The 144,179-nt window shown below is 46.5% G+C and overlaps 1 protein-coding gene across 2 annotated transcripts; it reads left to right on the top strand.

Moving 5' to 3' along the window:
• The first annotated feature begins 30,074 nt into the window (after window positions 1-30,074).
• Window positions 30,075-107,858, top strand: nedd1 (NEDD1 gamma-tubulin ring complex targeting factor). Of its 2 annotated transcripts, none has more exons than XM_073065899.1 (16): window positions 30,075-30,341; window positions 42,194-42,339; window positions 43,016-43,108; window positions 43,270-43,386; window positions 49,811-49,951; window positions 50,673-50,902; window positions 53,608-53,809; window positions 67,330-67,525; window positions 71,887-72,030; window positions 72,123-72,170; window positions 85,172-85,380; window positions 86,075-86,146; window positions 87,538-87,679; window positions 94,521-94,668; window positions 98,452-98,518; window positions 106,834-107,858. In XM_073065899.1, exons 2-16 carry the CDS (start codon window positions 42,202-42,204, stop codon window positions 106,936-106,938), a joined length of 2,052 nt encoding a protein of 683 aa, XP_072922000.1. In that variant the 5' UTR covers window positions 30,075-30,341; window positions 42,194-42,201; the 3' UTR covers window positions 106,939-107,858. The 2 variants fall into 2 exon arrangements, with proteins under 2 accessions (XP_072922000.1, XP_072922001.1); XM_073065900.1 differs by having other exon boundaries at window positions 30,081-30,198.
• Window positions 107,859-144,179: the final 36,321 nt, after the last annotated feature.

The following is a 144,179-nucleotide window of genomic DNA, read 5'->3' as shown; positions in this document are numbered from 1 at the left end:
CAGAAAAACAGCAACAACCTCGATCCCCTCCCTGCAGAAAAACAGCGACAATAACAACCTCGATCCCCTCCCAGCAGAAAAACAGCGACAATAAGAACCTCGATCCCCTCCCTGCAGAAAAACAGCAACAACTTCGATCCCCTCCCTGCAGAAAAACAGCGACAACCTCGATCCCCTCCCTGCAGAAAAACAGCAACAATAATAATCCCGAACCCCTCCCTGCAGAAAAACAGCGACAATAACAACCTCGATCCCCTCCCCACTGAAAAACAGCAACAATAACAACCTCGATCCCCATGCAGAAAAACAGCAACAATAATAATCCCGAACCCCTCCCTGCAGAAAAACAGCGACAATAACAACCTCGATCCCCTCCCCACTGAAAAACAGCAACAATAACAACCTCGATCCCCTCCCTGCAGAAAAACAGCAACAATAACAACCTCGATTCCCTCCCTGCAGAAAAACAGCAACAACCTCGATCCCCTCCCTGCAGAAAAACAGTAACAACCTCGATCCCCTCCCTGCAGAAAAACAGCAACAACAACCTCGATCCCCTCCCTGCAGATAAACAGCGACATCCTCGATCCCCTCCCTGCAGAAAAACAGCAACAATAACAACCTCGATCCCCTCCCTGCAGAAAAACAGCGACAACCTCGATCCCCTCCCTGCAGAAAAACAGCAACAATAACAACCTCGATCCCCTCCCTGCAGAAAAACAGCGACAACCTTGATCCCCTCCCTGCAGAAAAACAGCGACAACCTCGATCCCCTCCCTGCAGAAAAACAGCAACAATAACAACCTCGATCCCCTCCCTGCAGAAAAACAGCAACAATAACAACTTCGATCCCCTCCCGACAACCTCGATCCCCTCTTTGCAGAAAAACAGCAACAATAACAACTTCGATCCCCTCCCGACAACCTCGATCCCCTCCCTGCAGAAAAACAGCAACAATAACAACCTCGATCCCCTCCCTGCAGAAAAACAGCAACAATAATAATCCCGAACCCCTCCCTGCAGACAAACAGCGACAATAACAACCTCGATCCCCTCCCCACTGAAAAACAGCAACAATAACAACCTCGATCCCCTCCCTGCAGAAAAACAACAAAAATAACAACCTCGATCCCCTCCCTGCAGAAAAACAACAACAATAACAACCTCGATCCCCTCCCTGCAGAAAAACAGCGACAATAACAACCTCGATCCCCTCCCTGCAGAAAAACAGCAACAGCAACAACCACAATCCCCTCCCTGCAGAAAAACAGCAACAATAACAACCTCGATCCCCTCCCTGCAGAAAAACAGCGACAATAACAACCTCGATCCCCTCCCCACTGAAAAACAGCGACAATAACAACCTCGATCCCCTCCCTGCAGAAAAACAGCAACAACCTCGATCCCCTCCCCACTGAAAAACAGCAACAATAATAATCCCGAACCCCTCCCTACAGAAAAACAGCGACAATAACAACCTTGATCCCCTCCCCACAGGAAAACAGCAACAATAACAGCCTCGATCCCCTCCCTGCAGAAAAACAGCAACAATAATAATCCCGAACCCCTCCCTGCAGAAAAACAGCGACAATAACAACCACGATACCCTCCCCACTGAAAAACAGCAACAATAACAACCTCGATCCCCTCCCTGCAGAAAAACAGCAACAATAACAACCTCGATTCCCTCCCTGCAGAAAAACAGCAACAATAACAACCTCAATCCCCTCCCTGCAGAAAAACAGCAACAACTTCGATCCCCACCCTGCAGAAAAACAGCGACAACCTCGATCCCCTCCCTGCAGAAAAACAGCGACAATAACAACCTCGATCCCCTCCCTGCAGAAAAACAGCAACAACCTCAATCCCCTCCCTGCAGAAAAACAGCAACAATAACAACCTCGATCCCCTCCCTGCAGAAAAACAGCAACAATAACAACCTCGATCCCCTCCCTGCAGAAAAACAGCGACAATAACAACCTCGATCTCCTCCCTGCAGAAAAACAGCGACAATAACAACCTCGATCCACTCCCTGCAGAAAAACAGCAACAACCTCGATCCCCTCCCTGCAGAAAAACAGCAACAAAAACAACCTCGATCCCCTCCCCGCAGAAAAACAGCAACAATAACAACCTCGATCCCCTCCCTGCAGAAAAACAGCAACAATAACAACCTTGATCCCCTCCCTGCAGAAAAACAGCAACAATAACCACCTCGATCCCCTCCCTGCAGAAAAACAGCAACAACCTCGATCCCCTCCCTGCAGAAAAACAGCGACAATAACAACCTCGATCCCCTCCCTGCAGAAAAACAGCAACAACCTCGATCCCCTCCCTGCAGAAAAACAGCAACAATAACAACCTCGATCCCCTCCCTGCAGAAAAACAGCAACAATAACAAACTCGATCCCCTCCCTGCAGAAAAACAGCAACAATAATAATCCCGAACCCCTCCCTGCAGAAAAACAGCGACAATAACAACCTCGATCCCCTCCCCACTGAAAAACAGCAACAATAACAACCTCGATCCCCTCCCTGCAGAAAAACAACAACAATAACAACCTCGATCCCCTCCCTGCAGAAAAACAGCGACAATAACAACCTCGATCCCCTCCCTGCAGAAAAACAGCAACAACCTCGATCCCCTCCCTGCAGAAAAACAGCGACAATAACAACCTCGATCCCCTCCCTGCAGAAAAACAGCAACAACCTCGATCCCCTCCCTGCAGAAAAACAGTGACAATAACAACCTCGATCCCCTCCCTGCAGAAAAACAGCGACAATAACAACCTCGATCCCCTCCCTGCAGAAAAACAGCAACAACTTCGATCCCCTCCCTGCAGAAAAACAGCGACAACCTCGATCCCCTCCCTGCAGAAAAACAGCGACAATAACAACCTCGATCCCCTCCCTGCAGAAAAACAGCAACAATAATAATCCCGAAACCCTCCCTGAAGAAAAACAGCGACAATAACAACCTCGATCCCCTCCCCACTGAAAAACAGCAACAATAACAACCTCGATCCCCTCCCTGCAGAAAAACAGCGACAATAACAACCTCGATCCCCTCCCTGCAGAAAAACAGCGACAATAACAACCTCGATCCCCTCCCTGCAGAAAAACAGGAACAATTAGAACCTCGATCCCCTCCCTGCAGAAAAACAGGAACAATTAGAACCTCGATCCCCTCCCTGCAGAAAAACAGCAACAACCTCGATCCCCTCCCCACTGAAAAACAGCAACAATAATAATCCCGAACCCCTCCCCGCAGAAAAACAGCGACAATAACAACCTCGATCCCCTCCCTGCAGAAAAACAGCAACAATAATAATCCCGAACCCCTCCCTGCAGAAAAACAGCGACAATAACAACCTCGATCCCCTCCCCACTGAAAAACAGCAACAATAACAACCTCGATCCCCTCCCTGCAGAAAAACAACAACAATAACAACCTCGATCCCCTCCCTGCAGAAAAACAGCGACAATAACAACCTCGATCCCCTCCCTGCAGAAAAACAGCGACAATAACAACCTCGATCCCCTCCCTGCAGAAAAACAGCAACAACCTCGATCCCCTCCCTGCAGAAAAACAGCGACAATAACAACCTCGATCCCCTCCCTGCAGAAAAACAGCAACAACTTCGATCCCCTCCCTGCAGAAAAACAGCAACAGCCTCGATCTGCTCCCTGCAGAAAAACAGCGACAATAACAACCTCGATCCCCTCCCTGCAGAAAAACAGCAACAATAATAATCCTGAAACCCTCCCTGCAGAAAAACAGCGACAATAACAACCTCGATCCCCTCCCCACTGAAAAACAGCAACAATAACAACCTCGATCCCCTCCCTGCAGAAAAACTGCAACAATAACAACCTCGATCCCCTCCCTGCAGAAAAACAGCAACAACCTCGATCCCCTCCCTGCAGAAAAACAGCGACAATAACAACCTCGATCCCCTCCCTGCAGAAAAACAGCGACAATAACAACCTCGATCCCCTCCCTGCAGAAAAACAGCAACAACTTCGATCCCCTCCCTGCAGAAAAACAGCGACAACCTCGATCCCCTCCCTGCAGAAAAACAGCAACAATAATAATCCCGAACCCCTCCCTGCAGAAAAACAGCGACAATAACAACCTCGATCCCCTCCCCACTGAAAAACAGCAACAATAACAACCTCGATCCCCATGCAGAAAAACAGCAACAATAATAATCCCGAACCCCTCCCTGCAGAAAAACAGCGACAATAACAACCTCGATCCCCTCCCCACTGAAAAACAGCAACAATAACAACCTCGATCCCCTCCCTGCAGAAAAACAGCAACAATAACAACCTCGATTCCCTCCCTGCAGAAAAACAGCAACAACCTCGATCCCCTCCCTGCAGAAAAACAGTAACAACCTCGATCCCCTCCCTGCAGAAAAACAGCAACAACAACCTCGATCCCCTCCCTGCAGATAAACAGCGACATTCTCGATCCCCTCCCTGCAGAAAAACAGCAACAATAACAACCTCGATCCCCTCCCTGCAGAAAAACAGCGACAACCTCGATCCCCTCCCTGCAGAAAAACAGCAACAATAACAACCTCGATCCCCTCCCTGCAGAAAAACAGCGACAACCTTGATCCCCTCCCTGCAGAAAAACAGCGACAACCTCGATCCCCTCCCTGCAGAAAAACAGCAACAATAACAACCTCGATCCCCTCCCTGCAGAAAAACAGCAACAATAACAACTTCGATCCCCTCCCGACAACCTCGATCCCCTCTCTGCAGAAAAACAGCAACAATAACAACTTCGATCCCCTCCCGACAACCTCGATCCCCTCCCTGCAGAAAAACAGCAACAATAACAACCTCGATCCCCTCCCTGCAGAAAAACAGCGACAATAACAACCTCGATCCCCTCCCTGCAGAAAAACAGCGACAGTAACAACCTCGATCCCCTCCCTGCAGAAAAACAGCGACAATAACAACCTCGATCCCCTCCCTGCAGAAAAACAGCGACAATAACAACCTCGATCCCCTCCCTGCAGAAAAACAGCGACAATAACAACCTCGATCCCCTCCCTGCAGAAAAACAGCGACAATAACAACCTCGATCCCCTCCCTGCAGAAAAACAGCGACCATAACGATCCCTGAACTCCTCCCTTGCTGAAGAAGTAACAGTAACAGTCCCTGACTCCTCACTCACAAAACAGTGACAACAATCCTCGACCTCCATTCTGCAGAAAAACTGACAATAACAATCCTGACTCCCTCCCCGCAAAAAAAACAGCGACAATGACAATCCCCAACCCCACTCACAGAAATAACAGTAATTCCTGACCCCCTCACTTGCTGATAAACACAGTGACAGTAGCATCAAAACCCCCAACCCTCACAAACAAAACTGCTCCCATCTCCAATTCACTCCATGCTCATAAGATATATTCAAGTAACTGCCTCCAAATAAACATCTGGATAGCAAAGATGCATACATCAGGGTGTTCTTTATTGACTACAGCAAGGCATTCAATACCATCATCCCATTAAAACTAATAAATAAATTTATCTTGTGCAATTGGATCCTGGATTTCCTCACTTGCAGACCCCAGTCAGTTCAGATTGGCAACAACATGTCTTGTACAGGAACACCACGTCCTTGTATTTAGCCCCCTGCTCTACTCACTTTATACCGTGACTAAACACAGCTCTAATGCACTCAGAGTTTGTGATGACACCACTGTCACAGACCAAACCAAGTGCTGAAATAGCATATAAGGAGCGAGACTGAAAATCTATCTGAGTGGAGCCACAGCAACCTCACAATGCCAGCAAGACCAAGCAGCTGATTGTTAACTGCAGGAGGAAGAAACCAGAATTCCTCAGAGTGGAATCCGAGGTGGAGACGGTCAGCAACATTAAATTCCTCGGTGTTATCGATTCAGAAGATCTGTCCTGAGCACAGTACCAAAGTGTCATTACAAAGAAAGCACAGCAGTGCATCCACTTCTTTAGGAGTTTGAAAAGATTCAGCATGACATCGAAAAATTTGACAAGCTTCTATAGATATGTGGTGGAGAGAATATTGACTGGTTGCATCACAGTTTGATATGGAAAGCACCAATACCCTAGTGGATTTGGCCCAGTCCATCACAGGTAAAACTCTCCCCACATTGAGCACATCTACACGGAGCATTGTTGCAGGAAAACAGCATCTATGTCAAGGACACCATAGCACCTAGACTATGCTGCTACCATCAGGAAGAAGGTACTGTACAGCACCCTGAGGCCTGTGGGAGAAGCGCAGTGGGAGGGCACTATCTATGAAGGAAGGGTTGAAGCCTTTGGAGGGAGTGCGGGGGAGGAGTTGGGGTCTGTGGAAGGAGGGCAGGAAGGGGCGAGACCTTTGGAGGCGGTGTGAGGGGAGGAGTGGAGTCCACGGAGGGAGCGAGACCTTTAGAGGCGGTGTGAGGGGAGGAGTGGGGTCCACGGAGGGAGCGAGACCTTTAGAGGCGGTGTGAGGGGAGGAGTGGGGTCCACGGAGGGAGCGAGACCTTTAGAGACGGTATGAGGGGAGGAGTGGGGTCCAGGGAGGGAGCGAGACGTTTAGAGGAGGTGTGAGGGGAGGGGGTGGGGTCCACGGAGGGAGTGAAACCTTTAGAGGCGGAGGGGGTGGGGTTCACGGAGGGAGCGAGACCTTTAGAGGCGGTGTGAGGGGAGGAGTGGGGTCCACGGAGGGAGCGAGACCTTTAGAGACGGTGTGAGGGGAGGAGTGGGGTCCACGGAGGGAGCGAGACCTTTAGAGGCGGTGTGAGGGGAGGGGGTGGGGTCCACGGAGGGAGCGAGACCTTTAGAGGCGGTGTGAGGGGAGGAGTGGGGTCCACGGAGGGAGCGAGACCTTTAGAGGCAGTGTGAGGGGAGGAGTGGGGTCCACGGAGGGAGCGAGACCTTTGGAGGCGGTGTGAGGGGAGGAGTGGGGTCCACGGAGGGAGCGAGACCTTTGGAGACGGTGTGAGGGGATGGGAGGGGCGAGACCTTTGGAGGTGGTGTGAGGGGAAGAGTGGGGTCCACGGAGGGAGCGAGACCTTTGGAGGCGGTGTGAAGGGAGGAGTAGGGTCCACGGAGGGAGCGAGACCTTTGGAGGTGGTGTGAGGGGAGGGGGTGGGGTCCACGGAGGGAGCGAGACCTTTAGAGGCGGTGTGAGGGGAGGAGTGGGGTCCACGGAGGGAGTGAGACCTTTAGAGACGGTGTGAGGGGAGTAGTGGGGTCCACGGAGGGAGCGAGGCCTTTAGAGGCGGTGTGAGGGGAGGGGGTGGTGTCCACGGAGGGAGCGTGACCTTTAGAGGCGGTGTGAGGGGAGGGGGGTGGTGTCCACGGAGGGAGCGTGACCTTTAGAGGCGGTGTGAGGGGAGGAGTTGGGTCCACGGAGGGAGCGAGAAATTTGGAGGCGGGTGTGAGGGGAGGAGTTGGGTCCACGGAGGGAGCGAGGCCTTTGGAGGCGGTGTGAGGGGAGGGGAGGGGCGAGACCTTTGGAAGCGGGTGTGAGGGGAGGGGAGGGGCGAGGCCTTTGGAGGCGGTGTGAGGGGAGGGGAGGGGCGAGACCTTTGGAGGCGGTGTGAGGGGAGGAGTGGGGTCCACGGAGGGAGCGAGACCTTTGGAGGCGGTGAGAGGGGAGGAGTCACGGAGGGAGCGAGACCTTTGGAGGCGGTGTGAGGGGAGGAGTGGGGTCCACGGAGGGAGCGAGACCTTTGGAGGCGGGTGTGAGGGGAGGGGGTGGGGTCCACGGAGGGAGCGAGACCTTTGGAGGCGGTGTGAGGGGAGGAGTGGGGTCCACGGAGGGAGCGAGTCCTTTGGAGGCGGTGTGTGAGGGGAGGAGTGGGGTCCACGGAGGGAGCGAGAAATTTGGAGGCGGTGTGAGGGGAGGAGTTGGGTCCACGGAGGGAGCGAGAAATTTGGAGGCGGTGTGAGGGGAGGAGTTGGGTCCACGGAGGGAGCGAGGCCTTTGGAGGCGGTGTGAGGGGAGGGGAGGGGCGAGACCTTTGGAAGCGGTGTGTGAGGGGAGGGGAGGGGCGAGGCCTTTGGAGGCGGTGTGAGGGGAGGGGAGGGGCGAGACCTTTGGAGGCGGTGTGAGGGGAGGAGTGGGGTCCACGGAGGGAGCGAGACCTTTGGAGGCGGTGAGAGGGGAGGAGTGGGGTCCACGGAGGGAGCGAGACCTTTGGAGGCGGTGTGAGGGGAGGAGTGGGGTCCACGGAGGGAGCGAGACCTTTGGAGGCGGTGTGAGGGGAGGGGGTGGGGTCCACGGAGGGAGCGAGACCTTTGGAGGCGGTGTGAGGGGAGGAGTGGGGTCCACGGAGGGAGCAAGTCCTTCAGAGGCGGTGTGAGGGGAGGTGGTGGTGTCCACGGAGGGAGCGAGACCTTTGGAGGCGGTGTGAGGGGAGGAGTGGGGTCCACGGAGGGAGCGAGACCTTTGGAGGCGGTGTGAGGGGAGGAGTGGGGTCCACGGAGGGAGCGAGACCTTTGGAGGCGGTGTGAGGGGAGGAGTGGGGTCCACGGAGGGAGCGAGACCTTTAGAGGCGGTGTGAGGGGAGGGGATGGGGTCCACGGAGGGAGCGAGACCTTTGGAGGCGGTGTGAGGGGAGGGGATGGGGTCCACGGAGGGAGTGAGACCTTTGGAGGCGGTGTGAGGTGAGGGGATGGGGTCCACGGAGGGAGCGAGACCTTTGGAGGCGGTGTGAGGGGAGGAGTGGGGTCCACGGAGGGAGCGAGACCTTTGGAGGCGGTGTGAGGGGAGGAGTGGGGTCCACGGAGGGAGCGAGACCTTTGGAGGCGGGTGTGAGTGGAGGAGTGGGGTCCACGGAGGGAGCGAGACCTTTGGAGGCGGTGTGAGGGGAGGGAGTGGGGTCCACGGAGGGAGCGAGACCTTTGGAGGTGGTGTGAGGGGAGGAGTGGGGTCCACGGATGGGCGAGACCTTTGGAGGCGGTGTGAGGGGAGGAGTGGGGTCCACGGAGGGAGCGAGACCTTTGGAGGCGGTGTGTGAGGGGAGGAGTGGGGTCCACGGAGGGAGCGAGACCTTTGGAGGCGGTGTGAGGGGAGGAGTGGGGTCCACGGAGGGAGCGAGACCTTTGGAGGTGGTGTGAGGGGAGGAGTGGGGTCCACGGAGGGAGCGAGACCTTTGGAGGCGGTGTGAGGGGAGGAGTGGGGTCCACGGAGGGAGCGATACCTTTGGAGGCGGTGTGAGGGGAGGGGATGGGGTCCACGGAGGGAGCGAGACCTTTGGAGGCGGTGTGAGGTGAGGGGATGGGGTCCACGGAGGGAGCGAGACCTTTGGAGGCGGTGTGAGGGGAGGAGTGGGGTCCACGGAGGGAGCGAGACCTTTGGAGGCGGTGTGAGGGGAGGAGTGGGGTCCACGGAGGGAGCGAGACCTTTGGAGGCGGTGTGAGGGGAGGAGTGGGGTCCACAGAGGGAGCGAGACCTTTGGAAGCGGTGTGAGGGGAGGGAGTGGGGTCCACGGAGAGAGCGAGACCTTTGGAGGTGGTGTGAGGGGAGGAGTGGGGTCCACGGATGGGCGAGACCTTTGGAGGCGGTGTGAGGGGAGGAGTGGGGTCCACGGAGGGAGCGAGACCTTTGGAGGCGGTGTGAGGGGAGGAGTGGGGTCCACGGAGGGAGCGAGACCTTTGGAGGCGGTGTGAGGGGAGGAGTGGGGTCCACGGAGGGAGCGAGACCTTTGGAGGCGGTGTGAGGGGAGGAGCGGGGTCCACGGAGGGAGCGAGACCTTTGGAGGCGGTGTGAGGGGAGGAGTGGGGTCCACGGATGGGCGAGACCTTTGGAGGCGGTGTGAGGGGAGGGGTGGGGTACATGGAGGGAGTGAGACCTTTGGAGGCGGTGTGAGAGGAGGAGTGGGGTCCACGGAGGGAGCGAGACCTTTGGAGGCGGTGTGAGGGGAGGGGAGGGAGCGAGACCTTTGGAGGTGGTGTGAGGGGAGGAGTGTGGTCCACGGAGGGAGCGAGACCTTTGGAGGCGGTGTGAGGGGAGGAGTGCGGTCCACGGAGGGAGCGAGACCTTTGGAGGCGGTGAGAGGGGAGGAGTTGGGTCCACGGAGGGAGCGAGGCCTTTGGAGGCGGTGTGAGAGGAGGAGTGCGGTCCACGGAGGGAGCGAGACCTTTGGAGGCGGTGTGAGGGGAGGAGTGGGGTCCACGGAGGGAGCGAGACCTTTGGAGGCGGAGTGAGGGGAGGAGTGGGGTCCACGGAGGGAGCGAGACTTTTGGAGGCGGTGAGAGGGGAGGAGTGGGGTGCACGGAGGGAGCGAGACCTTTGGAGGCGGTGTGAGGGGAGGAGTTGGGTCCACGGAGGGAGCGAGGCCTTTGGAGGCGGTGTGAGGGGAGGAGTGCGGTCCACGGAGGGAGCGAGACCTTTGGAGGCGGTGTGAGGGGAGGAGTGGGGTCCACGGAGGGAGCCAGACCTTTGGAGGCGGTGTGAGGGGAGGAGTGGGGTCCACGGAGGGAGCGAGACCTTTGGAGGCGGTGTGGAGGGGAGGAGTGGGGTCCACGGAGGGAGCGAGACCTTTGGAGGCGGTGAGAGGGGAGGAGTGGGGTGCACGGAGGGAGCGAGACCTTTGGAGGCGGTGTGAGGGGAGGAGTGGGGTCCACGGAGGGAGCGAGACCTTTGGAGGCGGTGTGAGGGGAGGGTGTGGGGTCCACGGAGGGAGCGAGGCCTTTGGAGGCGGTGTGAGGGGAGGAGTGCGGTCCACGGAGGGAGCGAGACCTTTGGAGGCGGTGTGAGGGGAGGAGTGGGGTCCACGGAGGGAGCGAGACCTTTGGAGGCGGTGTGAGGAGAGGAGTGGGGTCCACGGAGGGAGCGAGACCTTTGGAGGCGGTGTGAGGGGAGGAGTTGGGTCCAGGGAGGGAGCGAGGCCTTTGGAGGCGGTGTGAGGGGAGGAGTGCGGTCCACGGAGGGAGCGAGACCTTTGGAGGCGGTGTGAGGGGAGGGGGTGGGGTACATGGAGGGAGTGAGACCTTTGGAGGCGGTGTGAGGGGAGGGGAGGGAGCGAGACCTTTGGAGGTGGTGTGAGGGGAGGAGTGGGGTCCACGGAGGGAGCGAGACCTTTGGAGGCGGTGTGAGGGGAGGAGTGCGGTCCACGGAGGGAGCGAGACCTTTGGAGGCGGTGTGAGGGGAGGAGTTGGGTCCACGGAGGGAGCGAGGCCTTTGGAGGCGGTGTGAGGGGAGGGGAGGGGCGAGACCTTTGGAAGCGGTGTGAGGGGAGGGGAGGGGCGAGGCCTTTGGAGGCGGTGTGAGGGGAGGGGATGGGCGAGACCTTTGGAGGCGGTGTGAGGGGAGGAGTGGGGTCCACGGAGGGAGCGAGACCTTTGGAGGCGGTGTGAGGGGAGGAGTGGGGTCCACGGAGGGAGCGAGACCTTTGGAGGCGGTGAGAGGGGAGGAGTGGGGTGCACGGAGGGAGCGAGACCTTTGGAGGCGGTGTGAGGGGAGGAGTGGGGTCCACGGAGGGAGCGAGACCTTTGGAGGCGGTGTGAGGGGAGGGGGTGGGGTCCACGGAGGGAGCGAGACCTTTGGAGGCGGTGTGAGGGGGAGGAGTGGGGTCCACGGAGGGAGCGAGTCCTTTAGAGGCGGTGTGAGGGGAGGTGGTGGTGTCCACGGAGGGAGCGAGACCTTTGGAGGCGGTGTGAGGGGAGGAGTGGGGTCCACGGAGGGAGCGAGACCTTTGGAGGCGGTGTGAGGGGAGGAGTGGGGTCCACGGAGGGAGCGAGACCTTTGGAGGCGGTGTGAGGGGAGGAGTGGGGTCCACGGAGGGAGCGTGACCTTTAGAGGCGGTGTGAGGGGAGGGGATGGGGTCCACGGAGGGAGCGAGACATTTGGAGGCGGTGTGAGGGGAGGGGATGGGGTCCACGGAGGGAGGGAGACCTTTGGAGGCGGTGTGAGGTGAGGGGATGGGGTCCACGGAGGGAGCGAGACCTTTGGAGGCGGTGTGAGGGGAGGAGTGGGGTCCACGGAGGGAGCGAGACCTTTGGAGGCGGTGTGAGGGGAGGAGTGGGGTCCACGGAGGGAGCGAGACCTTTGGAGGCGGTGTGAGGGGAGGGAGTGGGGACAACGGAGGGAGCGAGACCTTTGGAGGTGGTGTGAGGGGAGGAGTGGGGTCCACGGATGGGCGAGACCTTTGGAGGCGGTGGTGGAGGGGAGGAGTGGGGTCCACGGAGGGAGCGAGACCTTTGGAGGCGGTGTGAGGGGAGGAGTGGGGTCCACGGAGGAGCGAGACCTTTGGAGGCGGTGTGAGGGGAGGAGTGGGGTCCACGGAGGGAGCGAGACCTTTGGAGGCGGTGTGAGGGGAGGGAGTGGGGGTCCACGGAGGGAGCGAGACCTTTGGAGGCGGTGTGAGGGGAGGGAGTGGGGTCCACGGAGGGAGCGAGACCTTTGGAGGTGGTGTGAGGGGAGGAGTGGGGTCCACGGATGGGCGAGACCTTTGGAGGCGGTGTGAGGGGAGGAGTGGGGTCCACGGAGGGAGCGAGACCTTTGGAGGCGGGTGTGAGGGGAGGAGTGGGGTCCACGGAGGGAGCGAGACCTTTGGAGGTGGTGTGAGGGGAGGAGTGGGGTCCACGGAGGGAGCGAGACCTTGGAGGCGGTGTGAGGGGAGGAGTGGGGTCCACGGAGGGAGCGAGACCTTTGGAGGTGGTGTGAGGGGAGGAGTGGGGTCCCACGGAGGGAGCGAGACCTTTGGAGGGCGGGTGTGAGGGGGAGGAGTGGGGTCCACGGAGGGAGCGATACCTTTGGAGGCGGTGTGAGGGGAGGGGATGGGGGTCCACGGAGGGAGCGAGACCTTTGGAGGCGGTGTGAGGTGAGGGGATGGGGTCCACGGAGGGAGCGAGACCTTTGGAGGCGGTGTGAGGGGAGGAGTGGGGTCCACGGAGGGAGCGAGACCTTTGGAGGCGGTGTGAGGGGAGGAGTGGGGTCCACGGAGGGAGCGAGACCTTTGGAGGCGGTGTGAGGGGAGGAGTGGGGTCCACAGAGGGAGCGAGACCTTTGGAAGCGGTGTGAGGGGAGGGAGTGGGGTCCACGGAGAGAGCGAGACCTTTGGAGGTGGTGTGAGGGGAGGAGTGGGGTCCACGGATGGGCGAGACCTTTGGAGGCGGTGTGAGGGGAGGAGTGGGGTCCACGGAGGGAGCGAGACCTTTGGAGGCGGTGTGAGGGGAGGAGTGGGGTCCACGGAGGGAGCGAGACCTTTGGAGGCGGTGTGAGGGGAGGAGTGGGGTCCACGGAGGGAGCGAGACCTTTGGAGGCGGTGTGAGGGGAGGAGCGGGGTCCACGGAGGGAGCGAGACCTTTGGAGGCGGTGTGAGGGCAGGAGTGGGGTCCACGGATGGGCGAGACCTTTGGAGGCGGTGTGAGGGGAGGGGTGGGGTACATGGAGGGAGTGAGACCTTTGGAGGCGGTGTGAGAGGAGGAGTGGGGTCCACGGAGGGAGCGAGACCTTTGGAGGCGGTGTGAGGGGAGGGGAGGGAGCGAGACCTTTGGAGGTGGTGTGAGGGGAGGAGTGTGGTCCACGGAGGGAGCGAGACCTTTGGAGGCGGTGTGAGGGGAGGAGTGCGGTCCACGGAGGGAGCGAGACCTTTGGAGGCGGTGAGAGGGGAGGAGTTGGGTCCACGGAGGGAGCGAGGCCTTTGGAGGCGGTGTGAGAGGAGGAGTGCGGTCCACGGAGGGAGCGAGACCTTTGGAGGCGGTGTGAGGGGAGGAGTGGGGTCCACGGAGGGAGCGAGACCTTTGGAGGCGGAGTGAGGGGAGGAGTGGGGTCCACGGAGGGAGCGAGACCTTTGGAGGCGGTGAGAGGGGAGGAGTGGGGTGCACGGAGGGAGCGAGACCTTTGGAGGCGGTGTGAGGGGAGGAGTTGGGTCCACGGAGGGAGCGAGGCCTTTGGAGGCGGTGTGAGGGGAGGAGTGCGGTCCACGGAGGGAGCGAGACCTTTGGAGGCGGTGTGAGGGGAGGAGTGGGGTCCACGGAGGGAGCCAGACCTTTGGAGGCGGTGTGAGGGGAGGAGTGGGGTCCACGGAGGGAGCGAGACCTTTGGAGGCGGTGTGAGGGGAGGAGTGGGGTCCACGGAGGGAGCGAGACCTTTGGAGGCGGTGAGAGGGGAGGAGTGGGGTGCACGGAGGGAGCGAGACCTTTGGAGGCGGTGTGAGGGGAGGAGTGGGGTCCACGGAGGGAGCGAGACCTTTGGAGGCGGTGTGAGCGGAGGGGGTGGGGTCCACGGAGGGAGCGAGGCCTTTGGAGGCGGTGTGAGGGGAGGAGTGCGGTCCACGGAGGGAGCGAGACCTTTGGAGGCGGTGTGAGGGGAGGAGTGGGGTCCACGGAGGGAGCGAGACCTTTGCAGGCGGTGTGAGGAGAGGAGTGGGGTCCACGGAGGGAGCGAGACCTTTGGAGGCGGTGTGAGGGGAGGAGTTGGGTCCAGGGAGGGAGCGAGGCCTTTGGAGGCGGTGTGAGGGGAGGAGTGCGGTCCACGGAGGGAGCGAGACCTTTGGAGGCGGTGTGAGGGGAGGGGTGGGGTACATGGAGGGAGTGAGACCTTTGGAGGCGGTGTGAGGGGAGGGGAGGGAGCGAGACCTTTGGAGGTGGTGTGAGGGGAGGAGTGGGGTCCACGGAGGGAGCGAGACCTTTGGAGGCGGTGTGAGGGGAGGAGTGCGGTCCACGGAGGGAGCGAGACCTTTGGAGGCGGTGTGAGGGGAGGAGTTGGGTCCACGGAGGGAGCGAGGCCTTTGGAGGCGGTGTGAGGGGAGGGGAGGGGCGAGACCTTTGGAAGCGGTGTGAGGGGAGGGGAGGGGCGAGGCCTTTGGAGGCGGTGTGAGGGGAGGGGATGTGCGAGACCTTTGGAGGCGGTGTGAGGGGAGGAGTGGGGTCCACGGAGGGAGCGAGACCTTTGGAGGCGGTGTGAGGGGAGGAGTGGGGTCCACGGAGGGAGCGAGACCTTTGGAGGCGGTGAGAGGGGAGGAGTGGGGTGCACGGAGGGAGCGAGACCTTTGGAGGCGGTGTGAGGGGAGGAGTGGGGTCCACGGAGGGAGCGAGACCTTTGGAGGCGGTGTGAGGGGAGGGGGTGGGGTCCACGGAGGGAGCGAGACCTTTGGAGGCGGTGTGAGGGGAGGAGTGGGGTCCACGGAGGGAGCGAGTCCTTTAGAGGCGGTGTGAGGGGAGGTGGTGGTGTCCACGGAGGGAGCGAGACCTTTGGAGGCGGTGTGAGGGGAGGAGTGGGGTCCACGGAGGGAGCGAGACCTTTGGAGGCGGTGTGAGGGGAGGAGTGGGGTCCACGGAGGGAGCGAGACCTTTGGAGGCGGTGTGAGGGGAGGAGTGGGGTCCACGGAGGGAGCGAGACCTTTAGAGGCGGTGTGAGGGGAGGGGATGGGGTCCACGGAGGGAGCGAGACATTTGGAGGCGGTGTGAGGGGAGGGGATGGGGTCCACGGAGGGAGGGAGACCTTTGGAGGCGGTGTGAGGTGAGGGGATGGGGTCCACGGAGGGAGCGAGACCTTTGGAGGCGGTGTGAGGGGAGGAGTGGGGTCCACGGAGGGAGCGAGACCTTTGGAGGCGGTGTGAGGGGAGGAGTGGGGTCCACGGAGGGAGCGAGACCTTTGGAGGCGGTGTGAGGGGAGGGAGTGGGGACAACGGAGGGAGCGAGACCTTTGGAGGTGGTGTGAGGGGAGGAGTGGGGTCCACGGATGGGCGAGACCTTTGGAGGCGGTGTGAGGGGAGGAGTGGGGTCCACGGAGGGAGCGAGACCTTTGGAGGCGGTGTGAGGGGAGGAGTGGGGTCCACGGAGGGAGCGAGACCTTTGGAGGCGGTGTGAGGGGAGGAGTGGGGTCCACGGAGGGAGCGAGACCTTTGGAGGCGGTGTGAGGGGAGGAGTGGGGTCCACGGAGGGAGCGAGACCTTTGGAGGCGGTGTGAGGGGAGGAGTGGGGTCCACGGAGGGAGCGAGACCTTTGGAGGCGGTGTGAGGGGAGGAGTGGGGTCCACGGAGGGAGCGAGACCTTTGGAGGCGGTGTGAGGGGAGGAGTGGGGTCCACGGAGGGAGCGATACCTTTGGAGGCGGTGTGAGGGGAGGGGATGGGGTCCACGGAGGGAGGGAGACCTTTGGAGGCGGTGTGAGGTGAGGGGATGGGGTCCACGGAGGGAGCGAGACCTTTGGAGGCGGTGTGAGGGGAGGAGTTGGGTCCACGGAGGGAGCGAGGCCTTTGGAGGCGGTGTGAGGGGAGGAGTGCGGTCCACGGAGGGAGCGAGACCTTTGGAGGCGGTGTGAGGGGAGGAGTGGGGTCCACGGAGGGAGCGAGACCTTTGGAGGCGGTGTGAGGGGAGGAGTGGGGTCCACGGAGGGAGCGAGACCTTTGGAGGCGGTGTGAGGGGAGGAGTGGGGTCCACGGAGGGAGCGAGACCTTTGGATGCGGTGTGAGGGGAGGAGTGGGGTCCACGGAGGGAGCGAGACCTTTGGAGGCGGTGAGAGGGGAGGAGTGGGGTGCACGGAGGGAGCGAGACCTTTGGAGGCGGTGTGAGGGGAGGAGTTGGGTCCACGGAGGGAGCGAGGCCTTTGGAGGCGGTGTGAGGGGAGGAGTGCGGTCCACGGAGGGAGCGAGACCTTTGGAGGCGGTGTGAGGGGAGGAGTGGGGTCCACGGAGGGAGCGAGACCTTTGGAGGCGGTGTGAGGGGAGGAGTGGGGTCCACGGAGGGAGCGAGACCTTTGGAGGCGGTGTGAGGGGAGGAGTGGGGTCCACGGAGGGAGCGAGACCTTTGGAGGCGGTGTGAGGGGAGGAGTGGGGTCCACGGAGGGAGCGAGACCTTTGGAGGCGGAGTGAGGGGAGGAGTGGGGTCCACGGAGGGAGCGAGACCTTTGGAGGCGGTGAGAGGGGAGGAGTGGGGTGCACGGAGGGAGCGAGACCTTTGGAGGCGGTGTGAGGGGAGGAGTTGGGTCCACGGAGGGAGCGAGGCCTTTGGAGGCGGTGTGGAGGGGAGGAGTGCGGTCCACGGAGGGAGCGAGACCTTTGGAGGCGGTGTGAGGGGAGGAGTGGGGTCCACGGAGGGAGCCAGACCTTTGGAGGCGGTGTGAGGGGAGGAGTGGGGTCCACGGAGGGAGCGAGACCTTTGGAGGCGGTGTGAGGGGAGGAGTGGGGTCCACGGAGGGAGCGAGACCTTTGGAGGCGGTGAGAGGGGAGGAGTGGGGTGCACGGAGGGAGCGAGACCTTTGGAGGCGGTGTGAGGGGAGGAGTGGGGTCCACGGAGGGAGCGAGACCTTTGGAGGCGGTGTGAGGGGAGGGGGTGGGGTCCACGGAGGGAGCGAGGCCTTTGGAGGCGGTGTGAGGGGAGGAGTGCGGTCCACGGAGGGAGCGAGACCTTTGGAGGCGGTGTGAGGGGAGGAGTGGGGTCCACGGAGGGAGCGAGACCTTTGGAGGCGGTGTGAGGGGAGGAGTGGGGTCCACGGAGGGAGCGAGACCTTTGGAGGCGGTGTGAGGGGAGGAGTTGGGTCCACGGAGGGAGCGAGGCCTTTGGAGGCGGTGTGAGGGGAGGAGTGCGGTCCACGGAGGGAGCGAGACCTTTGGAGGCGGTGTGAGGGGAGGGGTGGGGTACATGGAGGGAGTGAGACCTTTGGAGGCGGTGTGAGGGGAGGGGAGGGAGCGAGACCTTTGGAGGTGGTGTGAGGGGAGGAGTGGGGTCCACGGAGGGAGCGAGACCTTTGGAGGCGGTGTGAGGGGAGGAGTGCGGTCCACGGAGGGAGCGAGACCTTTGGAGGCGGTGTGAGGGGAGGAGTTGGGTCCACGGAGGGAGCGAGGCCTTTGGAGGCGGTGTGAGGGGAGGGGAGGGGCGAGACCTTTGGAAGCGGTGTGAGGGGAGGGGAGGGGCGAGGCCTTTGGAGGCGGTGTGAGGGGAGGGGATGGGCGAGACCTTTGGAGGCGGTGTGAGGGGAGGAGTGGGGTCCACGGAGGGAGCGAGACCTTTGGAGGCGGTGTGAGGGGAGGAGTGGGGTCCACGGAGGGAGCGAGACCTTTGGAGGCGGTGAGAGGGGAGGAGTGGGGTGCACGGAGGGAGCGAGACCTTTGGAGGCGGTGTGAGGGGAGGAGTGGGGTCCATGGAGGGAGCGAGACCTTTGGAGGCGGTGTGAGGGGAGGGGGTGGGGTCCACGGAGGGAGCGAGACCTTTGGAGGCGGTGTGAGGGGAGGAGTGGGGTCCACGGAGGGAGCGAGTCCTTTAGAGGCGGTGTGAGGGGAGGTGGTGGTGTCCACGGAGGGAGCGAGACCTTTGGAGGCGGTGTGAGGGGAGGAGTGGGGTCCACGGAGGGAGCGAGACCTTTGGAGGCGGTGTGAGGGGAGGAGTGGGGTCCACGGAGGGAGCGAGACCTTTGGAGGCGGTGTGAGGGGAGGAGTGGGGTCCACGGAGGGAGCGAGACCTTTAGAGGCGGTGTGAGGGGAGGGGATGGGGTCCACGGAGGGAGCGAGACCTTTGGAGGCGGTGTGAGGGGAGGGGATGGGGTCCACGGAGGGAGGGAGACCTTTGGAGGCGGTGTGAGGTGAGGGGATGGGGTCCACGGAGGGAGCGAGACCTTTGGAGGCGGTGTGAGGGGAGGAGTGGGGTCCACGGAGGGAGCGAGACCTTTGGAGGCGGTGTGAGGGGAGGAGTGGGGTCCACGGAGGGAGCGAGACCTTTGGAGGCGGTGTGAGGGGAGGGAGTGGGGACAACGGAGGGAGCGAGACCTTTGGAGGTGGTGTGAGGGGAGGAGTGGGGTCCACGGATGGGCGAGACCTTTGGAGGCGGTGTGAGGGGAGGAGTGGGGTCCACGGAGGGAGCGAGACCTTTGGAGGCGGTGTGAGGGGAGGAGTGGGGTCCACGGAGGGAGCGAGACCTTTGGAGGCGGTGTGAGGGGAGGAGTGGGGTCCACGGAGGGAGCGAGACCTTTGGAGGCGGTGTGAGGGGAGGAGTGGGGTCCACGGAGGGAGCGAGACCTTTGGAGGCGGTGTGAGGGGAGGAGTGGGGTCCACGGAGGGAGCGAGACCTTTGGAGGCGGTGTGAGGGGAGGAGTGGGGTCCACGGAGGGAGCGATACCTTTGGAGGCGGTGTGAGGGGAAGGGATGGGGTCCACGGAGGGAGGGAGACCTTTGGAGGCGGTGTGAGGTGAGGGGATGGGGTCCACGGAGGGAGCGAGACCTTTGGAGGCGGTGTGAGGGGAGGAGTTGGGTCCACGGAGGGAGCGAGGCCTTTGGAGGCGGTGTGAGGGGAGGAGTGCGGTCCACGGAGGGAGCGAGACCTTTGGAGGCGGTGTGAGGGGAGGAGTTGGGTCCACGGAGGGAGCGAGACCTTTGGAGGCGGTGTGAGGGGAGGAGTGGGGTCCACAAAGGGAGCGAGACCTTTGGAGGCGGTGTGAGGGGAGGAGTGGGGTCCACGGAGGGAGCGAGACCTTTGGATGCGGTGTGAGGGGAGGAGTGGGGTCCACGGAGGGAGCGAGACCTTTGGAGGCGGTGAGAGGGGAGGAGTGGGGTGCACGGAGGGAGCGAGACCTTTGGAGGCGGTGTGAGGGGAGGTGTTGGGTCCACGGAGGGAGCGAGGCCTTTGGAGGCGGTGTGAGGGGAGGAGTGCGGTCCACGGAGGGAGCGAGAACTTTGGAGGCGGTGTGAGGGGAGGAGTGGGGTCCACGGAGGGAGCGAGACCTTTGGAGGCGGTGTGAGGGGAGGAGTGGGGTCCACGGAGGGAGCGAGACCTTTGGAGGCGGTGTGAGGGGAGGAGTGGGGTCCACGGAGGGAGCGAGACCTTTGGAGGCGGTGAGAGGGGAGGAGTGGGGTGCACGGAGGGAGCGAGACCTTTGGAGGCGGTGTGAGGGGAGGAGTGGGGTCCACGGAGGGAGCGAGACCTTTGGAGGCGGTGTGAGGGGAGGGGGTGGGGTCCACGGAGGGAGCGAGGCCTTTGGAGGCGGTGTGAGGGGAGGAGTGCGGTCCACGGAGGGAGCGAGACCTTTGGAGGCGGTGTGAGGGGAGGAGTGGGGTCCACGGAGGGAGCGAGACCTTTGGAGGCGGTGTGAGGGGAGGAGTGGGGTCCACGGAGGGAGCGAGACCTTTGGAGGCGGTGTGAGGGGAGGAGTTGGGTCCACGGAGGGAGCGAGGCCTTTGGAGGCGGTGTGAGGGGAGGAGTGCGGTCCACGGAGGGAGCGAGACCTTTGGAGGCGGTGTGAGGGGAGGGGTGGGGTACATGGAGGGAGTGAGACCTTTGGAGGCGGTGTGAGGGGAGGGGAGGGAGCGAGACCTTTGGAGGTGGTGTGAGGGGAGGAGTGGGGTCCACGGAGGGAGCGAGACCTTTGGAGGCGGTGTGAGGGGAGGAGTGTAGTCCACGGAGGGAGCGAGACCTTTGGAGGCGGTGTGAGGGGAGGAGTTGGGTCCACGGAGGGAGCGCGGCCTTTGGAGGCGGTGTGAGGGGAGGGGAGGGGCGAGGCCTTTGGAGGCGGTGTGAGGGGAGGGGATGGGCGAGACCTTTGGAGGCGGTGTGAGGGGAGGAGTAGGGTCCACGGAGGGAGCGAGACCTTTGGAGGCGGTGTGAGGGGAGGAGTGGGGTCCACGGAGGGAGCGAGACCTTTGGAGGCGGTGAGAGGGGAGGAGTGGGGTGCACGGAGGGAGCGAGACCTTTGGAGGCGGTGTGAGGGGAGGAGTGGGGTCCACGGAGGGAGCGAGACCTTTGGAGGCGGTGTGAGGGGAGGGGGTGGGGTCCACGGAGGGAGCGAGACCTTTGGAGGCGGTCTGAGGGGAGGAGTGGGGTCCACGGAGGGAGCGAGTCCTTTAGAGGCGGTGTGAGGGGAGGTGGTGGTGTCCACGGAGGGAGCGAGACCTTTGGAGGCGGTGTGATGGGAGGAGTGGGGTACACGGAGGGAGCGAGACCTTTGGAGGCGGTGTGAGGGGAGGAGTGGGGTCCACGGAGGGAGCGAGACCTTTGGAGGCGGTGTGAGGGGAGGAGTGGGGTCCACGGAGGGAGCGAGACCTTTAGAGGCGGTGTGAGGGGAGGGGATGGGGTCCACGGAGGGAGCGAGACCTTTGGAGGCGGTGTGAGGGGAGGGGATGGGGTCCACGGAGGGAGGGAGACCTTTGGAGGCGGTGTGAGGTGAGGGGATGGGGTCCACGGAGGGAGCGAGACCTTTGGAGGCGGTGTGAGGGGAGGAGTGGGGTCCACGGAGGGAGCGAGACCTTTGGAGGCGGTGTGAGGGGAGGAGTGGGGTCCACGGAGGGAGCGAGACCTTTGGAGGCGGTGTGAGGGGAGGAGTGGGGTCCACGGAGGGAGCGAGACCTTTGGAGGCGGTGTGAGGGGAGGGAGTGGGGTCCACGGAGGGAGCGAGACCTTTGGAGGTGGTGTGAGGGGAAGAGTGGGGTCCACGGATGGGCGAGACCTTTGGAGGCGATGTGAGGGGAGGAGTAGGGTCCACGGAGGGAGCGAGACCTTTGGAGGCGGTGTGAGGGGAGGAGTGGGGTCCACGGAGGGAGCGAGACCTTTGGAGGTGGTGTGAGGGGAGGGAGTGGGGTCCACGGAGGGAGCGAGACCTTTGGAGGTGGTGTGAGGGGAAGAGTGGGGTCCACGGATGGGCGAGACCTTTGGAGGCGGTGTGAGGGGAGGAGTGGGGTCCACGGAGGGAGCGAGACCTTTGTAGGCGGTGTGAGGGGAGGAGTGGGGTCCACGGAGGGAGCGAGACCTTTGGAGGCGGTGTGAGGGGAGGAGTGGGGTCCACGGAGGGAGCGAGACCTTTGGAGGCGGTGTGAGGGGAGGAGTGGGGTCCACGGAGGGAGCGAGACCTTTGGAGGCGGTGTGAGGGGAGGAGTGGGGTCCACGGAGGGAGCGAGACCTTTGGAGGCGGTGTGAGGGGAGGAGTGGGGTCCACGGAGGAAGCGATACCTTTGGAGGCGGTGTGAGGGGAGGGGATGGGGTCCACGGAGGGAGGGAGACCTTTGGAGGCGGTGTGAGGTGAGGGGATGGGGTCCACGGAGGGAGCGAGACCTTTGGAGGCGGTGTGAGGGGAGGAGTGGGGTCCACGGAGGGAGCGAGACCTTTGGAGGCGGTGTGAGGGGAGGAGTGGGGTCCACGGAGGGAGCGAGACCTTTGGAGGCGGTGTGAGGGGAGGAGTGGGGTCCACGGAGGGAGCGAGACCTTTGGAGGTGGTGTGAGGGGAGGGAGTGGGGTCCACGGAGGGAGCGAGACCTTTGGAGGTGGTGTGAGGGGAGGAGTGGGGTCCACGGATGGGCGAGACCTTTGGAGGCGGTGTGAGGGGAGGAGTGGGGTCCACGGAGGGAGCGAGACCTTTGGAGGCGGTGTGAGGGGAGGAGTGGGGTCCACGGAGGGAGCGAGACCTTTGGAGGCGGTGTGAGGGGAGGAGTGGGGTCCACGGAGGGTGCGAGACCTTTGGAGGCGGTGTGAGGGGAGGAGTGGGGTCCACGGAGGGAGCGAGACCTTTGGAGGCGGTGTGAGGGGAGGAGTGGGGTCCACGGAGGGAGCGAGACCTTTGGAGGCGGTGTGAGGGGAGGAGTGGGGTCCACGGATGGGCGAGACCTTTGGAGGCGGTGTGAGGGGAGGGGTGGGGTCCATGGAGGGAGTGAGACCTTTGGAGGCGGTGTGAGGGGAGGAGTGGGGTCCACGGAGGGAGCGAGACCTTTGGAGGCGGTGTGAGGGGAGGGGAGGGAGCGAGACCTTTGCAGGTGGTGTGAGGGGAGGAGTGGGGTCCACGGAGGGAGCGAGACCTTTGGAGGCGGTGTGAGGGGAGGAGTGGGGTCCACGGAGGGAGCGAGACCTTTGGAGGCGGTGTGAGGGGAGGAGTGGGGTCCACGGAGGGAGCGAGACCTTTGGAGGCGGTGTGAGGGGAGGGGAGGGAGCGAGACCTCTGGAGGCGGTGTGAGGGGAGGAGTGGGGTCCACGGAGGGAGCGAGACCTTTGGAGGTGGTGTGAGGGGAGGAGTGGGGTCCACGGATGGGCGAGACCTTTGGAGGCGGTGTGAGGGGAGGGAGTGGGGTCCACGGAGGGAGCGAGACCTTTGGAGGCGGTGCGGGAGGAGGGGGTGGGGTCCACGGAGGGAGCGAGACCTTTGGAGGCAGTGTGAGGGGAGGAGTGGGGTCCACGGAGGGAGCGAGACCTTTGGAGGCGGTGTGAGGGGAGGAGTGGGGTCCACAGAGGGAGCGAGACCTTTGGAGGCGGTGTGAGGGGAGGAGTGGGGTCTACGGATGGGCGAGACCTTTGGAGGCGGTGTGAGGGGAGGAGTGTGGTCCACAGAGGGAGCGAGACCTTTGGAGGCGGTGTGAGGGGAGGAGTGGGGTCCACGGATGGGCGAGACCTTTGGAGGCGGTGTGAGGGGAGGAGTGGGGTCCACAGAGGGAGCGAGACCTTTGGAGGCGGTGTGAGGGGAGGAGTGGGGTCCACGGATGGGCGAGACCTTTGGAGGCGGTGCGGGGGGAGGAGTGGGGTCCACGGAGGGAGCGAGACCTTTGGAGGCGGTGTGAGGTGAGGAGTGGGGTCCACGGAGGGAGCGAGACCTTTGGAGGCGGTGTGAGGGGAGGAGTGGGGTCCACGGAGGGAGCGAGACCTTTGGAGGCGGTGTGAGGGGAGGAGTGGGGTCCACGGAGGGAGCGAGACCTTTAGAGGCGGTGTGAGGGGAGGGGAGGGAGCGAGACCTTTGGAGGCGGTGTGAGGGGAGGGAGTGGGGTCCACGGAGGGAGCGAGACCTTTGGAGGCGGTGTGAGGGGAGGAGTGGGGTCCACGGAGGGAGCGAGACCTTTGGAGGCGGTGTGAGGGGAGGAGTTGGGTCCACGGAGGGAGCGAGAAATTTGGAGGCGGTGTGAGGAGGAGTTGGGTCCACGGAGGGAGCGAGGCCTTTGGAGGCGGTGTGAGGGGAGGGGAGGGGCGAGACCTTTGGAAGCGGTGTGAGGGGAGGGGAGGGGCGAGGCCTTTGGAGGCGGTGTGAGGGGAGGGGAGGGGCGAGACCTTTGGAGGCGGTGTGAGGGGAGGAGTGGGGTCCACGGAGGGAGCGAGACCTTTGGAGGCAGTGTGAGGGGAGGAGTGGGGTCCACGGAGGGAGCGAGACCTTTGGAGGCGGTGAGAGGGGAGGAGTGGGGTCCACGGAGGGAGCAAGACCTTTGGAGGCGGTGAGGGGAGGAGTGGGGTCCACGGAGGGAGCGAGACCTTTGGAGGCGATGTGAGGGGAGGGGGTGGGGTCCACGGAGGGAGCGAGACCTTTGGAGGCGGTGTGAGGGGAGGAGTGGGGACCACGGAGGGAGCGAGTCCTTTAGAGGCGGTGTGAGGGGAGGTGGTGGTGTCCACGGAGGGAGCGAGACCTTTGGAGGCGGTGTGAGGGGAGGAGTTGGTTCCACGGAGGGAGCGAGAAATTTGGAGGCGGTGTGAGTGGAGGAGTTGGGTCCACGGAGGGAGCGAGGCCTTTGGAGGCGGTGTGAGGGGAGGGGAGGGGCGAGACCTTTGGAAGCGGTGTGAGGGGAGGGGAGGGGCGAGGCCTTTGGAGGCGGTGTGAGGGGAGGGGAGGGGCGAGACCTTTGGAGGCGGTGTGAGGGGAGGAGTGGGGTCCACGGAGGGAGCGAGACCTTTGGAGGCGGTGTGAGGGGAGGAGTGGGGTCCACGGAGGGAGCGAGACCTTTGGAGGCGGTGTGAGGGGAGGAGTGGGGTCCACGGATGGGCGAGACCTTTGGAGGCGGTGTGAGGGGAGGAGTGGGGTCCACGGAGGGAGCGAGACCTTTGGAGGCGGTGTGAGGGGAGGAGTGGGGTCCACGGAGGGAGCGAGACCTTTGGAGGCGGTGTGAGGGGAGGAGTGGGGTCCACGGAGGGAGCGAGACCTTTGGAGGCGGTGTGAGGGGAGGAGTGGGGTCCACGGATGGGCGAGACCTTTGGAGGCGGTGTGAGGGGAGGGGTGGGGTCCATGGAGGGAGTGAGACCTTTGGAGGCGGTGTGAGGGGAGGAGTGGGGTCCACGGAGGGAGCGAGACCTTTGGAGGCGGTGTGAGGGGAGGGGACGGAGCGAGACCTTTGCAGGTGGTGTGAGGGGAGGAGTGGGGTCCACGGAGGGAGCGAGACCTTTGGAGGCGGTGTGAGGGGAGGAGTGGGGTCCACGGAGGGAGCGAGACCTTTGGAGGCGGTGTGAGGGGAGGAGTGGGGTCCACGGAGGGAGCGAGACCTTTGGAGGCGGTGTGAGGGGAGGGGAGGGAGCGAGACCTCTGGAGGCGGTGTGAGGGGAGGAGTGGGGTCCATGGAGGGAGCGAGACCTTTGGAGGCGGTGTGAGGGGAGGAGTGGGGTCCACGGATGGGCGAGACCTTTGGAGGCGGTGTGAGGGGAGGGAGTGGGGTCCACGGAGGGAGCGAGACCTTTGGAGGCGGTGCGGGAGGAGGGGGTGGGGTCCACGGAAGGAGCGAGACCTTTGGAGGCGGTGTGAGGGGAGGAGTGGGGTCTACGGATGGGCGAGACCTTTGGAGGCGGTGTGAGGGGAGGAGTGGGGTCCACAGAGGGAGCGAGACCTTTGGAGGCGGTGTGAGGGGAGGAGTGGGGTCCACGGATGGGCGAGACCTTTGGAGGCGGTGGGAGGGGAGGAGTGGGGTCCACAGAGGGAGCGAGACCTTTGGAGGCGGTGTGAGGGGAGGAGTGGGGTCCACGGATGGGCGAGACCTTTGGAGGCGGTGCGGGGGGAGGAGTGGGGTCCACGGAGGGAGCGAGACCTTTGGAGGCGGTGTGAGGGGAGGAGTGGGGTCCACGGAGGGAGCGAGACCTTTGGAGGCGGTGTGAGGGGAGGAGTGGGGTCCACGGAGGGAGCGAGACCTTTGGAGGCGGTGTGAGGGGAGGAGTGGGGTCCACGGAGGGAGCGAGACCTTTAGAGGCGGTGTGAGGGGAGGGGAGGGAGCGAGACCTTTGGAGGCGGTGTGAGGGGAGGGAGTGGGGTCCACGGAGGGAGCGAGACCTTTGGAGGCGGTGTGAGGGGAGGAGTGGGGTCCACGGAGGGAGCGAGACCTTTGGAGGCGGTGTGAGGGGAGGAGTTGGGTCCACGGAGGGAGCGAGAAATTTGGAGGCGGTGTGAGGAGGAGTTGGGTCCACGGAGGGAGCGAGGCCTTTGGAGGCGGTGTGAGGGGAGGGGAGGGGCGAGACCTTTGGAAGCGGTGTGAGGGGAGGGGAGGGGCGAGGCCTTTGGAGGCGGTGTGAGGGGAGGGGAGGGGCGAGACCTTTGGAGGCGGTGTGAGGGGAGGAGTGGGGTCCACGGAGGGAGCGAGACCTTTGGAGGCGGTGTGAGGGGAGGAGTGGGGTCCACGGAGGGAGCGAGACCTTTGGAGGCGGTGAGAGGGGAGGAGTGGGGTCCACGGAGGGAGCGAGACCTTTGGAGGCGGTGAGGGGAGGAGTGGGGTCCACGGAGGGAGCGAGACCTTTGGAGGCGATGTGAGGGGAGGGGGTGGGGTCCACGGAGGGAGCGAGACCTTTGGAGGCGGTGTGAGGGGAGGAGTGGGGTCCACGGAGGGAGCGAGTCCTTTAGAGGCGGTGTGAGGGGAGGTGGTGGTGTCCACGGAGGGAGCGAGACCTTTGGAGGCGGTGTGAGGGGAGGAGTTGGGTCCACGGAGGGAGCGAGAAATTTGGAGGCGGTGTGAGTGGAGGAGTTGGGTCCACGGAGGGAGCGAGGCCTTTGGAGGCGGTGTGAGGGGAGGGGAGGGGCGAGACCTTTGGAACCGGTGTGAGGGGAGGGGAGGGGCGAGGCCTTTGGAGGCGGTGTGAGGGGAGGGGAGGGGCGAGACCTTTGGAGGCGGTGTGAGGGGAGGAGTGGGGTCCACGGAGGGAGCGAGACCTTTGGAGGCGGTGTGAGGGGAGGAGTGGGGTCCACGGATGGGCGAGACCTTTGGAGGCGGTGTGAGGGGAGGGGAGGGAGCGAGACCTTTGGAGGCGGTGTGAGGGGAGGGAGTGGGGTCCACGGAGGGAGCGAGACCTTTGGAGGCGGTGTGAGGGGAGGAGTGGGGTCCACGGATGGGCGAGACCTTTGGAGGCGGTGTGAGGGGAGGAGTGGGGTCCACGGATGGGCGAGACCTTTGGAGGCGGTGTGAGGGGAGGGGTGGGGTCCATGGAGGGAGTGAGACCTTTGGAGGCGGTGTGAGGGGAGGAGTGGGGTCCACGGAGGGAGCGAGACCTTTGGAGGCGGTGTGAGGGGAGGGGACGGAGCGAGACCTTTGCAGGTGGTGTGAGGGGAGGAGTGGGGTCCACGGAGGGAGCGAGACCTTTGGAGGCGGTGTGAGGGGAGGAGTGGGGTCCACGGAGGGAGCGAGACCTTTGGAGGCGGTGTGAGGGGAGGAGTGGGGTCCACGGAGGGAGCGAGACCTTTGGAGGCGGTGTGAGGGGAGGGGAGGGAGCGAGACCTCTGGAGGCGGTGTGAGGGGAGGAGTGGGGTCCATGGAGGGAGCGAGACCTTTGGAGGCGGTGTGAGGGGAGGAGTGGGGTCCACGGATGGGCGAGACCTTTGGAGGCGGTGTGAGGGGAGGGAGTGGGGTCCACGGAGGGAGCGAGACCTTTGGAGGCGGGAGGAGTGGGGTCCACGGAGGGAGCGAGACCTTTGGAGGCGGGTGTGTGAGGGGAGGGGTGGGGTCCATGGAGGGAGTGAGACCTTTGGAGGCGGTGGTGGAGGGGAGGAGTGGGGTCCACGGAGGGAGCGAGACCTTTGGAGGCGGTGTGAGGGGAGGGGACGGAGCGAGACCTTTGCAGGTGGTGTGAGGGGGAGGAGTGGGGTCCACGGAGGGAGCGAGACCTTTGGAGGCGGTGTGAGGGGAGGAGTGGGGGTCCACGGAGGGAGCGAGACCTTTGGAGGCGGTGGTGAGGGGAGGAGTGGGGTCCACGGAGGGAGCGAGACCTTTGGAGGCGGTGTGAGGGGAGGGGAGGGAGCGAGACCTCTGGAGGCGGTGTGAGGGGAGGAGTGGGGTCCATGGAGGGAGCGAGACCTTTGGAGGCGGTGTGAGGGGAGGAGTGGGGTCCACGGATGGGCGAGACCTTTGGAGGCGGTGTGAGGGGAGGGAGTGGGGGTCCACGGAGGGAGCGAGACCTTTGGAGGCGGTGCGGGAGGAGGGGTGGGGTCCACGGAAGGAGCGAGACCTTTGGAGGCGGTGTGAGGGGAGGAGTGGGGTCTACGGATGGGCGGAGACCTTTGGAGGCGGTGTGAGGGGAGGAGTGGGGTCCACAGAGGGAGCGAGACCTTTGGAGGCGGTGTGAGGGGAGGAGTGGGGTCCACGGATGGGCGAGACCTTTGGAGGGCGGTGTGAGGGGGGAGGAGTGGGGTCCACAGAGGGAGCGAGACCTTTGGAGGCGGTGTGAGGGGAGGAGTGGGGTCCACGGATGGGCGAGACCTTGGAGGCGGTGCGGGGGGAGGAGTGGGGTCCACGGAGGGAGCGAGACCTTTGGAGGCGGTGTGAGGGGAGGAGTGGGGTCCACGGAGGGAGCGAGACCTTTGGAGGGCGGTTGTGAGGGGAGGAGTGGGGTCCACGGAGGGAGCGAGACCTTTGGAGGCGGTGTGAGGGGAGGAGTGGGGTCCACGGAGGGAGCGAGACCTTTAGAGGCGGTGTGAGGGGAGGGGAGGGAGCGAGACCTTTGGAGGCGGGTGTGAGGGGAGGGAGTGGGGTCCACGGAGGGAGCGAGACCTTTGGAGGCGGTGTGAGGGGAGGAGTGGGGTCCACGGAGGGAGCGAGACCTTTGGAGGCGGGTGTGAGGGGAGGAGTTGGGTCCACGGAGGGAGCGAGAAATTTGGAGGCGGTGTGAGGAGGAGTTGGGTCCACGGAGGGAGCGAGGCCTTTGGAGGCGGTGTGAGGGGAGGGGAGGGGCGAGACCTTTGGAAGCGGTGTGAGGGGAGGGGAGGGGCGAGGCCTTTGGAGGCGGTGTGAGGGGGAGGGGAGGGGCGAGACCTTTGGAGGCGGTGTGAGGGGAGGAGTGGGGTCCACGGAGGGAGCGAGACCTTTGGAGGCGGTGTGTGAGGGGAGGAGTGGGGTCCACGGAGGGAGCGAGACCTTTGGAGGCGGTGAGAGGGGAGGAGTGGGGTCCACGGAGGGAGCGAGACCTTTGGAGGCGGTGAGGGGAGGAGTGGGGTCCACGGAGGGAGCGAGACCTTTGGAGGCGATGTGAGGGGAGGGGGTGGGGTCCACGGAGGGAGCGAGACCTTTGGAGGCGGTGTGAGGGGAGGAGTGGGGTCCACGGAGGGAGCGAGTCCTTTAGAGGCGGTGTGAGGGGGAGGTGGTGGTGTCCACGGAGGGAGCGAGACCTTTGGAGGCGGTGTGAGGGGAGGAGTTGGGTCCACGGAGGGAGCGAGAAATTTGGAGGCGGGTGTGAGTGGAGGAGTTGGGTCCACGGAGGGAGCGAGGCCTTTGGAGGCGGTGTGAGGGGAGGGGAGGGGCGAGACCTTTGGAAGCGGTGTGAGGGGAGGGGAGGGGCGAGGCCTTTGGAGGCGGTGTGAGGGGAGGGGAGGGGCGAGACCTTTGGAGGCGGTGTGAGGGGAGGGGAGGGGCGAGACCTTTGGAGGCGGTGTGAGGGGAGGAGTGGGGTCCACGGAGGGAGCGAGACCTTTGGAGGCGGTGTGAGGGGAGGAGTGGGGTCCACGGATGGGCGAGACCTTTGGAGGCGGTGTGAGGGGAGGGGGAGGGAGCGAGACCTTTGGAGGCGGTGTGAGGGGAGGGAGTGGGGTCCACGGAGGGAGCGAGACCTTTGGAGGCGGTGTGAGGGGAGGAGTGGGGTCCACGGATGGGCGAGACCTTTGGAGACGGTGTGAGGGGAGGAGTGGGGTCCACGGATGGGCGAGACCTTTGGAGGCGGTGTGAGGGGAGGAGTGGGGTCCACAGAGGGAGCGAGACCTTTGGAGGCGGTGTGAGGGGAGGAGTGGGGTCCACGGATGGGCGAGACCTTTGGAGGCGGTGTGAGGGGAGGAGTGTGGTCCACGGATGGGCGAGACCTTTGGAGGCGGTGTGAGGGGAGGAGTGGGGTCCACGGATGGGCGAGACCTTTGGAGGCGGTGCGGGGGGAGGGGGGTGGGGTCGACGGGGCGGTGGTGCGCGATAAAGGGGCGGAGCCTGCGTGTGTCGCAACAGTACGCATGCGCGCCCGGTTGCGGTTGGCGCCAGATCTGCTTTGCGTTTAGGCTGGTGAGGGGCCTGGATAGGCGTTGCCGAAACAGCAGGGTTCGTCACCCCGAACCTTGGTGACTCTGGGATATCCACTGGGAGAGGTAACAAGAGCCTGTGGCCCGATGATTAAGTGGCCACTTTCTGTACTCGAGCCCCGGTAGTCCGTTGAGCCCTTGTGTCAAGCGCCCTGGGGTTGGCTGGGACCCCAGGGGACGGAGGGTCGGAAACCAGCAGAGTTCTACAGGTAAGGGTGCTTCCCCTCACCCACACGGAGGCTTGGGCCTCTGGGTGATGGCGTGGAGGTAGAGCGCTGGCGGGGGCTGCAGCTTCCTCCCAACTCTCGCTCACTTTGAGGAGAAGCGGCGAGTGGGCAGTGAGGGGTGAGCCAGAACGCTTGGGTAGGGGAGCACAGTTCGCTCCGCACTAGCCAAATCGGGACACGTTTCAGGGACATATCTGAGAACCTCACACCCTTTGTCTTGTGGTTATTCAATGAAAGGGACAAGGCCAGTAGCAACACTGCTCTTTGCTGGGATTTATCGATTACACAGGAGATCAGCTCTGCTCCCAACATAAATCCTCCCTCCTCAGTACCCTGAAAATCTGTTGTCTCCCGCAGTTCCATCAACTCCACTTCGATTCTTTTCCCATTTACTACACTAAGTTGCAATTTACAACAGCCAATAAATCTATCAGCACATTTTGTTAGGACTGGGATTAAATGATTACATTGGGAAAGTTAATTGTTGAATGAAAGTTTTAACGAAATAAGATTAGCCAGGGATAGGACATAGCACGTTATATGTCCAAAATATCTGTGGATTTGTGAATGCTGAGATCAACCTGTGCAAGCAGTTACGGAGGTGGCACTAATTTTGAATCTGGTGCTTCATTGAACTGGAATTGAGATGGAGGATACTTTTGCACGTAAACTAGGAAATAACTTTTGAAAAGTTTAAACCAGAATAGTCATATTCTAGAAGAAAGGAATGGACTTGACTGTTAGGCATGGGGTAGTGAAGCAGGATTAGCAGACATCAGTTCTGTCCAACAGGTGTGAATTAGTCACCACTTGTGAAGATAAGGAGTAAAATTGCACAGCAGACAGCTGCATATGTCACAGAAATGCAGAGACAAGCAGAATTGTAACCATTAATTTTGATGTGTTAGATCAGTCCCCTGCAACCAACTTTGATAATCTCAAACCATGTTTTGTGTATGGTGCCATATATGTAGAGGGCAAATTGAGAGATAGACTCAAGTGTTGTGGCTCATGTATACACAAACATTCAGGAGTTGAACTCAAAATGGTATCAAGAATAAGGAGTATAAACTGGCCAAAAGCTGAGCAAGCATAAATAAGAAAAAGTGAAGGAGCATAGAAAACACAATTCCATGTATTATCGAAGTGGAGAAGGATATTGGTAAGGGAACAGTAGGGGAGAAGTTGTTAAGAGAGACTTTGAAGGCATTAGGAGAGTTGAAACTGTGCAGACTGGTGGGGTGAAAGTTGAGTATAAATGTCTCCCAAAAGGGTACTGTCTATTTCTTTAGCTCATATTTGTTCTAGTACAATGAAAAATACAGTACAGGAGAAGGACTTTTTGGCCATGCTGTTGTGCCAAATTAATTAAAAGCTGAACTAAGCTAATCCCTTGTGCCTACTCAGCACCATGTGTCCAAGAGCCTCTTAAATGTCTCAGTTGTATTTCCCTACCACCCCTGTCAGGCACCCATTTCTTTGTGGGGAAATACTTTTAACTTGTCCCCCTTCTCACCTTAAATGTATGCCCTCTAATGTTTGTCATTTTGACTGGAAGAAAGATCCTGACTGGTAGTGTATGCCTCAGTCTTATTTCTATCTATTCTCCCCTCAGCCTCTGCTGCTTGAGAGAAACAAACACCAATTAACCTTTTCTTGAATCCCAAGTCCTCTAATCCAGGCAGCACTGTGGTATACCTTTTCTGCACCCCCCCTCCAAAGCCTCCACAGCTTTTTTGTAATGAGGTAACAAGAACTGAAGGCTATACTTCAGATGTTGCCTTGCTAGAACTTTATAAAGCTGCCACATAACTTCCTGATCGAATAATAAAAACAAGCATCTGGTAAGTGCTATCTTTACCACCCTGTCAACTTGTGCAGCCACTTTCAGGAAGCTTTGAGCTTGGACTTCAAGATCCCATTCTAGATCAACAGTGTTAAAGATCCTGCCAGTCCTGGCCTCTTGCATTTGCTAACCCAAAGTGCAACACCTCCCATTTGGTTGGATTAAACACCATCTACTATTTCTCTACCCATATCTGCACTGATCTGTATATATCACGAATCTTTGTATCTTCTTTGAACTTTCTAACCCACCCATCCATATTTTCATTCAGGGCATTTCAGATGGTATCTTTCATCAGTACTCCGTATAGTCTTCTTTCTAAATTGTCTTGCTACTTATTTCTCGCCTACTGTCAGTGACAAAAATCACTTTTAATACAAGCATAACTGATAATATATTTAAAAAATTGTTCACTCGAAGCAGAGTGTAGTGGCTAACAGCCACACTAGTATGTGCGTCTAGTTCAAAACTGTTCGGCAACAATCTAAAGCCTTGATTAAACGGTGCAGTGTCCTGAATAAATGAAGGAATCGGGCTATTTTCTCGATTAGTTTTTGTTCTTTCAGACTTGTTCCAAATAAGCAGTTGCCTGATTAACCTACGGCCCAATTAACCAGAATCCACTGTATATAGAGGAACCTAGTGAGGAAGGAGCAATATGGGACCCCCTCATAGGGCAAGTAACTGAAGTGGCACTTGGTGAACAAGTCAGGTCCAGTGACCACAATTCTAATAGTTTTTTAAAGTAGTTCTGAAAATAAGAACATGTTTACAGGTTTAAGTCCTGAAGTGAAGCTGGGACAACTTTGAGAGCATTAGGCAGAATCTAGCCGGGGTTAACTGGGTGACTAAAGACAAAGGAACAATTGGTAAGTGGGAGGCTTTTAAAAAAGGTCATTCAAGAGCCTGGGGCAGCATAATCCTGTTAGGGTGAAGGTACATATACCAAGTTCAGAAAGCCCTGCCTGATGAGAGGTATTGTAGCTCTGAAAAGGAAATTACATTTGGGCAGCTGATTATGAAACAATCCATCAAATATAAAAAAAAGTCTTAAGACTTGGTATAAGAAGGAAATCAGGAGGTATGAGGTGGATTTGGCAGGCAAGATTGAAGGTAATCTAGAGAGGTTCTTCAGTTATAATAACAGCAAAGTGATGACTAGGGAGAGACCAGATCTTCAAGACTATCAGGGCCACCTGTGTGTGGATTCAGAAGACATGGCTAAGGTTTTCAGACATCTCTTTCCCCTTGGTCTAAGGACAATATAGTGGATCCCAAAGAAATGAGGCTAGTAAGTAGTTAAGTCTTGGGTCATATGCATCTTATGAAGAAGGAGATATTTGCAGTTTGTTGTGAACTAAGATGGGTAAATCCCCAGGGCCTGACCCAAGTGCACCAACCCTGGACCTATGGGAGGTTGGCGAAGATATCGCGGATGCCCTTGTAGAGGTTTTTGCTTTATTATTAGCCAGAAGGTTGGAGGTTGGCTAAGTGTAGCAAAGGTCAGGGAACTACAGAATGCTGAATCTGACTTTGTTTACAGGGAAATTACTGAGGGGATTCTGAGGGACAAGATCTACCATCACTTGGATAGTCAAGGCCTGTTGACAATAGTCAGTGTGGTTTTGTGTGTGGGAGGTCATGTATAGTGATAGTAAATTAGGTGTCTTGTTGATAATAGAGGTTACAATGAAGTGCAAGGTGATCTTAAGAAGCAGCAAATAGATTTCAACTTGGGTGTGACTGAATTTTGGGCATTCAAACTAGTATAGGGCCTGTACAATGAATGCAGGGTGCTGAGGAGTGCTATGGAACAGAAGGACCTGCGGGTAAAGGAGCATAGTTCGCTGAAAGCAGCCATGCAAGTAGACAGGATGATGAAGAAGGCTTAAGAAATTAAACTGGGTTAAGTAAGCAAAGTCTGGTCATAATAAGCATTATTATTATTGGCAAATCATTTTGTTATTGTCACTTGTACCAAGTACTGTGAAAAACTGTTCTGCATGCTATTCATAGAGATAATTTCATGACTAGTTCATTGAGGTAGTACAAGGGAAAAGCAATTACAATGCAGAATATTCTTTGTTTAATTTTCTTTCTTTCTCATTGCACAGTTTGAGTGATGGGATGACAGGCAGTCGAGTAAAATGTGGGATGTGGGAAGGCAGGGAGACCCCTAGTGTTCCTGATGACTTCACTTGCAAGAAGTGCATCATCCAGCTGTAGCTTCTACCAGACCGTGTTGAGGAATTGGAACTGGAGCTGGCTGAACTCCGAAAGGGTTGAGATTCTAAATTGGGGAAAGGTCAATTTTGATGACATCAGAAAGGATTTGGCAAATGTGGATTGGGATAGTGTGTTCTCTGGCAAAGTTGTGCTTGGGATTATGATGTAGTGGCCATTACAGAGACTTGGCTGGTACCAGAGCAGGGATGGATTCTCAATGCTTTAAAAAGATAGGAAGGGGAAGGGGAGGAGGGGTGGCATTACTGGTCAGAGATACTATTACAGTTACAGAAAGGATGGGTAATGTAGCAGGATCCTCTTTTGAGTCCGTATGGGTGGAAGTCAGGAACAGGAAGGGAGCAGTTACTCTATTGGGAGTATTCTATAGGGCCCCTGGTAGCAGCAGAGATACCGAGGAGCAGATTGGGAGGCAGATTTTGGAAAGGTGCAAAAATAACAGGGTTGTTATCGTGGGTGACTTTAACTTCCCTAATATTGATTGAGGGTTTAGATGGGGCAGAGTTTGTTAAGTGTGTCCAGGACGGATTCCTGTCACAGTATGTTGACAGGCCGACTAGGGGGAATGCCATACTGGATCTAATATTAGGTAACAAACCAGGTCAGGTCACAGATCTCTCAGTGGGTGAGCATCTAGGGGACAGTGACCACAGCTCCCCGGCCTTTAGCATTATTGTGGAAAAGGATAGAATCAGAGAGGACAGGAAAATGTTTAATTGGGGAAGGGCAAATTGAGGCTATAAGGCTAGATCTTGCGGGTGTGAATTGGGATGATGTTTTTACAGGGAAATGTACTATGGATATATGGTCAGTGTTTAGGGATTTCTTGCAGGATGTTAGGGATAAATTTGTCCTGGTGAGGAAGATAAAGAATGGTAGGGTGAAGGAACCATGGGTGACAAGTGAGGTGGAAAATCTAGTCAGGTGGAAGAAGACAGCGTACGTAAGGTTTAGGAAGCAAGGATCAGATGAGTCTATTGAGGAATATAGGGTAGCAAGAAAGCTTAAGAAGGGGCTGAGAAGAGCAAGAAGGGGGCATGAGAAGGCCTTGGCGAGTAGGGTAAAGGAAAACCCCAAAGCATTCTTCAATTATGTGAAGAACAAAAGGATGACAGGAGTGAAGGTAGGACCAATTAGAGATAAAAGTGGGAAGATGTGCCTGGAGGCTGTGTAAGTGAGCGAGGTCCTCAACGAATACTTCTCTATGGTATTCACCAATGAGAGGGAACTTGATGACGGTGAGGACAATATGAGTGAGGTTGATGTTCTGGAGCATGTTGATATTAAAGGAGAGGAGGTGTTGGAGTTGTTAAGATATATCACAACGAATAAGTTCCCGGGGCTTGACGGAATATTCCCCAGGCTGCTCCACGAGGCGAGGGAATAGTTTGCTGAGCCTCTAGCTAGGATGTTTATGTCCTTGTTGTCCATGGGAATGGTACCGGAGGATTGGAGGGAGGTGGATGTTGTCCCCTTGTTCAAAAAAGGTAGTAGGGATAGTCCGGGTAATTATAGACCAGTGAGCCTTACGTCTGCGGTGGGAAAGCTGTTAGAAAAGATTCTTAGAGATAGGATCTATGGGCATTTAGAGAATCATGGTCTGATCAGGGACAGTCAGCATGGCTTTGTGAAGGGTAGATTGTGTCTAACAAGCCTAATAGAGTTCTTTGAGGAGGTGACTAGGCATATAGGTGAGGGTAGTGCAGTGGATGTGATCTACATGGGTTTTAGTAAGGCATTTGTCAAAGTACCACATGGTAGGCTTATCCAGAAAGTCAGAAGGCATGGGATCCAGGGAAATTTGGCTAGGTGGATTCAGAATTGGCTTGCCTGCAGAAAACAGAGGGTTGTGGTGGAGGGAGTACATTCAGATTGGAGGGTTGTGACTAGTGGTGTCCCACAAGGATTGGTTCTGGGACCTCTACTATTTGTGATTTTTATTAACGACCTGGATTTGGGGGTTGAAGGGTGGGTTGGCAAGTTTGCAGATGACACAAAGGTTGCTGGTGTTGTGGATAGTTTTGAGGATTGTCGAAGATTGCAGAGAGACATTGATAGGATGCAGAAGTGGGCTGAGAAGTGGCAGAGGGAATTCAACCCGGAGAAGTGTGAGGTGGTACATTTTGGAAGGACAAACTCCAAGGCAGATTACAAAGTAAATGGCAGGATACTTGGTAGTGTGGAGGAGCAGAGGGATCTGGGGGTACAAGTCCACAGATCCCTGAAAGTTGCCTCACAGGTCGATAGGGTAGTTATGAAAGCTTATGGAGTGTTAACTTTCATAAGTCGAGGGATAGAGTTTAAGAGTCATGAGGTAATGATGCAGCTCGATAAAAGTCTGGTTAGGCCACACTTGGAGTACTGTATGCAGTTCTGGTCACCTCACTATAGGAAGGATGTGGAAGCATCGGAAAGGGTACAGAGGAATTTACCAGGATGCTGCCTGGTTTAGAGAGTGTGCATTATGATCAGAGATTAAGGGAGCTAGGGCTTTACTCTCTGGAGAGGAGGAGGATGAGGGGAAACATGATAGAGGTATACAAGATATTAAGAGGAATAGATAGAGTGGGCAGCCAGCACCTCTTCCCCAGGGCACCACTGCTCAATACAAGAGGACATGGCTTTAAGGTAAGGAGAAGAAAGTTCAAGGGGGATATTAGAGGAAGGTTTTTTACCAGCGTGGAATGTACTGCCTGAGTCAGTGGTGGAGGCAGATACACTAGTGAAATTTAAGAGACGACTAGACAGGTATATGGAGGAATTTAAGGTGGAGGGTTATATGGGGGGCAGGGTTTAAGGGTCGCCACAACATTGTGGGCTGAATGGCCTGTCCTGTGCTGTGTTGTTCTTTGGTAAGTGGGAGGCCTTTAAAGGTGAAATTTTGAGAGTACAGTTTGTATGTTCCTGTCTGAATAAAAGGCAAGGATAACAGGTTTAAGAAATCTTGGTTTTTGAGAGATATTGGAGACCTTGTTAAGGAGGGGGAGGGATGTACATCGCATGTATAAGCAGGTAGGTACAAATGAGGTACTTGAGTGTAAGAAATGCAAGAGAACACTTAAGGAAATCAGGAAAGCTAAAAGAAGTAATGAGAATGCTCTAGCAGACAGGATGAAGGACCAAAATGGGTGTTGTCTCCAGGCCACCAAACAGTAGCATGGATATTGGGTGCAAGTTGAATAGGGAGTTAACATTGGCATGTGGCAAAGGTAATGTCGCAGTAGTTATGGGGGATTTCAACATGCAGGTGAACTGGGAGAATCAGGTTGGTGCTGGACCACAGGATAGGGAGTTTGTAGAGTGCCTAAGGGATGCATTCTTGGAACAGCTTGTACGAGAGCCGACCAGGGACAAGACTATTCTGGATTTAGTGTTATGTAATGAACAGGATTTGATAAGCGATCTTGAAGTAAAGGAGCCATTAGGAGATAGTGATCATAATATGATAAGTTTTTATCTGCAATTTGAGAAGGATAAGGGCAGCTTGGAGGTGTCAGTGTTGCAGTTGAACAGGGGAAACAATGGAGCCATGAGGGAGGAGCTGGCCAAAGTTGACTGGAGGGATAGCCTAGCAGAAAAGACAGTGGAACAGCAATGGCAGGTATTTTTGGGAATAATGCACAAGGTGCAAAATCAGTTCATCCCCCAGAGAAGGAAGGATTCAAAGGGGGGGGAAGGGACCACAGTGGTTGACAAAGGAAGTCAGAGATTGAATAGCATTAAAACAAAGGAAGTATGACAGAGCTAAGGTAAGTGGGAGGACAGATGATTGGGAAGTTTTTAAGGAACAACAGAACTTAACTGAAAAGGCAATACGGGGAGAAAAAATGAGGTACGAACGCAAGCTAGCCAGGAATATAAAGGAAGATAGCAAAAGCTTTTTTAGGTATGTGAAGAGAAAGAAGATAGTTAAGAACAATGTTGGGCCCTTGAAGAATGAATTGGGTGACATTGTTATGGGAAACAGAGAAATGGCAGAAGAATTTAATAAGTACTTTAGATCTGTCTTCACTAGGGAAGACATAAGCAATCTCCCAGATGTATGGATGAGCCAAGGACATAGGGTAACAGAGGAAATGAAACAGATTGACATTAGGAAGGAAACGGTGATGAGTAGACTGATGGGACTGAAGGCTGACAAATCCCCAGGTCCAGATGGTCTGCATCCTAGGGTACTAAAGGAGGTGGCCCTGGAAATTGCGGATGCATTGGTAATCATTTTCCAATGTTCCTTAGATTCAGGATCAGTTCCTGAGGATTGGAGAATGGCTAATGTTATCCCACTTTTTAAGGAGGGAGGGAGAAAACAGAGAACTATCGACCTGTCAGCCTGACATTGGTGGTGGGGAAGATGCTAGAGTCCATTATTAAGGATGAAATAGTGGCATATTTAGATAGCAGTGATAGGATTGGGCCGAGCCAGCATGGATTTACCAAGGGTAAATCATGCTTGACTAATCTGTTGGAGTTTTTCGAGGATGTAACCAGGAAGTTGGGACAAGGGAGATCCAGTAGATGTAGTGTACCTCGATTTTCAGAAGGCATTTGATAAGGTCCCACATTGGAGATTGGTGGGTAAAATCAAAGCTCAGGGCATCGGGGGGAAGACATTGACATGGATAGAAAACTGGTTGGCAGATAGAAAGCAAAGGGTAGCGGTGAATGGGTGTTTCTTGGAATGGCAGGTGGTGACTAGTGGGGTGCCACAGGGCTCGGTATTGGGACCTCAGCTGTTTACAATTTATGTCAACGATTTAGATGAAGGCATTGAGAATAACATCAGCAAATTTGCTGATGATACTAAGCTGGGTGGCAGTGTGACATATGATGAGGATGTTAGGAGAATTCAGGGTGACTTGGATAGGCTGGGTGAGTGGGCAGATACTTGGCAGATGACGTTTAATGTGAATAAGTGTGAGGTTATCCACTTTGGGAGTAAGAACAGGAAGGCAGATTATTATCTGAATGCTGTAGAGTTAGGTAAGGGAGAAATACAAAGAGATCTAGGAGTACTTGTTCATCAGTCACTGAAGGTGAATGAGCAAGTGCAGCAGGCAGTGAAGAAGGCTAATGGAATGTTGGCCTTTATTACAAAGGGAATTGAGTACAAGAGCAAGGAAATCCTCTTGCATTTGTACAGGGCCCTGGTGAGACCATACCTGGAGTATTGTGTATAGTTTTGGTCTCCAGGGTTAAGGAAGGACATCCTGGCTGTAGAGGAAGTGCAGCGTAGATTCACGAGGTTAATTCCTGGGATGTCTGGACTGTCTTACGCAGAGAGGTTAGAGGGACTGGGCTTGTACACGCTGGAATTAAGGAGATTGAGAGGGCATCTGATTGAAACATATAAGATTATTAAGGGATTAGACAAGTTAAAGGCAGGAAATATGTTCCAGATGCTGGGAGATTGCAGTACCAGAGGGCATGGTTTGAGAATAAGGGGTAGGTCATTTAGGACAGAGTTAAGGAAAAACCTCTTCTCCCAGAGAGTTGTGGGGGTCTGGAATGCACTGCCTCGAAAGGTAGTGGAGGCCAATTCTCTGGATGCTTTCAAGAAGGAGCTAGATAGATATCTTATGGATAGGGGAATCAAGGGATATGGGGACAAGGCAGGAACTGGGTATTGATAGATGATTAGCCATCATCTCAGAATGGCGGTGCAGGCTCGAAGGGCCGAATGGTCTACTTCTGCACCTACTGTCTATTGACTTTACAGGAGACAGACTATGCAAATACAAAAGGAAAGAAATAATAATAAACAAATATTGAGAACATGAGATGACGAGTCCTTGAAAGTGAGTCCATTGGTTGTGGGAACAGTTCAGTGATGGACCAAGTGAAGTTATCCCCTTTTGTTCAAGAGTCTGATGGTTGAGGAGTAATAACTGTTCCTGAACCTGGTGGTGTGAATTCCAAGACTTCTGCACTGTCTTCCTGATGGCACCAGTGAGAAGAGAGCATGTCCTGGGTGGTAGGAGCCCTGATGATGAATGCTGCTTTCCTGTAGATGTGATCAATGGTGAGGAGGGCTTTACCCATAAGGGACTGGGCTGTGTCCACTACTTTTTGTAGGATTTTCTGTCAAGGGCATTGGTGTTTTCCATACCAGGCTGAGATGCAGCCAGGTAATGTACTCTCCACGCCATATCTGTAGAAGTTTGTCAAAGCTAATCATCTGGCCCATCTGCCCGATGTTCAGCTCTGAAAGGGAAGTCACAGGCTATTGATTGCAGTGGTTGTTTAGTCTTGTTTATTGCCAGCAGGTTGTTGCTGTGATTCACCAGCACTATCATAATCCAATAAATAATAATTAGCTATAAATTACTGGTTATATATATTTAAATTAGTGTTAAAAGTTATTTTTTAAAAAACTGATGTTCAGTGTGCATTCAGAAATCTGATGGATGAGAAGGTGCTGTTCCTGAAACATCAAGTGAGTCCCTTCAGGCTCCTGTACCATCTCAACAGTAGCGATGAGAAGAAGGCTGGGTTTTGAGTACTCAAAACTTCCATTTCCGAGCCTGGTGCTGAAACGTATGTTCTTAAGTGTTTTATATGCATAGAAAGGTAAAATATATACTATATACTAAGACAAACATTTGACTAACTGACGGTAAATAATACCGGATGTACCTGTTCTGACTTAGTAAGAGAACTTCCGATTTTTTTCAATCCCGATCCACGGTAACCTACGCACATCCTCCCGTATACTGTACTTTAAATCATCTCTAGATTACTTATAATACCTAAAACAATGTAAATGCTATGTAAAATAGTTGTTATACTGCATTGTTTAGGGAATAATGACAAGAAAAAAAGTCTGTACATGCTCGAACAACAAGTGCTGGAAGAGCAGTTCCGTGTTTTCTCGATTCGCGGTTGGTTGAATTCACGCATGCGGAACTCGCGGATAAGGAGGGCCGACTGTATTTGGCTTAAATTTTTCTTAGCAAGATTCACAATAATAAAAGGTTTGGAAAGAGGTGAAACACCATCAGTCATTGGAAAAGCATTAGGCTACAGTCGGTTAACAATTGGAACAATTTTAAAGGATAAAGTGAGAATAATGGAGCACGTGAAAGGCCCTGCCCCGATTTAATTATTGGAGCACATACGTTTCTTAAGTGTTTTATATGCATAGAAAGATAAAATATATACTAAGACAAACGTTTGACTAACTAACGCTAAATGATACTGGATGTACCTGTTCTGACTTACGTACAAATCCGATTTAAAGATGGAACTTGTTTGTAACCCGGAGACTGCCTGTATTTGGGTTGCATGAGTATTATCTGTTCTTGGCGGCATCAGCTACAGTGTTCACTGGTGAGTTAAGAATAGAATTGAACATAATTATCTTTAACCTTGTAATGTAGGAAAGTCATTGATGAAACAGCTGAAGCTGGCAGGGTAGAGGACAATGTCCTGAGATGTTCTTGGACCAAGATGACTAATCAAAAACTACACCTTTTCTCTTTTGTGCGAGCTAAGGCTTCAGATAGAGGTGTGTTCAGAGAACAGATCGCCTAATGAACACTAATATTTGAAGCTCCAGATCATGATGACCTTGTGCTGCCCAACTGAGAATAACATTCACTGCAGACTTTACCAGTCATCTAAAATGTGAATACTTAAATTGATTGGTATAAGTGGCCTGAATTTTGTCATTTTTGTTTATTTGTATAAAGATCTCAATTCATTTTTTTATGAAGTTACTTAATTTTCCTTTGGCTGTACTTTACAGGACTTACCATGCAGGATAGCATCAAATTAGCCTCGTGCGGGGATGATATTAAAATCTGGGATTCAGTTTCCATGACAGTAGTGGAACAATTTAATCCTCATAAGAAGCCCTGTGAAGTAACTTCTGTTTGCTGGACTGCGGATAATATCCTTTGATTCCATTATATTCTTTGCTACCGTTACATTTGCAGTTGTGTAAATTGTTTATTTCAAGATATGATCTATTGTCATCCTTAAAATCTGGTAAATGATTTTAATAAGTCTGAGATGCATTTGGCATTGTTTTGCAAATCAATGTTTTTAAGTATGTAAGAGAATAATTTTTACTCTTAGTGGAATTTGAAGTTTTCTTGATCTCTTTGCCTTTGCCAGCTTTCCTGCTGTTTTTCTCACTTAAACATCTCCATGTCATTTGTTTTGCAATATTTTGGTGCTGTTCCATGGTCTCTGTACTTTAGATTAAACTGAAGCGTAATGCTACCACGATTAGTTGTTAATTCCCTTGTATATTAAGCAAAATGTTTAAGTTCCTAATACAAAAAAAAACTATGTTCAGTGTCAACTTTAAAATTGTTTGCCTGAGATAGAGCAGCGATGTAGTCACAGATTTGGAAGACTTTTCTAATGTTCAGCTTTTTTAAAAGCTAGTCTAATGTTAATAAATTTCTTGCAAACTTTTTTTGTTTACTTTTGAATTCTTGAAAGTATAATTGATTCATTTACGGAAGTTTTTTTTTGTTGTCCAGAGTGCTAATAATTTGATTATTGTTAGCAAAATAAGATTACCAATCTTTATAATTGATTTGCCTTCATTCTTCTACATCAGCATTTGTTGAGTTCATCCAGCACTGGGGACAAAATAGTGTTATCATCCTGTACATCTACTCCCCTGTCTATAAAAGATTTTGCTGATGGGGTAGGTAACCTTTTATTAAAATGTTAAACCTTGTGTTGATTTATGGTTATCCTGTGATTATTAAGGTGAGAAAATTACTTATGAACATGTAACGTCAGTTTTGCTTAACTGTCTTCCATGTAATGTGATTCCAGTTTGATGTGTTTTGTTTCATTCTACAGAAAAAGCAGACGTGTGTAAGTCTGGGTTCTACTTGCAAGTATTTTGTAAGTGGTGGCCTTGACAACACGGTTAATATCTGGGATGTAAAGTTGAGGAGATGTCACAGAACCCTGAAGGTATTCTATTGACAATGATTCATGCTGTTGGATAGTTTGCTTATTAACACGGTTAATATCTGGAATGTAAATTTGAGGAGATGTCATAGAAAATTGAAGATATTCTGTTTGGTATTGGTTCTTTGGTTTGTTTTGGCAGTTGCATACAGGAACAGATAATTTGGCACTCTGGGATAGATATATCCTTATACCTTGTAATATTCTTGTTTACATAGAACAGTACAGTGCGGGAAGGGGTCCTCCATATCTGCACATTCATACGCTTCTCTAGAAGCCCCTTTAGTGCTTCTGTTGTGTTTGCCTCCAATAGCACCTATGGCATGGCATTCCTTGAACCTACCGCTTTGCACATCTTTTTAACCTATCACCTTAAATTCGTGTCCTTCAGTATTAGACATTTTGGTCCTCAGGATAAAGATGCTGACCATCTATAATTTTATAAATTTCTATCAGGTCTCCACTTAGCCACTCCAGAGAAGCCAGCCCAAGTTCAACCTCTCTATGACCACAAATCCAGGTAGATTCCTGGTAAACTTCAAAATCTGCATATCCTTCTTATGAGCAACCAGAACTGTAATTCTCCAGATGCACCTGACCAGAGTCTTATAAGGCTGAAACTAACTTACTGACTTGTGAACTCAGTACTTCAAGTACTGAGGCAAGGTAACACTGGCAAGACACGGCAACATACTGCGGGTAGCAAGCAAAACTACTAACTGTTCTATCAATTATATTTTTTCTGGCGTACAGTCACTGCAATCCAGTCTGTAATTTCCCTTTGGGAGTTGTGCTTTTGAACTGTTTGTACAAACTGACATTTTTATGACAGTTTGAAGAATTCAGCAAACTGGACTTTTGCAAATGTACCTATGGCTGCAGCAGCCATTGCTGGAGCAGGCTTGGGGCTGGATTGAAACTTCAGGCCAGATCGAACTGAGAGGCCCCTGGCTCAAGAGTGTAAAATGAATTGATGTTTAGCCGATTTAAGCGCTGAGCCTGATTTAAAAAGATAAAGGCATCGAGGGCAAAGGACAAACTGGTGTTCAGCTCGCTACTGCAACTGGCTCCATGGCTGTGGCCTTTAGCTATCAAGCTCCTGGACTGGCTACAGCACTGAACTGGCTCTGTGGCTGTGGACTCACTTTTGAGGACTCTGGGTTCATGTCTGTGTGTTATTTGTTTACACTTACTGTTTGCATGATTTGTTCTTTTTTCGCACATTGTATGTTTGACAGCATTTGTGTGTCTTTTTATGGGTTCTATTGTGTTTGTTTTGTGGCCGCCTGCAAGAAAACTAATCTTAAGGTTGTTTATGGATGCATACTTTGATAATAAATGTAATTTGAACTTTAAAGGCAAGTACGTTATATGCCTTCTTTACTACCGCATCAACTTGTGCAGGCAATTTCAGAAAACTATAGACTTGGATCTATAGATTCCTCTGTGCATCAATACTGTTAAGGGTCCTGCATTAACTGTACTGTTTCTTTGCATTTGAACTCACACTTGGTCAAGTTATTTGTCATCTGTTATCTGTCATTTCTGCACTCATATCTGCATCTGATCTATATCTCTCTGTATTCTTCGGTGCCATTGTGGATAGTGTACAAAATACCAATTTTTGTGTCATTTGTCAACTTACTAACCCATTCATCAATGGTTTAATCTATGTGCTGATCCCTATGGACAACTTTAGTCAGAATAAGTCTCATCAACCAGCCAAGCCACTGTGGATTTCATGAGCCTACCACGTGAGACCTTGTCACATGCCTTAATAAAATCCATGTAGATAATGTCCGTGGCTCAACCTTTGTCACCTCCTCAAAAAAAAACTCAACTGAATCTATTGATTGTCACCAATTAAGCCATGATTCTCCAAATGCTCCCTAAGAATCCTCTACAATAGTCCCACTGATGTGAGACTCACTGGTGGAAATTACCAGGATTATCCCCATTTCCTTTCTTAAGTAGCAGGGCAGCTTTAGCCACTCCTAACTCTCTGCCTAATTCCCTTCTTTGAGTTCTTTGCATTCCTCAAAGGCTGTGTTTAATCTTCACTTCCTAAGTCTTGCACATGCTTTTTCTTCTTGACTAAATTCATCCCTTCTCTCTTAATCTAGGGGCTTTTACTATGCTATTCTTGTCCTTTCTTGCTCTCTTGTTCTTTGTTCAGTTGGTCTTCAAGCCCCTTCTACATGTCAGATAGCTGTTCTCTCCTTAGTTTAACTCTCCTTAGTTCTTGCCTAATACTCTTGTACTTTGCTCTAGTTCATTTTAATACTGTCCAACAAGGTCTATTCAGAGCTATTTTAAAACTTGGTGATTACTATTTCCTACATGTTACCTGGCCAAGCTCTTTTCCAAATACCATGTCCAGTGTTGCCCTCCTAGCTGGATTATTTACTTTCTAATTTAAGAAACTCTCCTGGATGCATGTAGTAAATTCAATCCCATGTAAACCTCTTGCACTAAGGAGGTTTTGCCCTCCATTTGGGAAATTGAGGATAATAAAATAATGTGATCAGTCTCAGTGTAGAAGTTGTTCTTATGCAGCATTAAATACCATTTAAGGATGAAAGCTGCAGGGTTCTTCCACTGTTTGCAAATTTACTTCACTGCTGAAAAAACAGGTTCTGTTTTTAAGAAAATCATCCTCTAAGTCCTAGATTCCCCAACTCGGGAACTGTATTTAACATAATCTAACCTGTCCATTTCCTTAAGTGACTTCAATCAAAGAACCTCTTAATCTTCTGGTAAATCTACATTCCATTTCCTTTTTGCCTCAGGGATGGCCTAATCAGGATTTGGCGTAATGGTAAACTAATTCTATCCCTAGGTTAACCACCTTTTGTAGGTTATTGACAAAGGGAATGAAAGGGAGCATGTGAAAGAGAATAAATTGCAGGGCATTGTGGGCGGGGGGGAAGAAGGAAAGGTGGAATAAGCTTGATGGTATTGCTACTCTGGCATTTGGCATGGACTAGGTAGGCTAAATGGCCTCCAGCTACAAGATGTGACTTCGGCTCTCTTTTGCCTCAGCATTTTAAAAGCTTGACAGATGGGTGAGAGACAATCAGAGTATGCTGATTAAATAATTTTTATAATCTCTCGTCACGGGTCTGGGTGTCCTTTTTCAGAAATTAGGTAGTGTTTGAGGTACTTGTCAGGTTTCACTGGAGAAAGTGCAGAGGAAATTTAAGAGAATGTTGCCAGGATTGGAAAATTTTAGCTAGAAGGATGGGTTAAGTTAGAGGAATTTTCTTCAAAAGAACTGTGGCTAAAGGAGACTTGTCTGAGTTGTGTCAAATTAAGGGGATTAGTTAGAATAAACTAATAGGACTGGACCCAGGATTGAGATTTTTGATTGGAGAAAGGCTAACTTTGAGGAGATGCGAAAGGATTTAGGAGTGGAGTGGGACAATTTGGTTTATGGGAAGGATGTAATAGAGAGATGGAGGTCATTTAAAGGTGAAATTTTGAGGGTACAGAATCTTTATGTTCCTGTTAGGTTGAAAGGAAAGGTTAAAAGTTTGAAAGAGCCATGGTTTTCAAGGGATATTGGAAACTTGGTTCAGAGATCTACAATAAATATAGGCAGCCTGGAGTAAATGAGGTGCTCGAGGAATATAAAGAATGTAAAAAGAATCTTAAGAAAGAAATTAGAAAAGCTAAAAGAAGATATGAGGTTGCTTTGGCAAGTAAGGTGAAAATAAATCCAAAGGGTTTCTACAGTTATATTAATAGCAAAAGGATAGTGAGGGATAAAATTGGTCCCTGAGAGAATCAGAGTGGACAGCTATGTGTGGAGCCAAAAGAGATGGGGGAGATCTTAAACAATTTATTTTTTTCGGTATTCACTAAGGAGAAGGATATTGAATTGTGTAAGGTAAGGGAAACACGTAGGGAAGTAATGAAAACTGTGACGCTTAAAGAGGAGGAAGTGCTGGCGCTTCTAAGGAACATAAAAGTGGATAAGTCTCCAGGTCCTGACAGGATATTCCCTAGGACCTTGAGGGAAGTTAGTGTAGAAATAGCAGGGGCTCTGACAGAAATATTTCAAATGTCATTAGAAACGGGGGTGGTGCTGGAGGATTGGCGTATTGCTCATGTTGTTCCATTGTTTAAAAAGGGTTCTAAGAGTAAACCTAACAATTAACAATTAAGTTTGACGTCAGTGGTGGGTAAATTATTGGAAAGTATTCTTAGAGGTGGTATATATAATTATCTGGATAGACAGGGTCTGATTAGGAACAGTCAACATGGATTTGTGCGTGGAAGGTCATGTTTGACAAATTTTACTGAATTTTTTGAAGAGGTTATGAGGAAAGTTGATGAGGGTAAAGCAGTGGATGTTGTCTATATGGACTTCAGTAAGGCCTTTGACAAGGTTCTGCACGGAAGGTTAGTTAGGAAGGTTCAATCTTTAGATATTAATATTGAAGTAGTAAAATGGATTCAACAGTGGCTGGATGGGAGATGCCAGAGAGTAGTGGTGGATAACTGTTTGTCAGGTTGGAGGCCGGTGACTAGTGGTGTGCCTCAGGGATCTGTACTGGGTCCAATGTTGTTTGTCACATACATTAATGATCTGGATGATGGGGTGGTAAATTGGATCAGTAAATATGCAGAAAATACGAAGATAGGTGGCATTGTGGATAATGAAGTAGGTTTTCAAAGCTTGCAGAGAGATTTAGGCCAGTTAGAAAAGTGGGCTGAAAGTTGGCAGATGGAGTTTAATGCTGATAAACGTGAGGTGCCACATTTTGGTTGGAATAATCAAAATAGGACATATATCGTAAATGGTAGGGCATTGAAGAATGCAGTAGAACAGAGTGATCTAGGAATAGTTCCCTGAAGGTGGAATCACATGTGGATAGGGTGGTGAAGAAAGCTTTTGGTATGCTGGCCTTTATAAATCAGAGCATTGAGTATAGGAGTTGGGATGTAATGTTAAAATTGTACAAGGCATTGGTGAGGCCAAATTTGGAGTATTGTGTACAGTTCTGGTCACCGAATTATAGGAAAGATGTCAACAAAATAGAGTACAGAGGAGATTTACTTGAACGTTACCTGGGTTTCAGCACCTAAGTTATAGAGAAAAGTTGAACAAGTTAGGTCTTTATTCTTTGGAGCATAGAAGGCTGAGGGGGGAGTTGATAGAGGTATTTAAAATTTTGAGGGGGATAGATAGGGTTGACGTTGATAGGCTTTTTCCATTGAGAATAGGGGAGATTCAAACGAGGACATGATTTCAGAGTTGGGGGGCAAACATTTAGGGGTAACATGAGGGGGCACTTCTGTACTCAGGAAGTGGTAGCTGTGTGGAACGAGCTTCCAGTAGAAGTGGTAGAGGCAGGTTCGATATTGTCATTTAAAGTAAAATTGGATAGGTATATGGACAGGAGAGGAATGGAGGGCTATGGGCTGAGTGCAGGTTGGTGGGACTAGGTGAGAGTAAGTGTTTGGCACAGAGTAGAAGGGCCAAGATGGCCTGTTTCTGTGCTGTAATTGTTGTATGGTTAAACAAAGATCTATTTTCCTTAGAGGGTATATAGCATTGAGAGAATGGCTGAAAGATGAGGCGAGATGACAAAACATTATTTTCTGTGTTTGGAATCTGAAACTCATTGCATTTTGTTTTTAAAATAGTTTAAGAACTGACAGCAGGGCTATAGGCCTGAAAGGTGGATTTGGGCTGGATAGTTATTCTTCAGCCACTGGAGACATGATGGACCAATATAAATTTTGTATCATTTCTTTATCCAGAAAGCAATGTTGGGTCTGGAGAAACTGAGTAGATTTAGTGAGCTTCATTTCACCACAGAAGAATGCAGCAACCTTAGAAATGGAGTTCAATTCTGGTTTTGTATACCATTCTTGTAACCCTAAACAATGGATTAGAGAAGGTGTAATCATGTAAAGAGAAATTACAGATTGACCTTACTGAACCAGATCTTAATGTAGGTTATGTATTTTCTTTCCTCTTGAAGTAGCGCTGAATAACTGTGCAAGGTGAAAGACATGAATATCTGATTTTGGTTTTGCAGCAAGGTGTTGGGTCGGTAATTATTTTTTTTGGTTTTACTTTAGAAGTATATTGGATAGTGTGAGTTAACTCCCACAATTGTTGTTTAGACACTTAATAGTTTCGAGAATATGTGCAATAAAACTATTCTTTCGTACATACCTAATTTCCTTTACTAATGTAACCTGTGGTTAGTTGTTTGTCTTAATATTTCCAATCACCGTATGCTCCAGATTAATTATCTAAACTGTACACCCATATCTCTGTACTCTTAATTGTGGGCCATTTAGGTAAGACCAGATTTCTTTTAATCAAAAAGCAGTCACTTTTAACTTAATGTTCATTTTATTATGCAAACTGTGTATGACTTTATACTGATGAACAATATTTCTGTTGTAGGATCACAGGGAGGCTGTGAATTGCGTATGCTTCAATTGGAATGACTGCTACATAGCCTCTGGTTCCTGCAGAGGTGATATTATTGTACACAGTATTACGACAAATATTTCCAGTACACCTTTTGGCCATGGCAAAACACAGGTACATACAGTTATCCACTGCTGGGAAGTATTTAATATTTTTGTGTATTTGCCTGTTTTTGAAAACTATTGATATTAAAATTGAGAAATTGTCAATTTTAGTTTGGGGAGATAGGAAAAATAATTTAGGATTGATTGGCTTTTACTTGTGCACTTTTTTTAACACTGACAAGGTTTGGAAATAACTTCCACAGATAATTGAAGAAATGCTTTGAGTTTGCTTTAGGGAATTATTGTCACATTTACAGAGATGCAGTGAAAATGTTTTATTTACGTGCCATCCAGACAGACTATTCCATACATTACATTAAGGTAGTAAGTAGGTAAATGATAACAGAATGTAGAGTATAGTGTTACAGATTCAGAGGAAGTGCAATATTGATAGACCAATAAAGATCTCTGTCAAGGCCCCAGTCCTCTCCCTTAATAGAGATGTCCTGGGGACCTATCCACTTTGATGTTTCTCCATGTAAATCCTCTTCATGCCCTACACCACCACCTTCCTAATCACATCATCGTCTAACTCAGTGAATGCTGATGCAAAGTACTCATTTAGGAACTTGCCCACATCTGGCTCCACGCACGTTCCCTCCACTGTCCTTGAGTTTTGATCAGTAGTTAATTTTGGAAAATGGTATTGGTTTTTTCCTTATTTTTGGCTCTGAAGAACTTTCATTCCTCTTCCACAAGTGAACTTTAAAATTTTCTTTGTCTTTTTCCAGCCAGTGCAAGACCTGAAGTATTCCATCTTTAAAAAGGCTTTGCTGGGAAGTGCCCATGACAGTGGGACTGTAACTCTTTGGGATGTTAATACACAACAGAGTCATCATACCTTTGAAAATGCTCATAAGGCACCAGCTTCTGGCTTGTGCTTTTCACCAGTAAATGACTTATTGTTTGCCACAGTTGGTCTGGATAAAAAAATCAACTGCTATGATTCCTCTAGCAAAATGTGAGTTGTACTACATCTGTTTTGAGAAGTACATTACATATCTTGAAAAATGAAATGATTTGAAAGGGCAATGGGCCAACAGTAATTAGCAAATACAAATAAAATGTGCTCTTTGCTGAGGATCAAGAAAACATTTGCATTTAAATTAAAATCATTGTCAAATATGGGCAAGTTTTTGAGAATAAATCCTCAGATCCTGTGGGATATGTTAGAATAGTAAAATGATTTAGAAAAAAATTAATATAGCAATTACTGAGAACTGTATTTAATGATGATTGTTGGAGAGGATTTCTGACATGCTGTGAAGTTTTGCTGTGATATGGGAGGTATCAAGTACAGATTTTTGAAATTTGCTAATCGGGTTATAACTTTCAATAGGTTCTTTGTAGCCATTTGATGCTGTGTTTACCAAGTCCTATAGGCTCCTAATACGTTGTATCTTCGTACTTGTATCAACATCCTTTTATGGTTTTGTCCATTCCAATGTTGTCCAACATTGGACAATCTATAAATTATAGATCTATAGATCTATAAATCTATAGATTACAATCTATAGAGATTTCAGCAGGCCCCCTTTGCTTAAAATCCCACTAGACCGGATAAATTCGTAACCGAAGCCTTTTCTCTTTGTTTTTACCCTCCGTCCACACTAAAACGGTGTTTTCGTCCCCCGAAAACGGAGATTTTCAGAAACGCTCTCCAGAATGTGTAATTTTGAAAATGCCCCTTAGGCAGAGCAGTGTGGACGGGGTAACCGGAGAAATCTAAAAACGCTGTCGTGATGTGCCGGAACAGATGGTGACAGCAGCGCGCCATTTCATTGTTTCCTTGAACGATGGTAACGAGACTGAAGGCAGAAGAGTTAGAAATGTACTCACCAAGTATTTTGACCCATACTTACTGAATAAATAAGTATACTCACTTTGCCTTGTTTTCTGTCCTTGCTTGTATGAAGGTGGTTTACCTATTTATGCAAGTACTTCTCTGACAATAGATGTGTAACAGCCTAATGTAACATTGAATGGAAATACAAGATAACACTGATGCAGACATGTTTTATACATTTAACAAGGTGCTTTATTAATGCAATAGAGTTAGTCAGTTTTTCAGTGTTCGTCATCAGCCAGGTTATACGGTCCATGAACTCCCTGTCGGTTGCCTCCATATGCACCAGTATTTGTTTTTTTTTTACTTTTAAGTCCTGCGCGAGAGCCAACAGCAGCCTGTCGTTTAAGTTTTTATAGTCTAACTGGACAAATGCACACTAAGTCTTTCACAGCGAGATTCGACACCAAACATGTCACTTGTTTTTGGTAGATGTGTCCTGTGCATGCGCAGTAGGAGGAGATTCGCTGAAATATCCGTTTTAATGTGGACAGAAGTATTTTCAAAAACGATCAGTTACGTGAAACCGGTGTTTTCAAAATTATCCGGTCTAGTGTGGACGTAGCAATAGATTTGCTAAGTGAATGACAGATAACGGGGTGGAGAAAAAATAGAAGGCTTGTGTGGTTTTAAAGTTGTGAGAGTTTGAAAGGTGTTAGTGTTTGGAAGGAACATTAACATGTAAATACAGCAGCAATTAGGAACACATAGTGTTTTGGAGGTGGAGGTGCTTGTTCAGGTTACGTTAAGACCTTTCGAGAGTCATGAAGTCATACGAGACAGAACTGGGCCATTCAGTCTGTCCTTGTCCAAGCCAACCAACAAGTATACTAGATTTGGAATACTGTACCCGGTTTCAGTCTAGATTTCCAAGGAAGAATATCAGTGTACTAGTTCATTAGATTGATTCTGGGAAAAGATGGTTAAGTGAACTGGGCCAATACTCTTGAGTTTGGAACAGTTTAAGTGATCTTCTTGAAACAGAAATTCTTGGGGCTTGGCAGTGTAGATGCAGGGATGTGTCTCCTTGCGCAGAGTGCGGGGAACCAGCAGCGTGCCTCCGAATAAGGGGTTGTGAGGCAGTGGCTCTTAGTTGTGTCACTGTACTGTCCTAATCTTTGTTCGAAGTTCAGGCTCCTTGTCTGCAGGTCATGAATCTCCCAGAGTCCTGTAGAGGTGATATTGCTAATTATATCAAAGGTGACAATTACAGGGATCAGACATGACATACCCTTTTAAAATTTATGGCCATAGGTAAGTTTGGAAGTGTCCCCTCCTAATTCATCAGCAAACAACATCAGAGAACATGCTTCTGTCACAAGCCTCATTACTGGAAACATTAAGTTGCAATTCTACCAAACACTCAGATTTCTGTTATTTTTAATATGTAAAGTCTAAGTACTAAATTCAGTGGAAAACTGAATGATAGCTCAACAGATTTTGAGGAAACATTTTGAGCTTTTTGGCTTGGCACCTTTTTGAGTGAGTTTTACTTCAACTTGTTCGCTTTAGTACCTGTCCTTTTAATTATGTGTTTACTCTTTGTATCAAATTTCACATTCATTAAAACAGGTACACAAATGATGTAGAAGTTCCTGCATAGTTATGTGATGAGATATGGTAAGGAAAGTTTTCTTAGATAGAACAGTTATGGAATAATAGAATAGTAAGTACCTTCTATTATTTAGTAATTATTCTATATAAGAAAAACTTGCAATGAGTGGCATATGATTACTTCAGCTTGGTCATTCAGAACAAAGCTGAGCAAAATTTACACCAACATTGGAGCTGATATTTTTTCTGCATTTTATTTTGCACAGGATATTGCGAACTATTTCTGTTGAGGCTCCTTTGACTGCAATAGGCTTTATGACTGATGGAGCAACTTTGGCTGTCGGATCCATCAGGGGCAAAATTTACATCTACGATTTGCGAGTGACAACTTCACCATTAAAGGTTGTCAGTGCCCACAAGAAATCTGTGCGGTGCTTAAAGTTTCAGAATGGCCCCACGCCAATCAGGGTAGGTGAACTGTTCATCATATTGTTACTGTGTAATACCCATACTGATTTAAATCCATATTTATCGAGATGGAATAGAGTATTGTCATTTTAAGTTGCAACCACATCCGGGGTGGGGGGGGTGGGGGGGATTGATAAGTTTGTGGCGTAAGGTAGAAGGAGATGAGATATACAGCTCTCGTTACATGCACATGCAGGTCAACTCTTTGAGTGATTATGCAGAAAGTTTGAAGTTAATAACTCATCTCCTTCTACCTTAGGCCACAAACTTATCAATTACCCCTGCTGTGAACACTTTCTGGAGGTCCAAGATCCTTATGCTCTATGACAGTGTAAACGTAGGAGGGGACTATGTTGAAAAATAAATGTGCTAGGTTTTCTAAAATTGACTCCTTCTACCTTAGACCATGAACTTATCAATCACCCCTTGTAAATGCAGTACAGTATAGAAATAGGCACTTGAGTCCATCTAGTTCATTGTTGTTCTATTTCCTGTCTTATGGCTGACAGGTAGGAGGCAGTGAGTGGAAATAAGAGGTCTGTTCTGGTTGTCTGCCAGTGACTAGTGGTGATCCTCAGGGATCAGTTTTGGGACCACTACTTATCACATTATTTGGATAATGGAATTGATGGTTTTCTGACAAAGTTTGAGAATAATACGAAGACAGCTGGAGGGTTAAGTGCTGAGAAAGCAATGTGATTGCAGCAGAACTTGGACAAATTGGAAGAATGGGCAAAAATGTGGCAGATGGAATATGTATGATGTAGTTTGGTAAAAGGAACAATAGTACAGACTATTATCTAAATGGGGGAGAAGGTTCAAACATTAGAGAGACTTGGGAGTCCTTGTACAAGACTCCAAGAAGGTTAATTTTACAGGTTGAGTCTGTGGTAAAGAAGTCAAGTGCAATGTTGGCATTTATTTCAAGGAGAATAGAATATAAAAGCAAGGAGATAAATCTGAGGCTTTATTAGACACTAGTCAGATCGTGCTTATAGTATTGTCAACAGTTTTGGGCCCCATATCTCAAAAAGGATGTGTTGTCATTGAAGAGTCCAGAAAAGGTTCATGAGGATGATTCTGGGAATAAAGGGGTTAACATGTGAGGAGTGTTTGGCAGCTTTGGGCCTGTACTCACTGGAATTTAGAGGAAGGTGGGGGGGGGGAATCCCATTGAAACTTACCAAATGTTGAAAGGACTAGATTGGGTGGATATGGAGAAGATGTTCCCTCTGGTGGGGGTATCCAGAACTGGAGGGCACAGCCTCAAAATTGAGGGGTGAGCTTTCAGAACAGAGGTAAGAAGGAATTTTTTTTTAGCCAGAAAGTGGAATGCTCTGCCGCAGGCAGTGGTGGAGGCCGAGTCCATGGATATATTTAAGGTTGAAGTTGATAGTTTCCTGATCAGTCAGGGCATCAAAGGATATAGTGAGAAGACAGGTGTATGGGGTTGAGTTGGATCTGGGATCAGCCATGATGGAATGGTGGAGCAGACTCGATGGGCTGAATGGCCTAATTCTGCTCCTGTGTCTTATGGTGGTGCATCAGGTGGCATTTCTTTTTGTCATTTCTGTAGCATTTAACTTTTTTGAGGCTGAGTTGGTAGCTGGATACTCATCCCAGCACAGATGGAAAGCATGTAAGAAGCCAGCTGGATTTGAACTTGGAACCATTTGCCTCGAAGTCCGGTGCTGATGCCACTACACCACTGGCTGGTACATCTATCCATACTGAAGTACTAATCTGCCTCAGCCCATCGACCTGCACCTTAACCATGGCCCTCCATATCCCTCCCATTCATGGACCTATCAAAATTTCAATTAAATATTGAAATTGAACCCACATTCACCTCTTGCTGGCAGCTCTTTCCATACTCTCAGAGGGTGATGAGTTAAGTTTCCCCTCATGTTCCCCTTAAACATTTCACCTTTCACCCTTGACCCATGATCTCTAGTTCTAGTCTTGCCCAACTTCAATGACAGGAAAAAATCTGTTTGCATTTGCACTATCTATACCCATCATAATTTTGTTTACTTCTATCAAGCTTCCCTCATTCTTCTACATTCCAGGGAATAAAGCCCTAACCTATTCAATCTTTCCCTATAACTTGGGTCCTCAAGTATTGACAACATCCTTGTAAATTTTTTCTGTATCCTTTCAATCTTATTAATATCTTTCCTGCAGGAAGGTGACCAAAACTGCATGCGTTACTCCAAATTACTAGCCAATATCTTGTACAACTTCAACATTACATCTCCACTCCTGTACTCAATAATTTTATTATGAAGGCCAATGTGCCAAAAGCTTTTACCTATGACACCACTTTCAAGGAATTATGGATTTGTATTCGCAGATCCCACTGTCTACTGCATTCCAGTGTCCTTACACCTGTGTAAGTCCCACCCTGGTTTGTCCTTCCAAAGTGCAACAATCCCACTTGTCTGCATTAAATTCCATCTGCCATTTTCAGCTCATTTTTCCAACTCGTCCAGATCGCTCTGCAAGCTTTGGTAGTCTTCCTTGCTGTCCACTAGACCTTCAATCTTGGTGTCATTAGCAAATTTGCTGATTCAATTAACCACATTATCATCCAGATGATTGCTATAGAATGACAAACAACAACAGACTCGTCAGGAATACAACCATCTACTACCTTCTGGTTTCTCCCCCTGAAACCAATGTCTAATCCAATTTACTACTTTATCAAATACCAAGTGAATTAACCTTCTTGGAAAATCCTTTCAAGTGGGACCTTGTTGAAGGCTTTGCTAAAGTCCTTGTCAACAACATCCATTGCCTTGCCATCATCAACTTTGTTGATAATTTCTTTGAAAATCTATAATTAGTTGGATGTGTCCTAACATGCACAAAGCTATGTTGACTGTCCCTCATAAGTCCTTGTTTATTCAAATACTTACACGGTACGTTTGGGTCATTATACATTATAGGCCCATAATTTCCTGGCTTATTCCTGGAGTCCTTTTTAAACAAGTGAACAGCTTCAGCTATCCCAAACAAGAGAAAATCTGCAGATGCTGGAAATCTGAGTGACACACAAAATTCTGGATGAACTCAGCAAACCAGGCAGCATCTAGGAAAAGAATACAGTCTACATTTTGGGCCGAAACCTTTCGGCAGGACATTGACGTTTCTGCCCAAAGCATTAAATGTATTATTTTCCTAGATGCTGCCTGCTGAGTTCCTCCAACTTTAGCTATCCTCCAACCCTCTTGCACCTTACCTGTGGCTAAGGGTGTTTGAAATATTTCTGCTAGGAGCCCCTGTAATTTCTGCAATAGCCTTCCACAGGATCCAAGGGGACACCTTGTCAGGTTCTGGGGATTTATCCACCTTAATTTGCCTATACAGCAAACACCTGCTTTGCCTCACTTCTATAGACTCTGTGTCTGTCTTTTGAATAAATACAGGTGCAAAAAATTAATTTAAGATCTCTTTCGGCTCCATGCATGGATGTACTCTCTAATCTTCCAGAGGGCCAGTTTGTCACTTGCTAACATTTTGCTTTGTTGTATATTTAAAACCATATAAACACCTTTGCCAGAGAACAAGCTGTCCCAGTCCATACTTACCAGATCTTTTATGATGCCATCAAAATTGGCTTTCAATTTAGAATCTCAACCTGAGGACCAGACCTATCCTTCTGCATAATTATCTTAAAATGAATAGCATTATAATAATTAGATGCCAAGAGTTTTCTTACCTGTCCCCTCGCCTGTCTCATTCCCCAGTTGTAGATATATTGCACTGTCTAGATGGGACCTCTATGTACTGATTAAGAAAACTTGCTCGAACACATTTTACAAACTCTTGCCCATCCAGCCCTCATACAGTATGGCAGTCCCAGTCAATATGTGGAATGTTAAAATCACCTACTATCACAGCCTTGTGTTTCTTGCCACAGTCTGCGATCACTCTACAAATTTGCTCCTTTAGTTCCCATGAATTGTTGTCTATAATAGGTAGGTATGTCGCATCTGGAATTATTTCCAGGTAGCGGACGATTTCTTTCCACGCCACTCTGATGTATTGGAAAATCGTGTACTAGGCAAGTTACAGCAGTGGTTTGCCATTGCCTTCTGTTGAGTGAGTTTTTTTTTAAGAGATCACCAGCTCTAAATGGGAGCTGGCTGGATTCGAACTCAGGATCTCTCACCCTGAAGTCCAGTGCTGATGGACTACGCCACCAGCAGGCCATAGAATCCCATTATACGGTCTATAATAGAATCCCATTAATGTGGTCATCCCTTTCTTATTCCTCAGTTCCACCCTTGTAGCCTCAGTAGACAAGCTACCTAGTCTGAGCACTGCCGCAACATTTTCCCTGACTAGTAGTGTCATCCCTCCCACTCTCTATCAATGAATTTTACCATCTATTATATTCAAATTGTCACATAACATACAGTAGGTTCAGTAGACCATAAGACATAAAAACAGAATTAGGCCATTCAGCCTATTGAGTCTGCTCTGCAATTCCATCTAGACTGAATTATTATCCCTCTTAACCTTATTATTCTGCCTTCTCTTCATAAAATTGACACCCTCCACTAATCAGGAACCTATCAAACTCTGCTTAAATATACCCTAAGACTTGGCCTCCATAGCTGTCCATTTCAATGAAGTCCACAGATACACCACTCTGGCTAAAGAAACTACTCCTCATCTCTGTTCTGAAAGTACATTGTTCTACTCTTAGGCTGTACCCTCTGGTCTTAATGGTCTCCATTATAGGAAACATTCTTTTCCTATCCACTGTATCTAGGCTTTTCAATATTTGATAGGATTCAATGAGATCTCCCCTCATTCTTCTAAACTCCATTGAATACTGGCACAGAGCCATCAAGCGATCCTCCTAGGTTAGCCCTTTCATTCCCAGGATTATTTTCGTGAACTTCCTCCTGAAACCCTCTCCAATGCTAGTGCATCCTTTCTTGAATAAGGAACCCAAAACAGCTCTCAATACCAAGTGCAGTCTGACCAATGCATTATAATAGCATTGTGTTAACCTCTACAGTATTACAACTCAGGGCATTGGAGTTCAATTTTGGCATCCTTTATAAGCAAATTTATAAATTTCATTTGGGTGCACACGTGGGTTTTCTTCAGTAACTCTAGTTTCCTCCCACATTCCAACGATGTGATGCTTAAGTTGGAAATTTTTCTGTCATTCAGCTGTAGTTAAATCGGGGGTGGTTGCTGGTCAAAGGGCTGAATGGTCCTATTCTGCGCTCTATCTCAAGATTTTTTTAAAAAATTATGAAGCCTCAGCATTCCATCCTTTTGTATTCTAGTTCTCTTGAAATGAATGCTAAGATTTCATTTGCCTTCCTTACCACTGACTCATCCTACAGGTTAACCTTTAGGGAATCCTGCACAAGGACTCCTAAGTCCCTTTTATACCTCGGATTTCTAAATTTTCTTCCCGTTTAGAAAATAGTATTCTCCCAATCCAAGTCCTTCTGCAAACTTCTTGTTTCCTCAACACTACCTGCCCCTCCACTTATCTTTGTATCGTTCACAAACTTGGCCACAAAGCCATCAATTCTGTCATTCATATCATTGATATACACAGTCGGCCCTCTTTATCCACGGGTTCTACATGCGTGGATTCAACCAACCGCGGATTGGGAAAACCCAGAAGTTCTCCAGCACTTGTTGTTTGAGCATGTACAGACTATTTTTTCTTGTCATTATTCCCTAACAACTATTTACATAGCATTTACATTGTTATTAGATATTATAAATAATCTAGAGATGATTTAAAAGTACAGGCAGTCCCCGGGTTATGAACGAGTTCCGTTCCTGAGTCCGTCTTTAAGTTGGATTTGAAGTCGGAACACGTACATATGATATTTAGCGTCAGTTAGTCTAACGTTTGTCGTAGTATATAGTATATATTTTATCTTTCTATGCATATGAAACACTTAAACATATGTATTTCAGTAGTTAAACCACTGCGTTGCTTAGTAATAATTGTAGCTTTCATCGGGGCAGTGCCTTTTACATGCTCCATTAAAATTGTTCCGACTGTTGACCAACTGTAGCCTAACGCTTCTCCAATGACTGATGAAGTTTCACCTCTTTCCGATCGCTTTATTACTTCCACTTTATTTTCTCTCTTTTAATCTTTTTATTAGTATTAAAAATATTATGAACAAAATACAATTAAAATATTAATAATGGATTACAAACATATAAACTCCCATTACACATGAAGGAATACATAAACAATGAATACAGTATAAGTAAGCTTTCCCAAAACATAAACCATATAGTATATATATGAACAAGGTAAGTCTAGATATTCCATAATATATAATATTAAAAAAAGAGAAAAAAAAATAAATCTATATATGAAAGTTAACTAATCTACTAATCTAATATCTAAGAAAAAAAAACAAAAAAGGAAGAAAAAACTAAAAAAAAACTAAAAAAAAAAGAGAAGAAAAAAAAGGGCTGTTCATAATATCTCACAAGCATACATAAACATCAATGTCGTCAACTCCGATCCTCTCAACATACATACGATTAAAGCTGAACCACTTTATTTCCAATCGTGATCGTTATTATTTTTGTGAACAGAAACACTGCGGATTCAAAGCTGCGCTGGGTCCTAAAGTCCACCGCACTGAGGGACTTGAGCATCCGAGTTTTTTTGGTATGCATGGGTGTCCTGGAACCAATCCCCTGCAGATAAGGAGGGCCGACTGTAATGTGAAAAGTGATCCCAGCAATTGACCCTGTGGAACACCACTAGTCAGTGACAGCCAACTAGAAAAGCTCCTCTTTATTCCCATTCTTTGCCTTTTGCCAGTCAATTCTGCTAGTATCTTTCTTGTAATACTATGGCCTCTTGCTATGCAGCCTCATTTGTGGCACTTTGTCACATCCACTGACTCTCCTTTGTCTATCCTGCCTATTATTTCCTCATCTATTCCAACATACTGGTCAGGCAAGATTTCCCCTTAAGGAAACCATGCTGACTTTGGCCTCTTTTATCATTTGCTTCCAAATACCCTGAAACCCCAACCTTGATAATGGACTCCAACGTCTTCCCAACCACTGAAGCTAGGTCAGGCTAACTAACCAGTAATTTGCTTTCTTTTGCTTCCCTCCTTCCTTAAAACGTCTTAAAGAGTGGAGTGGCATTTGCAACTTTCCAGTTCTCCTGAACCTTTCCTGAATCTCAAACAATCTAATCACTGGCTGCAACACAAGCCCAAAGCATGATCGATCCATCCCCGTGCTTAACAGTTGGAGAGGTGTTCTTTTCATGATATTCTGCACCCTTTTTTCTCCAAACATACCTTTGCTCATTGCAGCCAAAAAGTTCTATTTTAACTTCATCAGTCCACAGGACTTGTTTCCAAAATGCATCAGGCTTGTTTAGATGTTCCTTTGCAAACTTCTGACGCTGAATTTTGTGTTGAGGACACAGGAAAGGTATTCTTCTGATGACTCTTCCATGCAGGTCATATTTATGCAGGTGTTGCTGCACAGTAGAACAGTGCACCACCACTCCAGAGTCTGCTAAATCTTCCTGAAGGTCTTTTTCAGTCAAATGGGGGTTTTGATTTGTCTTTCTAGCAATCCGACGAGCAGTTCTCTCAGAAAGTTTTCTTGACCTCCACTATTCCTGTTAACTGCCATTTCTTAATTACATTATGAACTGAGGAAACAGCTAACTGAAAATACTTTGCTGTCTTCTTATAGCCTTCTGCTTTGTGGGCATCATTTATTTTAATTTTCAGAGTGCTAGGCAGCTGCTTAGAGGAGCCCATGGCTGTTGATTGTTGGGACAAGGTTTGAGGAGTTAGGGTATTTATAAAGCTTTGAAATTTACATCACCTGGCCTTTCCTAACGATGATTGTGAACAAGCCATAGCCCTAACAAGCTATTTAAGATCTAAGACCTTGGTAAAAGTTATCTGAGAGCTCAAATCTCTTGGGGTGCCCAAACTTTTGCATGGTGCTCCTTTCTTTTTCTTCATTCTAAAATTGTACAAAACAAAAATAATACACTAATCTTGCTTAAGATGTTGAAAAGTTAAAATGTCTCACCTTTATGACTTTTGGAGATCAGTTCATCTTCTACTCACTTAACTATGCATAGTGACAGAAATTTTGACCAGGGGTGCCCGAACTTTTGCATGCCACTGTATCTGTGAAACATTTTTATCCTGAACTCCTTGAATGCTTTCCATTGGCCTAGGACAGATTTACTTTCTGTAGAAATTTCCAGTACTCTTTTTCTTGGCCATTTCATGGCCTAAAGCTTTTATTTGTGTTATCTTTTTCCTTTCCAGGAACTCCTTATTCTAATTGAATAAGTCACTGCCAAGGAACTCTGCCAAAGATGTTCATTCTAGCAGCTCAGCTTTCATTCCTTTAACCTCATTTCTGAAGTGCAACCCCATTACAAGTCCTCATTGGGCTTGCTGTAAATGGACATATTACAGGGTGTTATTTCACAAATTTTCTACTGTACTTTTTTAGGCTGATTGTACCATGGCTAAAATCAGCAGTTGGAGTTCCTGTTACTCCCCTGACCACCCCCATTCATCCCAGTCTACCCTCAAGGCTTCAGATTGAGGGGTATTAATCTGTTGTCATCTGTAACCTCTCATTTTATAGTATTTTATCTGTTTAGGTGGAATTCTAAGTTTGTTAATAGTATGAAACTCAATTAGAGAGCAGTATAATCATAGACCCGGGGGACATTAACAGGTGAAATGGGTAAAAACATTGCAGATAAAATTAAATGCGAGTTAACTGAAATGCTGTGTTTGAGGGAAATATTGTGGAGAAAGAACATAATCCAAATTGTACCTTTCTGTGGAGGATCTGGAGGAGTACGTCCACAAATTAGGGGAAACTCAAAGTTTGTAGGCTTGATAATTCTTAAACTTGTGATACAGGAGAAAGTCAATTTGGCCAATTGGGCCTGTGTCTGTTCCCAGGAGAGCAATCCTATTAGACTCAATTTAATTCAATTCTGTCCACACTTGCTCAAAAACTTCCCTTTGATTCCTTTTACCATTTTCCTACACTTGGGGTAATTCACAGCAGCTAACAAACTTGCTAGAATGTCTTTAGGAGGTGGGAGGAATCTGGTCATACAGAGAATTTACAAGCTTTGAGTAGGCAGCACCCAAGATCAGGATCGAGCAAGTATTCTTGTACAGTGAGGCAAAGTAGAGGTAAACCAAAGTTCTGCTAAACTCAAATGTCAGCTTGGACATCAGGTGGAATATTTTGCACAATTATGGGCATCACACATTAACAAAAGATTTCAGGATTTTAGAAGGATACTGTTTATTTACTGTGAGTAAGCCAGGGGTATTGTTATTTTGAAAACCATGGTTTGTTCTTCAGAACAGATATGAACATAGGACATTAAAGCACAGTATAGACCCATCAGCCCTTGATGTTCTGACCTTGTAACTTACTAAGATCAATCTAACCTTCCTGCCTACAGGGGCCCTGCATTTTTTTTTTTACAATCCATTTGCATATCTAAGAGCTTCTTTAATGTCTGTCAAATATGAAGATGATAATTGATGTATGTATTGAGGATTGTGCTGGTTTTTGATAGAGCAGTTAAGGAGAAATTCTTCTTTGGCCAGTGGTGGGTAACAAGAGGTTATTAGAAAATAGCGTGTAGAGCAGTACAGCACTCTTACAGGTCTTTCAGCCCACAAAATTAGAAAACATACAGCACAATACAGGCCCTTTAGCACACAAAGCTGTGCCGAACATGTCCTTACCTTAGAACTACTTAGGCTTACCCATAGCCCTCTATTTTTCTAAGCTTCATGTACCTATCCAGGAGTCTCTTAAAAGACCCTATCGTTACCGCTTCCACCACCGCCACCGGCAGCCCATTCCACGCACTCACCACTCTCTGTTTTTTAAAAAAAAACTTACTCCTGACATCTCCTCTGTACCTACTTCCAAGCACCTTAAAACTGTGCCCTCTATTGTTAGCCATTTTAGCCCTGGGGAAAAAGCCTTTGACTATCCACATGATCAATGCCTCTCATTGCTCCTAAGAGAAAAGGCCAAGTTCACTCAACCTATTCTCATAAGACATGCTCCCCAAAATTGTTCTAAACTTTTAACTTTCTTCCATGACTTTCTGTCATCTCCTATCAGATTCCACCTTCTCCATCCCTGTATCTCTTTCACCAATCAACTTCCCAGCTCTTTACTTCACCCCACCGAAGTTTCACCCATCACCTTGTGTTTCTTCCTCCCCTTCTCCGCCTTCTTACCTTGACTCCTCCCCCCCCCCCCAGTCCTGATGAAAGGTCTTGGCCCGAAGCGTTATCTGTACTCTTTTCCACAAGTGCTGCATGGTCTGCTGAGTTCCAGCATTTTGTGTGTTATAACATATTTAAATTGTCAGTGTTTCAAATTGTAACAATAAACACAGAATGGAAGTCGGTAGCTCATTGTTAGTAAACAACCATTCCACTGATGTCTTTGTAATAAAGACAGACGAGGAAAAGTTTACTAAATGTGAAAGATTTTCTTTGTACTGTAATTCCAATTAATACATAAAATTAAAAATATGTGTTTTTCTCCATTTTTATTCTAAATATTCATAGTTTTTCCAAAAAAACATCTAAAGTGCTTCACAATTTTCAGGCCATATTTTGGGGAAAAAATAAATTTCTTGCTCAGAACAATGGTCTGTTCACACAACTGTTATAGAGAGGGAAAGAAATGGGAATGTTGAACAGGTCTCACTTCAGCCTTTGCAGCTCCAGTGAAAACATCCAAGTCTGGCCAATGTCTCTCCATTGCACATGCCCTCTAATCTAGGCAGCATCCTTGTAAACCATTTCTGCAAAATACAATATTCTAGAGGCAACTTGACTAGAAGTTTATAAAGCTGTAACTCATTTCCTTGTCTAATAAAGCCAAGCATATGACATGTTGCCCTTACTGCCCTGTCAACCTGTGTGGTCTCAAGGATGAAGGATCCTTAAAGGATCATATCGATGGCATCTCCCAGAGTAAGGGGTTTAGATGGGGGTGGAGTTTGTTAGGTGTGTTCAGGAAGCTTTCTTGACACAATATGTAGATAAGCCTACAAGAGGAGAGGCTGTACTTGATCTGCTATTGGGAAATGAACCTGTTCAGGTGTCAGATCTCTCAGTGGGAGAGCATTTTGGAGATAGTGATCACAATTCTATCTCCTTTACCATAGCATTGGAGAGGGATAGTAACAGACAAGTTAGGAAAGCATTTAATTGGAGTAAGGGGAGATATGAGGCTATCAGGCAGGAGCTTGGAAGCATAAATTGGGAACAGATATTCTCAGGGAAATGTCCAGAAGAAATGTGGCAAATGTTCAGGGGATAATTGTGTGGAGCTCTGAATAGGTATGTTCCAATGAGACAGGGAAAGGGTGGTATGGTACAGGAACTGTGGTGTAGAAAGGTTGTTGTAAATCTAGTCAAGAAGTAAAGAATAGCTTATGAGAGGTTCAAAAAAGGTAATGATATGAATCTAGAAGATTATAAGGCTAGCAGGAAGGAGATTAAGAATGAAATTAGGAGAGCCAGTAGGGGCCATGAGAAGGCCTTAGTAGACAGGATTAAGGAAAACCCCAAAGCATTCTACAAGTAAGAGGATAAGATGTGAGAGAATAGGACCAATCAAGTGTGACAGTGGAAAAGTGTGTATGGAACGAGAGGAGATAGCAGAGGTACTTAATGAATACTTTGCTTCAGTATTCAGTATGGAAAAGGATCTTGGCGATTTTAGGGATGACTTGCAGCAGACTGAAAAGCTTGAGCTTGTAGACATTAAGAAAGAGCATGTGCTGGAGCTTTGGGAAAGCATCAAGTTGGATAAGTCACTGGGACCAGGCGAGATGTACCCCAGACTACTTTGGGAGGCGAGGGGCGATGGCAATGATCATTGCATCATCAATGGGGATGGGAGAGGTTCTGGAGGATTGGAGGGTTGCAGTTGTTGTTCCCTTATTCAAGAAAGGGAGTAGAGATAGCCCAGGAAATTATGGACCAGTGAGTCTTACTTCAGTGATTGGTAAGTTGATGGAGAAGATCCTGAGAGGCAGGATTTATGAGCATGTGGAGAGACATAATATGATCAGGAATAGTCAGCATGGCTTTGTCAAAGGCAGGTCGTGCCTTACAAGCCTGATTGAATTTTTTGAGGATGTGACTAAGCACATTGATGAAGGTAGAGCAGTAGATGTAGTGTATATGGATTTCAGCAAGGCATTTGATAAGTTACCCCATGTCAGGCTTATTGAGAAAGTAAGAAGGCATGGGATCCAGGAGGACGTTGTTTCGTGGATCCAGAACTGCCTTCCCCACAGAAGGCAAAGAGTGGTTGTAGATGGGTCATTTTCTGCATGGTGATCGATGACCAGTGGTGTGCCTCAGTGATCTGTTATGGGACCTTTACTCTTCATGATTTTTATAAATAACCTGGATGAGGAAGTGGAGGGATGGGTTAGTAAACTTGCTGACGACGCAAAGGTTGGGGTGTTGTAGATAGTGTGGAGGGCTGTCAGAGGTTACAGCGGGACATTGATAGGATGTAAAACTGAGCTGAGAAGTGGCAGATGGAGTTCAACCCAGATAAGTGTGAAGTGGTTCATTTTTGTAGGTCAAATATGATGGCAGAGTATAGCATTTGTAAGGCTTGGCAATGTGGAGGATCAGAGGGACCTTGGGGTCAGAGTCCAGAGGACACTCAAAGCTGATACGCAGGTTGACTCTGTGGTCAAGAGAGCTTACGTTACATTGACCTTAATCAATCGTGGGATTGAGTTTGGGAGCTGAGGTAATGTTGCAGCTATATAGGACCCAGGTCAGATCCCACTTGGAGTACTGTGCTCAATTCTGGTTTCTTCACTTCAGGAAGGATGTGGAAGCCATAGAAAGGGTGCAGAGGATATTTACAAGTATGTTGCCTGGATTGGGGAGCATGCCTATAAGAATAGGTTGAATGAACTCTGCCTTTTCTGCTTGGAGCGACGGAGGATGAGAGGTGACCTGATGGAGGTGTATAACTTGATGAGAAGCTTTGATCGTGTGGATAGTCAGAGGCTTTTTCCCAGGGCTGAAGTGACTAGCACAAGAGGACACAGTTTTAAGGTGCTTAGAATAGGTTTGGAGGAGATGTCAGGGATAAGGTTTTTACACAGAGTGGTGAGTGTGTGGAATGGGCTGCCGGCAACGGTAGTGGAGGCGGTTACGATAGGGTCCTTTAGGGGACTCCTGGATAGGTACATGGAGCTTAGAAAAGTAGAGGGCAATGGGTAACCCTAAGTAATTTTTAAGGGAAGGACATGTTCAACACAGCTTTGTGGGTGGAAGGACCTGTATTGTGCTGCAGTTTTCTGTGTTTCTATGATCATGCACAACTGAAGAATAACTTTAAAGTTGTGTTTTTCACATTTAATGTTATTTAAATACTCATTATAGAAATTTTAAAAACTGAGTGTTATTTTCTCCTAGGCAAATGGGAGTAAAAGTCTTGGAAACAGGACCTCATCTGTGTTGTCAGCTGCAGCCACAAAGAAAGCTTCAACTAATATAAACAGTGCAAAAGAGACCTCTGACTTTGCTGGATTGATGACAACTGCACCAGCTGTTAAAGTACCTCCAGTTATTCCAGAAGAAAAAGGTGATGAAGCCAATCTAGAGGGAAAAGGTAGGACTATTTCAATAGACAGCAGGTGCAGGAGTAGGCCATTCGGCCCTTCTTGCCAGCACCGCCATTCACTGTGATCATGGCTGATCATACACAATCAGACCCCGTTCCTGCCCTCTGCCCATATCCCTTGACCCTGCTATCTATAAGAGCTCTATCTAACTCTCTCTTGAAAGCATCCAGGGACTTGGCCTCCACTGCCTTCTGGGGCAGAGCATTCCACATATCCACCACTCTCTGGGTGAAAAAGTTTTTCCGCAGCTTCGTTCTAAATGGCCTATCCCTTATTCTTAAACTGTGGCCTCTAGTTCTGGACTCACCCATCAGCGGGAACATGCTTCCTGCCTCCAGCGTGTCCAATCCCTTAATAATCTTATATGTTTCAATCAGATCAACTTCTCATCCTTCTAAATTCCAGTGTATACAAGCCCAGTCGCTCCAATCTTTCAACATATGACAGTCCCGCCATTCCGGGAATTAACCTTGTGAACCTGCGTTGCACTCCCTCAATAGCAAGAATGTCCTTCAAATTTGGAGACCAAAACTGCACACAGTACTCCAGGTGGGGTCTCACCAGGGCCCTGTACAGCTGCAGAAAGACCTCTTTACTCCTATACTCAATTCCACTTGTTATAAAGGCCAGCATACCATTAGCTTTCTTCACTGCTTGCTGTACCTGCATGCTTGCATTCATTGACTGATGTACAAGAACACCTAGATCTCGTTGTAATTCCCCTTTTCTGAACTTGACTCCATTTAGATAGTAATCTGCCTTCCTGTTCTTGTCACCAAAGCGGATAACCTCACATTTATCCACATTAAACCGCATCTGCCATACATTCGCCCACCCACCTAGCCTGTCCAAGTACCCTGCATTCTCATAATATCCTCCTGACATTTCACACTGCCACCCAGCTTTGTGTCATCGGCAAATTTGCTAATGTTACTTCTAATCCCTTCATCTAAATTTATTAATGTATATTGTAAACAGCTGCGGTCCCAGCACCGAACCTTGCGGTACCCCACTGGTCACAGCTTGCCATTCTGAACGGGACCCGTTAATCGCTACTTTGTTTCCTGTCAGCCAGCCAATTTTCAATCCATGTCAGTACTCTGCCCCCAATACCATGTGCCCTAATTTTGCCCACTAATCTTCTATGTGGGACTTTATCAAAAGCTTTCTGAAAGTCCAGGTACAGTACATTCACTGGCTCTCCCTTGTCCATTTTCATAGTTACATCCTCAAAAAACTCCAGAAGATTAGTCAAGCATGATTTTCTCTTCGTAAGTCCATGCTGACTGGGACTGATCCTTCTACTGCTATCCAAATGTGTCATAATTACCTCTTTTATAATTGACTCCAGCATCTTTCCCTCCACTGACGTCGGGCTAACCGGTCTATAATTCCGTGTTTTCTCTCCCTCCTTTCTTGAAAAGTGGTACAACATTAGCCACCCTCCAATCTGCAGGAACTGATCCTGAATCTATAGAACATTGGAAAATGACTACCAATGCATCCACGATTTCTAGAGCCTAATATAATTTTTAATAATTCCTATTTCCTAAAATAAGAATAAAGTAAATTATAAATACAGTGGATTGTGTTTAATTAGGTCATTGGTTAATCATGGTAGCCATTTATTTGAAGCAACTCTTACAGGACAAAAACTAATTGAGAAAATAGCCAGGATTCCCTTTGTTTATTTGCGAGACTGCAGCTTTATCAGTTCAGGAGACTGTTGCTGAATAGGTTCTAAATACCCTCAGTCACACATACCTGAGTGGCCATTAGACACTACATCATGCTTAGAGTGAACAGTTTTTAATGACATCAATTGTGTGTGTTTGTTCAAAAGCAGTAATTTTTCTTACTGATAGTTGGCAAGAAAGAGGTAGTAAGACAATTGTGTGGCTCACCGTGGTTTCAAGCATTCAGGCATGAAAGTGCCAGTAACGGCTAGAGTGAAAATGAAATTATTTCAGCAGGTTAAGAACTATGAAGAAGGTGTCGGCAATCATCTTGATCTTTACAATGAAAATTAAGATCTTGACGATGCAGTCGTTGGTAGCTCTAGGTGTTTGCACTGATCTTGTTCGTTACATACCGAGGTGAATTCCTCTGTCGATAACTATTACAAACTTATACAGCTATATAGTACTGTAGTAGTACTAGTAATATTTAAATTTGTTCTGTATTCTGTTTAAATGCATAATTTGTTACTCATTTTGTTTAACTATTTCCTTGAAACTTTGGCTAATTGGGCCAAAACGTACTCGTCCCAATGTGTCCCACTGTATATAGGTGAAGATCCTGTTCTAATGGTATTGGACCAACAACCTATCAGGGCATGTTGTATGTTTATGAAATTAAGAGCAAGTCTAATCCTATGCTGTTTAGTACCAAAAAATGACTATGAAACCTTTCAGATTGGTTTATTTCAGTGAAATGTGATGAATTTGCCACCCATATCCATTTTTGATTGTACTTCCACATAGCATAGTAAAATCATAATGTACCATGAGCGGCTAGGGATGCATAGTAATCATCACCTTGTCAAATTGTTAGAATATTTATTATAAAGTTGAAGAACTTTGAGTGGTCTTGCATCATACTCCAGGGTGCTGTCTTCAGCTACCTGATAAGGTAACTGTAGCCTTTGGCCAGGGGCAGATGTTGTTAGGTGGTGACCAACTTTCATAATGTTTCAACTGTTAACCACTACACTCTCCAGTTGGCAGTTCAGCAGTGGTGGCCAAGTTACTGCCCAACTGCTCCCGACTTCCAGCTCAACTCCTCTCGCCTGCTCCATATCCAGTAAGAGGCTCTTTCTGCTTCCTCCCCATCCTGTGAATTGCTTCGTTCTTGCTCTTTTCACCCGAGGCCCAGTGCAGACAGCAACCTCCATGTCGACTTTTTCGGGAACTCTCTACAGCCAATCTCCACGGGGAATAGCCATGTCTGCCGTCCTTTGTCCCTGCACTCTTGGAATAAGGACTGGTAATTCCGGGCCTTCCTTGCATCCTTCCTCCCTTGGTACTGTGAGCTCCACCATGATGATTTTCTTGTCTTTGGTGGACCACAGTAAGGTGTTTGGTTGAAGTGCGGTTTGCACCACCTCTGAGAACTTCAGTTTCCTCCCCACATCAACCCTCATCTCCTATGATTTGGCTGTTGTTGTAGATAAGACTTAGGCCTCTTTGATATGATTGGCGTGGCCCTCTCCTTGATAAAAATGACTGCCCTGTTTGCCCTCTGACAGCTGGTCTCTTTTTACACCTTTCCTGCCCCAGTGTGTTTGTAAGGGATAGAGGACCTTGCCGTGCTGTCACCTTATGTTAAAGCTGTTTTGCGCGTTCTTTCTGTTGTATTTGCCTATCCTTGTCAGCAAAAAGGTTTCTGTACACATTTGGAGCATAGGCGGGTGAGTTCAAATTCTGCTGTTGTAAAACATTTCAATGCGTCTAGCATCCCAAACCCTCCATCATAGGAGCTAGTTTAATTTTTTTTAGGAAGGAGTACTTTCAACCCACTTTGATATTGATGCAATTCCATTTGCACATTGATCTTTATTGTCAGAGCAACAAAATGGTAGCGAAATATCAGGTAAAAGGGCAGTAAGAATTTTGCTTTTGTTTTAAAATATAGCCATGTATGTTTGGTTCTGATGTTATTCTGTGTACTGTAATGTTGCTCTACAGAACTGAATGATAATGTGAGAAGACATGGTGAAATTAGAGTTAATCCAGTCATTTGACCGAGTATCTTCTCAAATACATGTGCACATAGGGCTAGAAATTCATTCCGTCCTTTAAGTTACACTATCCAGCAAAAACAGCATATTGAACTCAACTTCTGAAATTTGCTCCATGTGCAATGCAATCCCTATAATTTTAAAATAAAGGTCAACGTTCCACAACTGCCATCTTACTGCTTAGTTCATGTAACCAAGAATAAACTTTAGTTTGGAGTGGTCTGAAACATGTCTGTTACAGAGCGGACATGGAGAGGATTTTCCATTTGCAGGAGTCTAGGATCTGAGGACTTGGCCTTAAAAATAAAGGGATATTCCTTTAAAACTGAGATGGACAAATTTCTTCGGCATTGAATCTGTGGAGGCCAAGTCATTGGGTGTATTTGTCAGAGATAGGTTAAGGGTGAAGATAAAAGAATGGAATTGAAAAAATATTACGCCAAGATTGAATGGCAGAGAAGACTTGATGGGCTGAATGGCTTAATTTTGTTCCTCTATCTTGGAGCTTATGGTGATGTTCTTTGGGGAGTCCTCTTACTCTTAACAAAATGCAAGAAAATTGAATGTTCACTTGTAATAGCCTGCTTTGCCCTTACTATGTGTTTCTAGGTTTATCTCATAGTACCAGTTTGGATGTCATTCCTTCCAAAGAGGTGGAAAATTCAAAAAGAGCTGATGACGCTGGCAATTTCAAGAACCTTGATTATATCGGCAGGAACAGTTTTGGAGATATGTTCTCACCGGTCAGAGATGGTAAGTTGATTTAAATTGGCATACTTATGAGAATATATACTTAGTTCATGAAATGGTAATTGGTCATAATGAATTATGGCTTGTTTTTCTAGATGTTTCAGGATTAAAGGCAACTGAAGACTCTGTGACAAGAGGAAATGGTATGCTTATAAATTCAGCTGACCTGTATTAGCAAATTGACTAACTTGTCTCGAGCTATTTTTTTTAATGTAGCCAGTAATTGATAAATAGTTCTTTTATGAACAGCTTTACACTTATGAGTAAACTTCCGTTTGCTTGGTATCAAAGATTCAGAGTTTATAATTTTTTTGGGAGCGGCCAGAATGTAACAACAGATCAGATAGCATTCATGTTAATGAATCAGTTGAGATTTCAACTCTGGTTGAGGGACCCTTCATCAGAACTGGAAAAGCAAGAAAACGTGTGTTATGTTCAATTGAGGGGAAGATGGAGGTAAAAGAAGAATGATCCAGGATTGGATACAGACAAAAACTGTCAAGTGACAATTATTTAAAAAAAAAACCCACAACATTAGAGAAAGAGATGAGGGAGAAAAAACCAAAGATCATCACACTCTATTAATGTTCTTCTTTGTCCGCTCCACCCTCTTAATGTCTTAGAAATTTTCCCAGGTGTAGCCCATCTTGGTGTATCCTTCCTCTCCCAGGGATGAGATCTTTGCAGTCCACAAGTGTTGCCACGCTTCTAGCACTAATGTAGCATGCCCACAACTCCCTAACTCTAATCCTAACTGAACATCTTTGGAATGTGGGAGGAAACCAGAGCACCCTAAGGAAACCCATGCAGTCACAGGGTGACCAGACACATACTTTAGAGGTTGCGGAGGGAAACAATCCTCGTTCTTGGCGCTGTTAAGTAATGTGCTAACTGCTACACTACAATATCTGATTAACAACTGATTATTGACCGTCCAGCCTCCTTGGCATGTGTGAGAACATAACAAAAAGTAAATTGGAAGTTACTTCTAAGTCCAAGTATTTTACAGAATTTTTCACTGTCTTGTGTCTTCAAAACAGATTACTCCAGTAAAAAGGAGCACTGATTCATATGAAGGATATGTAGTGTATTAAAATCCATTCTTCATAACATGGAGTATTATCAACAGTATTATTAACACAACATGACTCGACCTGAACCCAATTTGGAACATACACAAAAACCGATTTATAAAACATGAGTAAATGAAAATTTCCTTGTAAATTGGAGATTTGTGATCCAGTTATGTTTTTAACATGACTAAAGCTGGCTATGTTTGAAACTTTTTCTAATCTGTATAAGAGTGTGGAGTATCAAGGAACAAACATTTGCAGAAGTTCATACAGGTTGTGAACCCATTTCGAATTTTGGATTCAAAATGAGATAGATTGGGATTGTTATAATTTCCAAATCAATTTGTGCTTCCAATAAATAGTCTTTGTCCTGCACTCGTTCATCACATATACCTGTGTGTACTTAACAGTAAATATTATTACATACCATTAATAGAATGAAAACATAATATGTACAGGGTAACAAAAGCAGCACAACAGCGTCGGGGGAATACCTGAATCGGCTGGTTAACAACAAAAACAGCAGGCTTTCAGTCTCCTCCTATGATGCCATATTTTGATTAAAAGGTTATAGTACACTGTATTTCTATTTTACTTTTTTAGGTTTTGTGTAAGTAAATGGTATTGTAGACTTATTCTGATGTAAGATTTTCATCAGCAGCAACCTTGGCAAACTCATCAATGAATTTATCTGCCCCTCAGTGATCAGCAAGCACTTATTTAAAAAAAATTAAAACATTAAAAAGAAAATAATGCCGTATCTTAAATTTTTGCAACCAGTCTGCTGTATATGGCTGAAAAAAAGGCCATAGTTGGGAGCTTAACATCACAGGGTAAACTTTGAATTGAAAGGGCAGGCAGGAAGCATAGGATGTTGTGTGGATCTGTTGGTAAGAGATGGAATTACATCTTTAGGAAGAGGTGGCATAGCGTCAGAGAATGTTTAATCTTTGTGGGTGGAGTTAAGAAACTGCAAGGGTAACAAAAAAACCATATGAGAAGCATATATAGGCCTCCAAATAGCAACCAAGATGTTGGGTTGAGATTGCAAAGGGAGCTTATTACAAATGCAATAAGCGTGATGTCACAATTGTAATGTGGCTCTTCAATATGCAAGGGGGTTGGGAAAATCAGGTTGGTATCAGTTTGCAAGAAGAGGAATTTATAGAACATAGAATAGTACAGCACAGTACAGGCCCTTCAGCCCACAATGTTGTGCTGACCCTTAAACCCTGCCTCCCATATATCCCCCCCCCCCCCCACCTTAAATTCCTCCATATACCTATCTAGTAATCTCTTAAATTTCACTAGGAGGAATGCCATACTGGATCTAGTATTAGGTAATGAACCGTGTCAGGTCACAGATCTCTCAGTGGGTGAGCATCTAGGGGACAGTGACCACCGCTCCCTGGACTTTAACATTATCACAGAAAAGGATAGAAGCAGAGAGGACAGGAAAATTTTTAATTGGGGAAGGGCAAATTATGAGGCCATAAGGCTAGAACCTGTGGGTGTGAATTGGGATGATGTTTTTGCAGAGAAATGAACTATGGACATGTGGTCGATGTTTAGGGATCTCTTGAAGGATGTTAGAGATAAATTTGTCCTGGTGAGGAAGATAAAGAATGGTAGGGTGAAGGAACCATGGATGACAAGTGAGGTGGAAAATCTAGTCAGATGGAAGAAGGCAACATACATGAGATTTAGGAAGCAAGGATCAGATGGGGCTATTGAGGAATTTAGGGTAGCAAGAAAGAAGCTTAAGAAGGGGGCATGAGAAGGCCTTGGCAAGGCGAGTAGGGTAAAGGAAAACCCCAAAGCATTCTTCAATTATGTGAAGAACAAAAGGATGACAGGAGTGAAAGTAGGACCAATTAGAGATAAAAGTGGGAAGATGTGCCTGGAGGCTGAGGGAAGTGAGTGAGGTCCTCAATGAATACTTCTCTTCAGTATTCACCACTGAGGGAACTTGATGACGATGAGGACAGTATGAGTGAGTTTGATGTTCTAGAGCATGTGGATATTAAGGGAGAGGAGGTGTTGGAGTTGTTTAAATACATTAGGACAGATAAGTCCCCGGGACCAGACAGAATATTCCCCAGGCTGCTCCACGAGGTGAGGGAAGAGATTGCTGAGCCTCTAGCTAGGATCTTTATGTCCTCGTTGTCCACAGGAATGGTACTGGAGGATTGGAGGGAGGCGAATGTTGTCCCCTTGTTCAAAAAAGGTAGTAGGGATAGTCCGGGTAATTATAGACCAGTGAGCCTTACCTCTGTGGTGGGAAAGCTGTTGGAAAAGATTCTTAGAGATGGGATCTATGGGCATTAAGAGAATCATGGTCTGATCAGGGAGAGTCAGCATGGCTTTGTGAAGGTCAGATCATGTATAACAAGCCTGATAGAGTTCTTTGAGGAGGTGACCATGCATATAGATGAGGGTAGTGCAGTGGATGTGATCTACATAGATTTTAGTAAGGTATTTGACAAGGTTCCACATGGTAGGCTTATTCAGAAAGTCAGAAGGCATGGGACAACATTCGCCTCCCTCCAATCCCTCGGGACCATTCCTGTGGAGTAACTGCTCCCTTCCTGTTCCTGGCTTCCACCCATATGGACTCAAAAGAGGATCCTGCTACATTACCCATCCTTTCTGTAGGTGTAATAATATCCCTGAGCAGGAATGCCACCCCTCCTCCCCTTTTCCCCCTCTCTATCCCTTTTAAAACACTGAAATCCAGGAATATTGAGAATCCATTTCTGCTCTGGTGCCAGCCAAGTCTCTGTAATGGCCACTACATCATAATTCCATGTATGTATCCAAGCTCTCAGTTCATCACCTTTGTACCTGATGCTTCTTGCATTGAAGTACACGCACTTTAGCCCTTCTACCTTACTACCTTTACACCCTTTATTTTGCTTCTCTTTCCTCAAAGCCTTGTTAAATCTGGCTTCACTCCGTGCACTATACTTGCAGTTCTCGCATGACCTTTATCCTCCTCCACCTCACTATCTGCTCTAACACTCTGGTTCCCCTCCCCCTGCAAATGTAGTTTAACCCCCCCCCAGAGCACCACTAGCCAACCTTCCTGCAAGGATATTAGTTCCCCTCCAGTTCAGGTGCAATCCATCCCATTGAAACAGGTCCCACCTTCCCTGGAACAAGGCCCAATTGTCCAGAACTTGTTGAATACCTATGAGATAGCTTTTCCCTGAGTAGTCTCAAGCACAAACTGCTCTAGAAAGCCATTTTAGATTGGGTGTTGTGTAATAACCCAGATCTTATTAGGGAGCTTAATGTAAAGGAATCTTTGGGTGGCAGTGATCATAATATGATTGAATTTGTACTACAATTTGAGAGGGAAAGTCACATGTATCAGTATCACAATGGAGTAAAGGTGATTACAGAGGCATGAGAGAGCAGCTTGCCCAGGTGGATTGGAGGAGGATATTGGTGGGGATGATGGCAGAGGAGAGGTGGCTGAAGTTTCTGGGAATAGTTCACAAGGCACAGGATAGATATGACCCACAGAGGAAGAAGTTCTCAAAAGGCTGGTATGGGCAATCATGGATGACAAAGAAAGTTAAGGACTGCATAAAAGCCAAGGAAAAAGCATATAATGTAGCTAAAGTGGGTGGGAAATTGGATGATTGGGAAGCTTTTAAAAATCAACGAAAAGCAATGAAAAAAAGCTATAAAAAACAAAAGATTAAATATGAGGGCAGACTAGCCAATAATACAAAGCAGGATTCCAAAGGTTTTTTTTCAGTTATATAAAGAGGAAAAGGGAGGTGAGATCTGATATTGGACATCTGGAAAATAATGCTGGTGAAGTACTAATGGGGGACAAAGAAGTGGCAGATGAACTTAATGGGTACTTTGCATCATTCTTCATTGTGGAAGATACTAACAATGTGCCAGAACTCTGAGTGTCAGGGAACAGAATTGAGTGCCATTGCTATTACAAAGGAAAATGTACTAGGCAAACTCAAAAGTCTTAAGATGGATAAGTCACCTGAACCAGGTGGACTATATCCCAGATTCCTGAGGGAGGTTGCTGAAGAGATAATGGATGCATTGATCATGATCTTTCAAGAATCACTTGATTCTGACATAGTCTTGGAGGACTGCAAAATTGCAAATGTCACTCCACTCTTTAAGAAGGGAGGAAGGCAAAAGAGAGGAAATTATAGACCAGTTAGCCTAACCTCAGTGGATGGGAAAATGCTGGTGTCTATTATTAAGGATGAGGTTTCAGGTTACTTGGAGACTAATGATAAAATAAGTCAAAGGTTTCTGGAAAGGGAAATCTTGCCTGACAAAGCTGTTAGAATTCTTCAAGGAAGTAACAAGCAGGGTGGACAAAGGTGAGGCAGTGGATGTCAGTTACTTAGATTTTTCAGAAGGCATTTGATAAGGTGCCACATATAAGTTGTTTAACGAGGTAAAATCCTGCAGCATTACAGGAATGATACTGGCTTGGATAGTGGAATAGCTGACTGGTAGGAGGTAGCGAGTGGGAGAAAAAGTGGCCTTTTCTGGTTGACTGCCAGTTTCTAGTGTGTTTCTCGGGGGTCAGTCTTGGGACTGCTATTTTTCCACAATAGAAACGTAGAAAACCTATAACACAGTACAGGCCCTTTGACCTACAAAGCTGTGCCGAACATGTCCTTACCTTAGAAATTACCTAGAGTTGCCCATAGCCCTCTATTTTTCTTTCTTTCTTTCTTTCTTTTTTAAATTTTTTTTAGTTTTTCAAAACATTTTACAAAATTAAAAACCCCAAATCCCAATGAGGAGCATTAATACAGAGCGAGGTTAAGCATACAATAACAATATGCTACAAAGGAAGAGAATTTAACAAAAAAGCACCTAAATTAAAGACAAGTGAGCTTAGTGTCCTCCCCAAACCCCACAACACAAGAAAAAAACAACAATTCCAGACCAACCACCACACAATATAGAGAGTATAAGTCCGGACAGTCAAACTCCCAGACTGTGAATACACTTAGCAACAGAGGATGATAATGCTTACTACCAGAAAAAAAAAAGGGAGCTGAAAGCAAGGGACCGAAAAGAAAAAAAAACCCTAGTCAAGAGGAAGGTTATGAAAGTACTCGATAAAAGGCCCCCAGACCTTATGGAACTTTAAATCCGAATTGAGAACTGAATAATGAATTTTTTCGAGGTCCAAGCAGGCCATAATGTCGTTAAGCCATTGCGCATGAGTGGGCGGGGCAACATCTCTCCATCTAAGGAGGATCAAGCGTCTCGCCAGGAAAGAGGCAAAGGATAGTATTCGGCATTTGGTCGGACCCAGACATAAATCTGTCTCGCCCCAAAAACCAAACAGAGCAATTAAGGGGTTAGGTTCTAGGTGCTGATTCAGAATACCCGATAATGTAGTGAAGACATCTTTCCAGAATTTCTCCAAGCTAGGACAGAACCAGTACATATGGATGAGAGAGGCCACGCCCCTCTTGCATTTATCACAGAGCGGACTAATGCCAGGGTAGAATCGAGATAGTTTAGATTTAGACATATGGGCTCTATGAACAATCTTAAACTGTAAGAGACAATGGCGAGCACAAAGAGAGGTTGAGTTAACCGATTTGAGAACTGAGTCCCAGCTCTCCTCGGATAAGGAGATATTTAAATCCTGCTCCCAGGCCATTTTAATTTTATCCACAGGGGCCCGTCGTAAGGCTGCTAGTTTATCTCGGATAATTGAAATTAAACCTTTACCTAGTGGATTAATGGAAAGAAATAGGCCCTCTATTTTTCTAATCTCCATGTACCTATCCAGGAGTCTCTTAAAAGACGCTATCGTATGCGCCTCCACCACTGTCATCGGCAGCCCATTCCACGCACTCACCACTCTGCGTAAAAACCTTACCCCTGACATCTCTATACCTACTTCCAAGCACTCTCGTGCTAGCCATCTCAGCCCTGGGAAAACACCTCTGAATGTCCATACGATCAGAATCTGCCAGAAATCTTTGAGGAAATAACAGGCAGAATAGACAAGGGTGAGTCAGTGGGTGTTGTTTACTTGGGTTTTCAGAAGGACGAGGTGCTGCAATAGAAACATAGAAAACCTACAGCACAGTACAGGCCCTTTAGCCCACAAAGCTGTGCCAAATATGTCCTTACCTTAGAACCACCTAGGCTTACTCATAGCCCTCTATTTTTCTAAACTCCATGTAGCCATCCAGAAGTCTTTTAAAAGACCCTCTTGTTTCTGCCTCCACCACTGCTGCCGGCAGACCATTCCACGTACTCACCACACTGCATAAAAAAACTTACCCGTCATCTCCTCTGTACCTACTTCCAACCAGCTCTCGTGCTAGCCATCTCATCCCTGAGAAAATGCCTCTGACTATCCATACGATCAGTGCTTCTCATCATCTTGTACACTTTCTGTCAGGTCACCTCTCATCCTCCGTCCTTCCAAGCAGAAAAGGCCAAGTTCACTCAACCTATAAGGCATGCTGCCCAATCCAGGCAACATCCTTGTAAATATCCTCTGCACCCTTTCTATGGTTTCCACGTCCTTCCTGTACTTAGGCAACCAGAACTGAGCATAGTACTTCAAGTGGGGTCTGACCAGGGTCCTATATAGCTACAACATTATCTCTCGACTCTTAAAGTCAATCCCACGATTGATGAAGGCCAATGCACCACATGCCTTCTTAACCACAGTCAACCTGCACAGCAGCTTTGAATATCCTATGGACTTGGACCCCAAGATCCCTCTGATCCTCCACATTGCCAAGAGTCTTGCCATTAATGCTATATTCTGCCATCATATTTGTTCTACAAAATGAACCACCTCACACTTATCTGGGTTGAATTCCATCTGCCACTTCTCAGCCCAGTTTTGCATCCCATCAGTGTCCTGCTGTAACCACAGGCAGCTCTCCACACTATCCACAACACTCCCAACCTTTGTGTCATCAGCAGATTTACTAACCCATCCCTCCACTTCCTCATCCAGGTCATTTATAAAAACCACAAAGAGAAGGGGTCCCAGAACAGATCGCTGAGGCACACCACTTGTCACTGACCTCCATGTGGAATATGACCCATCTACAACCATTCTTAGCCTTCTGTGGGCAAGCCAGTTCTGGATTCACGTTGCAAGGTCCCCTTGGATCCCATGCCTCCTTACTTTTTCAATAAGCCTTGCATGGGGTAACTTATCAAATGCCTTGGTGAAATCCATTTACACTACATCTTCTGCTCTACCTTCATCAATGTGTTTAGTCACGTCTGCAAAAATTCAATCAGGCTTGTAAGGCACGACCTGCCTTTGACAAAGCCATGCTGACTATTCCGATTCATATTATGCCTCTCCAAATGTTCATAAATCCTGCCTCTCAAGATCTTCTCCATCAACTTTTCCAAGATGGCGGCGCGACGCAGCTTGTAGCGGCCACTCCGGAGCTGATTATCTGTTATTTGTGAAGCCGGGTGCCGTGCGCAATCATAATCGGATGAAAAACGGACATGGGAGCACGGAGGAACATCTGGAAATCTCCAGGAAGATCTTCTTCGTTGCTGCTGTGAGGTCCAGGTCTCTGCTGGGAAGAACAGGCCCCCAGTCCTCAGGGTTGTGTTGCTGAAGGCCGTTGGCGGGACCGTCTTAATACGCTTGGCCGAGGATGGTGCTCGGAGAAGCTGTGCCGGAGGGAATGGTTGTCGGCTTGGAGGTTCGACGGCCTCAGAGTCGGCTGCAGTCAGGTCGCTTTCGGTGTGTGCTGCGTCTGCGAGGCTGGGTTCGGCGGAGCTTTCACTGTGTGCTGCGTCTGCGAGGCTGAGTCAGGCGGCGCCGTGGAAGTCCATAGTGGGGGTATTCCCTTCTGCCGCCAGCGTGGGATGGCGAGTCTGTTGGGACCCTGGGGACTTGTGGAAACTGTGTGGTGATTTCTTTTGAACTTATGCTATTGTTTGCACTGTTGTAACTATGTGGTTTTGTGTAGGTCTTGTAGCTTTAGTTTTTGGTCTTTTGTCGAGTGGGATTGGAGCTCCTTTCCGGGGAATGCGCTAAGACGGTAGCGCGATATTAATACGCAGCAGCCTCTCCGGACTCTGGATTGGGGATTGCCAAACGTTATGTGGATTTTCTGGTGGTGTCTGTTTCGTCATATGCTTTTGTGATATCATTCTGGAGAAACGTCTCATTTTTTAACTGCATTGCATTTATGGTTTCTAATGACAATAATCTGAATCTGAACTTACCAACCACTGAAATAAGTCTTATTGGTCTATAATTTCCTGGGCCATTTCTATTCCCTTTCTTGAATAAGGGAACAACATCTACAATCCTCCAATCCTCCGGAACCTCTCCCATCCCCATTGATGATTCAAAGATCATTGCCAGAGGCTCAGCAGTCTCCTCCCTCGCCTCCCAGAGTAGCCTGGGATACACTCATCTGGTCCTGGTGTTTTATCCAACTTGATGCTTTCCAAAAGCTCCAGCTCCTCTTCCTTAATATCTACATGTTCAAGCTTTTCAGTCCACTGTAAGTCATCCCTTTTCTGTAGTGAATATTGAAGCAAAGTACTCATTAAGTACCTCTGCTATCTCCCCTGGTTCCATACATGCTTCTCCACTGTCACACTTGCTTGGTCTTGTTCTCTCACGTCTTATCCTCTTACTCTTCACATATTTGTAGAATGCCTTGGGGTTTTCGATGTTTCTAATTGCAGCGTTGGCATTTATTTCAAGGGGAATAGAATAGAAAAGCAAGGAGATAATGCGAGGCTTTATAAAACACACTTGGAGTATTGTCAACAGTTTGGACCCCATATCAGAAAGGATGTGTTGTCACTGGAGGCAGTCTGGAGGAGGTTAATGAGAATGATTCTGGGAACAAAGGGCTTAACTTAGAGGAGCACTTGGCAGCTTTGGACCTGTACTCACTGGAATTTAGAAGAATGTGGGGGGATCTCGTTGAAACCTACCAAATGTTGAAAGGACTAGATGGGGTGGATGTGGAGAGGATGTTTCCTATGGTGGTGGTATCCCCAACTAGAGGGCACAGTCTCAAAATTGAGGGGCGACCTTTAGAACGGAAGTAATTTTTTTTAAGCCAGGGAATAGTGAATCTGTGGAATGCTCTGCCACAGACAGCTATGGAGCCAAGACCACAGGTATATTTAAGGTGGTGTAAGACCAGTTCAGAAGCAAGTGAAAACCTGGCCAGCAGGAGCCATCTCAGCTCTTCAAGACTGCTTTGAGCACACTGACTGGCACATGTTCAGGGAGGCTGCAACCAGTGCCGACTACCAATTTAGAGAAGTACACAGCATCAGTGACCAGCTACATCAACAAGTGCATTGATGATGTTACTCTGTCCAAGACCATCACTAACCAGAAGCCATGGTGCGTGCGCTGCTAAGGTCCCGCGACTTTGCCTTCCATGCAGGCGACAAGGCAGCTCTAACAACAGCGAGGGCCAAATTGTCCTGAGCCATCAGAGGGGCAAAGCGTGCACACGCCCAGCTAATCCACAGCCACTTCCAGGACAGCGGTGACATGAGGCGCATGTGGAAGGGCATCCAGGACATCACCAATTCCAGGACAACATCACCTGACTGTGCAGGTGATGCCTCCCTCCCAGATGAGCTGAATAACTTCTACGCCTGGTTTGAGGCAAAAAATGACATGGCGGCGAGGAAGGCCACCCCTCCTACAAATGACCAGGTGCTGTGTCTCACTGTGGCCGACGTGAGAAGAACCCTGCGCAGGTTCAACCCATGGAAGGCTGCTGGACCAGACAACATCCCTGGTAGAGTGCTCAGAGGATGTGCAGACCAGCTAGCAGATGTTCTCACTGACATCTTCAACATCTCCCTGAGCAGCGCCACCGTTCCAACGTGCTTCAAGGCTGCCACCATCGTCCCTGTGCCAAGGAAGTGGACCCCCTGCAGTTTGCGTACCGTCCCAACCGCTCAACAGATGATGCCATTGCCTCTACCCTCCACCTGGCCCTAACCCGCCTGGACAAAAAGGACACATACGTTTGGATGCTGTTCATAGACTTCAGCTCAGCATTCAACGCAATCATCCCTCAGAAACTGATTGGAAATCTGAGCCTACTGGGCCTGAACACCTCCCTCTGCAACTGGATCCTAGACTTCCTGACTGGGAGACCTGCCAGTCCAGGTCGACAGCAGCATCTCCAACACCATCACACTGAGCACGGGGGCTCCCCAGGGCTGCCAGCTCAGTCCACTGCTGTTCACTCTGCTGACCCACGACTGTGCTGCAACACACAGCTCAAACCATATCATCAAGTTCGCCGATGACATGACCGTGGTGAGTCTCATCAGCAAGAATGACGAGTCAGCTTACAGAGAGGAGGTGCAACGGCTAACAGACTGGTGCAGAGCCAACAACCTGTCTCTTAATGTGAACAAAACAAAAGAGATGGTTGTTGACTTCAGGAGGGCACAGAGCGACAGCTCCTTGGTAGAGATCGTAAAGAGCACCAAATTTCTTGTTCACCTGACGGAGAATCTCACCTGGTCCCTCAACACCAGCTCCATAGCAAAGAAAGCCCAGCAGCATCTCTACTTTCTGCGAAGGCTGAGGAAAGTCCATCTCCCACCCCCCCCTCATCCTCATCACATTCTACAGGGGTTGTATTGAGAGCATCCTGAGCAGCTGCATCACTGCCTGGTTTGGAAATTGCACCATCTTGGATCACAAAACCCTGCAGCGGATAGTGAGGTCAGCTGCGAAGATCATCGGGGTCTCTCTTCCCGCCATCACGGACATTTACACTACACGCTGCATCCACAAAGCAAACAGAATTATGAAGGACCCCATGCACCCCTCATACAATCTCTTCTCCCTCCTGCCGTCTGCGAAAAGGCTCCTAAGCATTTCGGGCTCTCTTAGCCAGACTATGTAACAGTTTCTTCTCCCAAGCTATCAAACTCCTCAATACCCGAAGCCTGGACTGACACCTTGCCCTATTGTCCTGTTTATTATTTATTGTAATGCCTGCACTGTTTTTGTGCACTTTATGTAGTCCTGTGTAGGTCTGTAGTCTAGTGTAGCTTTCTCTTTTTTTTAACATAGTTCAGTCTAGTTTTTGTACTGTGTCATGTAACACCATGGTCCTGAAAAACATTGTCTCATTTTTACTATGTACTGTATCAGCAGTTATGGTCGAAATGACAATAAAAGTGACTTGACTTTGTTGATAGTTTCCTGATCAGTCATGACATCAAAGGATATGGCAAAAAGACAGGTGTATGGGGTTAAGTGGGATCCTGGATCAGCCATGATGGAATGGGGAGAGCAGACTCGATGGGTTGAATGGCCTAATTCAGCTCCTATGTCTTATGGTTTGTGGTTTAATATTCACCATTACCTTCAATTTTCAATTCTCATGATAGATCTTTGGTTGTTTCATGATCAGCATACCATTAAACAGCATATGTTCACTCCGACACTGATGAATCTATTCTTTGTGTATAGGATTGAGATTTTCATTTTTATGCAGCATTTTTCTACTTTTTGTTAATTTCTGTTTACTATACAAGTTTATATTGCTTCCTGAGCACTACCTACCCTTCTGGCTATCTTTGTATCATCCGCAAACTTTGCCACAAGCCATTCGTAGTAAAACTATCTGATTCACAGAGTGCTGCACATTGCCTGGGAACCTTCCCAACGCCAGATGAAATCTTCCATTTGTGATGTGTTGCCAGCACTCAAGAAAATTTTGGAGGCTTTCAGATTTTGGAATTTCGGATAAGTGGTACTCAAAACAGTACTTGAGTTAAAATGTATTGGGTGAGGGGGGAACAAAGAAGCACAGATAGTATAACAAATTCAGTCTATGTAAATGTAATTTATTCTAACTAGTATTAGTGCAGTTCCAGTTTGCTGTTCCAATTTCTTCTGCTCTTATTCATATGGCTAATCTTGTACCAAACATTACTAGAAATTGCCTTTGTGGATGTTCAGTAACTTTAAAGAATAATGCCTGATGGCTGCACATCTTTAAATTACTGGTTTGCAAGAATAAAAAGCTCAGATACAATTTTCTTTGCAGGTTTAGGCGTTTCACCAGAGCTGAACACCCTGTTTTCCACAAGAACTAATCCAATGGGTTCCTGTGCAAAGGAAGACTTGCACTCGAGTTCCCTGCATGGCCTTTCATCTCTATCCCCTGTGAAAGAACAGAATCAGTGTCGTGAGAAGGCTTCCCTACTCAGCCAAATCCAGAGTGGGAGGCAATACTTGAAAGAGCCAATTGGACAGGTATTTCAAAGCCTATACCTACAACATTTATTTGTGGAGAAGGAAATGTGATTAATATTTGAGTTTATGACTTTACCCAGAACTGGAAAGAGTTGTAAATGAACGACTAAGATATGTAATGGAGAGTAGAAGGTCAAGGTCTATGTTGGGTATATGTCTGATGTCAGAATCATGTTTAATATCACTGGCATATATTGTGAAATGTTAACTTGGATGTGATTAAATGACTGAAGGAGTGATGGTGCAGAATGAAGGAGTGGGGAAAATGATTAGTAGAAAGCAAAAGGTTGGTCAAAGAGGAAGTTAGTGGTAGTAAAATATCTACAATTGTCTTTGTTTAACGTGGGGAGGCTGAGCTACTACACGGTCCTTGGCAGGTCATGGACAGGGTCCAGTGGCCTGCCATGCAAGACAGTCGGTTACACTTCACTGCTGGAACCTCTCTTACTGTTGTGATGTGTCATTATCTTCTGTGAGCTCCACTGTTGATCCCTTAGTTTGCATGTAGTGCTCTCTGCTTGTGCTAATTTTGCTGTGCGCAGAGCTTCCATTGATATCTAGTCACTAATATCTAGTATTTTCAAGTGAGCTGATTTTTTTAATCCTTGGAACATCATTTTCTTACAGTTGAAAGTAATGAAGTATTTACACTTTTTTTTGTCTTTAATAATACATGAATCCTGAATTTCTGCAGGGAACTGACATGGGGATCACAAAGTTAAAATTAGAGCAAAATGGTCAGACGGAAAACAAGAGGTTTGATCAGGTAGGTGTTGATTAGGTAATGTATGCTTCCAAACATGAATTTGTTTTGATTGTCAAAGAGACTGTTGAGGCAATATTGGAAAATTAGGTTATTAAGTAATTTAGTTTTACTTATATAAAAAAAAGGGAAATTGTGCCTGAAAACCTCGAGTGTATGTAAAGGAAATATACTTTTGTTGTAACAGGGAAGAGGTGAACTAAAGATTAGGGTTCAGTGATGGCATCTTATTGGTTCCAGATTGGCGATTCTGTGCAATACTGAGGGGATGCTTCATTGCTTGATGAAAATCAGCTATTGTTAGCAGTGTAATACACTCTTTTCTAAGGTGCTTTAGATCAGGGGTTCCCAACCTGGGGTCCATGGACCCCTCAGTAAATGTTATAACAAAAGGTTGGGAACCCTCTGCTTTGCCTCTTCTCCAATAGTTTCCCTACCAATAGCATGAGACTCACCAGTCTATACTTCCCAGGATTATCCCTATTTCCTTTCTTGAGTAAGGGAACTTGCCTTTGTCTACAGGTGACACAAAGATCTTTGTCAAGGCCGCAGCAATCTCATCTCTTGCCTCTCTCAATAATCTGGGATATATCTTGTCAGGCCCAGGGGACTTGTCCTTAATGTGCTTTAAGGGACGCAACACCACCTCTATTTATCTCGAGATGGTTTCTGCAGAGTGAAACTCTTTAACCCATATTTTTTAAAAATCTGTCACCTAGTTTAAGCTGTTTTCCTTGAAGCAACACATTAGCAAATTGACTTTTGCAAGTTAATGTTTTTAATTGAAAGTCACTATTAATTTTCAGAAACTTTATCTGATAAAACCACATCTTATCTAGATTATTTTGAAGCTCATGCTGCACTTCAGATAATGTCCTTAAAAACAGATGTCCAGCTGTAAATTTAGATCATGGTCAGTTCAAGAACTGTCTATTTAGAATGAACATCTCCAGAAGTGATGGCATTATTTATGAGAAGTGAGAGAGATGAACCTGGAATTAGCCACCTTGTCAGTCTAATATGCCAATTTTTGGTATCTGTTCCCTCTCAACACTTGCAGAGAGGGAACTTATTGGAGAGAAGTAGCTTAAATTTGGAAAGAATTTAAATACATGCCAAGTGAATTGTTTGAGGAAGTGCTGGATAGATCTGTGGATGCATGCAGTATAATGTGCATGGACAGTGGAGATCAGGGCGGTTTAATATATTTCCAGAGCTGCCTCTGCATAGTGAATCCAGTAAAATATATTGAACAGAGCTTGTAATGCAATATAATGTTCTGTTTCTGTTTAGTATTCCTAGTTGGCAGATATAAAATATTTTCAGCAAATTTAAAAAAAATCCCTCCAAGTCTTCATTATTAATTTATTAATGGCTTCATTTTGTCTGTAAAGTTAAACTCTTCCATAACTGAGTCTGGAATCTTGGAGACGCCTCTAACATCCTCCATGGTGAAAACACCTGAATTATGGGAAAGAAAAGGAAGAGAGTATCAGTTTACCCAGGAATCCATTAAGCACAATTCTGCTATACCTGGTGGGTATTGTACTGCTCAAATTTGAGTTGCTGTTATACTATGATTACTAGAAAGTTCATTGAACAATTGCACGTACATAGGTGATTATATAAAAATACAAGCAAGCATAGAAAATTAAATGACAAAGAAATTAATAATTCTACACCCCAAACCAATTCCTTATTTAACTTCCCAAAATGCAACATTTCACACTTAGCCAAATTAAATTCCATTTGCCATTCCTTGGCTCAGTTACTCAGCTATCAAGATTCCTCTAAATCTGATAACCATCTAGGACCTGCATCTCCAAGTTCAAAGTAAATTTATAATCAAAGTACATGTGTCACCATATACACCATGAGATTCATTTTCTTGCTGGCACTCAGTAAATACATGAAACACAATAGAAGCAATGAAAGACTGCACCTAACAGCTTGGAAAAACAATCAATATGCAAAATACAACAAACTACAAATACAAAAAGAAAGAATAACAATAATAAGCAATGAATATCGAGAACATATGATGATGAGTCCTTGAAAGTAAGTCCATAGGTTGTGAGAACATTTCATTGATGGGTTGAGTGAAGTTATCCCTGCTGGTGCAAGAGCCTGATAGTAATAACTATGCCTGAACTTGGTGGTGTGGGCCTGAGGCTCCTGTACCACCTCCCTGATGGCAGCAGAGAGAAGAGAGCATGGTCTGGATGGTGAATGCTGCTTTCCTGCGACAGCACTCTGTAGATGTGCTCAATAGTGGTGAAGGCTTTGCCTGTGACCGGCTGGGCCGTATCCACTCTTCCTGTAGGTTCAAGGGCATTGGTTCCATACTAGGTCATGATGCAGCCAGTCAATATACTCTCTAGTGCACATCTATAGAAGTTTGTCATAGTTTTAGATGACATGGCGAACATTTACAGGCAGTCCCCGGGTTACGAATGAGTTCCGTTCCTGAGTCCGTCTGTTAGTCAAATGTTTCTTTTAGTATATAGTATGTATTTTACCTTTCTATGCATATAAAACACTTAGGAAACGTATGTATTCCTATAATTAAACCATTGTGTTGTTCAGTAATAATTGTAGCTTTCATCGGGGCAGGGCCTTTCATATGTTCTTATTCTCACTTTATCCTTTAAAATTGTTCTGATTGTTGACCGACTGTAGCCTAACGCTTTACCAATGACCGATGACGTTTCACCTCTTATAAACCATATAACAATTACAGCACGGAAACAGGCCATCTCGGCCCTTCTAGTCCGTGCCAAACACTTACTCTCATCTAGTCCTACCGACTTGCACTCAGCCCATAACCCTCCATTCCTTTCCTGTCTATATACCTATCCGATTTTTTTTTTTAAATGACAATATCGAACCTGCCTCTACCACTTCTACTGGTGAAGTTCCACACAGTTACCACTCTGAGTAAAGAAGTTCCCCCTTGTGTTACCCCTAAACTTTTTCCCTGTAACTCTCAACTCATGTCCTCTTGTTTGAATCTCCCCTACTCTCAATGGAAAAAGTCTATCCACTTCAACTCTATCTATCCCCCTCATAATTATAAATACTTCTATCAAGTCCCCCTTCAACTTTCTATGTGCCAAAGAATAAAGACCTAACTTGTTCAACTTCCGTTAATGCCCCTCATCCCCTTCTTACCCCATCCCTGACATATTTATTTGTTTGTTTGTTTTCTCTCTCTGCCCATTACTCTGCCTGTTCTCCATCTCCCTCTAGTGCTCCCTCTCCCCTTTTCTTTCTCCCGAGGCCTCCCGTCCCATGATCCTTTCCCTTCTCCAGCTCTGTATCACTTTTGCCAATCACCTTTCCAGCTCTTAGCTTCATCCCACCCCCTCCGGTCTTCTCCTATCATTTTGCATTTCCCCCTCCCCCCACTGCTTTCAAATCTCTTAGTATCTTTCCTTTCACTTAGTCCTGACGAAGGGTCTCGGCCTGAAACATTAACAGTGCTTCTCCTTAAAGATGCTGCCTGGCTTGCTGTGTTCCACCAGCATTTTGTGTGTGTTGTTCAACCTTTCTCTGTAACTTAGGTGCTGAAACCCAGGTAACATTCTAGTAAATCTTCTCTGTACTCTCTCTATTTTGTTGACATCTTTCCTATAATTCGGTGACCAGAACTGTACACAATACTCCAAATTTGGCCTCACCAATGCCTTGTACAATTTTAACATTACGTCCCAACTCCTATACTCACTGCTCTGATTTATAAAGGCCATAATACAAAAAGCCCTCTTCACCACCCTATCCACATGAGATTCCACCTTCAGGGAACTATGCACCATTATTCCTAGATCACTCTGTTCTACTGCATTCCTCAATGCCCTACCATTTACCATGTATGTCCTGTTTTTATTATTCCTACCAAAATGTAGCACCTCACACTTATCAGCATTAAACTCCATTTGCCATCTTTCAGCCCACTCTTCTAACTGGCCTAAATCTCTTTGCAAGCTTTGAAAACCTACTTCATTATCCACAACACCACCTATCTTAGTATCATCTGCATACTTACTGATCCAATTTACCACCCCATCATCCAGACAGTCCAAATGCTCATCATCATCCAAACGCTTTATTATTTCCACTTTATTTTCAATCGTGATCGCTTCCTGTCAATGGAACAGAAACACTGTGGGTGGTGCGTCCCGACCTCTGCCGGCTCCCGAGGTCCGCTGGGTCCTAAGGACCACCGCACTGAATTCCTTGGGTCCTAAAGTCCACCGCACTGAGACATGCTGAATGGGACAAATGGGGGCTGTGCTGGGTTTGGGTATTTGATTATCCTCAATATTCCGCGTGGGAATTTAAACAAGAGGTGGTAGTGTTTTATTTTACGAGGTGGAGTTGCGTGCTCGGGAGCAGTCTGTCACTGGATCGAACTCAGGAACCTCCGTTCTTGAGCCCGGTGCTGATCTCACTGCCACCAGCTGACCGGAAAAGGCAGGGGGTCAGGGTGAATCTTGCTAAGGAAAATTTAAGCCAAATACTAAGTTACATACGCAACACAGTATGAATGTCAACGACTTAAAATGGCAGAAGGTGTCGCAATCCAACTTAAAATGGCGGACGGTGTTCTCCTTCCTTGGTTCGTAAGTCGGACGTTTGTAACTTGGGGACGAATTGTACTGAAAAATATGCCGAATATTTTTATGAAAGCAGTCACAGACGAGTGTGTCCCCATAAAATCATTCATTTTTCCTCAACTAGAATCCATGGATGAACAATGAGATCCGCATTCTGCTGAGGGCCAGATTGTTGGTGTTTAGCTGTCCTTCACCTCTAATCCCCCAGAGACGACTGGCTCATGGGACCTTCGGTTTCCTCCTCCTTGAGTCAATGGTCAGCTCTTTGGTCTTGCTGACATTGAGTGAGAGGTTGTTGTTGTGGCATCACTCAGTCCAAAGAGAATGTCCTCCAAACAAGAATGAGAGATGTGGCCAACCCAGTTCCATGGTTTGGATGAGTACAGGGAGTATTTAGCAGTAAACTGGATAAAGAAACTTGAAACTTGAATAATTTATCTCCTTCTCACCCTGTTTTGTTCCCTGCATTTGGCTGGGTGTTTCTTTATTTACAAAATCCCCAATGTTAAACAAAGTAATCTCTCTCGTCTCCACGCCCATCCAAACAGAAATACTGTAATTGTTGTGCTGTATTGGTTGTTCTATGCAACCCTTTAAGCCATGAGCTGAAATAACCACATGGGATTTCTGAATCCTGGGAAATATCGTAGCCTTGTTGCAAAGAGCAGGTCAGGTGTTATTTACGTAAATTTCTTGTGACTCATTTCATTTAGTTGTGTTTTTTTTAAACACAAAAGTATTCAAACAATAACTGTCTCGCCTAAGAGTCCATCTGTTTCCTCTATGTTCTGGCAGGAAATTTGTGGTAGCTATTATAGACAGGGTTTAGGGAAGGGAAAGAAATTGAGAATTAGGCTGTATTCCACTTGAATTTGGTCCTTCAGTGAAACTCACAACAGTAATAAAATACAAAATCTGGAGATTCAAATGATACAATCTTAAAAACAAATTAAGATTTGACATATTAAAAATTTGCTCAATAAAGCACTTCTAATTTTCAGTAATGAGCTTTTCAATCTTCATGATTAGCCACATTCCTCCATTGTAATTTTATAAATTTCAGTGGCTTAAATTGATTGTTTTTCCTGTAGTATCACAGGAACATATGAATTATTTGGTGACACTTCACTGTTGCATGTTTTATTATTAGCAGCCTGATTATATTTGTGAAATGTATATAAATTAACCTGACTCCATAGATGCTGCATGATCTGCAGTAAGAAAGTGAAAGATCTTATTCTTGTTGCCCCTGAAGCTGAACAAATGGTCCTTGCTCCTTCCCTTTGCCTCTACATGCTACTCTTTCAGAGTATAAGGTACAGACACATGGACATTTCTCCAAAAGGAAGCCAGTTAATTTCCCAGTTTTCACCGCTGAGGCTAAATCTATGCAGTGAGCCCCAGTCGAGCTTATAACCATATAACAGCTACAGCACGGAAACAGGCCATCTCGGCCCTTCTAGTCCGTGCCGAACGCTTAAACACACCTAGTCCCACTGGCCCACACTCAGCCCATAACCCTCCATTCCTTTCCTGCCCATATACCTATCCAGTTTTACTTGAAATGACAATACTGAACCTGCCCCTACCAAATTCCCCCTCGTGTTACCCTTAAACTTTTGCCCCCTAACTCTCAACTCATGTCCTCTTGTTTGAATCTTCTCTACTCTCAATGGAAAAAGTCTATCCACGTCAACTCTATTTATCCCCCTCATAATTTTAAATACCTCTATCAAGTCCCCCCTCAACCTTCTATGCTCCAAAGAATAAAGACCATATTATCAAATGCACAAGTTGTGGAGAGAAAGCACCAGGTTCATCACCTTCTCAAAGACAAAGGTGAAAAGAACTCTTAGATGTAAATGACATCTGGACCTACCAAATATTTGCAGTGTGTAGTTGTCCTGCATTTTTGAAAATGCAGCAGCAAATTTTGCATACATTGAGCTCCCCCTATTGGCAATGTGTTAATGACTATAAAGCTGACTGATATAATGTTGGTTAAATAATGAATATATTGGTCAGGACACAGATCCACAGGAGACTCAGAATGTCAACTTGGGATTCTTAATATAATCTGATCGAGAATGATGCCTCAGTTTAATAGCTTGTTTTAGAGATTGAATTGCTGAGATTTCAAATCTCTTTTGGTACTGTGCTGCTAATTGGCCTAGATTTTTTTTTGTATTTGAGACTCTGGAGTAGAACTTCAACTCAGCCTTGTAGCTTAGGCAAAACTGTTGCCAATTTGATTGTGGCTGCAGAAAGGGAGTTGCCTTTTAGGAAGGAAATGTCTGTCATATGTCACAAAGGATATAAACACTGATGGTGAGTGAACCTGTGCAGTGAGATCAGTCCTGTTGTGACTCAGGTTACTTCATGAAGATGAAAATTCTATTAATAACAAATGCAGTAATAGAGAATGTATTGTCAAGCAACAATTAGAAGAAGCATACTGTTTTCACACAAAATTACTTCAGAGTAAAACTCCAATAATTTGCTGTGTGTTTTTTTAGAACTGATGTTTTCAGCATCTGACTCACAGGGTCCTTGCTACCTACAAAATAGTTAAACAGAGTTTTACTGTATTTGATATTCTCAAACAGATGAAACTGTACCTTCCACAACTCAAACTATGGTCTATCAATAAAGTAAGTGTTTTAAATATGGTGGAACTGACTCTTGGGTTGTGGTATTTCTAATGTCTGCTGTCACAGCTGGAAGTCTGTAGTATTTAATGACCAGAGATGAGACTACAGATGCTGAACTCTGGAGTAAAATAAAAATTAGCTGCTGAAGGAACTCAACAGGTCAGACAGCATCTTGTGGAGGGGCAGTATCTCAACACAATGTTGACTGTCTATTTTCCTGCACAGATACTGCCTAACCTGAGTTTCTTCAGCAGTACTTCTGTTAACTGTGGTCACTCAGCTTCATTGATTTCCATCTGCATCTAATTATTACCAGGATAACTAGTATTAAAAGGATGCCTGCGCTATCTCATGCAAAGTTGCTGCTAGACCAGCTGAAAATTTATAAATAATATCTTAAATAGTGTGTTTATGCGCATGTAGATGGACTTGTGAATCTGAACTAATGTTGCAGACATTCTGGTGTTGTCAATAATTATTCACAAAGATTTTATATATTTGCCATATTATAGTAAGGTTATGAATTAGCAATCAATTCAGTCCTCATTTTAAGACCATACAAGTTAATTTTTAGATTGAGTTTTAGATTCCATGTTTTCACTGTTAATTGAATTGTTTTGCTGTAATTATAGCAGATCACCTGGCAATTCTTTTGTATTCCTTTACTGGTATGTGAGCATTACTATTGAAACAGACATTTGTTGCCCATGCGTATCACCATTTAGAGGCTGATGAACCACTGCCTTCTGCAGTGCCTCTGGAACTTGGTGTAAGAATTAGGCTTGGCAGTGATGAGGGGTCAATAATAGATTTTCAAATCAGAAGAATCCACCAGTGGTTTTGTTATCATGTGTGCTATTCTTGGTGAGTGTATATTGGGAAGTACTTAGCCAGATTGAACCTGCCTTAGATGTTTGTGGAGAGACAATTGACGAGTTTCCACATTGATGACCAATGAAACTAATTTTTCACAACAAAATTATTGGAATATCAACCAGTTGTACCTAAATAGTATTAAGGCTGCTGGGCTGTAGTTTTAATATTTCACTTGCAAGTGCTAAGACCTGTGCACTGTTCAGATTGGTGGTTATGAATGTGCTCATTTTACAGCTGTGAAAATGACTCGTGCTGCAGGAATTCCTAACGTGTCTGAAAAAATTGTGGATGCACTTGTGAATGAAGGGACTGGACAGCAATTAACATCTGCTCAAGTTCAGTTAATCAAGACTATGATACACGAAACCTTGGAAGATTACAAGTAAGGAATATTCATCATTTTTTTAAAAATGAAGGATTTAATGCAAGCACAAGAAAATCTGCAGATGCTGGAAATCCAAAGTGACACACACAAATATTGGAGGAACTCAGTAGGTCAGGCAGCATCTGTGGAAAAGAGTAAGCAGTCAACATTTCAGGTTGAGACCCTTCTTCAGGACTGGGAGGGAAGGGGAAGATGCCTGAATGAAACAGTGGGGGGGAGGGGGGAAAGGCAACCTTCCAATTCTCTGGTACTTTTTCTGTCCTTATTGATGATGCAAAGATTATCGCCAGAAGCTCAGCAATCTCCTCCCTCACTTCCTACAGTAGCCTGGGATATCCCATCTGGTCCTGGTGACTTATCTAACTTAATGCTTTTCAAAAGCTCCAGCACATCCTCTTTCTTAATATCTATATCCTCAAGTGTTTCAGTCCACTGTAAATCGTCCCAACAATTGCCAAGTTCCTTTTCCCTGGTGAATATGGAAGCAAAGTATTTATTTAGTATCTGTGCTACCTCCAACTCCGTGCACACTTTTCCACTATTGTACCTGATTGGTCCTATTCTCACAGCTTATCCTCTTGCTCTTCATATACTTGTGGAATGCCTTGGGGTTTTCCTTAATCCTGCTTGTCAAGGCCTTCTCATGGCCCCATGTAGTTCTCTTAATTTCATTCTTCAGCTTCTTCCTGGCAACCTTGCAATTTTCTAGAACTCTGTCAGCACCTAGTTTCTTGAACCTTTCGTAAGCTTTTCTTTTTTCTTAACTCGATTTTCCACATCCTTTGTGTCCGATGGTTCTTTTACCCTACCTTCCTTTCCGTGCCCGAATGGAACAACTGAATGGTTATATGGGAGGCAGGGTTTGAGGGTCGGCACAACATTGTTGGCCGAAGGGCCTGTAATGTGCTGTACCTATGCTGTAATGTGTATGTTCTATATCTATGGGGAATGCCATGTAAATGTTCTCTGAACATTTGCCACATTTCTGCCGTCCATTTCCCTGAGAACATCTGAGAAAATAGACACATCTCAAACCATCAGGCGAAATGCATCTTTGCAAGCTGTCTCTACTTGTCCGCCAAGTGCTCTGCCTCTTCACTTAGGTTCCTACCCCTGCAAATCTAGTTTAAACCCTCCAATAGTATTGGCAAGCCTTCCTGCCAGGATGCTGGTTCCCCTTGGATTCAAGTGCAACCCGTCCCTTTTGTACAGGTCACACCTGCCCCAGAAGAGTTCCAATGATTCAGAAATCTGAATCTGAATCCCTGCCCCCTGCTGCAATCCCTCAGCCATGCATTTATCTGCCACCTCTTTTTATTCCTATACCAGCTGTCATGTGGCACTGGCAGCAATCTCGAGATTACTACCCTTGAGGTCCTGCTTCTCAGCTTCCTTCCTAACTCCATGTATTCCGCTTTCAGATGCTTTTCTCTTTTTCTGCCTATGTTGTTGACCTCTGGCTGCTCACCCTGTCTTTTCAGGATATTGTGGGTGTGGTCAGAAACATCATGAGCCCTGGCACCTGGGAGCCAAACTACCACGTGTTTCTTTTTTGCGCTCACAGAATCACCTGTCACCCAACTATAGAAACCGTTATTACTGCTGCCATCTTTTTTTAGGAGTAGAGGAAGGAGGAGAGGACCCAAGGGCAGGTGAGAAGTAAAAAGTTAGAGTGGGGAATAGAGGAAGGAGAACTTTGTTCACCGGAAGGAGAACTTGATATTCATACTATCAGGTTGGAGGCTACCCTGACAGAATATAAGCTCCTCCACCCTTAGGGTGGCCTCGTGTTGGCACAAGAGGAGGCCATGGATTGACACGTCAAAATGGGAATCTGAATTAAAATGTTTGGCCACTGGGAAGTCTTGCTTTTGGTGGATGTTGTGGAGGTGCTTGATGAAGCGGTCCCCCAATTTACAATGAGGAGGCCGCATAGTGAGCACAGGATACAATAGATGACCCCAGTGCATTCACGGGTGAAGCGTTGCCTCACTTGTTGGGACTGGGTCCCTGAATTGGAGATAAAAGTGGTGAATGGGCAGGTACTGCACTTGAGCTGCTTGGAGGGAGATTGGTGGGGAGGGACAAATGGACAAGAGAATCACAGAGGGAGCAATCCTTGTGGAAAGCAGAGGGAGTGAGGTAAAGCTATGTTTTAGTGTTTGGGTCCCTTTGGAGATGGTGGAAGTTGCGAAGGGTATTGTGTTGGATGCAGAGGCTGATGGAGTGGTAGGTAAGGACAATATCACTATTACAACGGTGGGAAGATGGAGTGCAGATGTATGGGAAATGGAGGAGATGTGGTTGAGGGCAGCATCAACAGTGGAGGGAAGACAGTCTCAGACAGCTCTGATGTCCTGGAATGCAAAGCCGCATCCTGAGAACAGATGCAACAGAGGCAAATAAACTGAGGAAAAGGAATAGCATTTTTACAGGAGATGGGGTAGGAAGAAGTGTAGTCCAGATAACTATGGCAATCAGTAGTTTTATCAAAGATGTTTGTTGATACTTTGTCTCCAGAGATGGAGAGATCAAGAAAGGGGAGGAAGGTGTCAGATGGCCCAACTGAATTTAAGGGCAGGGTGGGAGTTAGAGGCAAAATTGATGAAATTGACAAGCTCAGTATTGGTGCAAAAAGCAGCACCAATATAGCAGTGGAAGATTTGGTGGAGTATAACCTTCAATCATAGACTGTTCTACATGGTGAACAGAGGCGGGCATAACTTGGGCCCATTCGAGTACCCATGACTACCCCTCAGTTTGGAGAAAGATGGAGGAGCTGAAGGAAAAGTTGTTCTGGGTGAGGATGGTGATAGAGGGGAATTGGTTGGTTCTTCTGTCAGGCAAGAGATGAAAGGCTTTGAGGCCTTCCTGATTGGGGATAGAAGTGTATAGGGACTGAACATCCATGGTGAAGATAAGCGGTCAGGGCTAGGGAATTGAAAGTGACTAAGAGGATCAAGGGCATGAGAAGTGTCACGGATATAGGTGAGAAGGGACTGAACCAAGGGGGCCTAGAATGGAATTGAGCTACGAGAACATGAATTCAGTAGGGCAGGAGCAGGCAAAAACAATAGGCCTACCCAGATGGTCTGGTTTGTAGATCTTGGATAGGACGTAGAAGCAAGCAGTGTGGGGTAAGGGAGCTATAAGTTTGGCAGTGGTTGGGAGTTCTCCAAAGTGAATGAGGTCAGAGATGGTAACAGAGACAGTTTTCTACCTGTGTGGAGTGGGGCCTTGAGGGGTAGGTATCTGAGAGTTGTCACCTGGCCTCAATGTAGAGATCAGTGTGCCACACAACAACAGCACCCCCTTTGTCTGCGGGTTTGATGGTAAGGTTGGGATTGATGTGGAGAGAGTAGAGGGCAGTGCATTTGGAAGTGGTCAGGTGGAGGAGGAGAAGAGGAGTGTTGAAATCAAGACAGTTGATTTAATGCAAGCCTTATTTCAAGCATGCAAGACAAAAGCAAGTTAACTGGATATCTGTGTAGAGTTAACACGAGGAGATCTGCAGATGCTGGAAATTCAAACAACACACACAAAATGCTGGTGGAACACAGCAGGCCAGGCAGCATCTATAAGGAGAAGCACTGTTGACGTTACAGGCCTGACAAAGGCATTTTGTATGTGTTATCTGGGTAGAGTTGACATTTTGTTTTGAAAAGTTGATAAAGAACTGGTTCTAATTGTATGTTCCATTTTCTGTTCCATTGTACAGTTTTTATAGACACATTGTATGTAAGTTATGACTGAAATTTTAATCTTTCTCAATTCATCCAGAGATGCATGGCATCGAGATGTTGTGAACCTGCAGCTAGAGATGATAAAGCAATTCCAAATCCAACAGGTAATTTAAATGTTTTGTTTTGGGCATGTTATTATACAGATGAGATAATGTATAGTATCAACAAAAGACAACTGGGGGTAACTATTTTCCAAAAAGATTCCTGTAAATGTCTTGTTCATGCTATCTTAAAATAGTGTTTGAAACTTCAGCTGAAGTGTGTCATCTGGGGTGTAGAATGTGGGGGGAAGCATAATAGGAGGTAAACATTGACCCTTAGCTGTTATTCAGAAAGATTTTTGTCTTGGTTCCACTTTCCTGTCTGTTCCAAGAACTTTTGATTCCCCTACACCTCAAAAAAAAAACAATTTCAGTCACAATTGAATCTCAATCTGTCAGGTAAAAATAAAAACAGAAACTGCAGTTATTGGAAATCTGGGATAAAAACAATGCTGAAAATAGTCAACAGGTTAGGCCAGATCTGTGGGAAGCAAAACCATTAACAGCTTGGGTAGAAGACCCTTAATCAGAATTAGGAAAGAACAAAAAAGTTCTAAGCTGCATGGAAGGTGGGAGCTGGGTGAAATTCCTGGTAGGATAAAACTGCATGGGGATAGTCTGTCAACAGGTTATCTGGTTAATGGGTGAAAGGTTATCTGGTTAATGGGTGAATGGGGGCAGTTACAGTAATAGCATGAGTTAAAGAAATGCAGAGCAGAAAGATGTGCCCATCATTTTTAACTGAGTATGTGTGCAGGATGGTTTTTTGCAGCAATACATAGAGGTACCGACTAGAGAAGGGGCAGTGTTGGATCTCCTGTTAGGGAATGAGATAGGTCAAGTGACGGAGGTATGTGTTGGGGAGCACTTCGGGTCCAGTGATCACAATGCCATTAGTTTAATATAATTATGGAGAAGGATAGGACTGGACCCAGGGTTGAGATTTTTGATTGGAGAAAGGCTAACTTTGAGGAGATGCGAAAGGATTTAGAAGGAGTGGATTGGCACAATTTGGTTTATGGGAAGGATGTAATAGAGAAATGGAGGTCATTTAAAGGTGAAATTTTGAGGGTACAGAATCTTTATGTTCCTGTTCGGTTGAAAGGAAAGGTTAAAAGTTTGAGAGAGTCATGGTTTTCAAGGTATATTGGAAACTTGGTTCGGAAAAAGAGATCTACAATAAATATAGGCAGCATGGAGTAAATGAGGTGCTCGAATATAAAGAATGTAAAAAGAATCTTAAGAAAGAAATTAGAAAAGCTAAAAGAAGGTATGAGGTTGCTTTGGCAAGTAAGGTGAAAATAAACCCGAAAGGTTTCGGCAGTTATATTAATAGCAAAAGGATAGTGAGGGATAAAATTGGTCCCTTAGAGAACCAGAGTGGACAGCTATGTGTGGAGCCTAAAGAAATGGAGATTTTGAACAATTTCTTTTCTTTGGTATTCACTGAGGAGGATATTGAATTGTGTAAGGTAAGGGAAACAAGTAGGGTAGTTATGGAAAGTATGATAATTAAAGAAGAGGAAGTACTGGCACTTTTAAAGAATATAAAAGTGGATAAGTCTCTGGGTCCTGACAGGATATTCCCTAGGACCCTGAGGGAAGTTCGTGTAGAAATAGCAGGGGCTCTGACAGAAATATCTCAAATGTCATTAGATACGGGAATGGTGCCGGAGGATTGGCGTATTGCTCATGTTGTTCCATTGTTTAAAAAAGGGTTCTAAGAGTAAACCTAACAATTATCGGCCTGTAAGTTTGACGTCAGTGGTGGGTAAATTATTGGAAAGTATTCTTAGGGGTAGTATATATGATTATCTGGATAGACAGAGTCTGATTAGGAACAGTCAACATGGATTTGTGCATGGAAGGTCATGTTTGACAGATCTTATTGAATTTTTTGAAGAGGTTACTAGGAAAGTTGACGAGGGTAAAGCAGTGGATGTTGTCTATATGGACTAAAGTAAGGCCTTTGACAAGGTTCCGCATGGAAGGTTAGTTAGGAAGGGTCAATCATTAGGTATTAATATTGAAGTAGTAAAATGGATGCAACAGTGGCTGGTTGGGAGATCCCAGAGAGTAGTGGTGGATAACTGTCAGGTTGGAGGCCGGTGACTAGTGGTGTGCCTCAGGGATCTGTACTGGGTCCAATGTTGTTTGTCATATACATTAATGATCTGGATGATGGGGTGGTAAATTGGATTAGTAAGTATGCAGATGATACTAAGGTAGGTGGTGGTGTGGATAATGAAGTAGGTTTTCAAAGCTTGCAGAGAGATTTAGGCCAGTTAGAAGAGTGGGCTGAACGATGGCAGATGGAGTGATAAGTGTGAGGTGCTACATTTTTGGTAGGAATAATTAAAATAGGACATGCATGGTAAATGGTAGGGCATTGAGGAATGCAGTAGAACAGAGTGATCTAGGAATAATGGTGCATAGTTCCCTGAAGGTGGAATCTCATGTGGATAGGGTGGTGAAAAAAGCTTTTGGTATGCTGGCCTTTATAAATCAGAGCATTGAGTATAGGAGTTGGGATGTAATGTTAAAATTGTACAAGGCATTGGTAAGGCCAAATTTGGAGTATTGTGTACAGTTCTGGTCAACGAATTATAGGAAAGATGTCAACAAAATAGAGAGAGTACAGAGGAGATTTACTAGAATGTTACCTGGGTTTCAGCACCTAAGCTACAGAGAAAAGTTGAACAAGTTAGGTCTTTATTCTTTGGAGCGTAGAAGGTTGAGGGTGGACTTGATAGACTAAAATTATGAGAGGTATCGATAGAGTTGACATGGATAGGCTTTTTCCATTGAGAGTAGGGGAGATTCAAACAAGAGGACATGAGTTGAGAAGTTTAGGGGTAACACAAGGGGGAAACTTCTTTACTCAGAGAGTGGTAGCTGTGTGGAATGAGCTTCCAGTAGAGGTGGTAGAGGCAGGTTCGATTTTTGTCATTTAACCATATAACAATTACAGCACGGAAACAGGCCATCTTGGCCCTGCTAGTCTGTGCTGATGCTTACACTCACCTAGTCCCACTGGCCTGCACTCAGCCCATAACCCTCCATTCCTTTCCTGTCCATATACCTATCCAATTTTACTTTAAATGACAATACTGAACCTTCCTCTACCACTTCTACTGGAAGCTCATTCCACACAGCTACCACTCTCTGAGTAAAGAAATTCTTCCTCATGTTACCCTTAAACTTTTGCCCCCAACTCTCAAATCATGTCCTCTTGTTTGAATCTCCCCTACTCTCAATGGAAAAAGCCTATCCACGTCAACTCGATCTATCCCCCTCATTATTTGAAATACCTCTATCAAGTCCCCCCTCAACCTTCTACGCTCCAAAGAATAAAGACCTAACTTGTTCAACCTTTCCCTGTAACTTAGGTGCTGAAACTCAGGTAACATTCTAGTAAATCTTCTCTGTACTCTCTCTATTTTGTTGATAACTTTCCTATAATTCGGTGACCAGAACTGTACACAATACTCCAAATTCGGCCTTACCAATGCCTTGTACAATTTTAACATTACATTCCAACTCCTATACTCAATGCTCTGATTTATAAAGGCCAGCATACCAAAAGCTTTCTTCACCCTATCCACATCAGATTCCATCTTCAGGGAACTATGCACCATTATTCCTAGATCACTCTGTTCTACTGCATTCTTCAATGCCCTACCATTTACGATACTTTCCATTTATTTACCCACCACTGATGTTAAACTGACAGGCCTATAATTGAAAAATATATAAAAACACAAAATGCTGGCAGAACTCAGCAGGCCAGACAGCATCTATGGGAGGAGGTAGTGCTAGACATATACCAGCCTTTTGGGTAAGTGTTACATACGCAATTCAGAATATTAGTCCCACCATGCTCAACCTTTTGATTCCTGACTTTGTCTGAGGTCTCCTGTTCCAAATTCCTACACGGGCAGAGCATCTACCTTAATATGCCCCTTAGATTCTTGTCTCAAATAAGATGACCTCTGATCTTTTTTAAAAACATAATCTGTTAAATCTTACTTCATGGCAATCCATTCATCCTAAGTATCAACCTCATCTTTCCCCTCCACTCCAAGTTGTCCGTGGATCAAAGTGATTACCTTCATCCTGACCCTGAGCACCCAGCATGTCTTCTGGGATTCAGGCTCCCTGCTACAGAGAACAGCATCTACGTCGAACAGTACAACACAATTCCTTTGGTCCACAATGTTGTGCCAAGCCAAACAAATAATTAAATGTTAAACTAAGATAATCCCTTCTGTCTACTCAAGTCCATATTCCTCCATTCTCTGAACATTTATCTAGACTAAGAGCCTCCTAAATGCCTTTATTGTATCTGTTTCCACTGCGCCCTGGCACCACATTATAGGCACTCACCACGCTGTTTCTATATTTAAAAAAAGCCCTCACCTTGCATACATATCCACTGCTATTTATCTATCATCTTTATGGTGCCATAAGACTATTGTATTCCATTTCCAATCAGTCCAACACCCAGTCCCATATGGCCCCCTGCACCACGGAAGTATGATCAAATCTCCTCCTCTTTGCATTTTCTACTCTTGTTCACATAGATGAAAGAAGTTCAATCTGTTGGATGAATGCAGGGACAAAGGCTCTAAGAAATTGGTACAATTCTTTGCTGAATCAAAATAAGCAGCTGCTTGCCACGCAGTGCCATTTAAAAATAATTAAAATTGAATTACTTAAAATGTTCTAAAATTTTCAATAAATTAGTACCAGAATACTTGTAAATAATTAAGATCTCAAAGCCAAAGCAAAACCCTTCCTAATCTGCAGGGCAAGAAGGCTTAACTTTGATCCTGTGCCACATCAGAGCTAATTGAGAGCCAATTCCGAAACATAGAAAATCTACAGCACAATACAGGCCCACAAAGCTGTGCCGAACATGTCCTTACCTGAAAAATTACCCAGGGTTACCCATAGCCCTCTATTTTTCTGAGCTCCATATACCTGTCCTGGAGTCTCTTAAAAGACCCTATCGTATCCACCTCCACCTCCGTGGCCAGCAGCCCATTCCACGCACTCACCACTCTGCACTTTTAAAAAAAAACAAATCAAAACTTGCCCATGATATCTCCTCTGTATCTACTTATAAGCACCTTAAAACTGTGCCTTCTTGTGTTAGCCATTTCAGCACTGGGAAAAAGCCTCTGACTATCCACACGATCAATGCCTCTCATCATCCTGTACACCTCTATCTGGGTTAAACTCCATCTGCCGCTTCTCAGCCCATTTTTGCATCCTATCAATGTCCCGATGTAACTTCTGACAGCCCTCCACACTATCCACAACACCCCAATCTTTGTGTCATCAGCAAATTTACTAAGCCATCCCCCACTTCATCCAGGTCACTTATAAAAATCGCGAAGAATAGGGGTCCCAGAACAGATCCCTGAGGTACACCACTGGTGACCAATCTCCATGCAGAATATGACCTGTCTACAAACCACTCTTTGCCTTCTGTGGGCAAACCAGTTCTGGATCCACAAAGCAATTTACCCTTGGATCCCATGCTTCCTTACTTTCTCAATAAACCTTTCATAGGGTACCTTGTCAAATGCCTTGCTGAACTCCATATACACTACATCTACTGCTCTACCTTCATCAATGTGTTTAGTCACATCCTCAAAATTGCAATCCGCCTCATAAGGCATGGCCTGTCTTTGACAAAGCCACATTGACTATTCTTAATCATATTATGCCTCTCCAAGTGTTCATAAATCCTGCCTCTCTGGATCTTTTCCATCAATTTACCAACCACTGAAGAATGACTCACTGGTCTGTAATTTCCTGGACTATCTCTACTCCCTTTCTTGAATAATGCAACAACATCCGCAACCCTCCAATCCTCTGGAACTTCTCCCATCCCAATTGCTGTTACAGTCTCTTCCCTCACTTCCCACAGTAGCCTGGGGTACATCTCGTTCAGTCCCAGTGACTTATCCAACTTGATGCTTTCCAAAAGCTCCTGCACATCCTCTTAATATCTACGTGCTCAAGCTTTTCGGTCTGATGTAAGTCATCCCTACAATCACCAAGATCATTTTCTGTAGTGAATACTGAAGCAAAGTTCTCATTAAGTACCTCTGTTACCTCCTCTGGTTCCATGCACACTTTTCCACTGTCACGCTTGATTGGTCCTATTCTCTCACGTCTTATCCTCTTGCTCTTCACATACTTGTAGAATGCCTTAGGGTTTTCCTTAATCCTGTCCGTCAAGCCTTGTCATGGCCCCTTCTGGCTCTCCTAATTTCTTTCTTGAGCTCCTTCCTGCTAGGCTTATCTTCTAGCTCTCTGTCATTATCTAGCTTTTTGAACCTTTTGTAAGCTCTTCTTTTCTTCTTGACTAGATTTACAACAGCCTTTGTACACCATGGTTCCTGTATCCTACCATCCTTTCCCTGTCTCATTGGAACGTACTTCTGCAGAACTCCACACAAATATCCCCTGAATATTTGCCACATTTTTCCATACATTTCTGAGAAATCTGTTTCCAATTTATGCCTCCAAGTTCCTGCCTGATAGCCTCATATTTCCCCTTTCTCCAATTAAATGCTTTCCTAACTTGTCTGTTCCTATCCCTCTCCAATGCTATGGTAAAGGAGATATCGTTGTGATCACTATCTCCAAAATGCTCTCCCACTGAGAGATCTGACACCTGACCAGGTTCATTTCCCAATACCGGATCAAGTACAGACTCTCCTCATGTATGCTTATCTACATATTGTGTCAAGAAACCTTCTTGAACACACCTAACAAACTCCTCCCCATCTAAACCCCTTGCTCTAGGGACATGCAAATCTATATTTGGGAAATTAAAATCTCCCATGACGACATCCCTGTTATTATTGCACCTTTGCAGAGTCTGTGTCCCTATCTATTCCTCAATGTTCCTGTTACTATTGGGTGGTCTATATACTAAAAAAAACAGTAGTTATTAACCCCTTCCTGTTCCTAACTTCCACCCACAGAAATTCTGTAAACCACGTCCTCCTCCTTTTCCATGGCCGTGACACGATCTCTGATCAACAGCACCATGCCCCCACCTCTTTTTGCCGCCCCCCCCCCCTGGTCTTTTCTGAACAATCTAAAGCCTGGTACTCGAAGTAACCATTCCTGCCCCTGAGCCATCCAGGTCTCTGTAATGGCCACAACATCATAGCTCCAGGTACTGATCCATGCTCTAAGCTCATCCGCTTTGTTCATAATATTTCTTGCATTAAAATAGACATATCTCAAACCATCAGTCTGAGCACGTCCCTTCTCGTTCACCTGCCTATCTCTGTCACACTGTCTCCAAGTTTTCTCTTATTTTTGAGCCAACAGCCTCTTCCTCCGTCTCTTCAATTTAGTTCCCACCCCCCCCCCCCCACCCCCCAGCAATCCTAGTTCAAATTCTCTGCAATAGCCTTAGCAAACCTGCCCTCCCTGTGATTCACTTGCAATTTGTCCTTTTTGTACAGGTCACTCCTGCCCCAAAAGAGGTCCCAATGATACAGAAATCTGAATCCTTCAGCCATGCATTTATCCTCCACCTCACTCTATTCCTATACTATATTCCTATACTCACTGTTTGCATTTCAAAGGATGTTTGAGGTTATCCAGGATTTAACAGCATCATTATCATCAGTGACTTTGTCGTAGATTATTATGTCCTTGCACTCAGTGTGATTCCTCCATATGTCGAGTCACAAAAGGAAGCCAACCTTCAACTAATGCCATCCATTCTGTGATGTCCAGATCCAGTAGAGCCTGTTAGTCCAAACTACCCAGTGTAATGCTGAAGGCTTATACTCTTGGCTAGTCACATCTTACCTACACATCTTATATTTTATATAAGATCTTATACTCTTGGCTAGTCACATCTTATATTTCAGTATAGTAACAATACTACACGACAAAATATTTGTTTTTAAAATCCATGTATATCCTGCCTACAGATAACTGGGGACATTGAACAATGTTGTGCCATCTCATCCTGACTGACAGCTGGTAAACAGTGAAGTTAGGCATTCACAATCTCCAAGGCAGCATTTGACATTCAATGACTTGCTGTATACTAGAACAAAGTCAGTGAGCTGAATGGCCTAATTCTGTTCCAATGTCTCATGTCATTTACTATTGAATGGTAACCAAACTGGGCCAGCCATAGTTAGAAAGGGCTTATAAAATGAAATTGAAAAAAGTTATTGAGGGAAATGTAAAGGACAATACTATTATTGTAAATGAGAATCCTGAGTTTTGTGCATTTAAGTTTGGTTTAGTTTGTATTGAATTTGTTTGAACCATCTATTAGTGCTTTGTGCAGACTTGTTAAAGACTCCAATATTGCATTCTCCTTTCAGAATGAAATCCATGCTTTATTTGAAAGATACTCGATTAACGAAGCACTGGTGGCAGAAAACGAGAGGCTGCGAGAAGAAAATAAGAGACTACGAGCTACATTTTAATAGAAGAACATTGAATGCTCACAATAACTATTTCGCACTGAGAAAAAGCAATAACTTCCATAAGGCAAGCAGAGATGGAGGCTGATGTCATCCTCTTGCTATTTAATATGTAGATGTTCCATAAAGCAGACCAGTAATCTTGAATATTTGGCCCTTTTTGATGTAAAATGAACCAGAAACATTTGTCTAAGTGGATGGAATAAAGGTATTAAAGGTCCCTCAAGAGGCTAAACAGTTGAATTCTGATGTATTGCAACTAATCTTCCAAGAAGTGTGCTGCAATCTGGACTTCTCCAGAATAGAATTGTACGAGAAAGGTGTATTGAAGTTCAAAATGAGCATCAGATTGAAGATTTGATTAGATATGTCCAGATCCTAACACAGATTTTACTCAAAGCATAAGCAATAAGTGAACGATTGTTTTATAACTTGGCATTTTCTACCTTCTATGATTTTGTACAAATGATTGATTTGCCTACAATGACCGTACTTGTTCATATTTTGAAATCGTCGATTGCTTGTTGTAGGTACCTTTAATTCTTTTTACATCAGCTACTTAAAGACAATAGCTAGTATTTTCTCTGTTTCTGGTGCAAGCAGTAATTTAAATATTGGAGAAGTGAATCTAAATATTTTAACAAGTTGCATTATTACTGAAAGGATAGTCTAAAGTGCCTTTTTCAGATTTATGGAATAACCAGGTTACACAACCAATAAGACAGTAATTCTGACACTTTGTTGTCTGACCTGATTTTCAGCAGTTGTGTGGAATTGCCATTGTTAATATTGATCGACTTACACTATTTTGTAAAGAATTTCGTATGAATTCTGTTTTTGAATTAACAGTTAAATTGCAGTATATTTTTGATGGAAAATATACTATATTAAATGTGATGTTGCAATAAATATATTGGTAAGCATTTTGTGCTTAATATACGACTTAAAAGCAAAACGCTTCTCATTGTAGCAAAGAATATAGTAGTTTTATAAATTAAAATACTTCAACTTAATAGTAATGTAACATGGGGCAGGTCATATTATTTGGGATTTGAATATTTTAATAACTCGAAGTCCAATTAAACCCAAAGCCTTTTATACTTTTCAGGTATTGAAAGACGTGCTTGACCTTCAATGTTTCAGGAAAGATTTTACACAGGATTAAAACTTTACTAGTAGTTGTGTACTCAGAAATGCCATATGACCAGAAGATATAGGAATGCAGTCGGACTATTCTGCCCATTAAGTTTCCTCTGCCATTCCATGATGGCTGATATACTATCCCTCACACCCCCATTCTCCTGCCTTCTCCCTGAAACTTTTGACACACTTACTAATCAAGAACCTATCAACCTTCACTTAAATATACTCAATGAATTGGCTTCCACAGCTGTTGATGACAATATTTCTACAGATTCACCACCCTCTGGCTAAAGAAATTCCTTCTCAACTCTTTTCTAAATGGATGTCTCTATTTTGACAATGTACCTTCTGGTCCTATACTCATCCACTATAGGAAACATCTCCACATCCACTCTATCTAGGCCTTTCAATATTGGGTAAGTTTCAATGAGGACCTCCACCCATTCTTTTCTAAACTCCACTGAGCACTGGCCCAGAGCCATCAAACGCTCCTCATACATTGACCCTTTCACTCCTGGAATCATTCTTGTGAACCTCCTCTGGACCCTCTTGTGAATCTGGAGATTCATGTTTCCTGCTGTATCCATTCTTTGTTCTTCTTTCTGGGTCTGTATCCTAGACGAGCCTTGCTGCTCTCCTTAAAGACTGAAGAAAAGAAAAGCATTCCATCTCCACATTGTGTTGATCTTGTCTACTGACACATCCTTATCAAGGTCTTGCAAGGCCTGGAATCTGTTCAAAGCTGAATGGTGATGGCAGATTTCACACTGATGTCCTTGAGCTCTTCAACATCCAAATGTCTTTGTACATATGTTCTGGTCCCAGTGCTTTTCAGCTTGCATTTCATCACTTCTACAACAAGGAGGTCATCACTTCCTGTATCTGCTCCTCCCTTCACCTTTGCATCCCGGAAGGATCATCACGTGCCATTGATCAATCTGGTTCTTGTCATGTCCTCTGGGTGAGCACCGTGTCAGTTTGTGGATTTCACAGTATGGAAAGAAGGACCCTCCTGTGACCAGATTGTTCATGGCACAGAATCCTACCAATCTTTCACCAGTGTTATACAGTACATTGTTCACATATTTCTATGCCCATGACCCTAGTGAAGTGCAAGTTATTTCCCACTTTGGCATTCAGATCTCCCATTATGATCGTTATATCATGGCATGGTATTAACTCCACCTCCGATTGCAGCTGTTTGTAGAAGGTGTCCTTTTCGTCAATGTCACTATTGTTAGTTGGAGTACAGCACTGGATCATGTTTATGTTCACTTGCTTCACTTTCAGTGTGACTCTCATCAGTCTACTATTAATTGGTTTCCACTCCAGCAAGCACTTCTCAATGCCTTTCTTCAAAATGACAGCTACACCATAATGTCGCTGACCACCTTCCTTTCCTGAGTATAAAACTGTTTCACCAGTTGCTGGCTTCAGTCAGTCAGACCCTGTCCATCTGCTTTCACTGATGCTCAGTATGTGAAGGTTGTAATGGCGCATTTCTGCAGTTATTTGTGCTAGCTTGTCAGTGTTGTACGTTACAAAAAACAATTTTGGTCTTGATCTTGGTGGTGTTCAGGGCTATCTTCATCAGTTGGGGATATTATTTAACCTGGTGATTGGGTTTTGAAGCAAACAACGAAAGATCAGCAGGGAGGCATTAGGTGGACTCCTTTCTCAACTTTAGAAGACAATAGGTGCAGAAGTAGACCATTCGGCCCTTCGAGCCTGCACCGCCATTCTGAGATCATGGCTGATCATCTACTATCAATACCCGGTTCCTGCCTTGTCCCCATATCCCTTGATTCCCCTATCCATAAGATACCTATCTAGCTCCTTCTTGAAAGCATCCAGAGAACTGGCCTCCACTGCCTTCCGAGGCAGTGCATTCCAGACCCCCACAACTCTCTGGGAGAAGAAGTTTCTCCTTAACTCTGTCCTAAATGACTTACTCCTTATTCTCAAACCATGCCCTCTGGTACTGGACTCTCCCAGCATCTGGAACATATTTCCTGCCTCTATCTTGTCCAATCCCTTAATAGTATATGTTGCAATCAGATCCCCTCTCAATCTCCTTAATTCCAGCGTGTACAAGCCCAGTCTCTCTAACCTCTCTGCGTAAGACAGTCCGGACATCCCAGGGATTAACCTCGTGAATCTACGCTGCACTTCCTCTATAGCCAGGATGTCCTTCCTTAACCCTGGAGACCAAAACTGTACACAATACTCCAGGTATGGTCTCACCAGGGCTCTGTACAGAATTTGCTTTGTAATAAAGGCCAACATTCCATTAGCCTTCTCCACTGCCTTCCCTTCAAGACCTTGCATTGCTGACACATGCAAGAGAAAGCTCAGTGCTTATGTATCTTTGGTGGACAGGTTGGACTCGAGTCAACCAGAGGAAGACTGAGACTGTGACCCTCAATGTAGAGTCTCCTCCTCCCATCAAGGCATATGATGTTAACTTGCCCAGCTCTGGGAGGTTCTACCCGGGCAGCATCATTCGATAGGATGGTGGGACCAAGGCCAACATCTAGTGCAGACTCAGCAAAGCTAGAAATGTCTTCAGGTCAATGAGCAATATATGGAGATCAACCCAGTACAGTGTCCACATCAAGGTGAAGTGGTACCAGAGTTAAGATCCTCCATATATTTTCTGGCCAAGAAAGATCTCCAACCACACCAGTGTCACCGAGAGGACATGGTCACAATCATGATGATGAAATGTTGGAGATGGAGAGAAGAATTGCCAACTCCATCAAAATACTACTTCACTGGACCTCTGAAAGGTGGAGGGAATGGGGGAGAAAAAAAGATAATTTGATGCTGTACCTTAGAGGCAGAAATGAAGACCCTGAACCACACTTGGGCACAAGAGAGAAGGTGGCTAAGGACAAACAGCCCTAAACACAGCAATATAACAGGCAATTGATTATGATGATTCCTCCCACAGTCCAAAGATGTACCAGTTGGTAGCTTAATTGGTTATCGTAAATTGTCCAGTAATTAGGCTAGAGTTAAATAGGTGGGTTGCCGGGCGGTGTGGCGTATAGTGCTGGAAGGGTCTGTTCTGCACTGGATTTCTAAATAAATAATCTGTCAGAAACCTTTGAGGAAATAGAAGGCAGAATAGACAAGGGTGAGTCAGTGGGTGTTGTTTACTTGGGTTTTCAGAAGGACAAGGTGCTGCAATAGAAACATAGAAAACCTACAGCACAATACAGGCCCTTTAGCCCACAAAGCTGTGCCGAATATGTCCTTACCTTAGAACTACCTAGGCTTACCCATAGCCCTCTATCCAGGAGTCTCTTAATAGACTCTATTGTTTCTGCCTCCACCACTGTTGCCGGCAGCCCATTCCATGCACTCACCACTCTACGTAAAAAAAAAAAAACAAAAAAAACCAACATCTCCTCTGTACCTACTTCCAAGCACCTTAAAACCATGCCCTCTCGTGCTAGCCATTTCAGCCTTGGGGAAAGCCTCTGACTACCCACATGATCAATGTCTTGTACACCTCTATCAGGTCACCTTTCATCCTCCATCATTCCAAGGAGAAAAGGCCGAGTTCACGCAACCAATTCTCCCCAATCCAGGCAACATCCTTGTAAATCTCCTCTGCATCCTTTCTATGGTTTCCACATCCTTCCTGTAGTGAGGTGACCAGAATTGAGCTCAGTACTCCAAGTGGGGTCTGACCAGGGTCCTATATAGAGGCAACATTACCTCTCAGTTCTTAAATTCAACCCGCAATTGATGAAGGCCCAATGGACTGTATGCCTTCTTAACCACAGAGTCAACCTGTGTAGCAGCTTTGAGTGTCCTAAGGACTCGGACCCCAAGATCCCTCTGATCCTCCACATTGCCAAGAGTCTTGCCATTAATGCTATATTCTGCCATCATATCTACCAAAATGAACCACCTCACACTTATCTGGGTTGAATTCCATCTGCCACTTCTCAGCCCAGATTTGCATCCTATCTCCACACTATCCACAACACCCCAACCTTTGTGTCATCAGCAAATTTACTAAACCGCCACTCCACTTCCTCATCCAGGTCATTTATAAAAATCACAAAGAGTAAGGGTCCCAAAACAGATCCCTGAGGCACACAACCGGTCACTGACCTCGATGCAGAATATGACTCGTTTACAACCACTCTTCGCCTTCTGTGGGCAAGCTAGTTCTGGATCCATAAAGCAATGTCCCCTTGGATCCCATGCCTCCTTACTTTCTCAGTAACCCTGGCATGGGGTGCCTTATCAAATGCCCTGCTAAAAGCCATATACACTACATCTATGGCTCTGCTTTCATCAATGTGTTTAGTCACATCCTCAAAGAATACAATCAGGCTCGTAAGGCACGATCTGCCTTTGACAAAGCCATGCTGACCATTCCTAATCATATTATGCCTTTCCAAATGTTCATAACTCCTGCCTCTCAGGATCTTCTCCATCAACTAATCAATCACTGAAATAAGATTCACTGGTCTATAATTTCCTGGGCTATCTCTACTCCCTTTCTTGAATAAGGGAGCAACATCCACAAACCTCCAATCCTCTGGAACCTCTCCCGACCTCGATGATGCAAAGATCATTGCCAGAGGCTCAGCAAACTATTCCCTTGCTTCCCACAGTAGGTTGGGGTACATCCCGTATAGTCCCGGTGACTCTTCCTTAATATCTACATGCTCAAGCTTTTCAGTCAGCTGCAAGTCATCCCTACAATCACTAAGATCCTTTTCTGTAGTAAATACTGAAACAAAGTATTCATTAAGTACCTCTGCCATCTCCTCTGGTTCCATATGCACTTTTCCACTGTCACACTTGATTGGCCCTATTCTCTCATGTCTTATCCTCTTGCTCTTCACATATTTGTAGAATGCCTGGGGTTTACCTTGATCCTGCCAGCCAAGGCCTTCTCATGGCCCCTTCTGGCTCTCCTAATTTCCTTCTTAAGCTCCTTCCCATTAGCCTTATAATCTTCTAGATCTCCAACATTACCTAGCTCTCTGAACCTTTTGTATGCTTTTCTTCTTGACTAGATTTGTACACCATGGTTCCTGTACCCTAACATAACTTCCCTGTCTCATTGAAATGTACCTATGCAGAACTCCACACAAATACCCCCTGAACATTTGACACATTTCTTCCGTACTTTTCCTTGAGAACATCTGCTCCCAATTCCTTAATCCTGTCCGCCAAGGCCTTCTCATGGCCCCTTCTGGCTTTCCTAATTTTATTCTAAAGCTCCTTCCTGCTAGCCTTATAATCCTCTAGATCTCTATCATTACCTAAGCGTACAGACAAGCTGGAGGAACTCAGCAGGTTGGGCAGCATCCGTGGAAACATTGACTGCTCATTTCCATGGATGCTGCCCAACCTGCTGAGTTCCTTCAGCTTGTTTGTACATGTTGATTTGACCACAGTATCTGCAGTGTACTTTGTGTTATCTATCTTTACCTAGTATTTGAACCTTTCGTAAACTTTTCAGTGTTGCAAACAAATATGTCCTCTCCATGAGAGTGATAGAGCCCATGCGGTATTTCCCAACTTGATCTGCCTAGTTCCATCCTCCTGCACTATATCCCCCCCCCCCATACCTCTCATCCCTGTACACATCCAAACTTCTCTTCAATTTTACAATTGAACCCACATCTACCACTTCTGCTCCCTCATATTCCCCTTAAACATTTCACCTTTCACCGTAAACCTATGACCTCTAGTTCTAGTCTCATCCAACCTGAGGGGGGATAAAGTCTGTATGCATTCACCTTATCAATACCCCTCATAATTGGAAAGTATTCTAAGTTATTGGGAGGTATTCTAACTATATGAATAGACAGGGGTTTTTAGAGAAGGTCTTCATGGCTTTATGTATGGTAGGTTTTGCCTAACTAATCTAGTTTTTTGTGGAGGTTACCAGGAATGTTATGAAGGCAAGGCAGTGGATGTTGTTTACATAAATTTTAGCCAAGTCTTTGACAAGGGAAGTTGGACAAGAAGTTTCAGTGGCTTGGCATTTTGGAAGTGGTGATAAATTGTATTTGACATTGGCTATGCATGAGAAGCCACAGAACAGTGGTAGATGGTTGCCTCTCTGACTGGAGGACTTTGATGAGTGATGTGCTGCAGGGATCAGTGTTGGGGTTGTTGTTTTTTGTCATCTATATCAACAGTCCGGATAATGTGGTAAACTGCAACTGCAAATTTGAGGATGACACCAAGATTGGGGTTGTAATGGACAACAAAGAAGATTATCAAAGCTTGCAGCAGGACCTGAACCAGCTGAAAAAATGGGCTTAAAAAAAAGACAGATGGAATTTAATGCAGACAAGTGTGAGGTGTTGTACTTTGTGAAGACAAACCTGGATAGGACTTACAAAATGAATGGTAGGGCACTAAGGAGTGTGGTAGAACAGAGGGATCTGGAAATGCAGATCTATAATTTCTTGAGGATAGTGTCACACATAGATATATAGTAGGAGGCAGTGATCATAATATGATGGAATTCACCCTGCAGTTTGAGAGAGAGAAACTAAAATCCGATGTATCAGTATTACAGAGGAGTAAAGACAACTAACAGAGGCAGGAGAAAGGAGCTGGCCACAGTGGATTGGAAGGGAACACTAGCAAGGATGATGGCAGAGCAGCAAAGGCTGGGTTCTGGCAGCAATTTGGAAGGTGCAGGATAGATAGATACATCCCAAAGAAGTAATATTCTAAAGGGAAGATGAAGCAACCATGGTTGACAAAAGAAGTCAAAGACACATAAAAAGAAAAGAGAAAGCATATAATATATCAAAAATTGGTCAGAAGCTAGACGGTTGGGAAGCTTTTTTTAAAAAAAATTTTTTTATTGTATTTTCAAATGGCTACAGAAGGAAAAAAATTATCAACTCTTCCCCCCACCCAACATATCCCTGTAGAAAGAAAGAGAAAAAAAAAGAGAAAAAAAAGAAAAAGAAAGAATGCCTGGGTATCGGAAGATCCCCACATGCTCCATGGAGTTCATAATAGCTTTAGTATATATATTTATTTATTTCCCCAAATAACCAATAATTTTATCTTCGGAACACCTATATATTTAATCCTATCTTTCGTAAATAAGGGCGCCAAATTTTCAAAGATATTTCATATTTATCTCTTAAATTATAAGTAATTTTTTCAAATGGAATGCAGCTAAAAGCTATATCTATTTTCATTTTCTTAATGTATGTTTAAATTCTTTTTCTTTTCACCTGTCCATTAAGCCCATTAACATTAAAACTTTAAAAATTCAGTAAATTAGTCATTATTTTTAACAGGGTTACTCCAGTCTATAGTACGTAATACCTAACTTTTCAACTCTCGTAGTACCTTGGGGAATCTTTTTAAAATTCTCCGTATTGCTATGTCTCCCCCCCAAAGAAAGGAAAAGAAAGAAAGATTAAAGAAAAATAGATGATAAAGAAAAAGAACAAAATACCCCCCTACTAATGTTGTGAATAAAAAAAAACACATTACCCCACTCCGTTGTACGGGTCATGGCAATCGCCATGGTTACACACATGAATCCCATAGCAATTGATCCGAAGTTCCCCCAGCTCCCTCTAACATAAAAAAGTATATATAAGAGAAGAAAAAATAATATCACTACTCTCGATTAATATTTCTCAAATTTTTACCTTTCTCCCCCTGTATCATACAATTAAGAATATATTTGAATATTCTTCTGTCCTTAAACATCCATCAAATCCATTCACTGTCCCTGTCTTCATCTTTAATCCGTTTCACTTTTAAATCTTTGGCTGTGGTTAGCGAATATTTGGGAGTTCTTGTGCAAATTCTTCCGCATCCCGATAATCAGTAAAAGATCTTCTTTTTCCGTCATCCAAAAAAATTATCAGGGTTGCCGGGTGGCGCAATATAAATTTATAACCCTTTTCCCATAAAACTTTTTTCGCTGGGTTAAATTCCTTCTTTCTCTTCAAAAGGTCATAACTTATATCAGGATCAGTTTTCCCTTCTATCATCAATGGCCCATTTCTCTTTCTGGCACGTTGGGCAGCGGCCTTCAAGATCTTTTCTTTATCTTGATATCTTAAACATTTTATCAAGATTGATCGTGGGTTTTGATCAACTTGAGGTCTTGATCTTAAGGCTCTGTGAGCCCTTTCAATTTCAATTAACTGGGTTCCTTCTTCCATTTCCAAAATTTCCGGAATCCATTTTTGAAAACAATTTATTGGATCCTCTCCCTCTATACCTTCTTTAAGTCCAACAATATTAATATTATTTCGTCTGCTAAAATTTTCAAGTACATCCACTTTTTCCAACAACCATTTTCTTTCTGATGTCCAGGCAGAAATATTATCTTCCATTTTATTCACTCTATCAATGGTGTCTCCCGTTGTTTCTTCCAAGTTTTTAATTTTCTTGTCCATTTTATCCTGTCTTTTCATCATTTTATCAAACATAATCTTCATATTTTTAATATCTTTTTTAATTTTAATGCTTTTAATTCATGCATTATTTGCACCAAAGATTTTTTTATGTCTCCAATATCACCTCCAGCCTCTTCCTGTTGCTCTTCTTTGTTTGTCTCTTCATCTTCGTCTGATTTATCCAGAGAATCTGATTCCACCTCATATTCACTTTCACTTTCAGTTCCAATCATAGCTGGGATTTGTAGTTTGGGTTGCTCGTGTTTGCACATGCCCCTTCCTTCACGCATGCGCAATTCCTGTTGCTCTTTTTTTTGGAAACAGTTGATGTTGCCGCAGTTTCCTGTTCTGTATCGCCGAAGGTAAAATGCACTTGAGCCCGAGGCTCTTTCATGGCGGCCGGCCTTGATTCTTTTCCAACTTGTGTTGTCTTCAAAGTAGTAGTTTTCTTCTGCTTCTGTTTAGGAGACATATCTTAAGACAATCCTGAGTAGTTTATAATTAATTTTTAAAAAGTATTTACTAACTTTTCTTCACTTAAACATTATTTTACTGGTTTTTTATGGGAGAGCTGGATTTCCATGTCTCGATCCTACGTCATCACGTGATGTCCCCCCGGGAAGCTTTTAAAAACCAACAGAAGAAAAAAGCAATAAGGAGAGAAAAGATGAAATATGAAGGCAAACTAGCCAATAATATAAAAGAAGATAAGTCCTTTTTTCAGATATGTAGAGTATAACAAAGATGAGAATGGATATTGGACTGCTGGAAAATGATGCTGAAAAAGTAGTAATGCAGGCCAAAGAAATGGCGGATGAACTCAATGACAATTTTGTGTTAGGCTTCATTTTGGAAGAACCAGCAGTATACCAGAAATCCCAGAGTGTCAGGGGGAAGAAGTGAGCATATTTGCTATCTCTAAAGAGAAGGTGCTGAAAGGTCTGAATGTGGATAAGTCACCTGGACCAGATGGACCACACCCCAAGGTTCTGGATGAGTTAGCTGAAGAGATTGTGGAGGCATTAATAATGATGTTCAAGAACCACTAACTGCACCCGCCATGGATAGTCCCAAACCCGGCAGTGAAAGAAGGAGGACTGGTTATAGGGCAAGCAACCCCATTCCATAAGTTCAAGGAGCTCAGAAACACCAGCATAAGATCCAAAGACCTTATCCTTGGGAGAGGAAGCATCTTGAAATGGGTACACCTCAAGTCAAGTCAAGTCACTTTTTATTGTCATTTTGACCATAACTGCTGGTACAGTACACAGTAAAAATGAGACAACATTTTTCAGGACCATGGTGAAACAGTACAAAAACTACACTGAACTACATGAAAACAACACAATAAATAAGAAACTGCACTAGACTGCAGACCTACCCAGGACTGCATAAAGTGCATAAAACTGCAGGCATTACAATAAATAATAGACAAGACAATAGGCACAGTAGAGGGCAGTAAGTTGGTGTCAGTCCAGTCTCTGGGTATTGAGGAGTCTGATAGTTTGGGGGAAGAAACTGTTACATAGTCTGGTCGTGACAGCCTGAATACTCTGGTGTCTTTTCCCAGATGGCAGGAGATAGAAGAGTTTGTATGAGGTGTGTGTGGGGTCCTTCATAATGCTGTTTTCCTTGCAGATGCAGCGTGTAGTGTAAATGTCCATAATGGCGGGAAGAGAGACCCCGATGATCTTCTCAGCTGACCTCACTATCCGCTACAGGGTCTTGCGATCCGAGATGGTGCAATTTCTGAACCAGGCAGTGATGCAACTGCTCAGGATGCTCTCAATACAACTCCTGTAGAATGTGATAAGGATGGGGAGTGGGAGATGGACTTTCCTCAGCCTTCGCAGAAAGTAGAGATGCTGCTGGGCTTTCTTTGCTATGGAGCTGGTGTCGAAGGACCAGGTGAGATTCTCTGCCAGGTGAACACCAAGAAACCTGGGACAACTTGAAAGACTGGGCCAGGAAAGTGGACTCTGGTGAGCTGCTGTTGGCAGTCTATACCCCAGAAAGGGTGATGGGTTTAAGTAAGTTTCAAGAATCACTTGATTCTGGAATGGTTCCAGAAGATTGCACAATTGGTCACAAGGATGTAAATGGGTGGCATGGGCTTGTTGGGCCAAACGTGGCCTGTCTGACTGTATGTATGTATAAATAAATAAATAAAATAATACCTTTCATGTCCAACAGAGGTCAGTGTTGGACTGGTTGTTGATATTGGTCTCAAAGTGACGTGTTCTGTGAAACAACACACACAAAATGCTGGTGGAACACAGCAGGCCAGGCAGCATCTATAGGAAGAAGCACTGTCGACGTTTCGGGCCGAGATCCTTCATCAGGACTGAGTTAGACCTGACAAAGGGTCTTGACCCGAAATGTTGACAGTGCTTCTTCCTATAGATGCTGCCTGGCCTGCTGCGTTCCACCAGCATTTTGTGTGGTTGCTTGAATTTCCAGCATCTGCAGATTTCCTTGCGTTGATGTTCTGTGGAGAGTGATTCTCCCTGCCATTATCTCCTCATGAGTCCACTAATTCACAACAGGTAACACTGCACTTGAAAAGTAAATGTTAATTGCAAATCATTTTAGATATAAGCACATCAAAGGAAGGGTGGGGGTAGGGGAGGGAGTTTGAGAGTAGGTCCTCTACTCAGCGCCACTGAGAAATCACCCACATGTTTGGGGGGAGAGATGGGACTGGAGAGTCTCACACCAGTACAACTCTCTGCTTGTGAAGCAGCCCAGCGCTGGAATGGGATGTTAGGGGGTCTTTCACTCCCGACACAGGCAGCCCCCAGACACAGATCCTGTGGTGAAATCAGCGGCTGAGAGCAGCAACCCTGGACCAGAGCCTGGCAGCATTCATTGCAGTTCTTGTACGGTCACCTTGGAGACACATCTGGTGAAATGTACCTCATTTGCAGCCCTTAAGGGCTGCCCCAGTACCTGGTGTTCCATGACCCTATGCTGGCTCCTGGGCTAATATCCACAATCAATCAGGACCAGGCTGTCAGCCCTGGAATCAACTGATGCTAGAAACTGTTAACCAAGAGAAAAGAGAAAGGCTGAGTCAGAGTAGATTTAATTTGCAGGGATATAATTTGGTCCTCTGAGTATATGGGCGTGGATAGAAGGGAGGAGGCAGAGAGGGAGCCTTTTCTAGTTGGGTGCCAGTGATTAGTGATGTTACACCGGGGCTGGTATTGGAACCACTTCTTTTCACATTATATGTCAATGGTTTGCAGGTAATACAAAGACTAGGAGAATGGGCAAATGAAATATTGTGTAGTGAAGTGTATGGTCATGCACTTTGGTAGAAGGAATAAAAGCGTAGACTGTTTTCTAAAGAAAAAAAATCCAAAAATCAGAGATGCAAAGGGACTTGATTGTCTTCGTGCACGATTCCCTAAATATTAACTTGCAGATTGGAACAGTGAATGCATTATTAGCATTTATTTTGAGAGGATTAGAATATAAAAGCAAGGATGTAATGCTGTGTCTTTATAAGACATTGATCAGACTGTAGGTGGAGTATTGTGAACATTTTTTGAAGTGGATCTAAGATGGCACTGGCAACACACAGCGATGTTTTGCAGGCTTCTCACAAAACTTTTAGATAAGTTTCTTTTCAACTACAATCTCTACAATCTGCAGCTGCTATTTTCCCTTTAAGCAAAGCACTTTTAAACGTTCTTAAAAACTAGCAATTTTATGATATACTGGAGGACTCGGAATTGACTCTCAAGATGGCAACTATGGCCTCTTTAAACAAAGGAAGGTACATCGCCATGGCTGCAAAAGGGGAAGAAGGAGAGGACTCCAAGCCAGACTAAATTAGCGGGGTGTAAAACTACCTCTACCCAATATCTTGTTAGTAAATGTACAGTCTCTGAAGAACAAGATGGAAGACCTAATAGGAAGATTACTGTATCAGAAGAAAATGAAAGGTTGCTGTGCTCTCTGTTTTACAGAGACATGGCTCACTTCAAACAAGCTGGATATGGTAGTTAAACTTGAGAGTTTCCCTATCCACTTCATGGACAGGACTGTGGATTTGAAGAGGGCAAACACTGGTGCTGTATTAGCTTTACTCTGACCACTATGCTACCGAGCCCCCCTGTGGTCGTTCACAGTTCTGTTGGCAGGATTTGGGATTTTACCTCTTGCTGAGCTGAATCTGCACTATATACAGTAAAGAAGTAAGAGGCTGGAGAAGTAGGCCAAAGAGGAAGAGGGCTGAACAGAAAGGTAATCTGATAGAAAAGGAATAAAAGGAAGAGGTGGGTAAGCAGGTCATGGAAGGGAAGAGGAAGAATGAGAAGGCCACCAGAAAGAGGGAAACCAAAGAGGAGATTAGAACGGCAAGCAGAAGGGAGTGAGGAAAACAGGAAGTGTGCTCAGCTCTGCTTGCCTCATTATAGGAAGGATGTGGAACCTCTAGAGAGGGTGTAGAGGACATTTATCAGGACCAGACAGCATGTCTTCTGAGGATGGATAGGTTGAGCAAGCTAGGGCTTTTCTTTCTGAAGCAAAGGAGGATGAAAGGTGACTTGATAGAGGTGTAAAAGATGATAGAGTGAATAGCCAGACACTTTATCCCAGGGAAGAAATGGCTAATAGAAGAGAGAGTATAATTTTAAAGTGATTTGAGAAAAGTTTAAAGGGGTTTCAGAGGTATTTTTTTAAACACAGAGTGATGGGTACCTATATGCCCTGCCAGGGATGGTGGTAGAGGCAGATACATCAAGGGCTTTTAAAAACCTCAGACCTCATATAGAAGAATGGAGGGCTCTGTAGGAGGGAAGGGTTAGATTGATCTTAGAGTTGGTTGAAAGGTTGGCATAACATTATGAACCAAAGGGCTTGTACTGTGCTGTAATTTTCTATGTTCAGGTTGGACGCCACCCAGGTGAAATATGAGGTACTGGTCCTCCAACCTGTGTTTGGTCTAATCATGGTAGTAGAGGAGACATGTTGGCATGGGAATAAAAAGTTGTGGTGGCGTGTTGGGGAGGAAGCATTAAGAAGAGGGACGCCTCACGTCTTAATAAGCTTAAGAACTTTTTAAAGGCTATTATTAATGCTTTTTGAGATAGTGATTTAGATGCATATCATATTTTTTACTGAGTTAAGTATTGTATGTAATTAGTTTTGCTACAATAAGTGTATGGGACATTGGAAAAAAAAGTTGAATTTCCCCATGGGGATGAATAAAGTATCTATCTATCTATCTATCTATCTAATTGAAATGGGTGGCCACTGGGTGGGAACAGAACAGGATTCATTCAAAGAGCCACAGAAATCCTGTTGGAGGAGATGGGTTCTGAGCAACAAGAGACCAACCAGAAGAGGTGGCAGAAGAGGCTGGTGGAACCAGATGGTCCCAGTGAAGACATGGGTGCCAGATCTGAAGCTTATTTGATGGACAATACAAAGTATAACTATAAACAAATTGGTAGCAGTGGGAGGCCACTCAGTCCCTCAAGCCTGCCCTGTCATTCATCACAGGTCAGATAGTAACGTCAACACTGCAATGCACGTACATGAACCAACCCCCAGCAACTGTTCACCCTTGCTTATCCAGAATCGCTATTGATACTTGATTAGTGCCTTAAAAAGACTTGATTTGCACTGCCCTCGGAGCAAGGGAGTTCTAAGGACTAATGATTCTCTGGGAGAAAAATATTTCACCTTTTTGTCACCTCATTTTAGGAAGGGCATGGAAGCTTTAGAGAGGGTTCAGAAGAGATTTGTAAGGATGCTACCTGGATTGCAGAGCATGTTTTATGGGGATAGGTTGAGGGAGATCAGGCTTTACTCTTTGAAGTGAAGGAGTATGAGAAGTGACTTGATATAGGTGTGCAAAATGATAAAAAGCGTATACAGAGTGGGTAGCCAGAGACAAGATGGAAATGGCTAATATGAAGGGGGCACAAGTGTAAGGTGGTTGAAGGAAAGAATAGGGGAATGTCAGAGTTAGATTTGTTTTTTTGTAAACACAGAGTGGTGGGTGCGTGGAATATCCTTCAAAGGGTGCTGGTAGAGGCCGATGCATTAGAGAATTTAAGAAAATCTTTGACTGACACAAGAATGAAAGAAAAATGGAGTCCTATGTTGAAAGAAAGTATTAGATTGATTTTACAGTAGGTTAAAACTAGGATCTTCAGCTCAACATTGTGGGCTGAAGGGCCTGTACTGTGCTTTAATATCATATGTTAAGTTTTTTTAAGCCTCCTTGCACAAGAGGAAACATTCCACATCCACCATGTTAAATTCCCAAATGATCTTCACTACACAATGTCTAGCTTGATTTCAGATAATGGCCAAGTTCAAGTTGAGCAGTGTGGTTTAAAACTTGTGATATTGACAACTGGTGACAATTTCAGAGCTTTAAGATATCAATTCTGCTCAGATGCACTACTCTTTTACTCCAAAATGGATGAACTCAACACATCCACTTTGGACTCAACCTGTCTTTGCTGTATGAGCTCACTCAGTCTCATTTTTATTCATCCACTGGAGCAAGATGTAATTCCCATCACTACTTTCCATTAGAAACAAGGTTGTGAACCAGATTGAACTTGTGGTGAAGGGTCTCCCAGAGTGCTGTTGGGTACACCATTCCAGATTCCAGGGCATCGACCCAGTGCGATCAGGGGTTGGTGATACACTTCATTTCCAGCTCAGGATGGGGTGAGGAGGGAATGTGCAGGTGGAGTTGTTTCCTAACATCTGCTATACATGATTTTCAAATCAAAGCTCTTGTCTCCACTTTCCACTGTGCCACCAACCTTTTTTTAAAAAGACGGCTTGAATTTTGGCTCCCTAATCTGCTGAATGATTGAGACCCAGTACAGCTCTATGCAATGCCTAGCTGGTCAGGGAGAATGATTCTTCCAAAGCAACTCACACTGATCAGCATGGAAGAGGATCATGGGTGAGCTCTGAGGATAATTTACTGTTAGACAGGGAATCAAGGAAAGTTGAAGGCCCAGTGTCAGTGAGTCCAAGTCCACTGGAGGCTGGAGCTGAAAGATGGCCTGTCTGGGGTTGGAGCAGTGTGTATGCGCATTGAGAGAGAGGAACAAGGCATGTTGCCTTCTGTTCCGTTGTTCTGCTTAATATTGTGGGCATGCTGTGTTAGTGCTGGGATGTCGAGCTGCCCCCAGCACATCCTGGGAATATTGGTTGTTAACACAAAACGCATTTGACTGTATGGTTTGATGTGCAGGTGATAAATATATCTGAATCTTGAATCTGAAGGGAATGTGGGACAGCCAGAAACATGGAACTGATGTTGAGGATCAAACATGCCTTGTTGAACTGAGATGTAGTCTTGAGTGCTGCTTCATCTACCAGGTTTGTGTTTTAAAGTTCAGCTGTCCCTGTCTCAGAATCAGAATCGCCAGCATGTGCCATGAAATTTCTTAACTGTAGAGCAGCAGTACAATGATATTCATGATAAATAAAAATAGAGAAAAACTGAATGGCAGTAAGTATATATATCTCTATTAAACAGTTGTTAAAATAAGTAGTGACAAAAAGTAGTGAGGTAGTGTTCATGGGTTCAATGTCCATTTAGGAATCTGTCAGAGGGGAAGAAGCTGTTCCTGAATTGCTGAGTGTGTGCCTTCAGGCTTCTGTATCTCCTACCTGATGGTAACAAAGAGAAGAAGGCATGTCCTGGGTAGTGGGGATCCTTAATGATCAATACCACCTTCCTTAGGCACCACTCCTTGGATGCTACAGAGACTGGTACCCATGATGGAGCTGACTAATCTTGCAAGTCTCTGCAGCTTTGTGATCTTGTGCAGTAGCAACCTCCCCCCACCACTCACCCTGTTTCTGATGCAGCCAGTCTGAATGTTCTCCACAGTACATTTGTAGAAGTTTGAGTGTTCTAATTCCGTCAAAAATTAGCTCAAACAAGAGAAAATCTGCAGATGCTGAAAATCCAAGCAACACACAGAAAGTGCTGGAGGAGCTCAGCAGACCAGGCAGCATCTATGGAAAAGCGTACAGTTGACATTTTGGGCCGACCCTTCATCAGGACTGGGGAAAAAAAAGAGGAGTCAAAGTAAGAAAGTGGGGGGAGAGGCAGAACCACAATGTGATGGGTAAAACTGAGTGGAGGGGTTGCGGGGAGAGAGGGGTGAAATAAAGAGCTGGGAAGTTGATTGGTGAGAAAGATACAGGACTGGAGAAGGGTGAATCTGAGAGGAGAGGGTAGAAAGCCATGGAAGAAAGAAAAGGGGAGTAGGACCAGAGGGAGGTGATGGGCAGATAAGGTGAAAGAGGGAAATGGGAATGGGAAATGGTGAAGAGGAGGGGGCATTACCAGAAGTTCCAGAATTTGATGTTCATGCCATCAGGTTGGAGGCAATTAATGTGTTGCTCCTCCAACCTGAGTGTGGCCTCATCACAACAGTAGAGGAGGCCATGGACTGATATGTTGAAATGGGAATGGGTAGTGGAATTAAAATGGGAGGTCACTGGGAGATCCTGTTTCTTCTGGCGGACAGAGTGTAGGTGCTCGACGAAGTGGTCCCCCCAATCTGTGTCAGGTCTCACTGATATACAGGAGGCCACACCGGGTGCACTGGATACAGTATATGACCCCAACAGCCTCACAGGTGAAGTGTCGCCTCATCTGGAAGAAGGCATAAGGGTAGGTGTAGCACCTGTTCTGCTTGCAAGGGTAAGTGCCAGGAGGGAGATCGGTGGGAAGGGATGAAGGAGAATAGCCATGTCGGGAGTGGTCCCAGGAGAAAGCAGAAAATGGTGGGGTGGGGGGAGGTGGAAGATGTGCTTGGTGGTGGGGTCCTGTTGGAGATGGTGGAAGTTACGAAGTATTATGTGCTGGACACAAGGCCGATGGAATGGTAGATGAAGACGAGAGGAACCATATCTCTGGTAGTGTGGCGGGAGGATGGGGTGAGGGCAGACATGTGTGAAATGGAAGAGGCGGTTGAGGGCAGCATTGATAGTGGAGGGAGGAGAGCCCCTTTCTTTGAAGGAATACATCAAATTAGTTCTGGATTGAAAAGCCTCATCCTGTGAGCAGATGCAGCAGAGACAGAGGAATTGAGAGAACTGGATGGCATTTTTTTTAAACAAGTAACAGGGTGGGAAGAGGTATAGTCCAGGTAACTGAGAGTTAGGGAGTTTAAAATAGATATCACTAGATAAGCTATCTCCAGAGATATCAAGAAAGGGGCAGGAGGTGTCAGAAATGGACCAGGTAAATTTGAGGGCAGGGTGAAAGTTGAGGCAAAGTTAATGAAGTTGACGAGCTAGCCATGGGTGCAGGAAGCAGCACCAATGTAGTCGTTGATGTAGCGCAGGAAAAGTGGGGGAGTGACACCAGTGTAGGCTTGGAACATAGACTGTTCCACAGAGTCGGCAAAAAGGCAGGCATAGCTGGGACCCATAGCCACACCTTTTGTTTTAAGGAAGTGGGAGGAGCTGATGGAGAAATTATTAAGAGTGAGGACAAGTTCCGCCAGACAGGAGAGTGGTGGTGGAGGGGAACTGGTTGGTCTAGTGTCCAGAAAGAAATGGAGAGCTTTGAGGCCTTCATGGCAGAGGATGGAGGTGTATAGGGACTGGACATCCATAGTGAAAATAAGTGATCACAGCTAGGAAACTTGAAATTATTGAAAAGATCAAAAGCATGTGAAGTGTCACAGATGGAGGTAGGAAGGGACTGAACTTGTCGCTGGGTTCGGATGTGGCCCAAGTGTGGAGCGAGAGATACTGAAGTGAGTCGATAGTTCACAGACTTTAATGTGAACAGTTAGAGGGAAAAGAAAACAATAAATGCTAGGTCAAACAGGGCCTTTAACTAAAACTCTCAAATGGAAAATGAAGCCACCACTGCGGCTGAAAGGAATATCTAAATATAAAACTAATACTGCTTGTCTTCAGAGTCAGTTGACTCGACAGTCCAATTTCTCAGGCAAGGCCGAATGCAAACAGGCAGCGAAGCGTTGCTGTGCTTTACTCGTCTCGACAAGCGCTATGATAAAAAGAATGGAGTTAAAAACCATCACAATGAAATAATAATTAGCTGACACATGCATATTCATGAGTGAAATTTCCGTATCTGCTGCGCTGCCGAATCCATGGTTGTTTTGCTGCCCCCTCCCCCCACCAGGCGCTACAAACCTGTGTCTGCTGGAAGTCCCGGATCAGTGACATGTCCAAGATGTCCTTCGCCGGGATCCAAGTATGTTTTTCTGGACCATACCTTCCCAGTCCACAAGGTACTGGACCTTACCATGTACCCGGCGAGATGCCAGGAGGTGCCGAACCGTATAGACCAGGGAACCATCTACCAGGCCAGGAGAAGGGGGAGGTGGGGTGACTGGGGCCAGGGGAGAGATAGTAACCGGCTTGGGCTGGGATACATGGATCTTCAGTGATCTTCGTGGACATCCTGGGACATAGATGGCCATGAAAATTGTCTCCTTATAAACTCCTGGGTCCATTGAGTTCCCGGATGTCCAGCCAAATGAGAAGAGTGACCCCATTCCAACACTTTGGAATGCAACACAGAGGGGACAAACAGCAGGTTGGGAGGTTCCCCATCTGGGCCTGAATCTGATACTTGGGCTGCCCTCATCTCTGATCTGTTCCCCAGATCACCGGAGGAGCAATACACGAACGAGGAATTGTTCTGGATCGGAATTGTCCTCAGATCTGTCGAACTACCGGGAGAGAGCGTCGGCCTTTGTATTCTTGCCGCCCGGATGATAGAACCATAAAAACATAGAAAACCTACAGCACAGTACAGGCCCTTCGGCCCACAAAGCTGTGCTGAACATGTCCTTACCTTAGAACGACCTAGGCTTACCCATAGCTCTCTATTTTTCTAAACTCCATGTATCCATCCAGGAGTCTCTTAAAAGACCTTATCGTTTCTGCCTCCACCACCGTTGCTGGCAGCCCATTCCACCCACTCACCACTTTCTGCACAAAAAAATTATCCCTGACATCTCCTCTCTACCTACTTCCATGCATCTTAAAACTGTGCCCTCCCGTGATAGCCATTTTAGCCCTGGGAAAAAGCCTCTGACTATCCACACGATCAATGCCTCTCATTATCTTGTACACCTCTATCAGGTCACCTCTCATCCTCCGTAGCTCCAATAAGTGAGGATGAAATTGAACCGCGTGAAGAGAGCCCACCAGACTTGACGAGAGTTGAGTCTCTTAGCATCCTGAATGTGGGAGAGGTTCTTGTGATCTGTCCAGACCAAGAATGGATGCTCTGCCCTCTCCGGCCAGTGTTGCCATTCCGCCAGGGGCTCATTGACAGCTAGAAGCTCCCGTTTTCCAACATCGTAATTGCTCTCAGCCGGAGTCGAGCGACGGGAAAGGCACAGGGGTGCAGTCGGCTATCCGCAGACGAGCGCTGAGAGAGGACAGCTCCAATGCCGACATCGGATACATCCACCTCGACAGTGATTGGCTGAGATGGGTCTGGGTGTTGCAGCTGCGGGGCAGCGGTGAAACGTCGCTTTAGCTCGGAAAATGCTTGGTCGACATCATCCGTCCAATGGAACCCTGCCGAGGTCGTCTTGGTGAGCGCATGAACTGGAGTCGCGATAGAGCCGAAATTCCGGATGAAGCGACGATAGAAGTTCACAAACCCCATGAAGCACCGTACCTGTTTGACTGTAGACAGCTTGGGCCACTCTGCAACTAGGGTCCATTTGAACACTGGGTGGGGTAAGTATATAGCCCAGAAACGACACCCGGTCTTTATGGAATTCACATTTTTTCAGGCTTTGCTTTTTCAAGAAGGCCTCTGAGTCCTCCCCGGACGTGCTGGCCGTGCTCCTGATGAGAGCGAGAATAGATCAGGATGTCATCTAGATACACAAACTGGTTCCACATGTCCCTGAAGGCATCAGATTCAGTGGCCATTAGAGGTGTTGAAAGCCGTCTTCCACTCACTCCCTTCTCTTATGTGGATCAGATTGTAGGCATTGCGCAGGTCAATTTTAGAAAGTATTGTTGCTCCCTGGAGATGTTCAAACTCATGGTTTGGTGCAGCATCCTCTCATAGTACATGAAAACTACTGAGAATTGGCAGGTCAGTAGAAAAAATCATAGGCTGCAGTCTACCACCCCTGCAGGAATTGTATGTTTCCAGGACAAGAAAGCAGACAGGAAACATCATTGTGGATACTACCCACTCTGCAAACTGCCCTTTCCAAAAACTCCATTCTGGAAAATGCTATAGAGCTATTAAAACAAAACCTCACACCCTTTTAGAAGTATCTTCCCCCATGCAGTTAATCTGATCAACTATTCTAGTTATCGCATCCCCCCCATTTATTACTTCAGCCACTACACGGCTCTATGAACACTTCAACCACCCTTTATAATGCTGTTTACATTGTAAATACATGCTGGTATTTGTGTTTTTATGCACATTTTATTCCCAATCCATACTTTAACCTCTAACTGGATTTTTGTAAAGTTCTTTATTCTTTATAATAGTTGAATATTGCTTTTCTTTGCATGTCGCGCCAACACACCACAGCAGTCCCTAACACATGTAAACGTATATGGTGAAGAAAGCTGATCCTTGACCCTTGATGTTCCTTTTGAGTTTATTTTTTGAGACACAAGCAGCTCTGGCAAGACGAGCATTTATTGGTTCCTCCCTTTATCCTTGGGCAGATGGTGGAGAGCAACATGAAGTCCACACACCACGCTGTTCAGTGGGGTCTTCCAGCACCACACACCACTAAGGAGGGGCAAGATATTCAGAAGGCATGATACAGGAGAGGTGGAGGCATTGCCTCTTTCTAGGTGGTGCAGGCCAGGTGCTTAGAGGACCTTGCTGAAGGAACCTCAATATTGAAGTCATGGAGCTGGATGAATTAAATATTTAGGGTTATAGATGAAGTCCGAGTCAAGCTGACTGGTAAATTGGTTTACTATTGTGAGAGCTTTGGACCCTTTCTAACGAAGGATATGCTGGCATTGGAAAGGATCTGGAGGAGGTTCACAAGTATGATCCCAAGAATGAAAGGGTTTATGTATGAGAAGCATTTGATGGCTCTGGGCCTGTACTCACTGGAGTTTAGAAGAATGAGGTGGCTCACATTGAATATTGAAAGGTCTAGATGGGGGGGGGGAGGTGGTGGCAGGGTCGAGATACGTCTCTACCAAGGGAGGTGTAACACACTCCTTTCCTCTGCTGGCCTGCAGGTCACCCTTGAGCAAGTTGTAGTACCTGCTTAGCAACCTGACCTCCCCACCCACCCCACCCACTGGATCAGGGTCAAATGAAGCCATGGGAGCAGGTGGTAGATGGTCGTATGAGCAGCCGGTGCAGATCACAATTCTGATAATGCAACCACTGAAGGCAGGCAGACAATCTCTGAAGAATATTCATATTGGTGGGGTTAGCTGTCTTGTAAAGTCACTGCTCAGAAGAAGGCAATGGCAAACCACTAATGTAGAAAAATCTGCCAAGAACAATTATGGTCATGGAAAGACCTGAGAAAGTGCAGTGCAGGCAGAAAAGGCCATAATGAGGTAGATGGTGAAGTCAGGAGTCCATCTGATCATCCTTGGGGACCTTATAACTGCAAGACAGAAGCTGTCTTTGAGCCTGGTCGTATTTACTTTCAGGTTTTTGATGAGACAGGGTGAAAAGAGAGAGCTGTTATTTTGTCCTGTATGGTGTTGAGATTCACCCAGGTGAGTGGGAAGTTTTATATCACGTTCCTACCTAGAGCTCTGTGAGTGTTGGAAGGGTCCTGGGACCGACAAGCAGGGAGGCACTCACTAGAGTACTGTCATCCCCTGGCTTCAACTGTGGCCACGATATTTGGACTGTGGGAGGAAACCCACTCAGTCATGGGGAGAACGTACAAACTTCTCAAAGGCAGTGGCAGGAATTGAACCTGTGTCACTGGTACTGTAAAGAGTTGTGTTAACCAATATGCTATTGTACCGTCCTGTTTATGTGGCTGGCACATTTGGTTTTCTGATGAAGGGTAACCTCCAGAGAGTTGATGGTGAGGGATTTACCTATGATATTGATAAGGGGTAGGGGTTAGACACTATTGTGTTGTTACTGTGTACTTCCAATGCCTGGGCCTGACTGAGATTTCACTGTGCCACAGGAGGCTGTTGGGTACAGGGCTGTGGACTTCCAAGATTTTGAGGGCATTGTGTGCATTGCGTGAATTCTTTAGTTACTGAACTGAGACAGCCATGGCCATCTACCATTACATGAGGTATGACCGTGGTGAGTGAATCTTCAATCTCTTGACCTATAGTACTATAATTTGGGCTCTTTCATGTTACCTCTGTCAAGGCCACTGGCAACCTCCCAGCTCTGGAGTTCAGGTGGTTTATGTACATGTGGATGTAATGAAGTTGAGAGCCAAGTTCTGACAGAATATTGGGAAGAAACACCCGCTGTGTGATAGGACGCTTCTCGTCACGGCTTTGACTCAGTGTAGGTTGGTGGTGTTATTGGTTTTGCTGTCCTTTTGTTTGTGAACAGAACGTACCTAGGCAATGTTCCACAACTCAACAATGTTGTAAGTGTACTGGGCGAGTTTGACTGGAGGTACAGCTGGGTCTGGAGCTCGCTTAGGTGCTTCAATATTGCAGTTGGGAAGTTGCCTGGTCCCTCAGCCTTCATTGCGTTCCATCCTTTGGGCAATTGCTTGATATCATGTAGTGTGAATTGAATTGATTAAAGACTGGCTGCAGTCTGAAGACCATATGACATACCATAGGAATAGAATTCCATCATTCCATCATGGCTGATTTATTATCCCTCTCAACCCCATTCTCCTGCCTCCTCCCCATAACTCTTGACACCCTGATTAATCAAGAATCTATCAAATTCCATTTTAAATATATCCAATGACTTGGTCTCCACAGCCCCCTGTGGAAATGAATTCCACAGATTTACCATCCTCTATCAAAAGAAATTCCTCCTGATCTCTGCTTTAAATGGATGTTCCTCTGTTTTGAGGCTGTGTCCTCTGGTCCTTGATTCCCTAACTATAGGAACATTCTCTCTATATCCATTCTATCTAGGCCTTTCAATATTCGATAGGTTTCAATAGGATTCCCCATTAATCTTCTAAACTCCAGCGAGTCTAGGTCCAGAGCTATCAAATACTTTCATGCATTAACCCTTTCATTTCTGGAATAATTCTTGTGAATCTCATCTGGAACCTCTCCAATGCTAGCACATCCTTTCTTAGACAAAGATGTGTGGTCTAACCAATACCTTATGAAGCCTCCATAATACATCCTTGCTTTTATGTTCTAGTCCCTTCGAGTGAATACTAACATTGCATTCGCCTTCCTTACCTCCTTTACTCAATCTACAAATTAATCTTTAGAGAATCCTGCACAAAGACCCTCAAACTCCTTGGACCACTGATTTCTTAATTTTCTCCCCATTTAGAAAAGTATCTATGCCTTTATTCTTTCTTCCACAGTTCATGACCATACACTTCCCTATACTATATTCCATCTGCCACTTTTTAGCCCATTCTCCAAATCTGTCCAGGTCCTTCTACAGATTCCCTGTTTCCTGCTCTTCCACTGATCTTTGTATCGTCTACAAACTTGGCCACAAAACTATCAATTTTGTCATCTAAATCATTGACATATAATGCGAAAAGAACCTATCCCAACACTGACTTCTGTGGAATACCACTAATCATTGGCAGCAACCAGAAAAGACTCCCTTCATTCTCACTCTTTGCCTCTTAGCAGTCAGCCAATCTTCTATCCTGATAGTATCTTTCCTTTAATACCATGGGTTCGTATTTGTTTAGCAGCCTCGTGCGACGCATGAAAATCTGAAAATCCAAGTAAACAACATATACCGACTCTCCTTTGTCTATCCTGCTTGTTATGTCCTCAATGAATTCAACAGATTTGTCAGGCAAGATTTTCCCCTGAAGGAAACCATGCTGACTTTGGCCTATTTTATTATGTGCCTCCAAGTATCCCAAAACCTCATCCTTAATAATGGACTCCAAACATCTTCCCAACCATTGAAATTGGGCTAACTTGTCTATAATTTCCCAACCACTGAAGTCAGGCTAACTGGCCTATAATTTCTATTCTTCTTCTTATAGATTGGAATGACATTAGAAATTTTCCTAACCTCTGGAACCATTCCAGAATCTAGTGATTTTTGAAATCCAGAAAACAAAAAGTTGAGCATGCACATAGACAATATGCTGGTTATGATCTGATCATGAAAATACATCTAGGTACATCAAATAAAATTAAGAATGAATGGGAAAGAGAACTTCAGGTATTTTTACCTATAGAGAAATGGGAGAAAATTCTCCAACTAGTTAACACTTTTTCAATGTGTGCTAGACATGCTTTGATACAATTTAAAGTAGTTCATAGGGCCCATATGTCCATGGATAAGTTAGCTCATTTTTATTGCCATATAAACCCTGCCTGTGACAGATGTAAGTCTGAGGTAGCTTCCTTGACACATATGTTCTGGTCTTGTCCTCTTTTGGAAAAATATTGGAAAGATATTTTTGATATTATTTCAGCAGTTTTGTGTATTGGTTTACAACCTCATCCTATTACTACAATTTTTGGATTACCAGTGATGGACTCTAGTCAATTATTCCCTTCAGCTTGCCATTTGATTGCATTTGTTACATTAATAGCCAGAAGATGCATTTCATTTAAATGGAAAGATTCTAATCTCCCTACTACATTTCAATGGTTTTCCCAAACTATAACATGTTTAAACTTGGAAAAAATAAGGAGTGGCACTATCGACCCTTTGGTTAAATTTGAAGAAACTTGGAGGCCATTTATTCAACATTTTCATATGATGTAAGCTGACCTTTTCTGAATCCTACTCAATAACTTTTTGTTCGTGTATAGAGGAGTGCAGTTCAAGTCAAGTCAAGTCACTTTTATTGTCATTTCAACCATAACTGCTGGTACAGTACTTAGTAAGAATGAGACAACGTTTTTCAGGATCATGGTGTTACATGACACAGTACAAAAACTAGACTGTACTACGTAAAAAAAAAACCAGAGAAAGCTACACTAGACTACAGACCTACACAGGACTACATAAAGTGCACAAAAACAGTGCAGGCATTACAATAAATAATAAACAGGACAATAGGGCAAGGTGTCAGTCCAGGCTCTGGGTATTGAGGAATCTGATTGGGGGAAGAAACTGTTACATAGTCTGGTCGTGAGAGCCCAAATGTTTCGGAGTCTTTTCCCAGACGGCAGGAGGGAGAAGAGATTGTATGAGGGGTGCATGGGGTCCTTCATAACGCTGCTTCCTTTGCGGATGCAGCGTGTAGTGTAAATGTCCGTGATGGCGGGAAGAGAGACCCTGATGATCTTCTCAGCTGACCTCACTATCCGCTGCAGGGTCTTGTGATCTGAGATGGTGCAATTTCTGAACCAGGCAGTGATGCAGCTGCTCAGGATGCTCTCAATACAACCCCTGTAGAATGTGATGAGGATGGGGGGTGGGAGATGGACTTTCCTCAGCCTTCGCAGAAAGAAGAGATGCTGCTGGGCTTTCTTTGCTATGGAGCTGGTGTTGAGAGATCAGGTGAGATTCTCCACCAGGTGAACACCAAGAAATTTGGTGCTCTTTACGATCTCTACCGAGGAGCCATCGATGTTCAGTGGGGAGTGGTCACTCTGTGCCCTCCTGAAGTCAACGATCGTCTCTTTTGTTTTGTTCACATTAAGAGACAGGTTGTTGGCTCTGCACCAGCCCATTAGCTGCTGCACCTCCTCTCTGTAAGCTGACTCAACATTCTTGCTGATGAGACCCACCACGGGTCGTGTCATCGGCAAACTTGATGATGTGGTTCAAGTTAATGACAAATAATGATTTTAACCGATGAAACATGGCAGCCCAGCTTTTGTTTTGTTTTGGGTTTTTTTAGTTTAGGGGGACTTTTTTCTCTTGTAAAAAAAATTTTTTTTGATCTTTTTCATGTTTAGTTACTAAGAGATTACACATGTTTCTTGGAGTCTGTTTCTGTATATGTTAACCTTTATTAATGTAATCCCGATCTCTTTGTATCATTATCATTGTTATGTTTATCTACTTGAAACTCAATAAAAAAGATTGATAAAGACAATATGCTGGAAGAACTCAGCATATCAGGAGTAAACAGTTGATGTTTTGGGCCGAGTCCCTTCATCAGTACATGATGACTCCAAATGAGGCCTCACCAACATCTTAGACAGTTCCAGCATAACATTCCATCACTAGTACTCGTACTTTGATTTATGAAGGCCAATGTGCCAAAAGCTTTTTCTTACAACTCTATCTACCTATGATGCTACTTTCAATGAATTATGAACCTGTATTTCCAGATTGCTTTGTTCTGCCTCACAACTCAGTGCCCTACTGTTCACTGTGTAAGACCTACCCTGCTTGGTCCTTCCAAAGTGCAAAACCTCGCACTTGTCTGCATTAAACTCCATCTGCTATTTCTCAGCCCATTTTCCAGCTGGTCCAGGTATGGCTGCAAGCTATCCTCACTGTCCACTACACCCCTAATCTTGCTGACATTTGCAAATTTGCTAATCCAGTTAATCACATTATCATAAAGATCATTGATATAGATGACAAACAACAAAATACCCAGCACCGGTCCCTGCGGCACTCCACTAGTCACAGGCTCCAGTCAGAGAAGCAAGCATCCACTACCACTCTCTGTCTTCTCCCACAAAGCCAATGTCTAAGCCAATTTATTACCTCATCTTGAATGCTGAGCGACTGAACCTTCTTGACCAACCTCCCATGCAGGACCTTGTCAAATGCCTTATTAAAGTCCATGTAGAAAACATCCAGTGCCTTGCCTTTATCCACTTTCCTGGTAACTTCCTCAAAATATTACATAAGATTGGTTAGACATAACTTACCACGCATGACATTACCATTTACCATGATGACTATCCTTAATCAGTCCATGTCTATCCAAATACTATATCCGATTCCTTCGAATAGCTTCCAATAACTTTCCTGCAATTGATGGCAGACTCAACAGCCTATAATTTCCTGTTTTATTTTTGTAGCCTTTTTTAAACAGCAGAACAACATTGGTTATCCTCCAGTTCTCTGTTACCATTACTCTCACTCTCTCAACCGTGCCACCTTCCAGGATTTAGATACTCGAACTCTCCAGAGTATAAGACCATAAGACATAGGAGCAGAATTAAGCCATCAGCCCATCACGTCTGCTTCACCATTCCATCATGGCTGATCCCAGATCCCAATCAACCTCATACACCAGCCTTCTCACCATAGGAAACTATCACTTCCGCCATAAATATACCACAGACTTGGCTTCCACTGCAGTTTGTGGCAGAGCATTTGGTAGGTTTCAATGGGATCCCCATTCATTCTTTTAAATTCCAGTGAGTACAGGCCCAAAGCTGCCAAACACTCCTCATATGTTAACCTCTTCATTCCTGGAATTTTCCTTGTGAACCTCCTTTGGACTTTATCCAATAACAACACATCCTTTCTGAGATATATGGGCCCAAAACTGTTGCCAATACTCTTAAGTGCAGCTTGACTAGTGTCTTATAGAGGCTCAGCATTATCTCCTTGCTTTTATAATCTATTCCCCTTGAAATAAATGTCAACATTGCATTTGCCTTCTTTACCACAGACTCAATCTGGCTTGTTGGGGCTCAAGGAGGCGCATCTGATGCCCATCAGCTGGTGGTGTATATTGGAGGCTCTGGGACTGAGTGGAGTTGGGGGGTTGTTTTGTTCCTCTGGTTGCCCTGGCTTGGAGTTCCCTTTGTTAAAGATGAGTTCTTTGAGTAAGTCTGGCAGCCACCCTGGACCTAGTTCCCTTCCTATCCCTTGCCTCTGTTGGGCAAGCCTGGCTGGACTGCTGTTGCCCGGCGGCGGACTCTGCCCCTTTCCATCCCTCGCTGCTGATGGGTTGTGCCCTGTAACCCACCCAGGTGCCCCACAACCTGCTCAGGCCCCTGTGTTCCTGCCTGAGAGGTCCAGGCCCTGCCTAGGAGTTATGCGACCTGCCCAGAGGTCTCTGTCCCTACCTATCTCTCGTTGTTGATGGGTTGTGCCCTGCAACCTACCCAGGTTCCCTGTGACCTGCTCAGGCCCCTGTGTTCCTGCCTAGGAGGTCTGGGCCCTGCCTAGGAGTTATGCAGCCCGCCCAGAGGTCTCTTCCCTTACCTATCCCTCCCACCTTGCCTGAACTCCGGGATCCTTCTTTCCTGAACTCTAAGACTCTCCTGGAACCCCAGAATCACCTTGAACATCACGTCCCTCATGCACACCATGGTCTCCACATCTTGTCTATCATTTAGTTGTTCCTGTCCTGCCCCTAGTACTTCAGTGCCTGCATCCTGTCCCCCTATGACACTGGGAAGGATTCAGACCCGAGGAAAGGTGCTTGTTGCCTGAAGGAGGCCTCTTGGATCTGGCTCTCATCCATGATTACCAATACTGCCTCTCTGAGCAGCCAGGGCCATCAGGAGTTGGCCATAGGGAAGGGCGTCCTGTTACGAGACACTTCTAACCATGTCAACTTCTGGGATTTAGATGTTCAAACTCTCTGGAGTATGGATGGCTGGTGCAGCCCCTTTAAGGGTTCAGGAGTGTCTTGCTAATTGACAGTCATGTTTTGGGTGCCAAGAATTGTTTAAAGAACACCTGAACTGAGGTTCTGCGCTCAATCATAAGCCTTACTAGTGGTATTATCTAGTGCTTGTTTTGTGCTTAGTTCTTGATCCAGTTTGATACTGTGTCTCAATCTTTGCTTCAGATAAACTAACATTTGGGTCCAAGCTACCCTCATCAAGGACTCTTTTCACAGGTACCTCCCCTGTCGATAAGGATAATTTAAATATCTCTGCTTGGGGCCTGGCAATTTCTGCACTTCCCTCCTATGTGGTCAAAGGAACACCTTGTCAGGGCCTGGGGATTTATCCACCTTAATTTGCCTCAGGGTAGCAAGCACCTCCTCCTCTGTAATGTACAGGGTCCATGAAGTTGCCGCTGCTTCGCCTCACTTCTATAGACTCTGTGTCCATCTCCTGAATAAATACAGATACAAAGAATGAAAGCAACACATGCAAAATGCTGGTGTCATGTTTGCAAAGAATGAATTTAAGATCTCTCCCATCTGCTTTGGATCCAGATGTGGATTGCCATTCTGCCTTCCAGAGGACCAATTTTGTCCCTAGCAATCCTTTTGCTCTTAACTTACCCATAGAATCTCTTAGGATTCTCCTTCACCTTGTCTACTAGAGCAACTTAATGCCTTCTTTTAGTCTTCCTGATTTATCTCTTGAGTGTTCCCTTGCATTTCTTATACTCCATAAGCACCACATTTATTCCTACCTGCCTATATCTGCTATGCACCTCCTTTTTCTCTCTTAACCAGGGCCTCAATATCTCTTGAAAACCAAGGTTTCCTAGATTTGTTATCCTTACCTTTTATTCTGACAGGCACATATAAGCTTTGTACTCTCAAAATTTCACATTTGAAGTCCTCTCACTTACTGAGTACACCTTTGCCAAAAGATAATCTGTCCCAATCCACACTTGCCAGATCATTTCTGATACCATCAAAATTGGCCTTTCTCCAATTTAGTATCTTAACCCACAGACCAGACCTATCTTTCTTGCACATTTACTTTGAAACTGATGGCATTGTTGTCACAAACTTTCATCACCAGCCCTGTCTCATTCCCTAATATCAGATTCAGTATCGCACACTCTCTCACTGGGACTTCTACGTACTGATGAAGGAAACTTTCCTGAACACATTTGACAAACTCTGATCCCATCTAGTCCTTTTACAGTATGGGAGTCCCAGTGAATATGTGGAAAATTAAAATTACCTAATATAACAACCTCATGCTTCTTGCAATCTCTTTACAAATTTGTTTGTAAATGTTTTGTAATAATCGAGTAACAGCACAAGTTTCTGAAGCCAGCCCAGTGGAGTAACTGCTAGGGCCACTAGTTTAGTTCTCTGGTAACCCAGGTTCAATCCTGACCTCGGGCTGTCTGTCTATAATTTGCACATGCTCCCAGTGTCAAATTGGTTTGTCTTCCACAACAGAAAGATGTGCAGGTTGCTAGGTTCATTAACCTTGTGTGTGGATGAAGGATTATGTAGAGAATAAAATGGATTTCTTAGATTAAGGCAGGATTAGTGTAAAAGTAGAAGGTTGAAGGTCAGTATGGGCTCAGTGTCACAAGATTGTAGGGAGCAGGGTAATCAGGGTTTCAATCAGGGTGGAAGGACATTTCCCATTTTACCACAAGAGATTTCCTCCCCTTTATTCCCCATGCCAAGTGCATTCTATCAGTGTAAAGGGATCACCTGCTGAAGCTTCATTCCAATGTTTCCAACAAGACAGAGTGGTCCCATTACCAATGGCAAGGTAAACAAACCACGAGCTGAGAGTGAGTCTTCCAGCAATTGAGAAGTGCTCCTGTATTCTGTGAGTTTGAGCTTGTTTGTATTTGATCCTTTAGCTGGAACTGAATGAGGCTGCAGGAGAGAATACGGACAATATTTGGGGTATGACAGACACAAGTGGAGCATGAACGGTCAGAATTTAATTTTTGGGCGCCACGGTAATGTGGTAGTTGGCGTGATGCATTGGGTGTTGGGGAGTTCGGAGTTCAATTCTGGCACCGCCTGTAGGGAGTTGAATGTGTGAGGTTTCTCCTGGTGCTCCAGGTTCCTCTCACTGTCCAAAGATGCACTGGGCAAGTTAATTGGTCATTGTGAATTGTCTTGTGATTAGGATAGGGTTGATTGGGATTGTTGGGGGTGACTGGGGTGGTGTGGCTCAAATGGCTGGAAGGGCTGACTCTAAATAAATAGATAAATATCTGGAGAGTCTAAAGCCAGAGAGTTATAGTTACACTGCAGGAAACAGGCCATTGGGCACCTTATCTGTCCAGGTCCAGATCAGTTTCCATTCCAGTCAGTTTGACCCTTGCCACAGCAGCGATGATCCACCACACACAGCTCTCTGGTTGAAGTGTCTACTGGCAGAGTGAAGGTCTGTCTTTTATCATTCACTTTACCTCGGCCTCAAATTCAGCTTTGGGGAGATAATGCAGGAGGACAGGACCTGCCGAGGAGAGGCACCGGTCGCAGAGACCAACAGATAAGCTGCAGGTTCTTCCACATTCTCAAGCTCATTGAGGTGAAGCTGCTTCATCTATCATCTGATCTCATTCATTACCACGTCAGCTTTCTCCCTGAACTCTGTTAACTCTGATCCGCTACATGTACAACGGGCACAGCACCCACGTTTTAAGTGAACCATCCCGACTATGAGGCCACTGAGCTCCGGTGTCCCTTCTTGGCTAAACTCTGTATGGTGACATAACAGAGTCTGCAGCTGCTGGAAATCTTGAGCAACATGCACAGAATGCGGGAGGAACTCAGCAGGTCAGGCAGCCTCCATGGAGAGAAATGAACAGTCGACATTTGGGCTACTGACTGTTCTCCAATACTATTGTTAGGAAGGAACTTCCAGGATCTTGGTATTATTGTGGTGAAGGTTAGGCTTATAATTCCAAGTCCTTCAAATCTGAGACAGGACACTGTTGGGTGGAGCTTGGTATTAGTGCAGCCAAGTTGGTCTTACTATCTGTTGGTGGATGTGTAGCCAAGGCAGACATTCTGAGCTGCATTGTTGAAAATAAAGTACTAGACCTCCAAATAAGTGTCACAAACTCCATTGTAAAAAATTTCCTGAGATTTCCGATGTAAAAATACTTACACATGATATTTTGCTTAAACTCCTATAAACTTCCTTGCAATTGACTTCCACTGTAAGTTGTTTGACCTGCTTGTCATGACTGCAATACTGTATGTGTTGTGTTGTTGCTGTGCAATGGAGTGAGGTAACTATAGACCCATGATGACATACTGCAGTCTCACACCAGCATTAACATGCCATGTTGATGTTGTGTAGTTTTTGCCTGCCTGTTCTTGCTCAGTAAAGGATGTGTTAGTTTGACATGTCTTTTGAGACTATCTAGAAGACTCTTAAGTGTTTGCCTTTTGATTCTTCTTGTCTAATGCCACAGTTTTCTTGTCTCACAACTGAACTGGACTCTGCATGGAAACCGATCTAACTTGCTGTAGAAACTGCAAGATCTAATATGTCCATTTAACAATAGTTTTTAAATAGTTATGCAACAAGATAGGAATGATGCACAAGTTAAAGTTCTGCATTGTAGTAAGGCTAATATTGATGGCATTGGATCAGAACTCGCAAAGCTTTATTGTGTGAGGTTGCTAGCAGGTAAAGGGACAGCTGGCAAGTGAGAGGCTTTTAAAAGGAGAGTTCATTAGACCGTAAGACAATAGACAATAGACAGTAGGTGCAGGAGAAGGCCATTTGGCCCTTCTAGCCAGCACCGCCATTCACTGTGATCATGGCTGATCATATACAATCAGTACCCCGTTTCTGCCCTCTCCCCATATCCCTTGACCCCGCTATCTATAAGAGCTCTATCTATCCATAAGACGTAGGAGCAGAGTTAGGCTATTTGGCCCATCAAGTGTCCTCTGCCATTCCATCATGCCTGATTTATTATCTCTTTCAATCTCATTCTCCTGCCTTCTCCCCTTACCTTTGATACCCTTACTAATCAAGAATCTCTCAACCTATGTTTTAAATGTGCTCAATGACTTGGCCTCTACTGTCAACTGAGGCAATAAATTCCACAGATCACCACCCTCTGGTGTTACATACCCCTAGGGTTCATTTTTTTTGGTGAACTGTCACTTTAAAATGCCAAGAGAATTAAACAGATTTTTGGACACTGTTTGAGCTGTTCCAGAGAAAGGGAGAGAGAGGGAGAGGGAGAGGGAGAGGGAGAGGGAGAGAGAGAGAGAGAGAGAGAGAGAGAGAGAGAGAGAGAGAGAGAGAGAGAGAGAGAGAGAGAGAGAGAGAGAGAGAGAGAGAGAGAGAGAGAGAGAGAGAGAGAGAGAGAGAGGTGAAGTTATTTAATGGACAATGAATGTTTATGGTTTCTCGTGGCTTGTTTTGAATATACAAGGACACACAGACACACACAGTTAGAGTCAAGATGGATTCCGTCAATGGAAGACACCAGTGAGTTGGTCACTGGTTTAAACTTTCAGTAGCCCAAAAGGGGTGATTTGAGATTGATCCAGAGTATTGATAAATGACTCTCACAAGTGCTGCAACTAAGAGGAGTTTGCAGAAGAGAAAAGAGGAAGGTTTGAAACAGAAGAAACCTAATGACAAAGAGATCACTGTTTGGACTTTCTCCCTAAGTAGCCCGTGAGGGTGAGTTTGTTTCCGTTCGAATACGAAAGTGTGATTGTCGTGTAGTTAATCCACAGGAATGGGTTCTCTGGTGAGGGGAGAACCTTTGTGAATACCACGTGTGTGTTTACCCTTTGTCTGGGTGTGGTAGTTCACTGAAGAAAGGCACCCCTGTGGCAAATCACTGTTAAGTTATTTCGTATGTCATGGAGCTGGATAAGTGTCTATCACGTTGTGTGTGTTTGGGGTAACCTTGTGGAATCTACCGGTGTGTCGACCCTTGCCTGGGTGGTGGTTCCCTTGAAGATTGTCCCCTTTGTGATAAGCTACTATTGGTGATAATCTATACGTGGATTCTGTTTGAGTACCCTGTGGCCACCACTTTGAGATGTCCTGTAGCTGAATCCGGGTGTGGTACCACTTGTGTTGAAAGGATATTTGTTGAAGATCACTGCTGGTGATACTTCGTGTGTGGAGTGGAACAACTTCGGAGATAAAGCCTACTGTTATTGTTATTTTGTATTGCTGTCGTGGAATCTGTGGACCACCGACGTAATTGCTTTCTCACAACACTCGCCTTTGGATTACAAATATCTCGCATTAATTAACCTGAGGATTGAACTGAATTTTCTTACATACCATCGTAAGACTGTATCACTTACCACCTAAGCTTGAAGAAGTTTTGGGGATTTATATATTTACACCTATATAGGCCTAACACCTAACTCTTGATTTAGCTGGTTTAAGTTACTGTATTACATAGTTACTAATAAAATAGTGTTTTGTTAACAGCAAAACCAGACTCCAGGTGTCTTCTATTGCTGCTGATACTTCTACAGGATTGCCTGTACGTGACACTGTAAAGAAATACCACTTTATCTCTACTTTAAAGGTACCTCCTTCTATTTTGAGGCTGTGTCCTCTGGTCTTGGACTCCCCCACTGTAAGAATTGATTGTGGACTTCAGGAAGAGTAAATCAAAGGAACATATACAAGTCCTCATCTAGGGATCAGCAGTGGAAAGGGGGAGCAGTTTCAGGTTTCTGGGTGTCAACATCTGAGGAGCTGTCCTGGGCCCAACATATTGCTGCAGTTACAAAGATCATGGCGATATTTCATTAGGAGTTTGAGGAGAATTGGTATGCCACCATAGGCACTCACAGTTTCTGTAGATGTACTGTGGAAAGCATTCTAACTGGTTGCTTCACCATCTGGTATGGAGGGGCCTCTGTACAGGACTGGGAAAAGCTGTAGGAAGTTGTAATTTCAGCCAGTTCCATCATGAGCACTAGTTCCCAACATCAAAGACACCTTCAAAAGGCAATGCCTTAAAATATCAGCATCTATCATTAAGGACCCCAATCACCCAGGACATGCCCTCTCTCATTGCTACCATAAAGAAGGAGGTACAGGAGCCTGAAGGCAAACACTCCACATTCCAGGAACAGCTTCTTCCCGTCTGCCATCCGATTTCTGAAGGACATTGATCCCATGAACACTTCCTTAGTCTCTTTTTCTGTCTCTTCTTCCACTCCTTATTTAATTTATTTTTTATATATATGCTTTATTATAATTTATAGCTTTTATGTATTGCTATGTACTGCTGCTGCAAAACAACACATTTCACAACGTATGCCAGTGATATTAAACCTGATTCTGATTCTGACACGTCCTCTCCACGTCCACTCTAACTAGGCCTTTCAATAGTCGGTAGGTTTCAGTGAGTTCTCCTCTCACTCTAAACTCCAGAAAGTAAAGGCCCAGAGCCATCCAACACTCATCATACATTAACCCTTTAATTCCTGAGATAATGCTCGTGGACCTCCTATGAACCCTCTCTAAAACCAACATATCTTTTCACAGATAATGGATCAAAAACTGCTTACAATACACCAAGTGCAGTCTAACCAATGCCTTGGCAGTACATCCTTGCTTTTATATTCTAGTCCTCTCGAAGTTAGTGCTAACATTGCATTTGCCTTCCTCACCACCAACTCAACCTGTAAAGTAACCTTAATGAAATCCTGCATGATGGCTCCCAAGTGCCTTTGCAACTCTGATTTCTGAATTTTCTCCCCTTCCACCTATTTTTGTATTACTCCCAAACATGGCCATAAACCTATCAAATCCCAATCCAAATCATCGACATATAACATGAAAAGAATCAGTCCCCACACAGACCCTGTGGAACACCACTAGTCACTGGCAGCCAACTAGAAAAGGCCCCTTTTATTCCCACTCTTTGCCTCCTGCCAGTCAGCCAGTTTCTATCCATGCTAGTTCAGGGACAGCATTTTCCTGTTTGAGTGAAGACCAAATCTTGCCAGATTAGAG

This window comes from Hemitrygon akajei, chromosome 14 (assembly GCF_048418815.1).
Source record: "Hemitrygon akajei chromosome 14, sHemAka1.3, whole genome shotgun sequence".
Taxonomy (NCBI): Eukaryota; Metazoa; Chordata; class Chondrichthyes; order Myliobatiformes; family Dasyatidae; genus Hemitrygon; species Hemitrygon akajei.
The sequence above is the reverse complement of the archived record's forward strand: the minus strand, read 5'-3'. Positions and strand labels throughout refer to the sequence as shown.

What these genes read in the sequence shown, in the direction of transcription:
- nedd1 (XM_073065899.1), top strand. Translation starts at nt 42,202, where the DNA reads ATGCAGGATAGCATCAAATTAGCCTCGTGCGGGGATGATATTAAAATC. An exon ending in ATGGCCCCACGCCAATCAGG is followed by an intron (nt 53,810 to 67,329) that starts GTAGGTGAACTG and finishes ATTTTCTCCTAG; the next exon opens with GCAAATGGGAGTAAAAGTCT. An exon ending in GTTCTCACCGGTCAGAGATG is followed by an intron (nt 72,031 to 72,122) that starts GTAAGTTGATTT and finishes TTGTTTTTCTAG; the next exon opens with ATGTTTCAGGATTAAAGGCA.